This window comes from Rhipicephalus microplus, chromosome X (assembly GCF_043290135.1).
Source record: "Rhipicephalus microplus isolate Deutch F79 chromosome X, USDA_Rmic, whole genome shotgun sequence".
In the NCBI taxonomy this organism is placed as follows: Eukaryota; Metazoa; Arthropoda; class Arachnida; order Ixodida; family Ixodidae; genus Rhipicephalus; species Rhipicephalus microplus.
In genome coordinates, this window is record NC_134710.1 from 305438880 (window position 1) to 305583058 (window position 144179).

The following is a 144179-nucleotide window of genomic DNA, read 5'->3' on the forward strand; positions in this document are numbered from 1 at the left end:
CGTGCGTGACATGTGTACTCTGGTCGACAGGCACTTGACAAGAGGTTACAAAACGACACCTAAAGCAAGCGTAAGAGATGTTCAGATGTTTAATAAATGTGGTTATTATCTTTTCGGTAAATGTATAACGTAGAATGAAATAATAGAAGAAATTTGTGCAGCTATACTCTCTTTCCCAGACTTTGACCTAACTCTATGGCACCTCCTGTAGGCCGCTTTCGAAAACTCTCGCTGTTTTAGTGCAGCGTTGCCAATTTCGCTATCACCAAAATACACACGCAAGTGTGGGAAAACAGTTTAGGAAGAGTGTTTTCAAAACAAATATCCTTCATGGATAAGTGGTTACCACAATTCTCTGTTAATCGTTGGCCAAGTCGAAGCCAAACGTAAATGAATCGGGGTGTAGGCGCAGCTACACATCCCTCGTCATTGGTGATATCTTTTTCAATGACAAGCTCTAGGCACTTCAGTCAGTTCTGATGCTTCATTTGCAGCAGCTGGAGAGAAATAATATTCGATTGCACTGATCATCATTCATCGTGATCACAAAATTATGAATCCTGTCATGATTGCAAATATTGCCATGGTTCCAAATATTGCCGTCTGCAAGTTGTGAGTAGGTTTAAGGTAGTTTTGCTTTAGATGTGTACGAGCATTTTTGCTTTTACTGATGTTGATTCATAGCATCGCACTACATGTTCAATCATCTGGACAATGCTATGTAAATAAATGGCCAACTACTTGGTATCATTTCAGCCTGCCGATAAACATTGACAACAATAGCAAGTGTCATTTTACATGACTGTTTAGACGCGGAACGAAAGATTGCACAACATTCTTTAGAAATGTCACTCGCTGCGAATGACATTACACGTGCCGTGTGAGAGAGGTACAATTTTTTGGACTAACTTGTGGTCCCAGCCAGGTCTCTTAAATTAGTCAGCAACTGTAGACGTTTTTCCAACAGACATTGTTGGGAATCTTCGTATTTTCGGCAGATTGATTGCGCAATAATTTCCTTACAAGACGTTTTCTAATAATGGTTTTTAATGTGTGTGGTACTCATACATTGCACTAGCAACAATAACAAAGATCTGACCACTGGATCAAAAAAAATGTAATAAAAAGCACAGCTAATGGGACAAAATTGCCCATATATCGAGGGGTGTTTTTGAGTGGACAATAAACAGCAAGCTAACTTTAGAACGTAATAACAAAAATAAGTGCTCATCGGGATGTAATCATATAACAAATATGGGTTTTATTTGATATCTATAGGCAGAAAATAGTTGGGAAAAAGTTCGACAAAGTTTGTTTTGCGGTAATATCTTGGTCCACAAGACCAGTGTCTCACCTCAACCCCTTCTGGGGGACAGTTCGGGAGATAAGCTTTCTCTTTCATCTGTCTCACACGTAGAACTTTTCAACATGCAAGGCAGACAGTGTAGGCCCCAGATGGAACTATAGGCTCACAAAGAAAGCCAACTTCTTTTTAAAAACAATTATAGAGTAGAATGAACTCCCAAAAGACATAGTAAACCCAAAGGACGCCGGTGCTTTTTTTCATTGTTGTTATAATAGGTCTAGTGCATTTCACCTTTTGTACCTGCTTGCTATGTGCCATATCCTACCAAAAGTTTCTTTTGTTTATGCACTGCGATTGTTGCATGTTGTTATAAGTATGTTTTTTATTATGTTGCTGCCTACAATCACAGAAAAATCATTCACTGTATTGACTTTCTATATACACCCACTGCAGTGATGCCACAGAGGCGTTTATGAAACTATGTAAATGAATAAATAAATAAAAAACCCAACTCACCCGATTCTAATGTTTTTGCCAGCTCAGTCTACATCAGCAGTCCAGACAGCAAGCTTGTCGAACTTGGGACGCACCTGCACCACTGCGCCATTTACATCGTCGCTGATCTCTTCCTCAAAGCCCTCTCCTATCAGGCACAGCAACTGTCAAAATATATAGAGCCCAAGCATTGCAACATAATAATAGATAGAAAGTAACAACTTGACCAGCTTGACAGATGCCATAAAATTTACAGGGTTTCATGAACCATGCTACAAAACTAAAAAACTCATTGCGTCATGATATGGCTGCAGGCTTCAGGAATAGAAAGTAAGTACTAGAGGTGTTCAAATCCACATTTTTCTAATAAGAATTGAATACCTAACTAGTGGCCTCTATATTCAAACTAATAATCATGAAAAATTATGCACGGATTTGCTATATGAAACTTTCAAGTCCCAAACTGCATAAGACTACCCTAGAATAATTAGAGCTCGTTTTTTGTTGTACAATAAATAAAGGGAACTTAGACAATAAGGCCAAATGAAGTATAGGGAATGTTAGTTCCAATAATTATGTTGTAAAAGATAATAAAATAAAGTGGGCGAAAACATAATTTGCCATCGAGGATGGAACCTAAATTCTTCAAATAACACATCTCCCAACAAGCTCGTTGATTTGGGCAGAGAGCCACGACGATCATTTTTTGACAGCGCTGCGTACAATGCACAAGCCCCACTTCAAAATATAATCTCCCATCTTTCTCCTGTGCAAATCCTATCCAACTTTTATGCGGAAAGACGTGAACTTGGCTATGGGCAGCCTTATGTACCACCAACTTTGTGAATTGGTTTTCTTCACTATGTAATGGCACCTTGGCCCTGGAGGGATGTGGTTTTGGCCACACATTTGCTTCAGTTCTTCAGCATACTGCTAGGGTGACCTCATCGCTGCTTGGACACAAGGGACATATGGAAAATGCCTTGCAAAATACCGATGTCATAAGGTTGCATACCGTGTACGTAAGTGCAGACGTCGTGCTCATAGCCATTAAGGCATAGTCATGAAAGGCCCGCACCACACCGTCGCAGCTCCTCGCCACATCACCGCTCGCAGTGCTCTCCCTCTTTCTTCATCTCTGCCCTTTCTCCTCAAACCGGCGAACACGCGAAACTATTGTTTTGCCCTGTCATCTTTACCACCTTGGCATTTTCGGGGTTTTACTACACTCAGTGGTTGTCCGACACCTGTGCTGGCTCGCCGCGCACACTCATTCCTCAGTCGTTCCTGCCATAGAGCACACTAGAAGCTCTTCCTGCCTGATTCCCCGCCGTACTACTTTCATGAAAGCCAGCAGCGAGATGACGCAGATGGTCGTTTGTGTGCCACTTTTACGGAGCTTTGCTCATCAGTTCTATTTGTACAGGGAACAACTGCTAGTTTTTGACAATATTGTGTTCTCTTCTGTTATTAGAATGGTTGAATACTGGTATTCTACAGAATTGATTGAGTTATATATTGATTGATTGATGTATTGATTGATTGATGAACATGTGAAGTTTAACATCCTAAAACGACCATATGATTATGAGAGACGCAGTAGTGGAGGGCTCTAGAAATTTCGAACTCCTACGGTTTTCTAACGTGCACCCAAATCGGAGCACACGGGCCTACAGCCTTTTCATCTCAAAACACGAAAAAATAAACTCAGAACAAGAAATAAAAAAGAAACTATGTATTTCCGTAAGCCACTTTTCTTGCATGCCTTACTTCTTCGCATAGTTTCCTCACTCTTAAGATTAAGCCAGCTTTCCTAAAAAAATTACTTGCATGTTTTGCGCTCCCAAACCTTCCCAAGCCAGCCACCGATGCACGCATGAGGAGACTGAACATCTGACGGGCGCGCCTCACCAAGCAGGCGTGTGTTGTCGTACATAAAACGGGAGTGAGTGCGAAGTACCTTCTTCCGAGGACTTCCCCTGGACTACGATCCCTAGAATACCGCACCCCCCGAACAACCTAAACCTGTGGACGGGTCGTCGAAAGTGCTCGGGAGTTTGCCACCCGCTGTCTCTCCATCTCTTTCACCGTGACTGTGTACGCTTGCATCGCCACGGTACGAACAATTTCCGGTCTTTAAAGAAGGCGATAGGAATGTTTTAGGTAAATATCTCCCAATTTCAATTTTACTGATACTCTTCTCAAAAGGCATTGAGAAGACTATTTATGCTAAAATAATGCCATACCTAGGCAAAAATAATTTACTAGTTGATCATCAACATGGCTTCAGGAAGTACCGTTCCACTGAGACTGCTCTTTTAGCTCAAAAAGAGTCTGGTTAGCCGAGCAGAATTATGACATCGCTATTAAAACGCTCACGGATCGGTTCGGAAGGTGAGATCTCCTCATCAATGAGCACGTGGATCATCTTTTGGCATTGACTCCTGTGAAGAGCTCATCAGAAGTTGCTGAACTTCGCACACTTCACGACAATGGGCTGTTCCGAGTGAGTGCTTTAGAAGGCCTTGGCGTGTCCCCGGATCAATACATCGTGGTACAGAATCGGGTCATGATGCGCTGCTTACCAGACAATCTGGCTATCAAGTACCGACAAAGGATGAAAAAGGATGACCGCGCCAATAGTAGGACGGAGACTTCCGAACACAGGCTGCGACAAGCGAAGAACCTGTTGATATTTCTTCGCATCCAAGCAGAAGTGTGGGAGGAAGGTCGCCTGCAAACAGGTCGCCGCTCCTACGAAGGTTAAGACAGCATGGCGAAAGAAAGCCAAGACAGCGCGGAATTCATTCGGTCGGCTGCAGCTCTCACATGTTCCACTGCATCGATCAATCAAGTCTGCCCACTTTGCAACAGTCAACAGCACAGCGTTATGTCCTGTACTGCGAATCTGTCAGCGGACGAAAAGCGAGTAAGGCTACGGAATAACAACTGCTGTTTTCGCTGCGGTACTCGCTACCACATCGCAAGGGCATGCAAAGAGGCCATCATCCTCACGTGTGGTTCTTGCCGTCACCGCCACCTGACCATTCTGTGTGACCTGCCCAGACCTATTGTCCAGGACCCAGTGCCTGCTGTGGTATCCGTTGCATTGGGAAGACCACTTTTACTGAGGCTTCAAACCATTACAACCACCCAAAGCACGCACGTCGGATGCATGGCTGTACTACTACAGAGGGGGCGCATATGGGCAAGGTCCGGAAATCGACGCCTCCTTGTTCGAGTTCTCTTGGACAGTGGAAGCCAGCGCAGCTATATTCGCGCCTATGCGGCCAGAATCTTTCAGTGTTCCGTAATTAGATGGAAGAAACTTTCAATAATGACGTTTGTAAGCTCCAAGGTTCAGAAGCGACTCTGCACCGACCAGGTCTCCGTGCGACTGGGCAGTCGATTTAGCAATGCTGAAGAGGAGTTAGAACCCTTGACGATTCCAGAGATCTGCTCCATAACGACTCCACCGCTAGAGCACCATATCTTGACGACGCAACTCAAAAAAGAGTAGCATGTGGCTGACGCATGTCAATCGAATACGTGGCAAGACGGCGACATAACCATGCTGATAGGATCTTACGCCTATTAGAAGGCGACCCCCGGCAGGATTAATCGCATCCACAAGACGCTAACAGCGATTGCAACAACGTTCGAATGGATGGTACAAGGACCTTTATCACTGGACATCCAGCACCCATCTAGCGCACTGTTCCTATCGAGCCGCAATTCTTCTCGACCAGACGTAGACGTATTGTCGATGTGGTGTCTTGACGCCATCGGAATAGATGGAAGCTATTCACAACCGTTGGAGATCGACGTGCACCTCTCCGCATTTGAGCACTATATAACGAAACAAGGTAAACGTTATCAGGTGCCGCTCAAGGTAGAAAAGCCAGGCCAGGACTACCAGCCGGAAACAGTAATCGCCGACTGGCAGAACAACGACAACAATGTCAAATCAACTGATTCCGGAGCAGCCAACGTTACTAGAGAAATACGACCTGGCTATTTCCGCATATTTCAATGATGAGCATGCGAAGAAGGTGAAGGAACAGTAGCCAGTCGGAGATAATTACACTATATGCCTCATCACGCAGTAGCTTGTCGAGAGGCCATCAGAACGAAGCGTCGAGTGGTGTTTGATGTGTCATCACATGAAGCTGGTCGTCCCTGCCAGAACTCACCGTGGACATTGTCCAGCTACGGCTGACCTTTCAATGCCACCCTGTCGTTCTTGCAGCCGACACAGAGAATGCATACCTGCAGCTGTTGATTCGACTAAAAAATTGCGGCCTTCTGATGTTTTTGAGACTGAAACGACGGCCAACTAAGGAAGAGCCCATGCCACCAATTACAACTTGGAGGATGACCAGAGTACCAATTGGAGCTGCATCATGCCCATTTCTTTTGGCGGCTACAATTTGTCATCACCTGATATTTTGTCAGCAGAACCATCCAGAAACCGTAGCCTTATTGGAGCACGCGTTCTACGTCGATGATCTTGTCATCGGGCTACCCTGCATGAAGGTGGCAATGAACGTATATAAACAAGCGAAACAAATATTCTATGCCGCAAGCAAGGAAATTAGCTAGTGGGCCTCAAATTGCGAGGAGTTGAAAAAAAGATTCTTGCGTGACATCTGCACTATCGAAAATGAAGCTGGAGACAATCTAATGATGAAGGTTTTAGGTGTTCCCTGGGAACGTTCAGGCGATCACCTTATCCTGGGCACTGACACGCAGCTATGTTTGCCGCCAGAAAGCCGGCTACCAAACGTACAGGACTGCAAAATTTGGCTTGAGTATACGACCCCCTGGGTTACCTCACTCCATTCGCCTTAATGACTAAAATGGTATTCCAGAATCTATGGAAGAAAATCTTGCATGGAATGCCAGTATGCCTAAAGGTGAACAGGCCAAATGTAAATGTTGGTGTTGGAAGCATTGCGACTAGTCTGTCACGATTCCACGATATATATTCCTACAAGACAAAAATGAGGCCTTTTTTTAGCTGCACATCTTGGCAGAAGCCAGTCCTAGAGCATACAGTGCTTGCATTTACGTACGAGTGAACTCGCAGCCCGAAACGTGCCTCACGCGACTCTGGATCACCAACGCCCCACTTGCTTCTTTGAAAATGGTATCGCTTGCACGCCTGGAGCTTCTTGCATACACCATCGCGGTGCGGCTAATACGCTACGTGCGAAAGGTCCCTCTTTTTCTAACAAGCCACTGTTGCCTTTTTCACGGACTCGCTTGTGGCACTAAACTGGATAAAAAGTTCAGTGACCAAGTTGAAATCATTTGTAGCACAACATGTCACAGAAATCCAGCAACATACCAGACCTTCCCAAAGGTTTCACTGAATAGGAGCAAAGAAAATCCCGCCGATGTCATCACTAGAGGACTATTACTTTCGGATCTTACAAAATCGCCTAAGTGGCGGCATGGCCCAAGCTTGCTGTGTGACTAAACAAGGTCTTACGAAGGTTTAGAAGTCAGCGAATCAAACAACAATATACTGTTCACCAAACCGCAGCAACCGAAGAATGATCGAGGATTTTCCGCAGAAATTGCATCTGTTTGTTCATTCGCCGATATTGTTCGCCACGATGTCATGCTCCTGGAAACTTACAGCTCTTTTGCAAGACTGCTAAGAGTAACTGCATAGATCCAGCGTTTCAGCCACCATGCCAGATGCTTCCCATCAGCGTTTGGTCCTCTGACAGCAGAAGAATTCTTTCAAGCTGAGCATTATTGGTCTCATATAATGCCGAAAAACTCGTTCCCAATCGAGGTCCAAGCGCTGCAGAGAGGTCTGCCATTACCATCAACATCCCCGGTACTTCGTTTGTGCCCATTTATAGATAAGGACGGCCTACTTTGCGCCAGTGGGTGACTGCATGCGCTGCGCGCTGAACAGGACACTCGTCACCCCATCTCCCTATCAACTGAGCATAAGCTCACCAGCTTGCTTGTTTCGGCAGCACATATGCGTACGATCCATCTTGGTTCAGAAGCAATACTCACTGAGCTTAGAGAGTGTTCTTAGTTGTTGAAAAGGCGTCAAACTCTGAATAGGATCACTTTTTCATGTAGAATGTGCAAATGCTGGAAAACTACAGTGGAGATAGCACCCTTAGACCAACTTCCTCGCGAAAGAATTACGGAAACCAGCCCCTTCACGTCGTTTAGATTGATTCTTGCGGGCCGCTATACGGGGAGTAAGAGCGGTCCAAGAAGGACTTACATACTTTTGTTTGCGTGCGCCGTCACACGCGCCCTTCACCTTGACGAAACATTAGCCATGACCACCGCCACAACTTTCCTCACATTGAGTCGTTTCGTCGCACGCCATGGTGTACCCTCAATTGTCTACTCTGACAACGCCCGGACATTTTGGAGTTGGACTAGATGGTTTGCATCTGCGCTAACTGCTCTTCGCAAGTACGCCGCAGAGATCAGAATACAATAGAAGTTTATCGCAGAAGCGCTCTACGGAAAGATGGATGGTGGAACACCTCATTCGTACCACAAAAACTGCGCTCAAGAAGTGACTTCGACGCGGTAGTCTTAACGTGAAAGGCCTCACAATGGTGCTGTGTGAGGTTGATGCTGCGATTAACAGCAGACCCCTCAACTGTCTTCGAAGTGAACCCAACGAGCTACAGCCCTTAACTCCATCGCATTTCTTGCTCGGTAAACGCAGCACCTGAATGCCACAACAGACAACAGTGCCCGTCAGAGCCTCACGTATCCGTTGATCTGCAACGAAAGTCTCATCATCATCAGCGTCTAACGGTGGAACTTGGGAAGAGATGGAAACGAGCGTACCTGCTATTACTGTGGTTGGTACACAATCGCTCGACATGCCAAACAACAAAGCTCCAGGTTGGTGATGTAGTGCTCTTGCCAGAAGACACGGCACCAGCAACGTCATGGAAAATGGGCAGAGTGCTTGAGCGAGTGCCAAGGAGAGATAATATTGTACGCGCTTGCTCCATCCGTCTCGCCAATGGTTTTGTTGTGAATCACTTCGTGCCAAAGATTTGCTTGCTCGAAGCCTCCGTTTCACATTTGCCCGCCCCGGATAATGTTGGCAAAATGAACCGGAACGGAGCAACCAGAATGCGCGACACCGGGAGGGAAGAAGAGAAAGCCGAGGACACACAGCTTGCGAGGGATGACAAAAGAGATAGTTCGCCATGACCGCAGAATGAAGTCGCGTTTCCTTACATGGTTTGGGAGCCAGTCGTTTCGTAACAACGTCAAACACCTTAGTAAAATGCTCTCTTCTGCTGTAACAACTATAGCTCGCTTAAAATGTCTTCTTCCTGTTAACTATAATGTTTTGCTTTGCAATGCCCTAGTGTTTTCGATTATGCAATATTCCAACCTTGTTTGATGCATGACTACCAAGAAAAGTCTAACCAAATAGCACTTGCTCAAAAAAAGAGCTGTGCACTCCATTGCCAATGTTTTATACTCACTTAACTACGAAAGATCTGTGCATAATGTTTGAAATTCCACCTGAGTTTTTATACAATTATAGCTTAATTTTAACCCAATGGTCGACCTTAAAGTCCATTCATTCCATGAAACTTTTGCTGGCTGAGTTGAATTATAACTCTGCAACTCTAGTCAAAAATAAGACTATTTTGTCCGCCGTGCCACAGAGATTACTCACGTTGCACATGATGTCTATCTTTCTTTTCTTATCCTCGTCTTGAAATTGCGTTGAACACGTTACGAAAGAGCGTATACACGTGCGTATGTAGACCTGTTGATATATACTTGTGTATTGAGTATAAAAACGCAAATCCATGAAATCCGCATTTTCGTTCATAGACACATATTTTTGTGTGAATTTAAAATATGTATTGATGCATACACTTTTTGTTTTGTTATTGCAACTGTTTTTGTATCGCACAATACAATGTTTTTAGTGTGTTGCACTTATTCTTTCTCGGCAATGTGCTGCTGTCATTTATAAAACGAGGCAGGGCCTCTGTCAAGCTGCAGTAGCAGTAGCTCTTAGTGTTGTCCCCTCTCTTTCGAGTGTGAAAATAAAACTGATTAATTGATTGATTTGATTGATTGATTGATTGATTGATAGCTGTAAGTTAAGGCTAGAAAATTTAAATTTCCCGCAGAGCGTTGATAGTGACGTTGGGGGCTAAAGCAACCAGTATTTCACTTGAGTTCTGTCGTCTCGCCGATAGGTATCCACTGCATTCAGTGAACCAATCGGCGCAGAGCGTCGTTACTTTATATGGTCGATAGGATCTCATAAGCGTAGGGTGGGTGCCTCGAATATTTACAGTATATTCTCGGCATTATTGTTGGGGTCTGTGCACTTACACTTATGAAGCATACTGCAAATGGCTAAGGTGACCTGCATTTCGAACCGAAATCGGCACTCCTGAAAGCATTTTGAGGCTGGCTGGACATTTTGGCGCAGTGTGGCGTAGTGTGGCGCAGTTTCAGCAAATTTTACGCTTTTAGCTGGGCGCAACAAATGGAAATTGTATCAAATTAGTGCAGTTGGCGCAGCTGTTGCCCTATGTGCTTGGAAAGCTTGCTAGCGACAGCAAGCTCCGGCAAGCGAATATGGCAGACTATTTTCTTTCAGAACTTTCAGTTTTGAAGCAATAAAAGTACAGTTTTTTCGCAGTTTGCCTAATTTGAAGTTTCAATATTTTGAAGCTTTTTGTGGTTCCAGTGAACTTCGCAATATTGGTAGTTGACCGTACACCAGTTTTCTGCCATTTAAGAAGACCTCTTGAACTACGGGCGAAAAGTTAGGTTCTCCGATATCACTGTGTTGTGAGACACGGTTTTTCCCAGCATTGTCAATAGAAGCTTCAATAAAACGGGGTGTTCAAACGTACCTAATGGCACTGAGAATGACGAGCTTAGGGAGAATGGTGACACAGCGGCTGCGATGATTCCCTATCGGACATCTCAATCAAAGATTCTGACTAGGTCGCCTGTGACAAAATTTTGCTGGTTTACCTCTGGATTAGTACTTTATTTGTGCTCCATTTTTTAAGTTTTTTATTTATATACGGCCTGTGTTGGTACCACAGTCGCTGACAGATTTTTGGACTACAAAAATTTGAACTTGTTGGGTGTTTTGGATTTCACATATACACTTTCAACGTTCCCGTGCAGTAATGCACTTTAGCGACTTATTTTTTGAACGAAATAATGTTTCAAAGATTGAATTTCTAGACTAAACCATTTCTTCTGAGCTATGCCTCTCAATTTCGGAAAGCGCCTTGCTGGATCTTTTGTTGGCTTGGTTGAGTTTGGCTTACAGTAGCTAGTTGTGCGGCCTACAAAATTGGAAGCGCTTACTAGCTTCTGATTACAGAGGCCATGCCTGATCTTCTTTGTGCGCAGAATCTTTCGAATTTGGATGTCATGTCTTATCTTCCATGGCTAGGAAATGTGCAGAGTTTCTTTTACAGCCAACCTTATCACCAATACTACAACGGTAGCTTTTATTTTTTGGGAGTTTCTTTTCCGGCCGTCACTGCGCACGTTGTGTTAGTCGTGTCAGTAGTGCGCCAAGTGTTTTTGAGCCGCTATGCGCGTTATATGCTTGCTGCTGTTCGCGATAGCTTAGTAACATTCTGGGGAGGTGGAGGCACAGTGCTTGGCTACTGATCTGGGGAGCTATTCTAGCGGTGTCCAATTCAGCGAAGCGCGTTCAATTACGCAAAAACAAATAAAAAACAGTGAGTCCTGACGTCATGACCTGCTTGACCACATCGGCGCACTGAACCCGTCAGCCCGTTCTCAGCGTAAAAAAAAAACCAAGTGGATAAAATGTAAAGTAACAGGACCCTTAAACTTGATCAACTCTGAACGCCCTTGTGAACCTGTCGAGATCTTTGATGAGCGATGCAGGGACTATGTACAGACATTTCAGGGGCGTCAGGCAGGAGGCCTTGTTAAACGTAATTCAAGGGCTAACTCTATTAGAGTCCATGCAGGGACTCAGAGGTGCGTGTCCTAGAGATGATCTCTGGGGGCAGCATTGGTTGTTGTGAAACGCATTCCACCAATATCATTTGTGTCAAGTGTTGTGAAAACTGCGTAGCGTCAAAATGACGCTGCGCAAAAAAGATGGGTAAGATTCACCAGCTCCAGCCATTCAGGAAAGGGTGAATCGGACATGTCCGCAAATTGTAGGACACGCTGAGAATAGCTGTCCTGGAACACGCGGGTTTAATTACGTCCCAAGAGTGCTATTTTGATGGTCGCTGAAGGCTAGCGTAATTTACAGTGTCTGTTCAGGGAAACGAATCCATGACCGTCTTGGTAAATGACACCAAACAGGCGAGACGTTGCATGCATCTTTTTGCGACCGGCATCAAGTTGTGTTTGCTTTGTTCCATGAAGCCACTAACTTTGCCGCCCACAACGCTCAGCGGCAGCGATTGCTAACGCGCTATCTAACAAAATTACCATAGCCCAAATATAACCAAAATTGCTCGTCCCGAAGTACAGCATGAAGCATTGCATTTTTTGTGATTTTTTTAGGGCTTAACCGTTTTTTCGGACTGTTAGATTTCTTAGACTATTTCACTGTCTTGGCCGACTCCGGAAAATGGGTCAGCGACTGAATATACAATTGCACATTTTTTAATTGGTTTTGTGAAATCTGTGATATTTGGCAACCTTTTCAGCGCTTCAAAACTACGAAAAGTGTGCACAAATTATACCAGTAAATACCGTAATTCTAAAGCAGTGCCATAAAGCCAACATGCACAATTAAATTTACACTGAAAACACAGTAACTTTTTCAAATGTTTTATACTGAATTATACTATTTATCGAATTCCAGTTTTTACAGAGTTTAATATATGCTGGCTAGACTGTATTATATTCATACCCTGTGAGGTAAAATCGAGTATACTTGAAATATCAAACCTCTTTCTACATTTTGTGAAGAGATAACTTACTATTTCGAGCCAGTAGTTGACAGTGTCCATAGTCCTCTTGCTTTTGTTCAAGCAAGGGGCCTCCGTTTTTGTTCCGGCTGTCTTTCCACATGGGCTTGATACCATACTGTAATAGAAATATCAGTCTGTAAAACGTAACTAGCCAGCCGCTCATATAAGGTGAACGTCCACCTGTCTCAGCAACTATTCACATATGCTTTGGCAGTAAGGGGAGGGGGGGAGGGTGCAGCAGCGAAAATTGAACTTGGAGCAATTTTTGGAACAGCAAAATATTACTTTGGAGCACTGAAATTTGAATTTGAAGCAGGTTACAGAAAAAACAAATGTTTAATCATAAAAGAGACCATTTGTAGCATAACGAAAAAGAAGGCTTACATTTTAAACAATAAATACATGTGCAAAACATTAAACCACCTATATCATGCAACATGAACGTGGGCGCTGCTATTTCAATGAAAGTAGTATTCTGAAAGCAAACAATGAAGTCCGCATCAGCATTCCCCGTGTCTGTCGAGCCATTTCACTACTCTGCAAACTCGCGTGTGGCTCTGTCAAGCAAGGGACCTTGACCTTCGGGAGATTAGTAAATCCATGGAGCAGGGGTGGCGGCAAAAGAAAAAAAAACTGCCGAACAGGTGTGTCTGTTTTTCTTTTTTAGGGCAGCCAATACGTCATTCGCTTCACTGCCCCAAATGATTGCCAGTAACTTTTTAGACGTCAGTGAGCATGCGAGCACTCAATTATGTGGTGCATGAGCGCATCAGTAATTGAACAGAATGCGCTGTGTACCGTGACTGGCGCTATTAGCCCCTTCCAAGTCAAAATACACTTTTCTGCGAAGCAGAAGTGTACAACGGCGAAGCTCGCAAAGCAGCGTTCTGCATGATTTTGAGCAAGGCCAGCCAATTGTCGAACCGCTACACCGCCCAACCTTCCCCTCCACCCTTGAATTCCACCTCAACCTTTTTTGTTTTCTTTCTTTGTTTAGGGCACAACTTTTTGGCTCGTTTACAAGAAACGTTCAACCAGATAAACTAACAATGCGCACGCGCATAGCCCGGCGATGGCGCCAGATCGCCGAGACGACCCAACTTCAAGGCTGAAAAATTTCTTAATAGCCATTGCTAAGGGAACCAACATGGTGGCTGGCAATGACGGCATTCACAGCTTTTCGGCCTTGTTCGCGCGCGAAAACACGGCATACGTTCCTAGCACGCCATACAGGGCATACGTTCCAAACATGGTACACGTTCCTAGCACACGGGCCTACAGCGGTTTCGTTTCCACCGAAAATTCAGCCGCTGCAGATGGGATGCGATCCTGCGACCTGCTGCTCAGCAGCCGAACACCTTAGCAACTAGACCACCGCGGTGGGGCCTTGCATCGTGGCTTAGGCTTAGGGTCTGCGCGCTTGGTTTGATTGACGACGTAAAATACAGGGGCCAATGTGGCCTCCATTCCTCGCAAAGATTAGCGCACCGGAGATAATTTTAAGGCTGGTCGGACACTTTCGCTCAGTGCGGCGTAATTTGGGCAAATCTCATCGGTTTGGGGCAGCTGTCTTCAACAGTGGGGAATTGTATCAAACAAGCAGAATTGGCGCAGTGGTTGCACCCACGGGCATGCGATCGAACGAGTTACAACACAAATCCCTCCACTGAGCCTTCTGAGATCATGATGAATCACTCGAGGAATACTTCAGCATCGCAGGTAACCGAAATTTCCCAGGAGTTTTGGTTGGGTATTATGGTGCCTCAAAATAAACTGCATAGCGTTTAACACTGCTACCTTAAAAAAAATTTGAATTTGACATCAAAGAATCAGTTTCTCAGTGACATGTATTAACAGCGCGAGGTCACGGGAAGGCAGTAATTCACATTTTAAAACAGCAGAATTATTATATACTGATGGTACACGCAATTAATGAGTTAACAACCAGTTACCCCGACAGTAACTTCAAATTTAGGCTGTATGTGGGATGCACATTAGCAAACACAGTAGATTAATGTTGACTCATTCGGATAATGTCCATTGCAAGGGGGCTAGCTTGCTGATGCTCAGAGACTATCACTTTAAAATCATAGAAATTTCTTTATCAATGTTTGCTTGCTCCAGTGTGCGGCGAGGGTTAAAGGGACACTAAGAAAGAATAATCTGGTTCACATTGACGTATTCTAATTCCATATGTTTTGTTATCGTAAGTTCACTATAAGCGGAGAAATTCAAGGTTGAACTTTCATACCCGGTCGTGAACCCTCTCACGCAGCCCTTAGGAACCAAAATGCTCTCTAGTTGGGCCTTCTGGGCGGCAAGAGCTTTGCAGCCAGTTTCTAGCACATCGCACGCCCCAGTGGTTTGTGGACCTCGCACCTAACCACACAAGCTCTAGGATTGTGCACAAAGGTCCGAAACTAAGCACGTGCAGCGGAGGAGACCATTTGAGACCATAAACAAACGAACCCCTGAACGGCTGCGATGTCTTAAGCTGAAACAAAACAATGTCACTGTGAGAGCTTGAAACTGAGGCACTGTCTTCAAAGACAAAGCTTGTTTGCTCATCACTCGCTGCAGGTGCAGTTTCAAGAAGGCGCGCGTTTCTTAAGGTGCAGTTGCACACCAATGCACGCGTAACATGACCACCATATGAGAAACCAGCGACACCGGATGCACCCCTGTCCGATTTAACAAGAAAAGCAAAGCCAAAGCGGCTAGAAACTGGCTGAAAAGGCCACCTTCAGATGTTATTCACATGTATAACCTTCAGCAATGGGCAATTATCACTGCCTACACTCAGATTTTCAAGCCGACACTATAATTTATTATGTGACACGCAAGGGTTCATGTAACTACAAAAGTCAGAAACTGACGCATTCCCATGAGTGACAGGGATTTCCCTCTTGTGGGTCAGCCAAATACGCTTTCTCAACACGTGCACATAGGTTTGCACAAAGTTATTTAAATATCACTATGCTGCTCAAGCATCCTCAAGCATGGCCCCATATGCTATGTTGCTACCCCCTACCTACCCTCAAAAGACACACAATATGGCAAACAACTTTTTATTTGCCGCGATGTCCAGAATATACCACAAGACAAGGAAACTATAATGCAACACAAGCCACTGGTGCATTTACCTTGAAAAGTGAATAGTCACATCCAAGACGAAGTTTACTTGCAACCTCCAAGTGGTTAAAGAGGGCACAGAAGTCCTCCACAGTGTCAAAGGAGGCGACTTCAATTTCGTTATCTGCTCAGCTGCGTTTTTTGTCGTTCTTGTAGTACCACATGCTCCATCGATGTCGAAGCGGGTGCTTAATCGAATGAAGTAGGGGATGTGGATGAAGGGCCTTTTTAGCAGGTCGAGGCTTGCTGGAATAAGTCTGCTGAAAAAATCGGGTTAACCACAAGGTGTCCAGTATTTCAATTCCCGAAGAATGATTGTTTTTTTCCGTAAATTGGAAAGATAATTTACAAAAATACAACTGTCATTAGCTTTCTCTTCAGTGCCAGTTTAACCATATATTGCCACATGTCATGTTTTCAATACATAACAAAACATTCCGACCAAGCAAGCCACAAAACGGATTCTGCCTTCGATGCCGGTTGTCACGTACTCGTAAAATACGTACCTTTCAGCACAAGACATCTACGCCACCTTATGCAAGGCATTCTGGGCTAAAACCAAATGTTCTCAAGCTCACCACGGAGAGCAGAACCACATGACAAAGCTCTCACTTGAGTGACCAAAGGGGTTTGTTTTATAATTTTTTTTGGTGTGCACACATCTAAGAAGCTGCACACATGTCTCTTTCTGAAAAACATTTATTTCACAATGATCGCTTTTGTGGTATGTCATAAATTCGCGACATTTGACAATTGAGGCAGTAAGTGGTGAATGTCGGTATGATATGTTCATATTTTGCCTATATTAGCAGACCGACGTCCACTCAATTCATGCAAAAATAGCGCTACAGACGTGCTTGACACTTGAAGATAATAGTAACAATAGTTTTCTGTATATCGATGCTGATCCTCATGCACAAGCACACGTTTGAACTCAGCAAGCAGTGAGGATGAGAAGAAAGATGCGGTACGTGAGCTGAGTGCCTCTCTAGCACATGCAGTGGGATGAAAAAAAAAACTGTCAACAACAGCAAGGAATCCCACCCTGAAAAGCCACTCTTTCTTAATGACGCTATCGTAAGTCTCAGGGAATATTTCAAAACTTTTTTGTGAAACTGTCATTGGTTGAGCAGAGCTTTATTGTTGAGCAGAGCAATCTTTTTGCAAAGAGAAAAAATGATCTTAACACGGAACTGACTCTGCCTAATGATGGGCTAGATGAATATTTTGGCGCTGTCACATAATTGGCACATTTTCAACTCCCAAAAAGTATATTACTTAAGGCGGAGTAGTCTCGAGTTCCCACATAGTCGCCGAAACAATGCCAAGAGATCACTGTGAAAAAACAAACTAGTCAAATTTGCGTTTAAGCAAGTGACACTCGACGATCGAAATCCTGTTTTCAAAGTTCGGCTTTGAACACATCTGTATATTGAGCCACCTACTGGCTTAAGTGCGTGTTGTTTCAGATCTGCAACATACCTCGATGCATGCATATAAGTTGCATTTTGGACAATTATTTGCAGAATTAAGTAAACTGTGATATTTGTTGTTGAAAAGGGAAAAAATTGTTGTTTCATGATTCAAGCATCAAACGGTTAATGTAAAAAACACTAGATATTCATATTACTTTAAAGCTTGCAAGGTCCCAAGTCTACTCGGTGGGTTATGAAGGTAAGCAAAATGAAGGACTCCAGATAAATTTCCACTTCTTGAGCACAAACTTGTTCCAAAGCCTTTTTTCAAAAGGTACTGACACAAATATTCACGGCCGAAATAGCCTGCGGGATTGATTCCAGTGAGCATTCGTATATCGTCTGCAAAATATTAACAGCGAATAAAGCTTTGAAGGTATTTAAATTGATTTTGAAGTTTGCGTAAGCACTTAACTCCATGGTGCCATTGACACTTTAGAAGGGAATCCTTTGGGAACCTCTTAGTTCTCTCTAGTCACCACACTACAGTCAATAAAACAAGTTATGATGACGTCAATGACGCCATTTTTCTGTCGCCGGGTTTATTCCCGCTACAGTATTGTTCCAGCAGTCTCTACTTTTTAGCGGTTGGTCACGAGCTTAGGGCTGTGGTGCACGCTTTGAAGGTTCTGTGTATGGTTACACTGCAGTCCCGTTTCCTATTAGGAAATAATTCTTGATGCGGAGATTGCGGAAATGTGTCAGAGTTCTGTGCCCAAACATGGTCAAGAGCTACACACACAATGTGGCAATAGTTGCACCCATCGGCTTCTAGTTTTTGGAGCCCTCTCAAACCGAAACCTACCAATAATTAGGGGCCTATAATTATCTCTTGCATGCTGCTGCAAACGATGTGTCGTGTTACGACTACCAGGCCCCAAACAACTCATTGTAGCAGAAAAACGCTAGGCCAAAATTTTTGCGTCAAAATGACTTTAACCACACCACAGGCTTGATATTTCATTCGAGCTGCAAATATTTTTCATGGTATAACACAGCGCTTGGCTCTGATACATTCTGAGGTAAACTGGACACAAATGTTTAGAGCTTAACGAATTGGACAAAAAATCAGCAAGACATTCCCTAACTCGGAGACATGACCTCTTAATTGCACAGCAGCGCACACACCAAAAGAACGCGCCCCGACATCTGCAACGCGCGTTGTACGTTCATTCCGTTAATAGAGGTTTTTAGTTTGACGTTTTTGTGGTCCTCTCCACTCCGGGAGCACCCGCGAAGCCGCAGCGGAGCGGTGGCCGATTTTTCTCTTTTAGTTATTCGTTGCCGGCCGCGAAGCGGACCTTTCGCAGTTGCAGCGCCCTCTGGTCGTTTTCATCGTCGGTAAACAAAATAAAAAAAACATTTTTCACGTATACAAAGCAAAACAATAACGTATAAATGATCTTTTCATGAAGTATTTAGATATCTGATTTCAATGTATTAACCGCCTATTTTTTGGCAAAGAAGCAAGCTCTGACTTGATAGTAGCCGCTTAAAAGCCAGCAAGGTTCCGTTCCAGATCCATTGCAAGCATTCACTGTGTGTTGTTGGCGCATTTTCCGCGTGTGTGGTGGCGGCGTTTTTATTTTTCACCGTTGAAACTGTGTTTTCGCGGCTTGCACTGGGCAGGTGACGGCGAAGCTGCAGCACTCGCGGAAAGCGTGCCGTCTCCGGAGGAAGCCATCTTGAGATGAGCAAAGTTGCTGCACGCACGAGAGAGGGCGCGCGGGTTGTCGCCCTTCCGCTTGCAGAAACGGCAGCGACGCACCGCGCTCCGCTTAGGCTGCTCGTAAGCGGACCGTATTCCCCGCTCCGGTAACCCGCTTAAGGCTTTAGCGGAGGGCGCATGCGCACTCGCGTTCCCGCTCTGCTTAGCTGCTAAGCGGAGCGTAAAAACGTCCAACTAAAAACCTCTAATAAGTTTTGTCGCGAAATGCACCGCGGACGACACCATATTCTCACGAAGAAGCCACAACTCCAGGGGCTAATTTCTCCGCTCAATTTGGCTGCAGTCTGGACAGAACCATCAGAAAGTGTGGCAACTGGAAAAAGAGACGCCAAACACAACCTTTGGTGCAGGCTTGTGTGCATCAGCCTTTGAGGAGGAAATGCCGTTGACTTATAAGCGACTATAGCTACTGTGGCGCTGACTGGTTTCATAAGAGGATCATTAGTCATGAGTCATGACACACCGTCCCACAAGCTTTGTAGATATCGCAAGCAGTGGAGAGTTTGCATACGTGCAGCTTAGCCATCATGTGAAACCTGCACACCTTTACAAATTGACCTCACTGGCTAGCTGAGAACAAAGTTTGTTTCTTCACTTTGTTGCATTCGGCAAAAAAAGAAAACAGCCAATGGGATGGCATGCAGGCAAACCAGTCTCGCTTCGAATATTTCATGCACTCCATTGTGACGAAGTCAACCAATTTTGCTTCAATGAACCTGTAAACGACTTCCAGTAGCATGGACGTATGAGTAGCTGTCGTATGCGCAGAGCTATAAAACTGCTGATAAACTCACACAGGCAGTGCCTCTCGCACAAAGAAACTGCGCAGCGATCGCCACGCAGACTCCATAGCTGCACACAAAATGGCGAACTACGATGGCATAATTCAGGTTTATTAGCAGCCTTTCTGCCTCACCAAAGCTGATGAAACAATGCATTTCAGATCATACATAATAGCATTAGTTTAGCTACTGCTGCCGCTACACGTTGGACCACGTTGGTGACCTGGACTGCCTGGCTTGGACTGCCCTTATATGGCCTCCTGCTCCTCTTCATCGCTTGTCACAGATTTAGTCACTGATAGAAGGACCACGACATTAATTCATACTGTACTGCGATGTGACTGTGCGCACTTAAAAGTAGTGTGGCTGGCCAGCTGTCAAATAAGAGTCACGACATCACGGCTTTGAACTCGCATGGGCAGAGTGGCCTGGTACACGCTTGCAAAAACATAGAAAATAAGATCACCCACTGAAAATTTCAATAAGTGACGACTTCTACTCGGTTTAAATGTACACTGAGATTCAATTTCCAGCATTTTTGCGGACTTTTCCTATTTTGATTCAGTATTAGGGAAATAAACAGCACAGTGTGCAGCTTCCGAATGGTAAGGAAATATTAAACTGCATGTACGCACACTATTAGGCTGCGCTTCAGCAACACGTAGCTGGATTTGCAAATGCACGACGTCGGAATGTGTTCTGTCCCGCTGGTGTCTGCCTAGCTTTCCCAAGGCACGATCTTTGCTTTCTGAGCTTCCGCCGCAGCTTTATTTGTAAGTTACTCGAAGCAGTTGGCAGCGTAGCAACACTTTTGCTGCAAGTGGAAGCTATACTACTGTGATAGCCGTCGCACGCTAACACAAAGCGAAAGGTACAGAACATAACTCTTTCAAAGATGACTCGTGATGCTAGCAAGGTCACTGTTTTCGACTGTCATGATCACTTTAACCACAGCCTCTTGAGGCCATTTATTATTTGAGTCTTTGCCGAAACGTTCTCTATCGGCACTACTAAATGAAATGCCACATTACTTTCTCTGACAGCTCAAGGAAAGCGTCACCCCACCGCCCTGCCTAACTTCTCAAACAGAGAGCACAGTGCCAGCGACGCAGGTGGCACCACGCGGCTTTCCTCCGAAACTGACACAGGGTGAAAAGTCTACAACACATTTCGGTCTGCCGTAGTCATAAGCGCTAATTACATTCTCATTCATACATCTATACGTATTTTCAGCGCGACCAAGTGTGATCTGCAGCGTAACTAGAGGGCCTCACGATCTTTGCTGCCTGCCTTCCTCCATGGGTGCCTGAGACGCGCACCTCAGCACCGTCTCGTCCGCCATTTTGACCAACCGTCGAGACGCCTATAATGGCTGTAATGATGAAAGTGCGTTCTTGGTGCACTGAGTGCTTGGCCTCGCGGGCCGAGAGGTCATACGTTCGATTCCCGGTGGTAAATTTTGTTCTTAGTTTTTTTCTCGTTCGTCAATGTCAATCGTATCACCTCATATCCGATCAAGACAGAAATTTGTTACTGAAGCCCTCGTAGACCCCAATACGATAAACTTTTGTTTAAAAAAATGTGGGTGGTAACATCACCATGAAATTATCACATCACTATGACGCCTAGGGCATGTTTCTCAGTGAGTCCACATAATGGCCAACACTTCAGCGGAGCACTCTGAATCAGTTGAAAACATGGCGAGTCACGACATCATGGTGCATTTGGCCACATTGATGCAAAAACACTGCCAACATATTCCTAGGGTACAAAGAGAGAAAGTGGACGAAAGGTACTGTAACGTGACTTTTAACAGTAACAGAAGAAAAGCCTGAACTTGCATATGAACATGTTCAGATGTTTCAAAATTTTGCAGAGATTGTTTCGCTTTAATGTCCCTACAATGTCCGAAAGATCGATGCTTCAAGGAAGGACTTTAAGTTTTAATATAAGTTTGATTATTGGCGAAGCAACCCAATGCACATAATATCTTGGCATACTAGGCCTGTAGCATTGGCTGGTACAAAAAACTTACAGCATTAAATTGCAACAGCATCAACGCGGTTAAGAAAAACAGTTATTCAAAACAATCTCTTTACTATTAACCCCAAAAATTTGTTAAAAGAATGAAGTCCACACTAAGCCAGATTGCATCTGACAAAACCTGGACGGTATCACGGAAAACACTGAGGCAGTTTCTATGCGTTGCGGGTACTGCAGATCTTTACAAAAAGCTCTGCCCATACATAATATTCAGGCAGTATGGAAACCAGAAAGCTTTTCCCGATGCATGTTTAGTTGCCATAACAATCAGCCACACATGCTGTGTACAAATTCTTATGAAACATGCATTTTGCGAATATTGCCACCTTACCCAAAACGCTCTCTCGCTTAATGGTTGGTTCCTCAGCCCCGCTAAGAGACCGCGAAGCACAGATTCTTAATTCATGTACATGCTACAAAGCAACAAACTATGTTTGACGCGCAGCCATGATTGGCAACGCCCGTGGGCAGTGCCGGCTTCAGCTAGCTACATGCAAACTACGCATAATTTCAAGAAGGCGACAGTCGTGGGGCGAGACTTGGACACGCTAAGAAGCATCATGTGACGGCAAAGCGCGTCCACAAGGCGCTCTCAGTGACGCTTGTGATACGACACGCTCCCGGGTCATGCCGCCGCGCGCGGGCACTCGCTGGGCCGTATACTACGGTTTGTTGAACACCAAAAAAGAGGGCGCCTCAACGATCTACAGGAGTGTCAGAAGCGTATGTTACTTAACTAAAAGCTCATATCACCGAAATGGCGCAACGCAATCAACGGGGAAACACTACCTCACAGTGCTTTAGCCTATCCACGAAATCCGGTGCAGTGACGCAACGGATCTGGGAGCCCTGCCGACAGCCGCCAATGTCAAACAAAAGCTAAATGGTTGAAAATATGAACCTGTATCCTCCGGTAACGTCTGCGAGATTCACAAGCACGAAACGTGGTAACAATAGAATTGACATACCTTCGAAAGGTCGTCCTCCGCCGCCATGGTGGTTGGAAATTATCCGACAGGGTGCCCTATTCCTAGTGTGCCACGAGCGAATGAGCACGAGAGTGGCATGCACCGCATGTGGTGACGTTCGGTGGCCTACTATTGCCTACTAGTACTACTATCAGAGTTTCTCACATTGGTCTTGAGACCGCTATGTGGCACGTGGTGGCGACACCAAGGAGTATTTCGAAACAACTGCTGAGTCCATATGCGCGGCCGACGCAGTGGCTGGCATAGTGACGAAACGGACATAAGCGGCTGTTCACGATGAATGTGTGCCACAACATCTCCTTAGGAAAAACTGACAGTATTAGGGGCGAAGCTCCTTGCGGGTAGTGCGTCTGCGATGTATGTAGTAGTAGCAGTAGTAGTAGTTGTATTGGTAGGTAGCTACCTCTCGTTTAGCCCTTGAAATGTCCGCTGTATGATGGTAGTTCTATATGATGAATATATGTCAGATGATGGTAAATGAATTGTTCACTAGATGGACGAACGGACAGGTTCACTGACAGACTAACGGAAGCAAGAATAGAGACAAATAGATAGCAATAACAGAAAGAGTCTTGGCTAGTTTTTGCCGTCACCGCCTCCGTCATTCACGTATACCATTATATGTATTTACACTGCTACGTACGAGTGGCATAGTGATCCACACGATGAAGAGGAGGACGAAGTGGACAGACTGGCGCGAGCATCACAGCGATGTTCACTATGCCATAGAAGAATTGATCAGTCAGATTAAAATGATATTTTGTTAAATCATTCAACCTTTTAAACATTTAAGTACTAACATTTAGTAATTGAGTTTTTTTGTATAGCCTATCCCTAGTTTATACGAGAAGTATTGAAAGAAAACACTTCAAAAAATTCGCCTAAGACGTGGCCCATGCCCTCCCTGCAGTTGGTAAGAACCATGAGAAGAAGAAGAAGAAGAAGAAGAAGAAGAAGAAGAAGAAGAAGAAGAAGAAGAAGAAGAAGAAGAAGAAGAAGAAGAAGAAGAAGAAGAAGAAGAAGAAGAAGAAGAAGAAGAAGAAGAAGAAGAAGAAGAAGAAGAAGAAGAAGAAGAAGAAGAAGAAGACAGATGGACAATATCCTGAGATATTGCTGGAAACCTCAGCAGAGTCAGTCTACAAAGAAGTTACTTCAACCAAATTTTGACGTAGTGTATTCCCATTTAACATTTATTTGCACAGAGCTGGTCTGGCGATATTTCCCCTGTGCCAATTCTTCGAAAAAAAGAGAAACAAAAGAGCATTACTTTATATCAGATTGGAACTATTTATTAGTTGGGCAATGAATTCTAGTTGTTGCGTTTTCCACGGTAGGCTTCAATTTAACTGCAGATAATGTTCTCCGTTTCGGCGCCTCTTTCTTGAGACATTTCCACAGAAACATGTTTGATGCTCTTTGCAATTTATTCAAGAATCTAAGCGGATGTTAATGTAACGCCTACTTAAATACATTCTTCCCGACTACTTGTGATATGATTGATAATGTGAATGCAAGTCACACAAACATTTGATTTTGACCGGAAGAGATGCACTCAACTGTTTAGTCTAGTTCAAAATTCAGATTTCTAATATGGTAATAGCTCTCCTTTTTTCTCATAATTCATGTCTATTTTATTTTTAGTATATTATTTTTATTATATTTTATTATTTTTGTTTTTAAGAACAGGCTCTCAATAACGGTATCACATATAGGCTACTAAAAGATTTCATTGCCAGTCTCCCAGTGTGGGTATGTGCCCGGTTCTTCCTTTGGGGCTACCGTGCTGGGTTTTAGCCACAGGAGCGATTGCGAAGCCATTTGCGGTTTCCATCGGGAGACGAGAAGAATAGAATGCTGAATTCATCCTTAAAAAATCATCAAAATCAAGCATATTCAATAAAAACTTAACATTTCTAAATTATGAACATTTCCTTTTAAATAGCAAGGCAACGTTTGTTTGATGGTCGATTACCATGGTGGGCTGCGCAACAATAAAAGGGACAATCAAACAAGCCAACAGTAATTTACAGGCAACAAAAAAACTAACAAGTTAGTGCTCCTCGCTTAACCGGCTGCAAATATATCTGTGCGTACTCTACCGAGTCGTTTTCATTCTCGTAGCATATTTGGTGGAGTTGTGCGATCTCCATCCTCGCCAGAAGCGGACGTTCGCTCGCGGCTTTTAACTTGACCACTCAAGACTTGCCTACATTTTTTACTGTCGCGCTGCCTCCTACCGTGCCTGAGATACGGCCGCAGCAACTTCCGTGACGCTTCCCGCCCTCAAATATCCTTACGTGTTCTCGGTACTATCTATAGTTCACTGTATTCTCGGTCCGCGACAGTTCCGACGTCGACCAATGGCGTCGCCTCTACAAACGCACCAGCGTCGCTTACAAGTGGGATGCCGAACATATGCTCGTGAACACCATAGGCATATCAGCCAGAGGGGGGGGACAAGGGGGGCGTGAGCCCCTGCTGACAAAAGTTGGGGGGGGGGGGGCTGAGCCTTCCGCTTTCGACAAGGTTCACTGTCGGTTGCACTTTGAGGAAAAAAAACTTGTAAGGCAATTCTTTTGTCACACAGTAATCACTCAACTATGATAAGGTAAAATGACAATGTTACGAGGCTTTCTTAAGACATAGTTAAATTTTCCAACATTTCCTCTGTGATTAACTTTATTGTAGGCTCTTTGCGGTGCGGATTGCCAATGCGATGCTTTCGCGTTTTGTGCTGTATTATTGCAAAACAAGCAAGCGCTGAACATAGGCCCTATATTAGTACGTCACTTGTTCATGCTTCTTATTCTTCTCTGGCTTTTTGTTGCAGTTACGAATGGGAACGAGCAAACTTTTTAAACACCGGTCAAATCATTTGCTCCTTCCGGAAAACAGTTTTTTTAATATTTATCATCAGCGCTACTCTGTCGAAGCTGTTGTGAGCCGATGAGTATGACGAATCGTTTTTGATGATTACGTTTTTCTGTACTGAAACGCCAAAGATTGTTTCCGCTTTAGAGTCTGATAAACCTGATCAGCCTTGCTTAAGGTAACTTGGAGCATAGTGGTAGCTTGAAAATTGGCCACGAATAAAGCAGTGGACTCGAGCTATGTAGTAAACTCAGCTTTTAGGCTTGCCCCACAGTTTGACCCACCGGATCAGGAACAAGGTGAAAGACCGCGGTTTTTGGCACTATACAGGCTTATCCAAGAGTCGGGCTGATTGATTTTCAGTCAACTTGGATCGTTTTTTAACAGCGCGAAATACATCTCGGACAGCAAAGAAACGCATACGTGCAGCGCTGCTTATTTCCTTCTATTCCTCCTTTTCTCAGGAAATATGAGCTCACAGAGATGTATACGCACACAAACAACAAAACACTGTTATGCTGCAAGTGGAAATATTTTATTACACTCAAACTGCACCTCGCCAGCTGTTATAAGTAGCCGCTGCTTATGTGATTGGCAGCTAGCTTACATCAATTACACTTGGAAGGAGATTTCAAATTTATGCCTAAAGCTTGCAAATTTACATTGTATCTATCAATCCTATTTACAATATATTCATCACATACATGATCTTTCTTTCTCTTTTCTTCTTTTTCTGTTTTTACTACGGCTATTCTTTATATCGATTTTTTGCAATCTTAATGAACACTACTTTTTTGGCGGTCACATTATTCACTATTCACACATGGGACAACCTTTTCACAGTGCGCACGCATGTATTTATATGAACTTGGGCGTTTCTTATTTACATCGTAATCATCCCTGCTTCATCATAATCACCATCATCGCCACTAAGGGTCATTGACATCGTCTGTGTGCCAGCTCCACCGTTCGTTTTGCGAGGTCTTCTCTCAAATAAACGCTGGCGTAACCAAGGTTGCACACGTGGGCGAGATGGATTTTCGGTCCTCTCACCTCCCGCATCCCGCTCTACCCCCTGGGGCTTCGTTCAGACCGCCGCTTGTGCCCACTGTCAACACCACCTGCCGCACCCAGCAACTTCCCTATGCTGCTCATCAACCTCGACCAAGTCGACAGCTTGCTCACCGGCCCGGGAGGACAGCCACTGCGCGTGCTAGGTTCGTATTTGGCACGACTTCGGTGGTATGAAAAAGTAGTTAGTTGCCAGTGCCTCTACGTCATACAGTCTCTCACTGTACCTCTTCTTGGACTTCGTACGCTGCAATGCCTGCAAGTAGTGAAGTTTAAACTCAAGACCCTGGAGGCAACGCTGCACGCCAAGTTCTTCAAAGGACTGGGCACTCTGAAAGACAAGTACATCATCTGGCTGAAACCTGATACCGTGCCCTTCTAAGATATGGGCCAAGATATGGTCGCCGATATAATAGATAACACTTTGGTTTCGGACACACCCACCAAGAGCACGACACTAGACTGAGCCAGGGGCTGTCCTGCCTTGAAAAGCAGGCCTCGCACTGAACCTGGACAAATGTCGTTTTGGATTATCCGAGGTCTCCTTTCTCGGAGTTGTCTCAGCAGAGGCCTTCAAGCCAAATACAAACAACATAGAAACGGTCAAAGCGATGGAAGCTCCGACTCACGTCGCCGCCATTAGAAGACTGCTGCGAATGGTGAATTACTTCGCCAGATTTATACCACACATCTCGGACATCACAGCACCAATCAGAGTCTTATTGAGCAAGTCCGCAAGTTGCGTGTAGCAGCACGAGCAAAAAGGCTGCATTCAAGAAAATTAAAGAACTCTTGACATCAGACAGCTGCATGCATTAAGTACCATCCGTCGTTTGCCACTTTCAGTCTGCGATGGCGTTTCCGCTTTCAGAGTGCGTTTGCCACTTTTAGCATTCAGTCTGCGATGACGTTTTGTTTAAAGTCCACTGTATAGCCAACCCTTCGGCCGGCGGTCTTGACTGTGTTGAACGAAGGTCACCAGGGCATCAGCAGGACCAAAGCCCTTGTTCAGAAATCTGTTTGGTGGACGGGCATCTCTGCAGACATCGCCTCTCTCGCCGTGAATTGCGAACAGTATGCCTCCAACCGCGTGAACCTTGCTGAGCCCCTGGTCTCCACGGCCCTACCTGGACGTGCCTGATAATTTTTTGGAATGAACTTATTCCACCTCAATAATCAGACGTTCATCCTAGTGGTGTACTATTACTCTAGCTTTCCTGAGGTGGTTAACCTGAGACGCATGTCAGCCCAGGCAGTCATCAATGCTCTCAAAAACATCTTTGCCAGACACGAAATCCCGCTAGCGGTCTGGTCAGACAACGACCCACCATTCTCGACGCAGGAATTTGCATCATTTACACCATTGTATGGCTTCAAGCATGCGACCAGTAGTCTATAGTACGCTTAATCGAACGGAGAGGCAGAGGATATGGTTCGTACAGTTAGGACTGGTTCTGCAAGTAGAGTGACCCTCATCTGGCCCTGCTCAGCTATCAGGATACTACAGGAGTTGTTGGCTTTGGCCCATCACACCTTTTATTGCGACGCCAACTCTGAACCAAGGTCTTGAAACAAGTTTTGTCCGGGGAGCCAGCTTGTGCGTGTCGGTTCTGACGTGCCCGTGCCTCTTCGCGGCACATACCACGCGACATATGACGTAGGCTGTGGAGTACTCGTTCTGCGACATGCTGCCAGACAGTGGCATTTAGATGGTGTTGACAGTGGGCACAAACGGCGGCCTAAATGAGCCACAAGGGAGAGAGCGGGCTGCGGGAGGAGGGAGGACCAAAAATGCACCTCCACCACGTATGACATCTTGGTTACGACAGCGTTTATTCGAGAGAAGACCTCGCTAAACAAACGGGCGGTGCTTGCACACAGACGATGTAGATGACCAACAGTGGCGATGATGGTGTATATGATGAAGCAGGGATGATGATTATGTAAATAAAAAACACCCAGAGTACATATAAGTACAAGCGTGCGCACTGTGAATAGGTTAGACCATGTGGTGATTAAAGCGACCGCCAAGAAAGTAGTGTTCATTTAGATTGCAAAAATAGATATGAAGAATAGCAGTAGAAAAAAAAGAAGAAAAAGTAATGCAAGAGCATGTATATGATGAATATATTGTAAAAAGGATAGGTAGATACAATGTAAATTTGCAAGCTTTAGGCATAATTTTGAAATCTCCTTCCAAATGTAATTGAAGTAAGCTAGCTGCCAATCGTATAAGCAGCGGCTACTTATAGCAGCTGGTGAGATAGATTTTGAGTATAATAAAATATTTCCACTTGCAGCATAACAGCGTTTTGTTGTTTGTGTGCGTATACATCTCTGTGAGCTCATATTTCCTGAGAAAAAGAGGAATAGAAGGAAATAAACAGCGCTGCACGTATGTGTTTCTTTGCTGTCCGAGATGTATTTCGCGCTGTAAAAAACTATCCAAGTTGACTGAAAACTAATCAGCCCGACTCTTTACTAAGCCTGTATAGTGCCAGAAAACACGGTCTTTCGCCTTCTTCCTGATCCGGTGGGTCAAGCTGTGGGGCAAGCCTAAAAGCTGAGTTTCCTACTGAGCTCGAGTCCACTGCTTTATTCGTGGCCACTTTGAAAGCTGTCGCTATGTTCCAAGTTACCATAAGCAAGGCTGATCAGGCTTATCAGACTCTAAAGCGAAAACAATCTTTGGCATTTCAGTACAGAAAAACGTAAACATCAAATACGATTTGTCATACTGATGGGCTCGCAACAGCTTCGACACAGTAGTGGTGATGATAAATATTAAAAAAAACCATTTTCCGGAAGGGGCAAATGCTTGGACTTGTGTTTAAAAAGTTTGCTCGTTCCCATCTGTAAGAGCATCAACAAGTAAGAGCAGAATAAAAAGCATGAACAAGAGATGTACTAATAAAGGGCCTCTGTTCCGCGCTTGCCTCTTCTGCAATAATACAGTACAAGACGCGAAAGCGTCTTATTGGTATTCCGCACCGCAAAGAGCCTACAAGAAAAATAGTCAATGGAGAAATTTTGGCAAAATTTCTCTATGTGTTAACATAGGCTATCTACATTTTCATTCTATCTTAACATAATTGAGTGATTGGTGTGTGACAAAAAATTTGCCTTACTATTTGGTTTCCTCAAACTGCAAACGACAGTGAACATTGTCGAAAGCGGAAAGCTCAGCCCCCCACCCAACTTTTGTTAGCAAGGGCTCACGCCCCCCTTGCCCCTACCTCCGGCTGATATGCCTATGGTGTTCGCGAGCATAAGTGTGGTATCCAACTTCTAAATGACGCTGGCGCGTTCGTAGAGGCGAAGCGATTGGTCGACGACGGAACCGTCGCGGCCCGAGAATACAGTGAACTAGATAGTACCGAGAACACGTCAGGATCTTTGAGGGCGGGAAGCGTCACGGAAGTTGTTGCGGCCAGATTGGCAGGCAGTGCAGGAGGCAGGGCAACCGGAGAAAATGTAGGCGAGTCTTCAGTGGTCTTGTTAAAAGCCGCAAGCGAGCGTCCGCTTCGGACTTCGAAGGCGAGGACGGGGATCGCACAACTCCACCAAATATGTTACGAGAAGAAAACCGACTCGGTAGAGTAGGCACACATATATTAACTGCCGGTTAAGCGAGAAGCACCAGCTTGTTAGTTTGTTGGTTGCCTGTAAAATACTGTTTACTTGTTTGTTTGTCCCTTTTGTCCTGGCCTAACCTACCATGGGGGATCGACAATGAAACGAATGTTGCCTTGCTATTTAAAAATAAATGTTCGTAATTTCTAAATGTTTATTTTTTGTTGGATAAGCTTGAATTTGATAATTTTTAATGGTGAATTGGGCATTCTATTTTTTCCGTCTCCCAAAGGAAATCGCCAATGGCTTTTCAAACGCTCCTATGGCTAAAACCCAGCACGGTAGCCTCAAAGGAAGAACCGGGCACATACCCACTCTGGGGGACTGGCCATGAAATCTTGTGGTAGCCTATATGTGAGACACTGATTGAAAGCCTGTTCTTAAAAACAATAATAAAAAAATAAAAATTGAAATGAAAAATTTTACCTTACTAAATATAAAATGGAGATGAATCAATGAGAGAAAATTAAACCTATTACTACAATAGAAGTCTGAAATTTGAGTACACCAGACATTTGAGTTCATCTCACCCCGTTCAAAATCAAATAAATGTACGACTTGCATACGCATTATCAATCATATCACAAGTAGTCGTGAAGAATGTATTCAAACAGGTGCTATATTGGCATGTGCTTAGGTTCTTGAATAAAAGTGCATATAGCATCAAATACGTTTCTGTGGCAATGTGCCCAACATGAGGCGCCGAAACTGAGAACATTATTTGCAGTTAAATTTTAACCAACTCTGGAAAATGGAACAACTAGAAGTTTTTTCCTAATTATTAATAGTTGCTACCTGATATAAAGTAAAGCTCCTTTGTCTCCGTTTCTTCGCAGAATGGGCACAGGGGAGATATCGCGAGACCAGCTGTGTGTGAATAAAAAGCCAATGGGGAAACACGACGACTAAATTGGGTTAAATAACCTCTAACATTCCAGACTCACTCCACTGAGGTTTCCAGTAATATCTTAGGCGCTGATAGTCTGTCCATATATTAATATTTTCCATCACACTCGTATAAATAGCTTTTCTTCATTATCTGATTGACACTATGCGCAAGCCACACACAAATTTTCTTCTTCTTCTTCTTCTTCTTCTTCTTCTTCTTCTTCTTCTTCTTCTTCTTCTTCTTCTTCTTCTTCTTCTTCTTCTTCTTCTTCTTCTTCTTTTTCTTCTTCTTCTTCTTCTTCTTCTTCTTCTTCTTCTTCTTCTTATTCTTCTCATGGTTCTTACCAACTGCAGGGAGGGCATGGGCCAAGTCTTAGGTGAATTTTTTTAAGGGTTTTTTTTCAATACTTTTCGTATAAACTAGGGATAGGCTATACAAAAAAATTCAATTACTAAATGTTAGTACTGAAATGCTTAAAAGGTTGAATGATTTAACAAAATATTATTTTAATCTGACTGATCAATTCCCCTATGGCATAGTGAACATCGCTCTGATGCTCGCGCCAGTCTGTCCACTTCGTCCTCGTCTTCATCGTGTGGATCACTATGCCAGTCGTACGTAGCAGTATAAATACATATAATGGTATACGTGAATGACGGAGGCGACGACGGCAAAAACCAGCCAAGACTGTCTCTATAATTGCGATCTAATTGTCTCTATTCTTGCTTCCGTTTGTCCGTCAGTGCGCCTGTCCATTCGTCCATCTCGTGAACAATTCATGTACCGCCATCTGAGATATATTCATCGTATAGAACTACCACCATACAGCACACATTTCAAGGGCTAAACCACAGGTAGCTGCCTACTGATGCGGCTACTACCAATGCTACTGCTTCATACATCGCAGACGCACTACCCAAAGCTTAAGGAGCTTCGCCCTAATACTGTCAGTTTTTCTTAAGTAGATGTTGTGGCACACATTTATCGTGAAAAGCCGCTTATGTCCGTTTTGTCACTATGCCAGCCACTGCGTCGACCACGTATATGGACTTAGCAGTTGTTTCGAAATACTCCTTGGTGTCGCCACCGCGTGCCACATAGTCGTCTCAAGACCAATGTGAGAAACTCTGATAGTAGCATTAGTAGGCAATAGTAGGCCACCGAACGTCACTGCATGCGGCGCATGCCACTCTCGTGCTAATTCGCTCGAGGAAAACCCTATTAGAAATACCTTTACGTGTTATTGGTATGGACTTATCTCTGCCTGTCATTTTGTCTTTTTGAGCTTCCATTTTTGGTTTCTCTAATGCGACAGTATGCGCGGCCGTCTGGGACTATATTGATGAAACTAATAGGTTGACTAATTAACCAGTTTCATTATCCTAACAAGTCCACATAGTTATATACGTATAAAATCAAATTATTGCTCTAATCTAAGAATAAATTTGTTTATGTAAATATTTGTAGGCATAACATTAAGCACCACACTTTCCTAGGCTATCGGTAATCTTTCTGTTATGCCTCCATCATTCCAAATCTGAACAGTAAATTTTGAAACAACTCGATTCTTGGCCAATCCTGCACAGTGGGTATGCGCCACTAACAATAGGAGAACAACAACAACAACAACACTCGGAATAGGGGACCCCGTCGGATAATTTCCAACAACCATTGCGGCGGAGGACGACCTTTAGAAGGTATGTCAATCCTATATTTACCACGTTTCGTGCTTGTGAATCTCACAGACGTTACCGGAGGATACAGGTTCATATTTTCGACCATTTTGCTTTTGTTTGACATTCGCGGCTGTCGGCAGGGCTCCCAGATTCGTTTCGTCACTGCAGCGGATTTCATGTATAGGCTTAAGCACTGTGAGGTAGTGTTTCCTCATTGATTGCGTTGCCCCGTTTCGGTGATATGAGCTTTTAGGTAAGTAATATACGCTTCCGACACTCCTGTGGAACGTTGAGGCACCCTCTTTTTTTGTGTTCAACAAACCGTAGTATACGGCCAAGTGAGTGCCCGCGCGCGGCGGCATGACCCGAGAAAATGTCGCATCACGAGCGTGACCGAGAGCGCTTTGTGGACGCGCTTTGCCGTCACATGATGCTTCTTGACGTGTCCAAGTCTCGCCCCACGACAGTCGCCTCTTTTAAAATTATGCGTAATTTGCGTGTTTCTAGCTGAAGCCAGTGCTGCCCACGGGCGTTTCCAATCATGGCTGCTCGTCAAACATAGTTCTATGCTTTGTAGCATGTACATGAATTAAGAATCTGTGCTTTGCAGTCTGTTAGCGTGGCTGAGCGACCAACCATTAAGCGAGAGAGCTTTTTGGGTAAGGTGGCAATATTCGCAAAATGCATGTTTCATAAGAATTTGTACACAGCCGTCTGGCTGGTTGTTATGGCAACTAAACATGCATCGTGGAAAGCTTTCTGGCTTGCGTACTGCCTTAGTACTATGTATGGGCTGAGCCTTTTGTAAAGCTCTGCAGTACCCGCAATGCGGAGAAACTGCCTCAGTGTTTAGCGTGATACCGTGCAGGTTTTGTAGATGCAATGAGGGTTAGTGTGGACTTCCTTCTTTTAACAAATTATTCAGGTTATTAATAAAGAGATTGTTTTGAAAAACTGTTTTGCATAACCGCATTGATGCTGTTGCAATTGTAAACCGTAAGTTTGCTGTACCAGCCAAAGCTACAGGCCTAGTAAGCTAAGATGTCATGTGCATTGGACTGCTTCATCGATATTCAACCTTATATTAAAGCTTCCAAAACCTTCCTTGACGCATCGATTTTTGGACATTGTAGGTACATTAAAGCGAAACAATTTCTGCATAATTTTGAAACATCTGAACATGTTCATATGCAAGTTCAGGCTTTTCTTCTGTTACTGTTAAAAGTCACGTTACAGTACCTTTCGTTCACTTTATTTCTTTGTACCCTAGGATTATGTTGGCGGGTCTTGTTGCATCAATGTGGCCAAGAGCACCATGATGTCGCGACTCACCATGTTTTAAACTAATTCAATGTGCTCCGCTGAAGTGTTGGCCACTATGTGGACTCACTGAGAATCGTGTCCCAGTCGTCACAGTAATGTGTAAATTTCAGGGTGATGTCACCGCCCGCATTTTTTCTAAACGAAAGTGTTTCGTGTTGGGGTCTACCAGGGCTCAAGTAACAAACTTTTGTCTCGGATATGAGGTGATACGATTGACATTAACGAACGAGAAAAAAAAACAAGAAAAAAATCCACTGCCGGGAATCGAACGTACGACCTCTCGGCCCGTGACGCCAAGCACTCGGTGCACCACAAACGCACTTTCATCATTACAGCGATTATAGATGTCATGACAGTGGGTCAACATGACGGACGACACGGTGATGAGGTGCACGTCTCAGGCAGCCATGGAGGAACGCAGGCAGCAAAGCTTTACAGGGCCTCCAGTTTTGCTGCAGACCATACTTTTTCGTGCTGAGAAGACGCATAGATGTATGAGCGAAAACGAGTTTCCGCTTATGACTACGGCGAGACCAAACAACGTTGCAGACTTTTCACCGTGTGCCAGGATCGAAAGAAAGCCGCGTGGCGTCACCTGGGTTGCTGGCACTGTGCTTTTTGTTGGAGGAGTTAGGCAGGGCAGTGGGGTGACGCTTTCTTTGAGCTGTCAAAGAAAGTAATGTGGCATGACATTCAGTAGCGCCGATAGAGAACATTTTCGCAAGGACTCATATAATGAATGGTCTCCAGAGGCTGTGGGTAAAGTGTCCATGACTGTCAAAAACACTGACCTTGCTGCCATCGTGGGTCTCCTTTGACGCAGTTATGCTCTGTACCTTTCGCTTTGTGTTAGCGTGCGACGGCTATCACAGTAGTACAGCTTCCACATGCAGCAAAAGTGTTTCTACGCTGCCGACTGCTTCGAGTCACTTACAAATAAAGCTGCGGCGGAAGCTCAGAAAGCAAAGAGCGTGCCTTGGGGAAGCTAGGCAGAGACCAGCGGGACAAAACACATTCCGACTGCGGGCATTTGCACATCAAGCTACGTGTTGCTGAAGCGCAGCCTAATAGTGTGCGTACGTGCAGGTGTATATTTTCTTACTATTCGGAAGCTCCACACTGTGCTGTTTATCTCCCTAATACTGTATCAAAATACAAAAAGTCCGCAAAAATGCTGGAAATTGAATCTCAGTGTACATTTAAACCAAGTAGAAGTTGTGACTTATTGAAATTTTCAGTGGGTGGTCTTATTTTCTACGTTTTTGCAAACGTGTACCAGGCCACTCGGCCCATGCGAGTTCAAAGCCGTGATGTCGTGACGCTCTTATTTGACAGCTGGCCGGCCACACTACTTTGAAGGGCGCACAGTGACATCGCAGTACAGTATGAAATAATGTCGTGGTCCTTCTACCAGTCACCAATGGTAGAAGTGGCTAATATGTAGGATGTGAAATGCATTGTTTCATCAGCTTTGGTGAGGCAGAAAGGCTGTTATTAAACCTGAATTGTGCCATCGTACTTCGTCATTTTGTGTGTAGCTATGGAGTCTGCGTGGCGATCGCTGTGCAGTTTCTTCGTGCGAGAGGCACTGCCTGTGTGAGTTAATCAGCAGTTTTATAGCTCTGTGCATACGACAGCTACTCATACGTCCATGCTACTGCAAGCCGTTTACAGGTGCAATTATTCAAAATTGGTTGACTTTGTCACAATGGAGTGCATGAAATATTCGAAAGCGAGACTGGTTTGCCTGCATACTATCCATTGGCTGAATGTAACATTTTTGCCGAATGCAACAAAGTAAAACATCAAACTGTGTTCTCAGCTATCGAGTGAGGTCAATTTGTAAAGATGTCCAGGTTTCGCATGATGGCTGAGCTGCACGTATCCAAACTATACGTTGCTTGCGATCTCTACAAAGCTTGTGCTACGGAGTGTCATGACTCATGACCAATGATACTCTTATGAAACCAGTCAGTGCCACAGTAGCTATAGTCACTTCTAAGTCAGCGACATTTCCTCCTCAAAGTCTGATGCACACAAGCCTGCACCAAAGGTTCTGTTTGGCGTCTCTTTCCACACTTCCCACACTTTGTGGTGGTTCTGTCGAGATGCCCCGCCGCGGTGATCTAGTGGCTAAGGTACTCGGCGACTGACCTGCAGGTCGCGGGTTCGAATTCCGGCTGCGGCTGCTGCATTTCCGATGGAGGCGGAAATGTTGTAGGCCCGTGTGCTCAGATTTGGGTGCACGTTATTGAACCCCAGGTGGTCAAAAGTTCCGGAGCCCTCCACTGCGGCGTCTCTCATAATCATATGGTGGTTTTGGGACGTTAAACCCTACATAAATATCTGTAGAGACTGCAGCCAAATTAGGCGGAGAAATTAGCCCCTGTAGTTGTGGCTTCTCCATGAGAATTTGGTGTCGTCCGCGGTGCATTTCGCGATAAAACTTATTAACGGAATGAACGTACAACGCGCGTTGCAGATGTTGGGGCGCGTTCTTTTGGTGTGTGCGCTGCTGCGCAATTAAGAGGTCGTGCCTCAGAGTTAGGGAAGGTCTTGCTGATTTTTTGTCAAATTCGTTAACCTCCAAATATTTGTGTCAAGTTTACCTCAGAATGTGTCAGAGCCAAGCGCTGTGTTATACCATGAAAAATATTTGCAGCTCGAATGGAAGATCAAGCCTGCGGTGTGGTTAAAGGCATACTGACGCAAAAACTTTAGACTAGCGTTTTTCTGCTACAATGAGTTCTTTGGGGCTCTTAGTCATAACACGACACATCGTTTGCAGCATGTGACAGATAAATAACTACAAGCCCCTAATTATTGGTGGGTTTCGGTGTGAGAGACCTCCAAAATTTAGAAGCCAACGGTTGCAACTATTGCCACATAGTGTGTGCAGCTCTTGACCATGTTAGGGCACAGAAATCTGACACATTTCCGCACGCTCCGCATCAAGAATTATCTCTTAATAGGAAACGGGACTCCAGTGTAACCACACACAGAACCTTCAAAGCGTGCACCACAGCCACAAACTCGTGACCAATCGCTGAGAAGTAGAGACTGCGGGAACAACACTGTAGCGGGAACAAACCCAGCGACAGAAAAATGGTGCCATTGACGTCATCATAACTTGTTTTATTGTATGCGGTATGGTGACTAGAGAGACCTAAGAGGTTCCCAAAGGATTCCACTTTTAAAGTGTCAATGGCACCATGGAGTTAAGTGCTCACGCGAACTTCAAAATCAATTTAAACCCCTTCAAAGCTTTATTCGCTGTTAATATTTTGCAGAGGATATACTAATGCTCACTGGAATCGATTTCGCAGGCTATCTCGGCCGTGAACATTTGTGTCTGTACCTTTTGAAAAAAGGCTTTGGAACAAGTCTGTGCTCAAGTAGTGGCATTTATCTGGAGTCCTTCATTTTTCTAACCTTCATAATGCACAGAGTAGATTTGTAACCTTGCAAGCTTTAAAGTAGTATGGATATCTAGTGTTTTTTACATTAACCGTTTGATGCTTGAATCATGAAACCACAATTTTTTTCCCTTTTCAACAACAAATATCACAGTTTACTTAATTCTGCAAATTATTTGTCAAAAATGCAACTTAAATGCATGCATCTAGGTATGTTGCAGTTCAGAAATAACAGGCACTTAAGTTAGTAGGAGGCTCTATACACAGATGTGTTTAGAGCCAAACCTTAAAAAGAGGTTTTGATTGTTGATTGTCACTTGCTAAAATGCGAATTCGACTAGTTTGCTTTTTTTAACAGTGATCACATGACATCGTGTCGGTGACCATGGGGGAACTCTAGACTTCTCCGCCTAAAGTAACATACTTTTTTGGAGTGGAAAATGTGCCATTAATGTGACAGCGCCAAAATATTCATCTAGCCCATCATGAGGTAGAGTCAGTTCCTTGTTAAGTTCATTTTTTTTTTTGCTTTGCAAAAAGATTGCTCTGCTCAACAATAAAACTCTGCTCAACCATCGACAGTTTAACAAAAAAAGTTTTGAAATATTCCATGAGACTTAAGATAGCGTCATTAAGAAAGAGTGGCTTCTCAGTGTGGAATTTTTTGCTGCTCTTGACAGTTTGTTTTTCATCCCATTGCATGTGCTAGAGAGGAACCCAGTTCACGTACCCCATCTTCATTTTCATCCTCACTGCTTGCTGATGGCAAACGTGTGCATGTGCATGAAGATTAGTAACGATATACAGACAGCTATTGCTATTATCTTCAAGTGGCAAGCACGTCCGAAGGCCTATTTTTGCATGAATTGAGTGGACGTCGGTCCACTCAATTCATGTAAAAATAGGGCTTCGCTAAAACTAGGGTTCACTATTATAGGCAAAATACGAACACGTCATACCGGCATTCACCCCTGCCTCCCTGAATTGCCGAATGCCATGAATTTCCGCCATACCACAAAAGCGATCATTGTGAGATAAACGTTTTTCAGAGCGTGACATGTGTGCATCGTCCTGAATGTGTGCACACCAAAAAAAACATACACCTTTGGTCAATCAATTGAGAGAGAAACGAAGAAGTGAGAGCTGTGCCATGTGCTTCTGCCCTCCGTAGAGAGCTTGAGAACATTCGGTTTTAGCCCAGAATATCTTGCATGAGATAGCATAGATGTCTCGTGCTGAAAGGTACGTATTTTACGGGTACGTGGAAATGGGCATCGAAGGCAAAACACGTTTTGTGGCTTGGTTGGTCGGCGTTTTTCAGTATATAGAATACGTGACACGTGTCAATAAAGGGTTAAACTGGCACTGAAGACAAAAGTTATATCAGTGTTATTTTTGCAAATTACCTTTCCATTTTATTGAAACAACCATTCTTGCTTTGAGATGACACTTCGTGAGCCAGAAAAGACTAAAAACAAAATACTAGGGTTGACGCAGTCTGATTACTCACGCAATATAGCAGTGGAGTTTACATGCAGTATGTTAATATGATGAACCATGAAATCAAAAGTGGTTACAGCAGTTCTACGAGCGAATCACTCTAAGATCATTGTTTCACTGTAGTGTCCATTAAAATACCAATATCAATGGCTGGAATCCTGTGTAATTTGGGAATTTAAGTACTGTACACCCTGTGTTTAACCCGATTTTTCAGCAGACTTATTCCGGCAAGCCTGGACCTGATAAAAAGGCCCTTCATCCACATCCCCTACTTCATTCGATAAAGCACCCGCTTCGACATCGATGGAGCATGTGGTACTACAAGAACGACAAAAAACGCAGCTGAGCAGATAACCAAATTGAAGTCGCCTGCTTTGACACTGTGGAGGACTTCTGGGCCCTCTTCAACCACTTGGAGGTATCAAGTAAACTTCGTCTTGGATGTGACTATTCACTTTTCAATGTAATTGCACCAGTTGCTTGTGTTGCAATATAGTTTTCTAATCTTGTGGTATATTCTGTAACTCCTGGCAAATAAAAAGTTGTTTGCCATATTGTGTGCCTTTTGAAGGTAGGTAGGAGGTAGCCACATAGCATATGGGGCCATGCTGGAGGATTCTTGAGCAACATAGTGATATTTAACTAACCTTTGTGCAAACCTACGTGCATGTGTTGAGAAAGCGTACTTGGCTGACCCAAAAGAGGGAAATCCCTGTCACTCATGGGGATGCCTCAGTTTCTAGTTTTTGTAGTTACATGACCCCTTGCGTGTCATATAATAAATTATAGTGTCGGCTTGAAAATCTGAGTGTAGGCAGTGGTGATTGCCCATTGCTGAAGGTTTATATGTGAATAACATCTGAAGGGGGCCTTTTCAGCCAGTTTCTAGCCGCTTTGGCTTTGCTTCTCTTGTTAAATCTGACAGGGGTGCATCCAGTGTCGCTGGTTTCTCCTATGGTGGTAGTGTGACGCGTGCATTGGTGTGCAACTGCACCTTGAGAAACGCGCCCCTTCTTGCAACTGCACCTGAAGCGAGTGATGGGCAAACAAGCCTTGTCTTTGAAGACAGTGCCTCAGTTTCAAGCTCTCGCAGTGACATTGTTTTGTTTCAGCTTAAGACATCGCAGCCGTTCAGGGCTTCGTTTGTTTATGGTCACAAATGGTCTCCTCCGCTTCACGTGCTTAGTTTCGGACCTTTGTGCACAATCATAGAGCTAGTGTGGTTAGGTGCGAGGTCCACAAATCACTGGGGCGTGCGATGTGCTAGGGCTGGCTGCAAAGCTCTTGCCGCCCAGAAGGCCCAACTGGAGAGCATTTTGGCCCCGAAGGGCTGCGTGAGACGGTTCACGACCGGGTATGAAAGTTCAACCTTGAATTTCTCCGCTTATAGTGAAGTTACGATAGGAAAACTTATGAAATTAGAGTACGTCAATGTGAACCAGATTTTTGTTTCTTAGTGTCCTTTTAACCCTCGCCGCACACTGGAGCAAGGAAACATTGATAAGAAAATTTATATGATTTTAAAGTGGTCGTTTCTAAGCATCGGAAAGCTAGCCCCATTGCAATGGACATTATCCGAATGAGTCAACTATAATCTACTGTGTTTGCTCATGTGCTTTCCACATACAGCCTAAATTTGAAGTTACTGTCGGGGTAACTACTTGTTAACTCATTATTTGCGTGTACCATGAGTATATATTGGATCTGCTGTTTTAAGTTGTGAATTACTGCTTTCCCGTGACCTCGCACTGTTAATACATGTCACTGAGAAACTGCTTCTTCGATATCGAATTCAAATTTTTTTTAAGGTAGCAGTATTAAACGTTATGCAGTTTATTTCGAGGCACCATAATACCCAACCAAAACTCCTGGGAAATTTCGGTTACCTGCGATGCTGAAGTATTGCTCGAATGATGCATCATGATCTCAGAAGGCTCAGTGGAAGGATTTGTCTTGTAACTCGTTCTACCGCATGCCCAGGGGTGCAACCACTGCGCCAATTCCGCTTATTTGATACAATTCCCCACTGTTGAAGACAACTGCCCCAAACCGATGAGATTTGCCAAAATTACGCCGCACTGAGCGAAAATGTCCGACCAGCCTTAAATTATCTCCGGTGCGCTAATATCTTAGAGGAATGGAGGCTACATTGGCCCCCTGTATTTTACGTCGCCAATCAAAGCAAGCGCGAAGACTCTAAGCTAAAGCCACAGTGTAAAGCCCCGCCGTGGTGGTCTAGTTGCTAAGGTGTTCGGCTGCTGAGCAGCAGGTCGCAGGATCGAACGCCATCTGCAGTGGCTGAATTTTCGGTGGAAGTGAAACCACTGTAGGCCCGTGTGCTCAGCTTTGGGTGAACGTTGAAAAACCCCTTGTGGTTGAAATTATCGGAGCCTTCCACTACTTCATCTCCCATAATCATATGGTGGTTTGGAACGTTAAACCTGACATATTAGTAAATTAAGCCACGGTGTAATTTATGCGCTCGTTAAGTGAGAACACTTGTGAGATGCGATCGACAGGATAGAGATAAGATGAAGTGAGCCTGGTGCCCACAGTGGTTACTTATGAGTGGGACGATGGAACTTCATGCGAAATGAAAAAGGGGAGCTGTAGCCACGAACGCTTCGCGGGAAATATGAATTTGCTAGTCAGCAAACGTGGTTATGGCGTGCCAGGAACCTATGCCGTGGTTTCGCGCGCGACAAGGCCAACGTGCTGCCAATGCCGTCATTGCCAGCCACCACGTTGGTTCCCATACCAATGGCACATGAGAAATTTTCAAGCTTGAAGTTTGGTCGTCTCGGCGATCCGGCGCCATCGCCGGGCCAACGCACGTGCGCTTTGTTACTTTATCTGGTTGAACGTTCCTTGTAAGCGAGCCAAGATGTTGTGCCCTAAACAAAGAAAGAAAATAAAGAAGGTTGAGGTGGGATTCAAGGGAGGAGGGGGAGGTTGGGCGGTGTAGTGGTTCGACGATTGGCTGACCTTGTTCAAAATCATGCAGAACGCTGCTTTGCGACCTTCGCCGCTGTACACAGTTGCTTCGCAGAAAAGTGTATTATGACTTGGAAGGGACTATTGGTGCCAGTCACGGGACACAGCACATTTTGTTCAGTTATTGATGCGCCTATGCACCACATAATTGAGTGCTCGAATTATCACTGACGTCCAAAAAAGTTGCTGGCAACCATTTAGGGCAGAGCAGCGAATGACGTTTTATCTGCCCTAAAAAAGAAAAACAGACGCACCTGTTCGGCAGTTTTTTTCTTTTGTCGCCACCCCTGCTCCTTGGATTTACTAATCTCCCGAAGGTAAAGGACCCTAGCTTGACAAAGCCATGTATGAATTTGCAGAGTTGTTCAAAGGATTCGACAGACACGGGGAATGCTGATGCGGACTTCATTGTTTGCTTTCAGAATACTACTTTTTTTTTTTGAAATAGCAGCACACATGTTCATATTGCTTGATTTAGGTGATTGAATGTTTTGCAAATGTATTCCTTCCAAATGTAAGTCTTCTTTTTCGTTATGCTCCGAATTGTCTCTTTCATGATTAAACATTTATTTTTCCTGTAACCTGCTTCAAATTCAAATTTCAGTGCTCCAAAAGTAATATTTTGCTGCTCCAAAAATGCTCCAAGTTCAATTTTGGCTGCTGCACCCTCCCCCCCCCCCTTACTGCCAAAGCATATGTGAATGGTTGCTGAGACAGGTGGACGTGTACCTTATATGGTTGGCTGGCTAGTTCTTTTTTACAGACTAATATTTCTATTACACTATGGTATAAAGCCAATGTGGGAAGACAGCCGGAAAAAAAACGAAGGCCGTTGGCTTTTCAGCTTGCAAAAAAGCCAGAGGACTGTGGACACTGACAACAACTGGCTCGAAATAGTAAGTTATCTCTTCACAAAAAGTAGAGAGAGGTTTGATGTTGCTAGTGTACCCACTTCTACTTCATAGGGTATGAATATAATGCAGTCTAGCCTGCTTATATTGAACTCTGTAAGAACTGGCATTCGATAAATTGTATAATTCAGTATAAAACATCTAAAAAAGTTACTGTATTTTCAGTGTAAATTCCAATGTGCATGCTGATTTTATGGCACTGCTTTAAAATTACTAAATTTACTTTTATAATTTGTGTACGCTTTTTTTGTGATTTTGTAGCGCTGAAAGGGGGTTGCGCAAATTACGCACATTTCACAAAATCACTTGAAGTAATGTGCAAAGGCATATTCAGTCGCCGACCCATTTTCGAAGTTGCCGAAAACCGCAAAATAGTCTAAAAAATCTAACAGTCCGAAAAAAAGGTCAAGCCTGAAAAAAATCCCAAATAATGTATTGCTTTTTGCTGTTCATCGGGACGAGCAATTTTGGTTCTTTTTGGGCTATGGTAACATTGTTAGAAAGCGCGTTAGCAATCGCTGCATGTGATCAATGTGGGCGGAAGTTGGTGGCTCCTTGGAACCAAGCAAACAAAATTGATGACGGTCGCAAAAAGATGCATGCAACGTCTCGCTTGTTTGGCGTCATTTAACAAGACGGTCAGGAATTCTTTTACCTGCAGAGACACTTTACATTATTTTAGGCTTCAGCGACCATCAAAATAGCACTCTCGTGGACGTAATTAAACCCGCGTGTTCCAGGACAGCTATTTTCAGCGTGTCCTACAATTCGTGGACATGTCCGATTCGGCCTTTCCTGAATGACTAGAGGTGGTGCATCTTCCCCATCTTTTTTTTTGCGCAGCGTCATTCGACGATAGATTTGACGATATAGTTAAAATATTCTAGGCACCCACCCTACGTTTGTCAGATGCTATCGACCAGATAAAGTAACAACGCTGTTCGCCGATTGGTTCACTGACTGCAGCGGATACCTATCGGTTAGACGATGGAACTTAAGTAAAGAATTCGTTGCTTTAGCCACCAATGGTGCTATCAACGCTTTGCGGGAAATATAAGTTTTCTACCCTGAAAATACCGCTATCAATCAATCAATCAATCAATCAGTTTTATTTTCACACTCGAAAGAGAGGGGACAACACTAAGAGCTACTGCAGCTTTACAGTAGTCCTACCTCGTTTTATAAATGACAGCAGCACATTGCCGAGAAACAATAAGTGCAACATACTAATAACAATGTAATGCGCGATACAAAATACAGTTGCATTAACAAAACAAAAAGTGTGTAGGCATCAATACATATTTATAAATTCAAACAAGAAATATGTGCCTATGAACGAAAATGTGGATTTCATGGATTCGCATTTTTATACTCGATACACAAGTATATATCAACAGGTCCACATACGAATGTGTATACGCTCTTTCGTAACGTGTTCAATGCAATTTCAACACGAGCATAAGAAAACAAAGATAGAAATCCTGTGCAACGTTAATAATTTGTGGCGCGACGAACAAAATAGTCTTATTTCTTGATTAGAGTTGCACAGTTTGTTTTAATGATTGTTTATAATTCAACTCAGCCATCGAACGTTTCATGGATTGATTGGGTTTTAAGTATGACCATTAGGTTAAAATAGGCGGTAGTTGTATGAAAATACAGGTAGAATTTCAAATTTATGAAGAGGTCTTTCGTAGTTAAATGAGTGTGGAACATTGGCAATGAAGTGCACAGCTCTTTTTTGGAGCAAGTGCAATTTTGCTGGACTTTTCTTTGTATACATGCATAAAACTAGGTCGCAATATTGTGTATTCGAAAACACTAGAGCATTGCAAACCAAAACATTGATGTTAACTGGAAGAAGAAATTTTAAGCGAGCTATACTTCCTACAGCAGAAGAAAGCATTTTACTAAGGTGTTTGACGTTGTTACGAAACGACTAGCTCCGAAACCGTAAAAAAAAAAACGCGACTTTTTTCTGCGGTCATGGCGAACTATCTCTTTTGTCGCCATTCGCAAGCTCTGTGTCCTCGGCTATCTTTTCTTCCCTCCCAGTGTCGCGCGTTCTAGTTCCGTTCTCGCGCGTTCTAGCTCCGTTCCGGTTCATTTTTTCAACACCATCCGGGGCGGGCAAAGGTGAAACGGAGGCTTCGAGCAAGTAAATCTTTCCACGAAGTTATTCACAAAAGAACCATTGGCGAGAGGAATCGAGCAAGCGCGTACAATATTATCTTCCTTGGCAATAGCTCAAGCACTCTGCCAATTTTCTATGACGTCGCTGGTGCCGTGTATTTCTTCAAGAGCACTACATCACCAACTCGGACCTTTGTTGTTGGGCATGTCGAGCGATTGTGTACCGAGCGCTGCAATAGCAGGAACGCTCGATTCCATCTCTTCCAAAGTTCCACTGTTAGACGCTGGCGATGACAAGCCTTTCGTTTCAGATCAACGGATACGTGAGGCTCTGATGGGCACTGTTGTTGCAACGATGTGCTGTGTTTACACAGCCAGAAATGCGATGGAGTCAAGGGCTGTAGCTCGTTGGGTTCACTTCGAAGACAGTTGAGGGGTCTGCTGTTGATCACAGCTTTAACATCACACAGCACCATTGTGAGGCCTACCACGTTGAGACTACTGCGTCGGAGTGACTTGAGCGCAGTTTTTGTGGTACGAATGAAGTGCTCCCACCATTCACCTCACCCCAGAGCGCGTTCTGCGATAAACTTTCATTCTATTTTGATCTCCGCGGCGTCCTTGCGAAGAGCCATTCGCGCAGATGCAAACCATCTAGTCTAACACCGAAACGTCTGGGCGTTGTCAGAGTACACAATTGAGGGTACACCACGGCGTGCGACGAAACGACCAAAAGCGAGCAAAGTTGTGGCGGTGGTCATGTCTGATGTTAGCTCGAGGTGAAGGGCGCGTGTGACGGCGCACGAAAACAAAAGTATGTAAGTCCTTCTTGAACCGCTCTTACTCGGCGTACAGTGGCCCGCAGTAATCAAGCCCAACGACCGTGAAGGGGCTGGTTTCCGTAATTCTTTCGCGAGTAAGTTGAGCTATGGGTGCTATCTTGACTGTAGTTTTCCAGCGTTGGCACACTATATATTGAAAAATGATCCTCTTCATACTTTGACGCCTTCTCAATAACCAGAAACACTCTCGAAGCTCAGTGAGGATTGCTTCAAAACCATGGTGGATGGTACGCAAATGTGCTGCCAAAACAAGCAATCTGGTGAGCTTATAGTCACTTGGTAATAAGATGTGGTGACGAATGTCCTGTTCAGGGTGCAGCGCTTGCAGTCACCCACCGGTGCGAGCAGGCCGTCCTTATCCATACTTGGGCACAAACGAAGTACAGGGGATGTTGAAGGTAATTGCAGACCTTTCTGGAGCGCTTGGACCTCGATTGGGAACGAGTCTTCTTGCATTACCTGCAACCAATAATGCTCAGCTTGAAATAATTCTTCTGCTGTCAAAGGACCAGACGCTGATGGGAAGCATCTTGCATGGTGGCTGAAGCGCTCGATCCATGCAGTTACTATTAACAGTCTTGCAAAAGAGCTGTTGGTTTCCAGGGGGCATGACATCGTGGCGAACATTATTGGCGAATGAACAAACGGATGCAATTTTGCGGAAAATCCTCGATCATTCGTTAGCTGCTGCGATTCGGCGAACGGTATTTTGTCGCTGAATTCGCTTACGTCTATACCTTCGTAAGACCATGTTCTGCCAAACAGTCAGGTTAGGCCATGCCACCACTTCGATGATTTGGTAAGATCCAAAAGTTATAGTCCTCGAGTGATGACATCGGCGGGATTTTCTTTGCTGCTACAGTGAAACCATTGGGAAGGACTGGTATGCTGCTGGATTTCGGTGACATGGTGTGCTACGAATGATTTCAACTTGGTCACTGAACTTTTTATCCAGTTTGATGCCACAAGCGAGTCCGTCAAAAAGGCAACAGCAGCCTGTTGGAAAAAGAGGGACCTTTTGCACGTAGCGTATTAGCCGTACAACGATGGTGCATGCGAGGAGCTCCAGGCGTGGAAGCGATACCATTTTCAAAGAAGCAAGTCGGCCCTTGATGATCCAGAGTCGCGTGAAGCACGTTTCGGGCTGCGAGTTCACTCGTACGTAAATGCAAGCACCGTGTGCTCTAGAACTGGCTTCTGCAAATATGCGCAGCTGAAATAAAAAGCGCTTAGTTTTGTCTCGTAAGAATATATATCGTGGAATAGTGACAGATGAGTCGGACAGTTCAGAACACCAACTATTACATTCGGCCTGTTCACCTTTAGGCATACAAGCATCCCATGCAAGATTTTTCTTCCATAGATTCTGTAATACCATTTTAGTCTTTGAGGTGAATGGAGTGAGGTAACCAAGTAGGTCGTATACTCTGGCCAAGGTTTCCAGTCCTGTAAGTTTGGTAGGCGGCTTTCCAGCGGCCAACATAGCTGCGCGTCAGTGCCCAGGATAAGGTGATCGCCTGAACGCTCCCAGAGAACACCTAAAACCTTCATCAATAGATTTACTCCAGCTTCGTTTCCGATGGCGCAGCTGTCACGCAAGAAGCTTTCTTTAAACTCGTCACAATGTAAGGCTCACTAGCGAATTTCCATGTTTGCGTCGTTCAATATTTGTTTCGTTTCTTTATATACCGTCATTGCCACCTGCGTGCAGAGTAGCCCGATGATAAGATCATCTACGTAGAACGCGTGCTCCAATAAGGCTACGGTTTCTGGATGGTTTTGCTGACAAAATAGCAGGTGATGACGAATTGTTGCCGCCAAAAGAAACGGGCGTGATGCAGCTCCAAACGGTACTCTGGTCAGTCTCCAAGTTGTCATCGGTGGCATGTGCTCTTCCTTAGTTGCCGTCGTTCCAGTCACAAAAACCCTAGAAGGTGATTACTGTTTCCGGCTGGTAGTCCTGGATGTTCCACCTTGAGCGGCACCTCATAATGTCTACCGTGCTTCGTTATGTAGGGCTCAAACGGAGAGGTACACGTCGATCTCCAATGGTTGTGAATAGCTTCCATCGATTCCGATGGCATCAAGACACCACATCGACGATACGTCTATGTCTGGTCGAGAAGAATATCGGCTCGATATGAACAGTGCGCTAGACGGGTACTGGATGTCCAGTGATAAAGGTCTTTGTACCATCCATCCAAACGTTGTTTCAATCGCTGTTAGAGTCTCGTGGATGTGGTCTATCCTGCCGTTGGCCGCCTTCTAATAGGCGTCAGATTCTATACGCATGGTCATGTCGCCTTCTTGCCACGTATGTCATTGACATGCGTCAGCCACATGGTACTCTTTTTCGAGGAGCATCTGCAAGATATGGTGCTCTAGTGGTGGAGTCGTTACGGAGCAGATCTCTGGAATCGGCAAGGCTTCTAACTCCAGTTCAGCATCGCTAAATCGACAACTTATCGAAACGTTCGTCTGCATCAACTATATTGAACGCTACTTTAGGTTGGTCATTTGAACGCCAGCTTTGGAACGCCAGTTTAGGTAGGTCATCGTCAGTGTTAGTTTATTTGGCTATAAAAGATGCAAGCGTCTGTACATATTCGATTGGATGATGAAATTCCTGATGCAAGATCGTTCACATACATAAGGAAGAGTATTGGGCTGAGCACTGACCACTGATGGGCAAGCTATTTAACAGACACTGCAGTGGTATGAAGACCGGCGCTGTCAGTGAGCTGAGAAGAATGTGCTAGGAAGCGTCGGATCCAGGGCTGTACCCAAGAATAACTTTCGAGAAGTGCTTTTGTGTAGAACGGCTAACTTTGGGAACTGGTGGTTGATGTCAGGCACGTAATTACTTGAGTATCACTCAAAAACTTAAAACAATAATAATTTCAGGGGGCGTCAGAACCCCCTTCACTCCGGTCTAGTTACGGCCCTGATCGCATCCACGACAAAGTTAAAAGATCCAAGTTCCAACAGCAGAGTTTTTTTATTAGTTGTTGACAGGATCGAAGGCGTTTTAGTGATGTCGATGTATATGACGTCAGTTTGAGCCACTCTTTCCCTGTGCATAGACTCTAGCGGCGAGATTGCTAACCACACGTTTGAATCTTCAACACAAATAAGAGTTAGCTCCACCAGTACAGCACTGTAACCTTGTTCAAGACTGAAAAAATCACTGGCTATAGTTTCAATGGACATTGCGAAGTTTTTGTTAGTAGGATGAGGGTTCAGTTCACTCTCCTCTTACATCAGAAGCTAAAGACGATCAACATGAAAATTGGTACATGAAAAGTACAATGCCTGGCTTTGCGATCCAAATAGGCAACCATACAGGCTGAGTAGGGGGCATGGCACCACCAGATCACAACCGTCATTAAAAAGAATGCTGATGTCGTACGGAAACTGACTAAAATAAAGCATTTATTTTGTGTTGAAATCTGTCTAGTTCTTTTTCCTGAAAAAAAATTGTTGTATGGCGGGCTTGTTATAATCAGCGTAGACTGTATTTTGAATTGTTTTCTTCAATGTAGTCACCAATTTTCCCGTGCATTGGCGTTAAAACAGCATCATGTTTGAAACTATTTCCGTATATACGATAATTGTATCTGCACTCTAGTTGGTTAGATGTTTCAAGAGCATTGCAGAAGGTCAGAAATAGTTGTCCATCAAGAATGGGAGTCGTGCCAATGACAAAACTGATTGACCTTTAGGTGCTCTCCACCATCAAATCGGCAATATCTTCCCAGGTCCAAATTTGTGCACGCCTGGAAAAGAACCGATAAAAACATGCATTCCTCCCTCCAGCGTGATTTCATTGCTTGTCACTATCAATTTTAGATATTGTGATGTAACAGGAAAGGCAACCTTTATTAGGCCCGGAAGACACGATGAAGCGACCACGCCCAAGGCACAGAACTCAGACAAGCCAAATCCCCACAGCAGAAGAAGATGACGACCACTCATGATGATGAATATGTGTAAAGATAGATGATGTGCTTAATGAATGCCTACACTAACTTCCCCCCCCCCCCCACGTGAAAGCGGTCATCCTGACCGCAGTTCTTGGCCGCATTTTAAAGCGAAGATGAACGCCGTATGAAAGGCTTCATGCGGGATACGTGGACTATTTCTGCTGCCCTGTAGCGGCGGTCCGTCGGAAGAAGAACGGGTGCCACGCGATAATTCACAGGAGACGTTTGCTCCAAGACAGTGTAGGGGCCAATAAAACGTAATTGAAACTTCTCGCACAGTCCGGGAGTGCGAATGGGTGTAAGAAGGAGGACTTCGTCGCCAGGGCTGAAAGACACGGCACGATGGGAGGCATCATATTCAAGCTTGCGATCCTGTTGCTTGGCTTCAGTGTTGACGCGAGCCAGCTGGCGGCAATGAAGTAGACGAGACACGTATTCTTCACTTGAAGATGAACATGGTTTGACAGGCGCAGAGAAGAACGAAACATCGAGGAAAGAAGAGGGGAAGCGACCGTGGACGAGGTAGAACGGCGAGTAACCGGTTGTGCGCTGTACAGAGGTGTTATACGCAAAAGTGACAAATGGCAAAATGGTGTCCCAGTTTCTGTGGTCGGGTTCGATATACATCGCAATCATGTCTGACAGTGTACGATGGAAGCGCTCAGTCAGGCCGTTCGTCTGAGGATGGTAACTGGAGCTTGTTTTGTGTGTAGTGCCGGCTGCCTTGAGCACTTCTTCGACGAGTGCTGAAAGAAATACTCTTCCACGGTCGCTCAGGATTACACGAGGAGCTCCGTGTCGAAGGATTATTGCTCTAAGGATGAAGTCGGCCACTTCCGAAGCTGATGCAGAAGGCACGGGAGCTGTTTCGGCGTAGCGGGTTAGGTGGTCGACAGCTGTAACTATCCAACGATTGCCCGTGACAGTCATAGGAAGCGGACCATACAGGTCAATGCCAACTACCTCGAATGGTTGCAGGGGACACGGGAGCGGTTGTAATTGTCCACTTCGAGTTGATGTAGGTAGCTTGCGACGCTGACAAAGGGCGCATGAGGCAACGTACTTCGCGACACAGGTGGACAAGCCCGGCCAGTAGTAGTGACATCTTATGCGGTCATACGTTTTCTGGAAGCCCATGTGTCCAGCAGACATGTCGTCGTGATATGTCTTGAGGACTTGAGCCCGAAGAGAGCGAGGTAGAACGGGCACCCAGCGTTGACCATCAGGGTGGTAGATATGACGGTACAGGACGTGGTTGTTGAGCTTGAATTGCGTCAGCTGTCGGCGAAGACGGGCGTTAGGGGGCCGGCAAGTCCCGTCAAGACGGTCCATGATGCGGCGACAGTAAGGGTCAGCACGTTGGTGAGATAAGAACAAACCACACTCGCTTGGAGAAGTTGGGTCCAAAGTAGTTAATGACGAAACATGTAGGGAAGAGACGGCCGAAAGCTTCTCGTGTGCAGCAGTGGCGGGTTTGTTAAGCGGCTCCGAAGAGAGCGGGCAACGCGAAAGGGCGTCGGCGTCTTGATGCTTGTTTCCCGACTTGTATGTGATAGTGAAGTCGTATTCTTGTAAGCGAAGGATCCAGTGACCAAGGCGGCCGGACAAGTTCTTGATTGTCGAGAGCCAGCACAAGGCGTGATGGTCCGTAACCACAGTAAAGTGGCGGCCGTGGAGATAAGGTCGAAACTTTTGTATCGACCATACGACCGCTAGGCACTCCTGTTCGGTGATGGTATAATTCTTTTCAGCAGGGGTCAGTGCACGGCTCGCGTATGCGACGACTTTCTCACGTGAAGATTCGTCTCGCTGTAGAAGAATTCCACCAATGCCTCGACCACTAGCGTCTGTATGCAGGAGCGTAGGCGCGGTTTCGTCGAAATGGCAGAGGACTGGTTCGGATGTGAGTGCACACTTCAGTTGGGCAAACGCCGCTTCACATTCAGGAGACCACACAAAGGCGACGCCTGATCCGAGCAACTTGTGCAATGGTGAAGCTATTGAGGCGAAGTCTCGAATGAATCGGCGAAAATAAGAAGCGAGGTCGAGGAAACTGCGCAAATCTTTGGCTTTTTCAGGACGTGGGAAGTGTTGGACAGCGGAAATCTTGTCAGGATCGGGACGAATACCGTCCTTGCTTACGATGTGGCCTAACACTTTAATTGTCTTGCTCGCAAAACGGCACTTCTTGGTGTTCAGCTGAAGGCCTGCGTTTGCAAGGCACGTAAGAACTTCGTCCAGTCGTGGCAAGTGCTGAGGGAAGGTTGACGAGAAAATAACGATATCGTCTAAATAGCACAAGCAAGTCTTCCACTTCAAGCCTCGTAAAACTGTGTCGATCATCCGCTCGAATGTTGCTGGAGCATTGCAAAGGCCGAATGGCATGACGTTGAATTCATACAGCCCATCTGGTGTTGAAAATGCTGTCTTTTCTTTGTCATCCTCGTGCATGGGTATTTGCCAGTAACCTGAACGCAGGTCTAGGCTTGAAAAGTACTCAGCACCTTGCAGTGAATCCAAAGCATCGTCTATGCGCGGCATGGGGTAAACATCCTTGTGGGTAATCTTATTAAGTGCTCTGTAGTCCACGCAAAACCGCACGGAGCCATCTTTTTTCCTTACTAAAACAACAGGGGATGACCAAGGACTCGCAGAGGGACGTATAATGTTCCGTTGCAGCATATCGGCTACATTTTGTTCAATAATTTCACGCTCGGATGAAGAGACGCGATATGGTCGACGGCGTACGATGGAAGTGCCATCGGTCTGGATACGATGCCTAATAATGGACGTCTGTCCCATAGATGACGAATGGACATCAAACAATCTCCTATGCTTTTGTAGTAAGGCAAGCAACTCATCTGTCTGTGAAGAGGTCAGTTCTGGACTAATAGTCGCAGCAAGAACAGAAACGCTTGATGAACGTCCAATAGAAGGAAGGTCAGAACACGCTGGCATAAGGGAGACAACAGAGACAGGTTGAGATCCAGAAACGCAAGCCATTGTGGTGCCTTTAGGAATGAGAATTTTCTCAGAAGTCTGGTTTGTAGCGCAGAGAAGTCCGGAGCCATTGTGGAATCGCGCTAGACCTGAAGCAAAGGCTATACCTCTTGCGAGACAGCGTGCAGATGGTTGCACAAACACGTCACCAGAGTCGATCACATTAGAAGTGATGGCAACTATCCGCTGATGACCAGGTGGTAGCTCGGTCTCTTCAGCAGCGAGCAAGCGAACGGGCTTGTCATCCGCATACAGGGCATAGTCGGTTTCCATCATATGAACAACATTTTCTTTACAGCAAATGGAAGCGTTCGCCGTAGACAGAAAATCCCAGCCTAATATAATCTGGTGGGCACACGAATTCAGCACAGCAAATTGTACAAAATGAAGAATACCAGCGATGAAAACACGAGCGGTGCACATAGCGGCAGGTCTAATGGCGTCCCCTTGAGCAGCGTACAGTGTAGGTCCATCATAAGGGGTGGTGACTTTTCGTAGACGTGAGCACAAAGAACGATCAATCACAGACAAAGAGGCACCAGTGTCTATTAAAGCGTCCACGTACACACCTTCTATTAAAACAGCTATCGTATTATATAGACGCACTGGAGGAATTTCTGTCTTTTCGTTCGATGCAGCTTTTCCTCCAAAAGCTGCAGAGGTTAGTTTTCCGGGCGTTGGTTGGTGAATTGCGAGACAGGTCGCAATGGAGACGTGGAACGGCGGAGGGGTGAGGGTGAGCGGCGTCTAGTAGAGCGGTAGGAACTGGTTGGCTCAGATGTCGCAGTTGGAGACGGTGAGCGGCGTAGCGGCGGATCATAAGGACGACGTTGGAAAGCGTACCAGCTTGTCCCATCATCCCGTCCGTAGGTGTCGAGTCCACGACGCTCGTCCTGCTGACGCTTCCGACAGACGCGTGCAATGTGGCCCCGATAGCCGCAGTAATAACAGATCGGACGATGCGGCCGACACGGTGGGTGAAAGGGCTGGCTAGTCACACTCGGAGTTAACGAAGCCAGCGGGACAGGCGTCGAGTGTGCGGGCATTTGTTGTACCACGGGTGGTGAGCCAGCGAGGACTTGTGCGTACGTCGGTTGGAGTCGAGGTACTGGAGTGTCTACAAACGCTGGCCTGGTCATGGACGCCAGCTCCTCTTTGATAACATCCCGCAAAACATTTTTGGAGGGGGGAGGTGGACTCGGTGTCATTGAGAGGCCGAAAGATTGTAGCTCTTCCCGTATAAGCGCCCGGATCATGGCACGCAATGAGGCATCAGTCGTGGTAGTGTTTTCAGAGCTGTCCGGCGGTAACCGTTGGGATTCAAGTTCTTCCAGGCGTTGGCACGTGGCAACAACGTCAGCGACCGTAGTCGGGTTCTGAATGACCAAGGCATTGAATGCGACCGTGCCTATCCCTTTCAGTAGATGACGAACTCTCTCTGATTCAGACATGGACGTGCTGAAACGGTGACAGAGAGCAAGCACATCCTCTATGTACAATGTGTAGGACTCACCGCATTGTTGCTTGCGAGAATCCAGCGTCTTCTTCGCGAGAGCTGAACGAACCGCCGGGGTGCCGAAAATTTGGCGAAGCTGTTGCTTAAAACGCGTCCAGTCCGTAATGTCCGTTTCATGATTGAAAAACCATGTTTTCGCTACGCCCGTGAGGTAGAAAGAAACACGGCGAAGCTTGGTAGGATCATCCCAGTTGTTAGTGGAACTTGCTCGATTGAACTGGTCCAACCAATCTTCCACATCTTCACCTCGAAGTCCGGCGAACGTGGGCGGCTCACGCTGGTGCGCGGTGATAATCCACGATGGATAGGCCGTGGTAGCCGGGGCCGTGGAGGTAGACGCAGAAGCGCCGGTTGGCTCGTCCTGAGGCATGTTACCGGACACCTGGTACAAACGACGACCTGAGCGCAGCTCCAGGAGGCAGATCGGGCTGGGAGAGGACGGAAGATCGTAGAGCACACTCCACCACTTGTGATGTAACAGGAAAGGCAACCTTTATTAGGCCCGGAAGACACGATGAAGCGACCACGCCCAAGGCACAGAACTCAGACAAGCCAAATCCCCACAGCAGAAGAAGATGACGACCACTCATGATGATGAATATGTGTAAAGATAGATGATGTGCTTAATGAATGCTTACAATATCTTTAACTGAAAAGGACAAAAAGTTTGGAGATCAGCAACGCTACGGAAATAGCAGTGAAATTTACATTTCATCTAAAGAACAAATCACTCCTACCAGCTCTTCGATAACATCTTTTAAACTGCCTCTTCCAAAGGCTTCTCTCGACATCACAAAATTTTTATATTACCAACTGTTACTAATTTTCGCCGCTAACAATCTAGGAGTTGTGCCCTGAATATCCCTGAGTGTGTCCATTTTATCTCGACGATTTATGTTTTTTATTTATTTAGAAATACTGTAAACCCTCCATTGAGGTTCACAACAGGAAAGATGCCACAGACTGTACAAATTAGGCTCATAGCTATACATCTCACAATAAAAAAAGAAGTATACATAAATCAAACTCGTGAAAGCTCTGCATTCCAAACGAAAAACACACACGCTGATTAGCAATGCAACAGATAACAATCGCAATAATCTTTAATAAATCACATAAACGCAAATGAAGTAAATGCACAAATTCATTAACATCACCCACAAGTTTCACGAATTGCTTCCTGTCATTTAGTTACGCTTTAATTAATATATACAAAAGTTGTCCCAGTCCAGCACAGCGAAGCTTACACAGTAATCTGTAGTGAGGTACCTTATCGAAGGCCTTAGAGAAAACTATGCAGATGACATCAATTTGTTCATTCCTACCTAAGCTGACGCAAAGTGATGGATAGTTTGAATATGCAGTGTTGGAATCGAGACTTCACTCCTAGAACCATCCTAAGAAAGATAGAATTAATTTTTACTTTCCAGGAATGTGATCATATGTTTGACAATGATATGTTCTAATAATTTGCAGCAGATATATGTGAACGACACGGAACCACAATTATTGACAGACAACCGATCACCACTCTGTGCGCCAGTCAATGGCACTGATCTAGTGCAAAGAGACTTTAAAGAGAACCTCTAAGTAGTAAGATATACACTCCGCATAACGTTGGAAAAAAGGAGTGGGTATTTCATCAGGCTTGCATGCTTTTTTAGAGTCAAGAGACAATGAATTCTTCAATACTGGAAAAGGGTGGGTATTTCAAGAGGCTCCCATGCTTTTTTAGAAGCAAGAGACAATAAAATCTTCAATACTCCTTCTCGACTGATAACAATATCATCCATCTGCTCAGATAAGTGGCATAATACATCCTTTGTTCCAGGGGCATCTTGTAAAAACTGACTGAAATAAAATGTTAAGACTATCTGCAATATGAACATTCTGCATCGCGATTTCATTTTCCGATTTCATCTGGTCAATTTTATTGCACTATTGAACATATAAAGTCAGAACCTGAGACCTAAATGTTTAATAAAATAATACAACTTTTTACCAAGAAAAGCACGCTTAGATTCTAACAAGTATTTCTTCAATTATTTTCGTACTCGAGTTATTTCCTAGGAGCCATAGTTTCTTCTTCTCCACGGCCTTTTTAACTTTCGCTTCTTAGGAATAATATCTCGTGTTGTTCATGGATTGCAATTTTTAGACTTCTTTGTTGTACTGATAATGAATTTGTCGATGCAATATTTATTACCGTAGTAATGTTGCCGCAATTACACTGTTTTGTGTTCGGATGCGTGCTAAAAATGACCAAACAAATACCTCTACTTGTCAAAAATGAAAATGTCATCTGCGTTCGTGTAATGCTTCACTTGCACAATCTTTTAGGTTCAAGTTCATGAAACAGTCAGTGGAATAGTAAGAGAGACCAATCTATGATCAGAAACTCCCTCATCAACACATATATTATAATTGCACACTTTGTTTGAAAGGAACACTAGATCCAACACTGACCGAGACGAAGATGTTATCAATTCATATTCGCGCACTATTTGTGTTAGACTATGAGCAAACATATTTTCCAACATTTTTTTACCACAATCAATCTCAACGTGACCAGGCAAAAACGCGTCCCAGTTAATGTGGGGCAGATTAAACACTCCAGTAAGAATCAGCCTTGTGTTCCCATTAACATGGGCACAAAAAAAATATTCAATTTATCAAGATACTCTGATGCCGTTGCAGGTGGTCTGTACGCGACATCAACAAGATGTACTTTGTTAAAAAGGCGCATTCTACACCACACCGTTTCTGGTGCATTGCTTTGAACTTGTGAGGCCACAACATACTTTTTTTTTACTATGATATCAACCCCGCCCCCTAATCAGTCCCCATCACCAGTAAAGATCTAGTAGCCTTCTGGCACAATGCAGTTATCAGGGACACAGCTGTTTAGCCACGTTTCAGTTATGGCCACCACAAGACGACTTCGCGATAGCAAATTGCATTCAAGTTCAGTTACTTTGTTAACGATACTTCGGGAATTAAATTGAAGAAGCCGAAGCTATAACTGTGGCGAATAAAAGAGTGTTTCTAGCGCGTTAGATGACATGCTCTCGTTTCTTGTACTGCTTCTTCCTTCATCAGCAGCTTCAAGAGCATTTCTCTGTTTCTGTTTATCTGCACGATTTCGATACAGGTATCGCTCTTCTCGTTTGGCATCCCAGCCGTATATATCAGCGTTTATTTTAATATTATCCTGCACCAACATTACCTGGGCCTTATTAGTCCTATCTGACGCTGCACTTTTTCATAGGTTGCACCTTATTTCACCCGTTTCTCGGGGGTAGTCTTGGCGTGCATCTATGCATCTTATGTGGTTACCCCTCTGAGAAGCGCGAAGCGGTGGTGGCGCGCACGGCACGCATGAAGATCAGGCATGAAGTCGTGGCCAGGCATGAAGGCCAGATCCGTGGGCGCATCCGCTTATGTGCCCTTCTTCTTCTCTTCAACCTCCCCCCCCCTTCCCAAAAAATAAAATAGAGAGAGAAAATTAAAATTACTTTTGCGTTTGCATTCATACTCTTCAGTTGCTGCAGAAGTATCTGTTAAAGTGACAATAGATAATGCCTTAAACAAATGTGGTGCTGCGTTTGAGAGTTTGTGTTTGTGGAGAGCACTTTTCCTAGTGATATTGCGTTGTTCCACTGCCCCCGCATAAAGTGGTACCCATCATTCAACTTTTTTTTTTCAATGTGGGTAATCGTGTGTTCGTTTTCGAGAAGAAGTGAGACTAGGCGCTGGGGGAAAATCTGAGACCACGGTGACGACAATGGATCTTCGGAGGTTGATTTTTCACACGCTTTGCCGTCTTAGGCCTCACCACGGGTTCGCTACACTGTTTTCGGTGGTTTCAAATTCTGACATAACCTTACCACCATTCTCGGCAGTAACAATGGGTAGGCGTAATCCACTTTCATGACTATGCCTTATTAGCCATGAGCACATGTCATCGGTACTTTGCAAGGCATTTTCCATGTATTGCTTCTGTCAGAACGGCGTACGGGTCCCCCTAGGAGTGTGCTGAAGAACCGAAGCAAATGTGTGGCCGAAAACGCATTTCTGCAGAGCCCATCCACCATTACATAGTGAAGAAAACCAATTCACAAAGTCGGTGGTACATAAGGCTGCCCATGGACAAGTTCACGTCACTTGGCATAAAAGGAGAATAATATTCGCACAGGAGAGAAGTTGGGGAATTGTGTTTTGAAGTGAGGCATCTGCGTTGTACGCAGCGCTGTCAAAAGGTGATCATTGTGACTGTCCGCACAAATCGACAAGCTTGATGGGGAATGTGTTATTTGAAGGATTTAGGTTCGATCCCCGGTGGCAAGTTATGTTTTCGCCCACTTTACTTTCTTATCATTTACAGAATAATTATTAGAAATAACATCCTCTATACTTCATTTGGCGTTATTGTGTAAGTTTCCTTTATTTATTGTACAACAAAAAATGAGCCCTTAAAAAATTTACGGTATTCGGATGCAGTTTGGAACTTGAAAGTTTCATATAGCAAATCATTGCAAACTTTTTCACGATTATGTGGATCTAGAAGCCACAAGGTACGGATTTGATTCCTATTAGAAAAAAAAATGTGGATTTGCACACCTCTAACACTTACTTTTTATTCCTGAAGCCTGCAGCCATATCATGACGCAATACGTTTTGTTAGTTTTGTAGCATTGTTTCATAAAACCCTGTAGTTTTTTTACATCTTTCAAGCTGGCCAAGTTGGTTTTTTTAGTTGCCATAATGCTGAAATGCTTCTGCTTTATATATTTTACCAGTTGCTGTGCCTGATAGGAGAGGGCTTCGAGGAGATCAGCGACGATGTAAATGGCGCAGTGGTGCAGGTGCGTGCCAAGTTCGACAAGCTTGCCGTCTGGGCTGTCGATGTGCACCGAGCTGGCAACAACATTAGGATCGGGTGAGTTGGTTTTTATTTATTTATTTACATAGTTCCTTAAACGCCACAGTGGCATTACTGCAGTGAGTGTTTATACAAAGTCAGTACAGTTAATGGCATTTTTGTGATTGTAAGCAGCAACATAATAAAAAACATAATTATCACAGCATGCAAAAACCGCAGTTCATAAACAAAAGAAAATTTGGTGCGATATGGCACATAGCAAAAAGGTAAAAAAAGTGAAATACACTAGTCATATTATGACAATGAAAAAAGGCACCGTTGTCCCTAAGGTGTACTATATCTTCTGGATGTTCATTCTGCTCTCTAATATATTTTTTAAAAAGTTGGCTTTCTTCACGAGCTTACATTTCAATCTAGGGCCTACACTGTCTGCCTTGCATGTTGAAAAGTTGCTACGTGTGAGACAGTTGACAGTGAAAGCTTATCTCCCGAACTGTGCCCCCAGAAAGGGGTGAGGGGAGAAACTGGTCTTGTGGACCAAAATATTACGACAAAACAAACTTTTTCGAACTTTTTCTCAACTTTTTCTCTGCCTATAAATATCAAAGAGAATCTATAGATGTTGTATTATTACATTCTGATGATTCCTTATTTTTGCTACTACGTTTTAAAGTTTGCTTAATGTTTATTGTCCACTCAAAAAACAACCCTTGAAATATGGGCAATTTTGTCCCATTTTCTGTGCTTTTTATTGCATCATCTTTTGATCCAGCGGTCAGATCTTGATTATTGTTTATGATGCAAGGTTGTGAGCATCGCACACAATGATACCAGTATTGTAAAACGTCTAGTAGAGAAATTATTGTGGGATCCAATTGCCAAAAACACTGGGGTTCCCAACCATGTCTGTTGTGAAAACGTCTACAGTTGCTGTCTGATTTATCAGAGCTGGCTGGGACCACAGATTTGTCCAAGAAATTGTACCCCTGTCACACGGCACGTGTGATGTCATTCGCAGCGAATGACATTCCAAACGAATGTTGTGGAATCTTGCGTTTCGCGTCTAAACAGTCATGTAAAAAACATTTGCCATTGATGTCAATCTTTATCGGAAGCTAAAGTGATACCGAGAAGTTGGCCATTTATTTACATAGCATTGTCTAGATGATTGAACATGTAGTGCGATGCTATGAAACATAGTCAATAAAAGTGAAAATGTTCGTACACTTTCAAAGCAAAACTACTTTAAAGCCACTCACAACGTGCAGACGGATATATTTGGAACCATGGCCATATTTGGAACCATGGCACTATTCATAATTTTACGATCGCGATGATTGATGATCAGTGCAATCGAATAATAATTCTCTCCAGCTGCTGCGAATGAAGGATCAGAACCGACTGAAGCGCCTCAAGCTTGCCATTGAAAAAACTATCACCGATGACGAGAGATGCGTAGCTACGCCTACATCCCGATTCATTTACGTTTGGCTTTGACTTGGCCGGCGATTAACAGAGAATTGTAGTAACCAATTATCCATGAAGGATATTTGGTTTGAAAACACTCTTTCTAAACTGTTTTCCCACACTTGCGTGTGTATTTTGGTGATAGCGAAATCGGCAACACTGCACTAAAACAGCGAGAGTTTTCGAAAGCGGCCTACAGGAGGCGCCATAGCGTTAGGTCAAAGTCTGGGAAAGAGAGTATTGCTGCACAAATTTCTTCAATTATTTTATTCTACGTTAAAAATTTACCGAAAAGATAATAACCACCTTTAATAAACATCTGAACATCCCTTACACTCGCTTTAGGTGTCGTTTTGTAACCTCTTGTCAAGCGCCTGTTGACCAGAGTACACATATCACGCACGCTTCGACGAGTTCAGTGAACACATTCAGCGGACAAATGTCATTAGGTGTGAAAGTCATTCCCTGCGCCCATGAAGCAGCCACAAAGATGACATCAACAACTAATGTCATTCGCAGCGAATGACTATAAAGGTGCCATGTGACAGGAGTATGACAGTCTGAAAAAAGGTCAGGACATGATTGATAACAAAGCTAAATTGGATTATAACAGCCGAAAAAGTCCCCGATAATGCCTTTAGTGATGCTATGCTTGAGGACGAGCAGATTTGGATGTACTTGGGCTACGATAACATCGTCGGTTTATTGGGCGGCACCATTGGTGGCTCCATGGCACCAAGCAAACAAACTATGATGCTGGTCGCAAAAACGCGATGCAACGTCAAGTATGTCTGGTTGGATTTAATGATGTGCTCTGGTTTTTCTAAACCTGCACTGACATTGCATGTACACAAGCTTCCAGCATTTCGCCTCCACTGAAACGCTGCGGCCGCAGCCCAGACCAAGCCTGCATGTTGTTTCAGGTCAGTATCTAAGCACTATAACCACCGATTGCTTCTGAGCAACCACAATGGCAGAGAACATGTGACATGCAGGACTGCTCAAATACACTTGAAACACCACCAACATGACTAGGTGCGAAATGAAATAACCCCCCCCCCTATTGACCTATATGACAAGATTAAGAAGAAAACCACCTTATGATTATGAGAGACACTATGTTTCAATCTCTGAACAGACGCAAAGTATTATTTAACTGTCAGCAAGAAGTGACGCAGTGGCTGCCCCTCAGTTTTACGCTTCAGAAGAAAGAAAATGGACGCCGTGGCTACTTCCCACCCACTATCCATATCAATTATGCCTAACCAATTCCAACTTATCCAATAGTCAATTATTCTGCAATTCTTCTACATCCCAGTTTTACGGTAATTGCACAGAGAATGAAAGGCTGAGATTGCGTTTTTTTTTCTTGCAGATTGTATTTACATAAGCAGAGGTAAAACAGCTGCGCCATTTGCAACATCGTCGCCAGAACTTGTCTACCTTTGCCATCCTGTGTCGAACCACCTCTGTTACGCTAAACTCTAATATCACCACCTGACTGGAATGGAGCACCCGAACTTCGTCACTAGGTGCGCCGTGCCTGAAACTGCGGCTCAAACATATCATTTCCCGTTTCATTGTAACATTTATTGTTGCGGTATATTCAAGGCTGTGATCACTCGAGCAAATGCTACGAACTTTGATCGTAAGGCCCCGATAACTCAAGCGTGTGCTATCGCTGCAATCAACAGGGAAATTAGACTATGAACCCCTCACGTGCAGTGCTCCTAATGCCAAGAGACTGTGCTATAAGAGGATATCTTCAGCAATTCGCATGATTACGGGATAGGAAATTGAAGACAGTTAGCTTCCAGCCATACAACATGAAAATTTCTTGATAGCACATTATTGTTTTGCTCTTGCGCTGAAACTGTTTTATATACAGTCGAAGACAGGTATATCGAACTCGAAGGCGATCGCGAATTATTTTGATATATAAGCAATTTGATATAAAAAATACTACAGTCGAACAGAGATATATCGAACACGAAGGCGATCGCGAATTATTTTGATATATAAGCAATTTGTAATATAAAATACAGCCCTTGAGAGTTTACCGGTATTGGATAAACACCTAAAATAGGTGCCTTCAAGGATGACAACAAATTCTACATACGCGCCACAACAAAATGATTTATTTGCGTGAAAGAAATTGCTTATCTTGACCTGCTTCCTTGTTTTTGAAATGTCGAAGGCACTAGTCTCTATTATATTAAGGCTGTCCAAGTTCAACTGCTAGCTTCCCTTCTTGTGGCCGTTACAACGGCGAGTGACGCCGAATGCTGTTGCCACTTCAGTGGCGGAGTACACGCCTGTAGCCAGAACCTCGTCCGGACGATCCTCTTCGTAACATGAGCTGTCGGCCAAGCCATCGTAGGTCTCTGCAACCACGGCTACTATGTCCTCCTGAGTGAGACTCGCAACGACCTGGACACTGCAGTCTACTTCCACCAAATCGTCCACAGACACTTTATGTGGAACTGCTGCTGAGAAGCTGGACGACAACTCGTGAAACGCAGCTTTTATGGACTCAACGTCATTGTCTTCACCGTTTTCTTCAAGTTCCGCCGTCTCCAAGCCTGCCTTGCGGAAGCAGCTGACCGCTGTGTCCATTTTCGCGTCTCGCTAGGCGTTGCATTTTTCCGTGGGCGAAAACTTCGCGGAGATTTTCGGCCATTTCGTCGTCATCCAGTACTGGATGCCCTGGCTGCTGACAGCTTCGCTTTCCCCAGAAATGGTTTTGACAATGATGTTGTAGCGCTGCCTAACTCGGAGAGAAGACCCGGTGTTGTCGGCGAGGTGTTTCACCCAGTGCAGCGGTAAATCATTAGGCCTTGGCGATGAGCATCGGGGCCATCCACCGAAATGTTCTGCGCCACTCTTCTATAAACACTAGCCATAGAGAGCCTTTTCTACATTCCTGTGGGCAGGAGCGCGCACATGACAGGCTCCCGACGTTTGCTGCTCCACAGCCTTTGATTTGAAGTCTGCTTTGTTCTTCAACAAAGTACTCAGAGTGCTCTGTGGTATGCCAAAGTCGTCCGCGACAGTCGAACATTTCTCGCCCACCTCAACACGCTGAATAGCCTTCAACTTCATCGCAAAGTCACGCGTCTTGCACTTCCTGATGCTGGCCATAGCTACACGAGAAGTCGACAATTCAAGGAGCACGCAGCGGCCTTGAACACCGTACCCACAAATGAGAAACGCTGCACATGCGGTGGTACATAGGCAAAGCGACAAAGGCATCAATAAAGCTCTCGCGAGACGATGGCCACCTGCAAGAGCAACAGCAAAGGACGCAAACTGTGGTTGGCTAATCAAACTCGCAAAACAGCAACAAAAAATAAAAGGAAAGGCAAAAGAAAGAGGACGTTGGTTCTTTCATTGCTGCTCTTCAAGCCGACGGGGACGCAGTGAAAGCCTGAAAGAGAGAGAAACAAAAAAATAAGAAAAAAATTCGTTCCACAGGTTAAATACTGTGATGTCTGCCCCCTCTTACACCTATATTTTTTCAAGCGGTTCGGCTTATTTTTTTTTTGCGCAGGCGTCATGCCACGTGGAGGTCGCCGGGCGCTGCGAGAGCCGAAGTAGCCAATGCGCACCTTCCGAATTGCGCGGAGAGCTGCACTGCCATGATGGTCGCGGGGTGCGGTCAGTTCCGAAGTGGGCCTTTCATCTCGCGCGGTGTTCTACATATCTGAAGACGGGTAGAAATACCTTTGATATAAACGTGCGAATTTTTATACTTCTGCAAAGGAATTTCAAGGGGATAATGTAAGAGTTCGATGTACCAGAATCTTGTATATATGTGGGTTTGATATACTCATGGTCCACTGTATATTGATACGTGTATGGAACTGTCACCCCGACACAGCTGAATTGGCACCCAAATAAAGAAGACGACAACGTGGTTGTTGTGGGTTGGCTTCTCGAGTTTTTCCCGTTGGCCTGCATGACTGTGCGCTCTCTAAGCCGTTAGCAAGACCAGCTCTCGGTGAATAAATCTTCCCAGTTTTATCTTTTGGTGGAAGGTGCGGGGTCTTCCTACAACCCGGCTCTGGAACTCCGCTGTGGACGCCAGCTTTGTCTAGCCGCGATGCCTGAAACCGGCACTCAGGTCTCGCCTTCAGCGCCGGCTCCATCACCTGTGATTCTTCCAATCTTCTCGACCCTGGCACGTTTTCCGGGACGGACAGCATGGACGTCGAAGAATGGCTCGCATTATTCGAGCGCGTCAGCAAGCACTACAGGTGGGACGAAACGCTTATGCTGGCAAATATTCTATTCTACCTACGGGGTATGGCACGCGCCTGGTATGAGACGCATGAAGAACTAACAAGCTGGGACACATGCAAGCAAAAGCTTCACGATTTGTTGAGTCGGTCAGTTGCTCGTCAGATGGCAGTCAGGCAGGAACTCGCGTCGCGTGTTCAATCATCGACCGAGTCGTACGTCACGTACATTCAAGACGTACTGGCACTGTGTCGGAAGACTGACAAAAACATGTTCGAGGCGGACAAGATCAGCAACGTGTTCAAAGGCATTGCTGATGATGCTTTCAACATACTAATGTGCAACAACTGCACCACTGTCGACTCCATCATATCTGAGTGCCGACGATTTGAACAAGATAGAAGCAGGCGAATAACCCACCACATCACGAGACTACCAAACACTGCTGCGACTTCATCTTGCGAGGATTCTGCGGCGCCCCGTTCACCTGCGCCTCCTGCCAATATCGCAAGGATTGTTCGCCAGGAGCTTGAAGCCATGGAACCCGCTTCCTATCAGCCCGCTGCGCAAGACAACTGGGCAACAGTCTCGTTATTCAAGCCGTCGTACGTCAGGAGTTTGCTAACCTGGGCGTCCAGGTTCCCCAGCCCGCCAGACTTATGCCGCAGCCCATGAGCACTCCCGTCCACAACGCTGACCACCACTCTGCTCCACTTGTCGCTGCGGCAGCTGCGACTCCTCGGTTTCCACCACGCTACCGAAATCCATCTGAGTGGCGCACGCACGATGATCGACCCATCTGCTTTTCTTGCTCTCGAGTTGGGCACATCTCCCGCCATTGCCACAACAGGTGGTATTTCCGGCCAAGCTTTTCTAATGTCGACCGCCGTCAGGACCATGGACACTATTCACAACACGGTTTTCCGGATGACCATATTCGGGACCCTTCAGCTCGCCGTTCATCTCCACGCTCCGAACCGTCCTACGCTGACGTCGTCACCCAGAAACTGGTCTAGCCGCTCGCCGTCACCTCAGGGTCGGCCGTCACGCCCCCCTCAACGCCACCGCTCTCCGTCACCAGCTTATTCTGGCCAATTCCCGGGAAACTGACGAGTGCAGCTCCTGGAGGTGGCGCTGCGTTGACGACTTGGAACGAAAACCCTCAACCAGCTACAAATTCAAGACGCAATTTCCTTCGGGTGTTCGTTGATGGCCACGCCGTTACTGCTCTAATTGACACTGGTGCCCAAGTATCTGTTATGAGTTCTACACTTCGATCTCACCTGAAAAAGGTCCTCATACCGGCTATGTTCTCTACTGTTCGAGTTGCCGATGGAAGTCGAACATCGGTGCTTGGTATGTGCACTGCCCGCGTTACTGTTGCTGGCCACCACACTTCCGTTCTCTTCGCAGTCCTCCATACTTGCCCACACGACGTCATCCTTAGAATTGGCTTCTCAACCGCCCACTCTGCCCTCATCGATTGTTCTACCTTTATCTTACGGCTTGAATTGCCTTTGTGCACCGATTTCACTCCTCCATGTGGCACTCGGCTACGATCCGTGGAGTCTCTACGGCTACCACCCCAGGCTGCTATGCACATTCCTCTGTCGCCCTTCCCCTCCGTTCCTGATGGAGACTATCTGGTGGCTCCCCTCATCGATTTGACCCTTACGCACCACATCGCACTACCACATACTATAGTGGTTGTTGCTAACACCACGGTGCTATTTCCAGTTCTGACCTTCTCTACGTCGACCCAAGTTCTTCCCCAAGGCATCACTTTAGCCGATCTTTCCACCCTTGATGAATGTTCAATTTGTTCTTTTACCCCTGACACTAAGACCATGGCGAAACCTGTCATCACGTCGCAATATAAGGCATTTCTCGACAAAATGATATCCAGCGACCTCTTACCATCCCAAGTTGCAGCGCTCCGGGGTGTTTTATTTTCTTACCTGGATATCTTTGACGTCAACGACCGTCCGCTGGGCCACACAAGTGCCGTAACCCACCGCATCGACACCGGCGACGCCAGTCCACTCCACAAACGCCCTTATCGCGTGTCACATGCCGAGCGCCAAGTTATACAGATGGAGGTCGACAAAATGCTGAGCAAAGATGTCATTGAGCCTTCATCGAGTCCTTGGGCATCCCCTGTGGTCTTAGTTAAAAACAAGGACAACACCTGGCGCTTTTGCGTCGACTATCGCCACCTGAATCGGATCACAAAGAAGGACGTTTATCCTTTACCCCGAATCGATGATGCGCTCGACTGCCTCAACGACGCCAACTATTTCTCGTCCCTCGACCTTCGGTGCGGATACTGGCAAATTTTGGTCGACAACCGCGACCGCGAGAAGACAGCATTCATCACACCCGACGGCCTTTACCAATTCAAGGTCATGCCCTTTGAGCTGTGCAATGCCCCGGCTACTTTTGAGCGCACGATGGACTCTCTTCTTCGCGGTTTCAAATGGTCGACCTGCCTTTGCTATCTGGATGATGTAATCGTTTTCTCGCCCTCCTTCGAAGGCCACCTGTATCGTCCCTCGGCAATTTTTGACGTTTTTCGTTGCGCTAGTCTCCAACTGAATTCGTCGAAATGCTCATTTGGACGCCGCCAGATTCAACTACTCGGCCACCCTGTTGACGCCACTGGTGTTCAGTCCGACCCTGACAAAGTCCGTGCAGTCCGGGAATTCCCGGTTTCGCGTTTCGAACAAGAATTTCGCAGTTTTATTGGGCTCTGCTCATACTTCCGCCGCTTTGTCTTCCACTTCGCGGATATTGCTAGGCCCCTCACGGATCTCCTCAAAAAGAATGTGGCCTTTTCTTGGGGAAGGGATCAAGAGCATTCCTTCGCGTCGCCAATTACCGCCCTCACATCACCACCTGTGTTGGCTCATTTTGATCCAGCGGCTTGAACAGAGCTTCGCACCGATGCAAGCGGTCATGGAATTGGTGCTGTACTCGCTCAGCTACAGAATCGCACCTACCGTGTGATAGCCTACGCTAGCCGCCTTTTGTCGCAAGCGGAACAACATTATTCCATTACTGAGCGGGAATGCTTAGGCCTCGTTTGGGCTATTGCGAAATTTCGTCCGTACTTATACGGACGTCCGTTCGCAGTCATCACGGATCACCATGCGCTTTGCTGGCTGTCGACGCTTAAAGACCCTACAGAAAGACTCACCCGATGGGCACTTCGATTACAGGAGTACACGTTCTCGGTTGTTTACAAATCTGGAAAGCTGCACAGCGATGCTGACTGCTTATCCCGGCACCCCGTTGATCCACCTAGCTCCACTAATTTGGAATCCGATGCCTGCGTTTTAGCCATCACTAACTTTCTGAACGTGGCCGACGAACAGCGCCGAGATCCATCGCTGCTCACCATCATTGACTACCTTCAATCGTGTTATGCTGACCCTTCTCTTAGCAGATACCTACTTCAAGACAACTTTCTGTACCGCCGCAACTCACACCCCGACGGCGCGGAATTTTTACTCGTCGTACCGCATCACCTGCGAAAGGATGTTTTTCGACAATTCCACGACGCTCCAACTTTTGGACATCTAGGAGTCTCCAGAACTTACGACCGCATTCGACGACGAGTATTTTGGAAGGGCTTCTACCGCTCTGTTCGCCGTTACGTCGTATCATGCGACCTTTGCCAGCGCCGAAAGAAGCCTACGACTCCCCCTGCCAGTCTTCTGCAACCTACTGAAGCTCCAGCCGAGCCATTTTATCGAGTGGGGTTGGACTTACTAGGTCCCTTTCCTACTTATACAACTAGAAATAAATGGATTGCAGTGGCGACAGACTATGCCACTCGGTATGCAATCACTCGAGCGCTACCAACCAGCAGCGCAAGCGACGTTGCCGACTTCCTGCTGTACGACATTATTCTCCAGCATGGCGCTCCATCTCACCTGCTCACAGACCGTGGTCGCTACTTTATCGCGTGTGGTTGATGATTTACTCCGATCTTGTGCTACCCGTCACAACTTCACCTTATCTTACCAACCTCAGACTAACGGCCTTACGGAGCGCCTCAACCACACATTGACAGACATGCTTGCCATGTACGTATCTACCGACCACACTGATTTGGACATAGCTCTTCCGTTTGTGACGTTCGCCTATAAATCGTCGCGTCATAAAACAGCGGGCTGTTCCCCCTTTTATCTACTCTTCGGACGTCATCCCTTACTGCCCTTCGACACATTGCTTTCATCAGACCACCCATCCTCCACTTCGTACGCTCAGGATGCGATCACCCGGGCCCTCACGGCATACGCGGTAGCGCGCGCTCGGTTATCGTCATCACAGACAGCACAGAAGTCCTTTTATGACCGTCGACATAGAGATGCCATTTTTTCTTTGGGATCTCTTGTTCTCCTGTGGCTCCCATCTCGACGTGTTAGCCTCTGCGAGAAAGTACTATCGCTATACGCTGGGCCCTACCGAGTCATTCGTCAGGTCACACCTGAGACCTACGAAATTGCCGCTACCACAAACTCATCAGCTGCTGCACCCAGAACGGAAGTAGTCCACGGTTCTCGTCTCAAGCCCTACAACACCGACTCGCTCATTTAACAGGCACCGAGACGGTGCCCTACGGGCCGGGGTGATGATACTTGTATGGAACTGTCACCCCGACACAGCAGAATTGGCACCCTAATGAAGAAGACGACAACGTGGTTGTTGTGTGTTGGACTCTCGAGCTTCTCCCGTTGGCCTGCATGACTGTGCGCTCTCTAAGCCGTTAGCAAGACCAGCTCTCGGTGAATAAATCTTCCCCGTAACAATATATATAACTTCACGACAGTGTTCAAAAAATATCAGGAAAGATGGCGGTATTGGTGCTTAAAAGAAGTCACAGTGGTGGCATCAGGTTCCCAAAAGAGCTTAGTACATAAAAACAGGTGCACAAGATTGCTCATCAAGTGCACGCACATATTCTTAATCATTTCGGCAGTATGCTCTGTTGTACGGCACTCATCGATACGACTGTTGTTTGTACATACATCTAAACAAAGTCACTTACACCACATGGGGTCAGCAACGAATGTGATGGCAAAAAATTGTAATTTTATATGGAGTGAGGCTGACAGTGAACGCTTTTAGGTCTGATGTGGGTCTGATGTGGCATAAGTCTGCAAAGACTGGTGTAAAAGAATACGGCCGCAACAGGAAGATCTAACATTTTTTTCATAGTCTCTCCGCGATTAGAGCAAATCACGTTGCAGATAATTAGAGCGGCCCGCTGATAGCTGCTGAGCTAACGCACGTGCCACTGATCACGACCACGCCCTAGAAGCAATGTTTACAGTTGCTACTTTAGCAAAGTCCCTCCCCCCTTAAACGTCTTTCCATGTTTGTTCAAGACCAGCGTGGCTTTTCCTCTCTGCTTCGAAAGCAGGCCTCTTGAGTGGGTTGATGTCATTGTATGCGCCCTCTGAGCAATTGAAATGGGCCGCCTTGATTTATCGTAGTTATTTCTTTATTTACTGTTAATTTTGCACTGAGCATTGTCGTTTTGGTTGGTTTTAGGTTTACACGGACAGATGCCTTGTAAGGCTTTTATGCCTTTTAGCCGGTTCCCTTGGAAAAGTGTACTTCCTTGCCTTCTGCGGAAATAAATTTCAGGTCTATTCAATATCTGTTTCAGCCGCGTTCGTCGCCCCCGCTTGTGCGCTTGTACCTCCAGGTAAGGTATGTTCTCAGATTTACCTTTTTTCTGGCACAAGACCATAATGAACAAAACCCGTCGATTGTGTCCACATAACTGCTTTGGCAATAATCACGCTATTGCACAACTCAGCTTGATGTTCGAAAATGTGGCATTGTACAAAAGTTGCTTCATAAGTGCTGTGGTATGGGGCTACGTATGATCTGAACCTTCCTACTGCTCCAAACTTCATCAAGAAGGCATTTACCCCTAATGTAGCTCCAAGGCTGCTCTAAAATGTCGTTCTGCATGCTCCAAGCCTGGTACTAAAGGCACTTTTACTATCTTCCTGAACTGCTTTCAAAACCATGTGCCCTGTTTCATCCCTGAATAAAGGGTATTTGTGCTAAAGCAACTCGTGTGTTGGCTGTCATAAAATATTTATGAAGAATCTGAAGTTCTCGAAAAGGCATTGGCATGCAAAATATTGTATTTTGATTTCAATAAAAATATTGGCTGGTTAAAACTAAAAAATCTGGCTCCCTGAAAATGGCGCCACGTTATTGTAAATGATCATAAAACCTCATGTTGATCAACATACAGCTTTCTAGACTCGTGTCCAGCATGCCCACTGCTGGTGTGATCAGGGGATGTGCATGGCGTCACAAGACAGGCAGGAAATCCAAAAGGAAATTTGAGAGAGATTGTGTTAGCGTGTATATGCAAAAACAGTTGTTAACAGCAGCTAGTATGATGAAGCCACACTGAAGAGATATGCGTCTAAACAGCTCGCGCCTGGTCATCCAGCCACGTTCTTTAGACTTTGAACTAGTACACGACAAACCACAAGGACGTCTGATAACAAGTACAAGTTGTTTGTTGTAACCATAGTAAAAATTTTGTCCAAAAAAAACAAGAACAGGGAAGGTATGGTGTAAAGGCCTCCATGAGGCAAGACTTACAGTATATTCGCAAGAGGTGCATTGTGATTGCAAACAATAGGTGAGTGGAGGATGAAATTTGAATGGAAACAACTATTTTCTTTTTTTGCTCAAGTTTTTGAACTGGAATGACAATTATTTTTTGGCATTCTTACCGGCACTCACTGCTACAAAATCTTAAAAGGAGAAAAAAGGAAACATTACAGAATCCTTAAACACTGTGGCTTTATACCACAAGTTTTGAGGCTGCACAGGAGCAGTGCAGCCTCATAACTCGACCAGATCTGGTCGAATTAAGCATTATAATGTTTAGTTATAATTTCATTGAGCCCCATGCAAACATGAAAAGTCTCCTCACAATAGACTTGTGCTGGTGGTGATGCACCACCTTTTAACAGAATGCTCACTCCACCCAGTTGGAGTTGGCGTTCTGTTGAAACTGATGCTTACGGGGTTCTTGTATAGACAACTTTATACCCATTCACTTTCAAAAACAAATTGAGTACACAGCTTTCGAGATAAGCGCTTGAGATGATATACATATCTGGCGCTGATTGTTGATGTGCAGATAAACGTCACTTGAACTGACATTGTGATAATATGTCCAGTAAATATTGCACATTAGACTTAAGGTCTCGAGTCTACAACAACGGTGTAGCAGTTATGGTGCAGACTGCCGACCCGAGGATCGTGCGTTCAGTCCTGGCCGCTGCAGTCGCAATTCGGTGAAGGCGAAGTGCAAGAGGCTACTGAGCAGTGCGATGTCAGTGTACATAAAAAACCAGATGGTCCGAATTTTGGAAGCTCTCAACTTTGACATGCCTTATAATAATAATGTCAGATCGGTACATAAAAAAGTACTAAAAAAGCTTCGAAAATGTTGCGCCGTATGTGGTGTGCTGATTGTTTTACTTTTCCTTCTTGCAGGCCCATTCCGATACACATTCAAAGCAGGGTTCTACGCCAAGGGCTAGATACCATGTTTGATACAAAAGAAAAAAAAACGAACTAAGGTCAGGACCACAACGTTTTTCTGGGAACCTGTGGATGTGCCAGGCTAAAACAACATGAAGCCCAACCTTCACCATCTACAGCAACAAGTAGCATGACTGTTCAAGGAGTTATGTCATTTTTTTTCATTTTCTTCTGAGAGTAAACAGAGCGTATGGTCGTCTTACGTGTTGTCGTGATATCAATTATAAATTAATTTATTACCTTGTCATTTGTGGTACATAAATAAAAAAATTGCAACTCCTGCTTGCTGCATTAGATGAAGAGGGGAGAAGGGTAGGTCTTGAAAATTACTCTGCGGAAAACAAAAGTATTGTACAAAAAACTCGGAAGAGAACAGCGCTTCGAGATATGTAATAGTGCACATGAATAGGTAAAGGAATATATCTACTTGGTACAGGTAGTAACCGCGAAGCTGAACCACGAGACTGAAGTAACTAGAAGATGAAGAATGGGGTGGAGCACATTCGGCAAGCACTCAAATCATGACTGGTATATGGCCACTATACCTGAAGAGATACGTGTATTACAGCTCCATCTTGCCAGTACTTACTTACGGATCCGAAACCTGGAGGCTTACAAAGAGGGTTCAGCTTAAATTGAGGACGAAACAGTGAGCGATGGAAAGAAAAATCATAGGTGTAACCGAAGTCGATCAGGTAAAACGGGAATGGATCAGAAAACAAACCAGGGTTAAGGATATCATACTTGGAATCAAGAAGAACAAATGAACATGGGCTTGGCAAGAAACGCATAGGCAGGATAACCACTGGTCTTTAAGGGTAACTCACTGGATTCCCAGAGAAGGCAAGCGTGTTAGGGGTACACAAACTTGAGTGGGGAAGAACCGAGTTCACTGGCAGAACATGGAAGAGGCATTTGTACCCTAAAAAGACGAGGTTAGGCTGATGATGATGATTATAAAATATAAAGGTTGTACACACTTTTCACTTCCCGATGGGCAGAAGTGGAACCTGTCTGCTTAAAAAATGCAGGCCCTGTAGGCAGCAAAAGTGCATGCGTTGGGGTTTGTGTTGTGGCAGTTTGCAGCGAATTTATTTTTACTTGCGTGTTGCAATTCTGCAGCAGTATGTGCACTTTCTGCTATTTTGCATTTGTATGCTTCTTTGTAGTTATACAAGGGAGTCTTCTTTTTTTCTTCTGGGTAGTTAATAAAGGATTGCCCAGCTGCGGTGGTCCAGTGGCTAAGATACTCGGCTGCTTACCCGCAGGTCACGTGATCGAATCCCGGCTTCGGCGGCTGCATTTCCGACGGAGGCGGAAATGTTGTAGGCCCGTGTGCTCAGATTTGGGTGCACGTAAAGAACCCCAGTTGGTCGAAATTTTCGGAGCCCTCCACTACGGCGTCTCTCATATTCATATGGTGGTTTTGTAACGTTAAACCCCACATATCAATCAATCAATTAATAAAGAATCTCTTATTCTACTCATAAAGTCCTTCCTCTGAAACTTGATTTTATCCATGTGTTTGTGTGTGTTTGTCTAAAGATGCATCAATTTACAAGCATTCTGCATTGGGTGTTGTGTAAAAGGAAAAGGTATATTTTCATTCAGTTGAAAAAGAGAACATCAGAAGCGGCTGTAGGCTACAAAGATGTGAAGATGAGTGTGCTACAATGCATTCGATAAATGTTTCAAAACTAGCGTTTCTCTTCAATATAATGAAGCGATGGCTTCATTTTCAGCTCGATTAGTTGTCAACAAACGCCATTGCGCTGACACTTCTTCAGGCACCAGTGTGGCTCTGTTATAATGTGACCTAACGTTTTTGCCAGCAGAACAAGTCATTTAACAATCCTGCAGGTTAAAGAACCCCAGGAGGTAGAAATTTCCGGAGCCCTCCACTACGGCGTCTCTCATATTCACATGGTGGTTTTGGGACGTTGAACCTCAGATATCAGTTAATCATTTAAAAATGCTAACTCTCCAAACCCCGCCGCGAGTGTACGAGTGCTCACTCACTTTGCGTCTTTATAATTTGCACCACAAATTTAAAGTGTCGGAAACATAAGATCATGGGGCTGGCTGCCGGCTATATATCATGTTTTGGAATGCGAGTTGTTCAAAATGTTTCCAGTTATGCGAGTAGTTTAAGATGAATTACATGATGAGCCTTATATATGCCCACTGCAGGACAAAAACCCTTCCTAATGACGTCTGATTTACACAATTAAGCTCGCGTAAGAAAGTTCTATTTGAATCTGTAAACTTTTTTGTCGAGTTAATCGCAAAACAAACATCATTGTTGGTGCCATACCGTGGCTGGCTAGTACTGGGGCCAGTCATATGACGAACGCACACAATAAAACCAAGTTAACGTGATGTCAAAAAATGATAAGAATATGTAGACAACAGAACGAAAAAATAGCAGAATTGATTCAAGGGGCAATGCGAGCGACAACCTGTGCAGAATTTAATGCTTTGATCCTAGGTGGCGAGGTGGATAGATGTCTTTGCCTAAACTGAGCAATTTTGCTTATATGGGGACCCAATTCTAGGCATGTCTGCTGCACTGGCGTGTAAAGGGTAGCTCATGGACGTAAATTTTACTAACATTACACCACGAACTCCACTTTCATCGCAAATAAATTTTCGCGGGAGTGTAATATTGCAAGCATAAGTAGCAGTCAACAGCGTATTCGACAGTGAGATTCCGAACTACGCCAAAGAATTCCTATTCAGAGACTTGAAAATTCCCTATTTTGGGCATTTTCCTTTGCAAACATTGACGAAATTTCCAGCAAGATTCCCTGCACAACAGCCCTAATTTTCCGCCCCCATCCATGCGCACGCATACTATAATTACATGTGTCTCACGTACGCGACTTTTGATGTCCAGCACCTCCACTGCCACACATCAAAGCATGACTTTATCAATTCGTATACTGTATACACTGAACGTTGTGGGCTTCAAATCTAACACTAGTAGTGAACTAGAAATTGCTCTGCGTAAATACCAGAAACAAATCTCAAAGGCCATGCTAGCGTGGTGCATGCGTCAGAACCGATTGCAGCAGATGAAGGCTCACTGTTAGCTTTAGGCTTGTTGTACTAGCATACCAATAAGCGCTTTAGTGAGAAATGTTAGGGGCGCTAATTTTTGCGTTTATGCATTTATGCGCTCTGGTCAGGGGGTGGTACTTGTGGTGGCAGGGTGTCTACGAACCCGGAGAACCTGAAGAGTCAGGGAATTAGTACCCTTCTGGAAAAGTCAGGGAGAAGTCTGAGAATTTCTGAAAAATCTGGCCTGGTCATGGAAACTGATGGCAGCCTGTGCAATCGTCATAAATATAGACATTACCATTGATGAAAGTTTAAAAAGCCACTCCTTCGGTTGCAACTACAGTAAACAGCAAGAAGGTGCGTGAAAAAAAATGATAAAAAGCAGTACGCCACTGTTGCTTCTTACCCCCAAATGCAGAGATGTTACTTGACTCTTACTTGACTCTTTCTTGAATCAACACAGTCTTGCCGATCGCCATAAATCGTTCTCGAACTTGCGGACGACTTGAAGGTGACTTGGCTCGGTCACAGTCAGGACAAGATTCAAGTCAGCTGCTGGGCTAACTCGAAAGCGAATTCTTGAGTTAATCCAACATGGCCACCTCTCGAATGGACGTCGTGTGGAGGGTGGTCGCTTTTGAATTTGCTTACAACGCATTAGCGTAGCATGTTCTGAGGCAGACTGCCTGCCGAAAATTGCTTTACCCGCTTTCCCTGACCGAGGAAATCCGATGGAGTTGTACGACGAGCAACAATTCCACGCTCGGTACAGATTCACGAAGAACGCCGTGCGGCAGCTGCTGGCTATCTTGCCACTCAGTGAACGTGGGGACAACCGAAGACAGCCTGTGCCTCCAGTGTTACAGCTACTGATGGCTCTCAGGTTTTACGCGCAGGCACATTCCAGTCACCGGGAATCTCGTCCGCCTTGCGTAGTCGACAGTGTGCCGTGCAGTCAGAAAAGTTACGCTACTCATCGCAAAGCCCCTGTACGCGACGCTAGTGCGCTTTCCGCAGCCGGCCGCGCTTTCTGTAGTTATGCGGGACTTTTATGAAGTGGCTGAGTTCCCAGGCGTTACAGGTCGTGTCGACTATGCACACACGTGCGTATTGAAAGTCCCGGTGGTGACGACGCCGTAGTGTTCCGTAACCGCAAATGCTATTTCTATTTTTCTAAAACAGGATGATATTATCAGTCTCTTTCGGTACGAAATTGAATCAGCGCTGTGTCTGTGTGCCTCGTCTATCCTTTTGTCCTGTCTAGGGCACTGTTTCTCGCTCAGAGAGGCGTTGCTTGCAGCGCAAAGCTATGAAAAGTTCCACACACACACACAAAAGAGATGCCGTTATCACGGGTTTCCTAATCATGTGCCTTCCCCCTTCACCATAATGCAGCGACACATTGCTGCACCCTGCGAGACAAAATTCTGCTGAGGGCAATGTCCTGACACCCGCTTTTTCTGTTGTTTACCAAGCTCAACATAAGAATACGAATAACTTTTGTTCCCAGAATTTTTTTTTATTTTTCATATATAACTGGGACCTCGCCCGCTACAAGCATATCCAAAGGCGTACAGAAAGGCGAATACCGCGAAAATCACTTTACCTCGTCAGCCAGGTCAGCACAAATACACGCCGTGGGGTTTGATTGAAAAAAAAATCGACGAAAAAACCAGCGTGATGCTTGTTTCCCCTCCAAACAAGCAAGTGTAGAGAAACGTGCCGTATTTGGGTGGCCACTAAAACCAGCGGGGAACGGACGCTTTACAGAAGCAACACTGCGCATCGCTGTGGCGGCAGGCACCACGTCCCGCTCGTTAGCCGTAAAATGGCAAAAATACGCTTGTGGCATTTCATTTTTTATAGTTATTTTAAACGCATAGTCTTTATTTGCTGTAACACGTGCCTTGTGCGAACAACTTCATTATTAACCTCGTTAGCAGGCGAGCAGCCTGTTTCTGCTTTGAAGCTCGTTCTTGACTCGACCAAGCAAGACAGCCCGAGCATCTATGAAACGCGAAAGCTGACTTGGACGTTTCGAAGTCCGCTGCTTGCTTAACGCCGACTTACTCTAATCAAGTCAAAGGCGTGAGCCAAGTAACATCTCTGCATTCGGGGATTAGTGTATAGATGCAAAAGGATACACTTATATAAGGAATATGAAGTTTACTGATGTTTTGGCACCCACTACGGGAGCCTTGTTCACAATAATAGCCATAAGAAAGGCACAGGCTATATAAGTACGCCTTAGTACGTCATGTAAGAGCCATGACCACATTGTCCGAAGTGTCCCATCACTCCAGTTCAGCGTAAGCGCCGTTGTCTGTATGTGCTGGTATTTCAGGTGCAGGCAGATGCATGTATTTCTATGGCCATAACAGGTGCCAGTTAATTTGGTTGGGTGAATTCCACGTGTCTAGTGAGGGCAAGTGAGGTCATGTCTTGTTGTTTGATGTCCTGTTCGTGTTTGAGTATTTTCTTGAAATCAGTGGTCTCCCCGATGCACTCATTGTTGCAATTGCGTCAGCCTAAAGCATAAAAAAGATCATGGAAACTTTCGCTCGGATCTTTGTCCTTCATGTTGTCTAGAGCGTTCCTTAGCTTCTATGCAGGTAAATTCACTATTTTGATGTGTGTTGCTTGCCCCGCCGCAGTGGTCTAGTTGCTAAGGTACTCAGCTGCTGACCCGCAGGTCGCGGGATCGAATCCCGGCTGCGGTGGCTGCATTTTCGTTGGAGGCGGAAATGGTGTAGGCCCGTGTGCTCAGATTTCGGTGCACGCTAAAGAACCCTAGGTGATCGAAATTTCTGGAGCCCTCAACTACGGCATCTCTCATAATCATATGGTGATTTTGAGACGTTAAACCCCACATATCAATCATCAAACACACCCACAGGTCGTGGGCTAGGATCCCAGCTGTGGTGGTTGCATTTTCGGTGGAGGCGAAAATATTGTAGGCCAGTGTGCTCAGATTTGGGTGCACGTTAAAAGATCCCCAGGTTGTCGAAATTTCCATAGCCCTCCTCTGCGGCATCTCTCATATGCATATGGTGGTTTTGGGACTTTGAACTCCACATCTCAATCTATAAACCAATGTGTATTGCTCCCATACATCGCACAGCATATCTGACCTTGCGACCAGAACAATAGACATGTCGGTAAATTTACGCATGTTTGTCTTGACCATAATTTCGGCTCGGCTTGAAGGTCTTCCGATTCAGATAGAACTGCCATTAGCACAGGCTTGCCAGGATATGTGATGATTTTTATTATCATTACTATCATTTTATTTATTAGTCGCTATGACACAGCAAATGTCCTGAACAACGCAGTTTTTGCACCTAGCTCGCATTTCATGTGTGGAGTTGGGTAACTTCATCCAAATTTTCTGTTTCAGTTTTTCTGGACGGTATTATTGAATCTGTCATTAATGTTTAGCGTTATGTCCATAGAAGAGTACACAAGCGAAGGTAACCCGCCCACATCTGTGATAAATCGGTGGAATCGAGGGAGCTGTTGCGACCAGACCAATTCCTTCTTGCCAGCACATGTTCGAATGTCATCCTTTCAAACGATACCCCCTATCTTCATTGCAGGCATCTGAAGACTTTGTCAAACTATATGCGTCTGAGCCCAGAGAAATAAAGCAATAAAGCATCAACATGCAAGGGCTCAGCATAGAAAAAAGAAGAAAAAAAGGAGGGAAAGTATGTGGTGCGGCTCTGTTTTTTTGACGTTAGTTATTGTAAACGCATGGAGCACAGAAGACACGAGTAGTGTATAGTTAATAATTTTTTGCTGAAAAATACATATTGTCGCGACATCGACAGAGGTCGTACTTGAAGACACTGAGAAAGCAGCAGCGGGTCGGTTCTTTTATTAACCGCGCGCGGGAGAGAGTTCCTCGTCTTTCTCGTTGTTGCGTTCTGCATAAAAGCGTGCACATGCGCGTATGCGCTGTCGCCTTCGTCTTTTTCGCGGGACGCACCTGACATTTGCCTCCCTCCAAAAATGGCATCGTCCCGATGCGCAGCAAAGGCACTCTACTTATAAAAACGCACATATGAACCCACACCCACAGAACAAACGAGAGTTAGCTGGACAAGTAGGGTTTCATCCGGATGACATGCACGATTTTGGGTGAGCAGTTTCGGCGACTGGAACTGCAATCGCCGTCGGGAATAACTTCGTAGTTGATGTCGTTCAATCGTCGGGTGACTCCATATGGGCCGAAGCATCGTCGTAATAGCTTTTCTGAGAGTCCACGTCGACGTATTAGGATCCAGACCTATACCTTGTCGCCTGGTTTGTAGGTTACCAATTTATGTCATAGGTCGTACCGTTTCGCATCTTTGTGTTGCTGGTAACAAATACGCACGCGGGCTAGCTGTCGGGCTTCTTCGGCGTGCTGACCAAATTCTTCGGTGTCAACGTGAGTGTCGTCACACTCGTGCAGCACCATAGCGTCCAACGTTGTAGTGACTTCGCGCCCGTGTATTCAACTAAACGGCGTCATTCCGGTAGTTTCCTGACGGGTAGTATTATAGGCGAAGGTTACATAAGGCAAGATTTTGTCCAAGTTCTTGTGTTCTGTGTCGACATACATGCAGATCATGTCTGCGAGGGTCTTATTAAGCCGCTCTGTTAGTCCGTTCGTTTGTGGGTGGTACGCCGTTTTTCTCCGGTGAGCTGTACCACTGAGCGTGAGAACCGACTCCAAAAGTTCTGCCACGAACGCAGTTCCTCTATCCGTGAAGAGAACTGTTGGAGCACCATGCCAAAGGACGACGTTTTCTATGAAGAAATGAGCCGCTTCTGCTGCTGTGGCCCTCGGCATGGCTTTAGTTTCTGCGTAGCGAGACAAGTAATCGGTGACAACAATGATCTATCTGTTTCCTGTGGTAGAAGTTGGGAATGGGCCCAGGAAATCCATTCCGATTTGGGCAAATGGCTTTGCTGGTACTTGAACAGAATGTAATAAGCCTGCCGGCTTGCCGGGTGGTGCTTTGCGTCTTGGACAGTCGGCACATGTTTGAACGTGATGTTTCACAGCAGCAGGTAGGTTCGGCCAGTAGTAACTGTTTCGCAGACGGGACAATGTTCGAGTGTAACCAAGATGACCGGAGGTGACTTCATCATGGCAGGCTTCCAGAATTTCTTTTCGCTGTGATGCAGGGATGACGAGCAAGTATGGGCTGCCGGTGGGAGAGAAGTTTTTCTTGTATAGGACGTCGTTCCTTAAACAAAAAGATGGCACTCCACTCGTAAAAGCTCGCGGCACGTCTTCCCGTCGTCCTTCTAAGAAATCGATAAGCGAAAGCAGGTCCGGGTCAATGCGCTGCTCTTGTGAGATAGTGGCCGCGTTCATGACTCCCAAGAATGCGGCGTCCATAGACTCGTCATTAATAGTGGCAGGCTCGACGGGTGACCGCGAGAGACAGTCTCCGCCAGTGTGCTTCTTCCCTGATTTATGAATAATGGTCATATCAAACTCCTGAAGCGGAAGGCTCCAGCGTGCTAAACGGCCGAATGGGTCTTTCAAGTTAGTGAGCCAGCAAAGCGAGTGGTGATCACTGACGACCTTGAATGAGCGGCCGTACAGATACGGTCAAACTTTGAGGACCACCCAAACCACGGCGAGGCACACTTTCTCGGTAGTCGAGTAGTTCTCTTCCGTGCGAGAGAGAGCTCTTCTGGCATAGGCTATCACTTTCTCGGAGTTATCTTGCCATTGTATCAGTACGGCACCCAGGCCTACATTGCTTGCGTCGGTGTGAAGTGCTCTTGGCGCTTCCTGGTCAAAGTACGCAAGAACCGGAGGTGTTTAGAGGCATTGGCGTAATTCGTTGAACGCTGTTTGTTCCTTTTCGCTCCAAAGAAAGGGGACATCCTCTCGTGTGAGCCGCGTCAGAGGTGCCGCAATAGACGAAAAGTTGGCGATGAATTGTCGGTAATAAAGGCAGAGGCCTAAGAAGCGTCTCACTGCACTTTTATCATGCGGTGCGAGAAACTTTGCGACAGCGTTCATTTTGCCCGGGTCAGGTCGAACACCTTCGTGGCTGACCACGTGGCCTAAGAAGCGAAGTTCGCTGAAACCGAAATGGCACTTCTCTGGCTTTAAAGTCAGGCCAGCCGAACCTATAGCTTGTAGGACTGCGAATAATCGACTTATGTGTTCCTCGAATGTATCTGAGAAGACGACAACGTCATCTAGATAGACCAAGCATGTCTGCCGTTTCAGTCCTGATAGCACAGTTTCCTTTAAACACTGAAAAGTGGCTGGCGCAGAGCATAACCCGAATGGAAGCACTTTAAATTCATAAAGACCATCGGGCGTCACGAAAGCAGTTTTCTCACGGTCTCTCACGTCGACCTCTATTTGCCAATAGCCACTTCGCAGGTCCATCGATGAGAAATAGCGTGCATGCCGCAGCCGATCAAGAGAGTCATCTATGCGTGGCAGTGGGTAGACGTCTTTCTTCGTAACTTGGTTTAACTTGCGGTAATCTATACAGAAACGCAAGCTGCCGTCTTTCTTTTTAACCAATACCACGGGGGATGCCCAGGGACTCTTGGAAGGCTGTATTACGTCATCTTGGAGCATCTTCTGAACTTGCTTTTGGATCTCCTCACGTTCTTTCGGAGCCACACGGTATGGGTTTTGACGGATTGGTCTCGTATTTTCTTCAACGATGATTTGGTGCCGGGTCAGTGGTGTCTGCTTGACTTTCGACGTGCACGAAAAACATTTTTGAACTGGTGTATCAGCTCTAGTAGGCGCTGTTTATCCGACGCTGACAGGGTTGAGCAAATGTTGACAGACAACGGTGTCGAGGCTGGGATGGTCGCCTCGTCCGGTTGCAAAGCGAAGCAATCTTTGGCTTGGTCCACGTCGTCGTAGTAGGCAATCGCGGTGCCCTTCTGGATGTGACGACGCTCGTTGCTGAAGTTGGTGATGAGCACTTCCGCCCACCCATAAATTATTGTCAGAACGCTTTTCGCTATTGAAACACTTTGCGTAAGCAATAGCGTGTCTATTCGCTCCGCTATCACCTCATTACGGCACGGCCATTCACATAACACCGACACAAAGCAGCAGGATCTTGGCAAGAGCATCACATCATCGGCTACACGTAAACGTTGCAGTTCTTCTTCAGTGGTGGCATCCACGTAAGCATGGGCGGAAAAGGTGACGATACATTCTGGAATGTTGATGACAGCACCGTACTCTCGCAGAAAATCCATACCCAAAATCAACTCTTTACAACAGTCCGGTAAAATGACAAAAGTGGTGACGAAGTTCGAATCATCGATTACGAGCCGAGTGGTGCATTTACCGGTTGGCGCGATTAGCTGCCCACCAGCACTCCTTATGCTCGGCCCACTCCACGGCGTCTTAACCTTCTTAAGGCGAGCTCTTGTCGCATAATAGAAAAGTCAGCACCAGTGTCAACCAGTGCTGTTACGTGGTGTCCGTCTATAATAATGCTGAGGTCGGCACGTACAAATTCATTGGCATTAGTACTCGTAATTGTCGTCGTTTTTGTCATCACCGTCGTCACGTCCTCTTTGTGTAGAGGCAAGGGGGTCTTTTCGGCGTCTCGGCGATTGGCAACCTTGCCCCCGGAGGTCGCGGCAGTTATAGTTTTCCTGGCACGGGCTTGGGAAGCGCTTTCTGACGGCGTCAGCGTATCTTTGGCGTTTCGGGGAATTCTGACCTCGTGCAGGTGAGGGAGACCGCCAGTGACGACTTGGTGAAGACGCTTGGTTGGTCGGCAGGTGATCAGCACCATGGTCCCGAGGGTCTTCAGAATAAAAGGAAGCGGGTCGAGAAAAGTTTCCAAACCGGGCTTCTCGATGACGGCAGTAGCGCGAGATGTGACCTGGTTCGCCGCAGAGGAAACAAAGAGGTCGACGGTCGGCAGTGCGCCACAAGTCGGTCCGACGTACTGGTGGTCACCGCACCGGTTCCCGGTGCCACCACGGCAAGCTAACGGGCCGTGGCTGAAACGGTGCCTCTTCTGGGTAAGGCGGATGACGGCGGACGGCATCGGCATAGGTCAGTGAACGTGGTTCGCGTGGTGGCGCCGGTGGTGGAAAGGCTTGCCGTAGTTCCTGGCGCACGATTTCTGCAACAGAAGCAACTGGGGGATCGGTAGATGGAAGGTCGAGATACCGAAGCTCTTCCCGCAGGATTTGTCGAATCATTTGCCCTAAACAGCTTTCGGAAACGGCAGTGTTTTGAGCGGCGGCACCAACAGGCGTTTGGTAGGGCAGGCGGTCAAAGTGGCGGCATGGTTGCCGGAGCGCCCGCTCAATGACAGTCGCCTCTTTGATGAATTCATCCACTGTTGTCGGCGGATTTCGTACAAGGCCGGCGAAAAGCGGTTACTTAACTCCCCGCATCAGGTGACAAACTTTCCTTGCCTCGGGCATTTCAGGGTCAGCGCGGCGAAATAGATGGGCCATATCATCAGCGAACATGGCCACGCTTTCGTTCGGCTTTTGCATGCGGGCTTCAATCATCTGTTGAGTGAGATCCCGTCGGTCCGCACTCAGGAACGTCTCGAGAAGCTTTTGGCAGAAATTGTCGAAGGTTTGGAAAGTAGGCTCCCTGTTCTCGTAACATGTGCGAGCGCTATTTTCCATTGCGAAATAGACACGGCCAAGTTTTTCTTGCACGCTCCAACGATTCACCACAGTGGTCCGCTCGAACTGGTAGAGCCAGTCCTCGACATCTTCATACAGTTCTCCACGGAAGACTTCGAGAACACGAGGAGTCTCAAAAGTTACCTGGTAAGGGTGAGTCATCTGGGCCGGAGGAGCAGACGTTGAAGGGGCCGTTGTGTTGGTAACAGGAGATGCCGTCAAGAGTTCTGGACTTAGGCCTAGTAAACGCCGGCTGAATCGGTGTACTGGAGTCGCAACAAGATGTTGAGGCTGCGGACTAGGTGTAAGGTCCCGAACAACGCTTTCTTGCATCAGGTTGCAGGCCCCAGCACCTCCACCACTGTCGCGACGTCAAGACAGAGATCGTACTTGAAGACGCTGAGAAAACAGCAGCGGGTCGGTCTTTTTATTAACCACGCGCAAGAGAGAGTTCCCCGTCTTTATCGTTGTTGCGTTCTGCATAAAAGTGTGCAGATGCGCGTATGCGCTGTCGCCTTCGTCTTTTTCGCGGGACGCACGTGACAATATCGAGGTGTACAAATTAGGTGCGAATGCACATCAATAGTAAATACAGCAATCCAGGTGCACGTAACAGTGGACGTAACAGTAATGGAATCTGCTTTAAGTCATCATAGAAAACCTGGAAAAGTCAGGAATTTTCGAAAAAGCAATATGGTAGACACCCTGGGGTAGCATAGCAGTTGCTGTAATCAAATAATTGAAGACGTTTATTCCGTTACTTGTGAGGCAGAAACATTACGATTCATTGATTAACCATGCACCTTTATTCTATTTCAACATCCCTTTCAATCCACATCAACCTAGATATCATAAAATGCGATGCCGGCGTAGACGGCGCTTTCAATGTGTAAAAACTTGCGATGGGAGAAACGAACAGAAACTACGACTCAAGCTGGAATCGAAACTAATGATTCTACACGGCATTCTACCACAAAGCCACGCCAGTGCTTCGAACTGTTTTGCGACAAAACCCTATACGCCAGAACAATACTTTCGTGAGAACGTAATATCGTATATTTCCTTAACTACCAGTGATGTTCCGTGCGAAGAGATTACCCTTTTTCGGGGAGTCATCACCGGGGTTCTTGAGCCAAAGGAAAAAGGGGAGTCTTCGTGAATTTCAGAAATGGGTAAATTCTCCTATGACGACCAATAATTAGTGGTCACAGTGAGCCGTCGTCTGCTGTAATCGGTTCTGACGCATGCACCACGCTAGCATGGACTTTGAGACTTGTTTCTGGTATTTACGCAGAGCGATTTTTAGTTCACTAGTTGTGTTAGACTTGAAGCCCACAACGTTCAGTGTATGCAGTATATGAATTGATAAAGTCATGCTTTTGATGTGCGGCAGTGGAGCTGCTAGTCATGATTTCAAAAGTCACGTACGTGAGGAACATGTAATTATATTGTGCGTGTGCGTGGATGTGGGCGAGAATTAGTACTCTTGTGCAGGGAATTTTGCTTGGAATATAGTCAATGTTTGCCAGGAAAAATCTCCATGATAGGAAATTTTCATGTCTCCGAATGGGAATTCTTTGGCGTAGCTAGGAATATCACTCTCGAATACGCTGATGACTGACACTTATCTTTTCAATATTACATCCCCACGAAACTTTCTTCGCGATGAAAGTGAAGTCTGTGCTGTAAGTCAGTAACAATTATGTCCATGAGCTACCCTTTACACGCCAGTGTAATAGACATGCCTAGAATTGGCCCCCCAAATAAACAAAATTGCTAAATTTAGACAAAGACATCTTTCCACTTCGCGATGCTAAGCTCAAAGCATGAAATGCTGCATAGGTTGTCACTTGCATTGCCCCTTGAATCAATTCTACCTTTTTTTGCTCTATTTTCTAGATAATCTTATCATTTCTCGACATCACCTTTATCTGGTTTTATTGTGTGCGCACGTCATACGACTGGCCCCGTTACTAGACAGCTAGGGTATGGCACCAACAAAGATGTTTGTTCTGCGAGTATCTTGACAAAAAAGATTTCAGATTGAAATGGAACTGGCTTACGCAAGCTTGTGTAAACCAGACGTCATCGAGAAGGGTCTTTGTCTTGCAACTGGAATCTATAAGGCAGATCATGTATTACATCTTAAACTACTCGCATAACAGGAAAAAGTTCGAACAACTCACATTCCAAAACATGATAGATAGCCGGCAGCCAGCCCCATGATCTTACGTTTCCGACACTTTCAATTTGTGGTGCAAAACATAAAGACGCAAACTGAGTGAGCACTAACACACTTGCGGCGGGTTTCGGAGAGTTAGCATTGTTAAATTATTAACTGATATGTGGGGTTCAACGTCACAAAACCACCATGTGAATATGAGAGACGCCATAGTGGAGGGCTCCGGAAATTTCTACCTCCTGGGTTTCTTTAACCTGCAGAATTGTTATATGGCTTGTTCTGCTGGCAAAAACGTTAAGTGACATTATAACAGAGCCACACTGGTGCCCGAAGAAGTGTGAGGGTAATGGCGTTTGTTGACTTCTGACCGAGCTGAAAATGAAGCCATCGCTTCATCATTTTGAAGAGAAATGCTAGTTTTGAAACATTTATCGAATGCATTGTAGCACACTCATCTTCGCATCTTTGTAGCCTACAGTCGCTTCTGATCTTCTCTTTTTCAACTGAATGACAATATACCTTTCCCTTTTACACAATACTCAATGCACAGTGCTTGTAGATTGATGCATCTTTAGACAAACACACACAAACACATGTATAAAATCAAATTTCAGAGGAAACAGAGCATGTGTAGAATATGATATCATTTATGAAATACGCAGAAAAAAAGAACATGTCCTTATATAACTACAAAAGAAACATACAAATGCAAAATAGCCAAAACTGCACATACTTCTGCAGAATTGCAACACGGAAATAAAAATAAATTTGCTGCAAACTGCCACAGCACAAACCTGAAGGCATGCAGTTCTTGCTGCCTACTGGGCCTGCATTTTATAAGCCGACAGGTTCCACTTCTGCATACGGGCCCGTGAAAAGTGTGTACAACCTTTATACTTCATCATCGTCATCTTACGCATGACTACGTCCCTTTCGGGGACAAAGGCCTCTTTCATGTTTTGCCAATCAACTCGGTCCTTCCCCACTCAAATTTTTGTACCCCTAACACGCTTGCCTTCTCTGGGAATCTAATCAGTCACCCTTATTGACCAGCGGTTGTCCTGCCTATGCATTATTTGCCCAGCCAACATCCATTTGCTCTTCCTGATTCCAAGTATGACATCCTCAACCCTAGTTTTCCCTGATCCACTCCGGTTATACCTGATCCACTTCGGTTACAGTTATCATTTTTCTTTCCATCACTCACAGCTTCGTCCTGAATTTAAGCTGAACCCTATTTGTAAGCCTCCATGTTTCTGATCAGTAATAAGTGCGTGCAAGATGGAACTGTAATACATGTACATGTTCCTCTTGAGGTATAATGGCAATCTCCCAGTCATGATTTGAGAGCTTGCCGAATGTGTTCCACCCCATTCTTAATCTTCTAGTTTCTTCAGTCTCGTGGTTCAGCTTCGCAGTTACTATCTGTACCAAGTAGATATATTCCTTTACCACTTCATGTGCCCTATTACCCATTTCGAAGCGCTGTTCTCTTCCGAGTTTTTTGTACACAACTTTTGTTTTCCGCAGAGTAGTTTTCAAGACTTCAACTTCTGCCCTCTTTATCTAATGCAGTAATCATGAGTTGCAATCCATATATTTATTTCAACACAAATGACAAGTTAGTCAAGTGAATTTATAAATGATATTATGACAACACATTAGACGCACACAAGTTATGTTAACTCTCACAAAAATGGAAAAAACATAACTCCTTGAACAGTCATGCTACTTGTTGCTGTAGATGGTGAAGGTTCGGCTTCATGTTGTTGTTTTTGCCCGGCACATTCACATGTTCCCAGGAAGACATCTTGGTCCTCACCTCATTTCTTTTTTTCTTTTTCTTTAAACATGGTATCTAGCCCTTGGCGTAAAACCCCGCTTTGACTGCGTGTCAGAATGTGCCTGCAACAAGGGAAAGTAAAAGAATCAGCACACCACATACGGCGCCACATTTTCGAAGCTTTTTAGTACGTTTTTGTGTTCCGATCTGACAATATTATTATAAGGCGTGTCAAAGGTAGGGCTTCGGAAATTCGGGCCATCTGGTTCTTTTATGTACACTGACATCGCACTGCCCAGAACCCTCAATAACTTCACCTTCACCGAAATGCGACCGCAGCGGCCAATATTGAACCCGCGATCCTCGGGTCAGCAGTCAAGCACCATAACCGCTACACCGTTGTATTAGACTGCAGACCATTATGTTTAGCCTATGTTCAATATTGTCACGCAGCAAAGGACGACGCAGTTGTCTATGAGGAAAACAAGTTTATTGGAGCGAAGCTGTGCTCCCTTAACAACTGAAAAAAATACACAGGCGGCGAAGCAGCGGCCAGCAAAACGACGGGCACGCTAGTGAGCGTCGGCGATCGAATGACGTGGCATCGGCTGTGCGGGAATTTATATCCCTCGACACGAGGGTTTCTCGAATAGTCGAATTGTATCGGGAACGCCGTGATAACGTTTGTTAGAAACGCTGTTCGTTCGAACAGCGTTTCTAACAAACAACGCTTGAAGCGCTGTTCGATAGCGTTTGTTCGAAACGCTGTGAAAACAGCGATAGCAAAGGCCGGCGCAGCCAGGCCAAAAAAACAAAACACAAATAAACAAACCCAATGCATGATTCGCGGCATTACCCCCCCCCCCTCTAAGAGTGCATCGACCCGATGCTAACATAAGGGACAGTCCACACAAATTAAAAGTTCTATCGTCCGTAGAAAGGTTTTAAGTGAACCACATGGACGACTTCGGGCCGCGTGCGTCGTCGTGATATACGGGAGTCCCCATCGGGGATCACTTCATACGTTAGTTCGCCAACACGTCGCAGAATCTGGTAGGGTCCAAAATAGCGTCGTAGAAGTTTCTCACTGAGTCCACGTCATCGAATGGGAGTCCAAACCCACACACGATCTCCAGGATGGTACTCAGCGTCTCGGCGTCGGAGATTGTAGCGTCCGGCATCCACCAGTTGCTGGTCCGTTATACGAGCTCCAGCGAGCTGGCGGGCCTCCGCCGCACGTTGGAGGTATCCTTGGACGTCGGCGTTGAGGTCGTCGTCTTCTACGTGCGGAAGCATGGCGTCGAGCATCGTAGTCGGCCGTCTTCCGTAGACGAGCTCAAACGGTGTCATCTGCGTGGTTTCTTGAATAGCCGTGTTGTACGCAAACGTGACGTACGGGAGGGCTTCGTCCCACGTCTTATGCTCAACGTCGACGTACATAGACAGCATATCCGCGATTGTGGTATTGAGCCGTTCCGTTAGTTCATTCGTTTGGGGGTGGTACGCCGTCGTTCTTTGGTAATCTGTGTTGCTGTAGCGTAAGATTCCTTGCATGAGCTCCGCAGTGAAGGTCGTTCCGTGGTCCGTGATTAGGACCTCAGGGGCTCCATGCCGCAGCACAATTTGGTTAATAAAGAACTTTGCAACTTCTTGTGCAGTTCCCCTAGGAAGAGTGGTGGTCTCTGCGTAGCGCGTCATGTAGACTGTCGCTACGACAATCCCTTTGTTCGCGGATCGGGATGTAGGGAACGGGCCCAGAAGGTCCATTCCGATTTGTTGGAAGGGCCTCGTTGGGACGGCGATCAGCTGCAGAAATCCAGCTGGTCTCGTCGGTGGTGTTTTTCGTCCGTCGCTGGCAGTCACGGCAGCTCCGGACGTAGTGGGTGACGTCGGATGTAAGGCGGGGCCAGAAGTGTTTCGCCTTGATTTTTGTAATCGTGCGAGCTGTTCCGAGATGTCCGGAAGACGGGTCGTCGTGGCACGCTTCCCAAATTTCGTCGTGAAGGTCTGCGGGGATGACAAGTAGATAATTCGTTCTCGTTCCGGGGTTGAAATTCTTCTTCACTAGGATGGATTTTTTGAGGCTGAATGCTGGTAAGTTGCGCTTGAACGCCCTAGGCACGGCGACGTTGCGTCCTTCGAGGTAGTAGATCATGGCGCGGAGGTCAGGGTCGGCACGCTGCTGGGCGGCTAGGTCGCTCTCTGTCACGACTCCGAAGAACGCGCTGTCTTCATCGGAGTCCTGTGGTGGTGGGTCGACGGGGGCGCGGGACAGGCAGTCGGCGTCGGAGTGTTTCCTGCTGGATTTGTAGAATATTGTAACGTCAAACTCTTGCAGGCGCAAGCTCCACCACCCAAGACGGCCAGAGGGGTCCTTCAAATTGGCGAGCCAACACAGCGCATAATGGTCTGTCACAACTTTAAACGGTCTACCATAGACGTATGGGCAAAATTTTGAAATGGCCCATATGATAGCCAGGCACTCTTTCTCGGAGGCAGAGTAGTTTCTCTCCTCCTTCGACAGACCACGGCTTGCATAGGCGATTACCTTTTCGTAACCGCTCTGCTTTTGGACGAGGACGGCACCCAAACCGATATCACTGGCGTCCGTGTGCATTTCCGTTTCGGCGTTTTCGTCGAAATGAGCGAGCACGGGCGGGTTTTGCAGGCGTTGTTGCAGCTCGCAGAATGCCTTTTCTTGGTCGTTTTCCCAGCTGAAAGGGGTGCTTTCTTTCGTCAGGCGCATGAGTGGCTCTGCAATGCGTGCGAAGTTTGCGACGAAGTGCCGGTAGTATGCGCACAGTCCGAGAAACTTTCGCACACCCTTCTTATCTTTCGGCCTTGGGAAGTTCACAATGGCTGATGTTTTTGCCGGGTTAGGTAGGACTCCCGCGGCGTTCACGACGTGACCCAAGACCTTGAGTTCCTCGTACGCGAAACGGCACTTCTCAGGCTTCAGCGTTAACCCCGACGTACGAATGGCCTCGAGTGCAGATTCCGACCTTGTGAGGTGTTCGTCGAAAGTCCGGGTGAATACGACAACGTCGTCCGGGTATACGAGGCAAGTGTGCCACTTGAGGCCTGCTAGCACAGTGTCCATGAATCTCTGAAACGTTGCGGGTGCCGTGCACAGCCCAAATGGCATCACCTTGAACTCGTATAGACCGTCTGGGGTTATAAATGCAGTCTTTTCTCGGTCTCTCGTCCACTTCAATTTGCCAGTAGCCGGTCTTCAGATCCATGGATGAGAAGTACTTGGCCTGGCAGAGGTGGTCGAGGGCATCGTCGATTCGTGGCAGGGGGTACACGTCCTTTTTGGTGATTTTGTTTAGTCTCCGGTAGTCAACGCAGAATCTTAAAGTGCCATCTTTTTTCTTCACGAGTACAACCAGCGCAACCCACGGACTTTTTCATGGCTGTATTAAGTTGTCGCTGAGCATGTCATCTACTTGAGTCCGGATGGCTTCGCGCTCGTGTGAAGAAACGCGGTACGGTGACTGTCTGGTAGGTCGAGCTCCATCTTCGGTTATTATCCGGTGCTTTGCCAAAGGTGTCTGACGTAACTTCGAGTTCGAGGAAAAACACGCGCTGTAGCGACGGAGCAGCTCCAGTAATCTGTCCCGATTTTCTTGCGACAGCGCCGGGTTCACGTCGAAAGGATGTGGTAGCCTGGAAGCATCTGCGCGTGCGCGTTCAAAGGTGGCGACCGCGATCACTTGACTCACTTCTTGCGTTTCTTCGAGGAACGCAATTGCAGCGCCCTTGTTTAGATGCTGGTACTCCTTGGTGAAATTGGTGACCAAAACGTGGGATCTGCGTTGCTTAAACCACGCAATGCCTCTTGCGACAGACACACCGCGGTCTAGAAGCAACCTTTGGTCAGTCTCCACGATAGCGTCGACGTCAGGAGCAGCACCTTCACAATAGACGGCGATCATCAAGCTTGCGTGGGGTGGCAGGGTGACGTGATCGTCGGCCATCCTTACAGCAGCACGGTGTCCGAGGTTCGGCTGCGGCATCGTGGAGTGATCGGAAGAAAACGTTATCGACCTGGTCTGCAGATCAATTATTGCGCCATTGTCTGTCAAAATGTCCATTCCGAGAGTTACGTCGCGGGAGCAGTTAGGCAAAAATGACGAACTCCGAAGGGTACGTAGTGCCGTCTATGGTGACGCGTGATGTGCACATTCCACTTGGGGTCACGAGGTGGCCTCCTGCTGTGCGCATGTGCGGACCGTCCCATCTGGTCGTAACTTTCTTTAGCTTGGACGCGAATGACCCGCTCATGACCGAGTAGTCAGCTCCCGTGTCGATGAGGGCGACTACGTCAATGCCGTCGATGGACAACTGGACGTGGGATGCCGCTTTCCTCAAATTTCGGGTGCGTCGGGGCGTCGTATCGCGGCTTGCACGTGTTGATGGTCGGGCACTATGCGTCGTCATCGTCGTCTTCTCAGTGGCAGGCTTCGTCAGTTCGGGTGCGCGTCGCGCAGCGCAGCTGTCGTCGTTTTCGGGGGTCTCGTTAAGGTGTCGTCGGGTCGTCAGGATGAGGGCATGTCGTGAGTCACGGTCTTGCGTTGTTGGAGGGTTTTCATTTTCTCGCCGTTGTGCAACTTCACCTCCAGAAGTTGCTGCTTTTGGTTTCCCCCTCGTGGGCTGGGGGACCTTCCACGGGCGAAGTCAGCATGGCTGCGACGGTTGGGGGATTGGTACGGGTAGGGCGACGGCGAACGGTCGAAACGGGATGGTCCACGGCTGGTGTTCGACAGGTATTCTTCGATCTCAAATGGGCGCTGGCCGGTTCGCGGGCGGGGCGCGTCGACGGAGAACCCACCAAACCCAGCCTCTTGTACGGGCAGCGGCGGTAGACGTGGTCGGCCTCTCCGCAGTGGTAGCACAGCGGACGATTATCTGGCGTTCGCCACACCTCGGTCTTCCTGGGCTCCTGGTTTCGGGTTACAGGGGGTCGGGCGGGCGACATTGGGCGGCGGTACGGCGGGGCCTCTTGATAACGGGTTGGGACGGGTCGGGGTCGACGAGCAGCAGCGGAGTAGGTCATCGCTTGTGGTTCGCAAGATGCTTCCGACGGTGTGGAATTCCTCAGTGCATGCTGAACCTCCTCGCGGACGACGTCAGTGAGGGAGGTGACTTGGGGCTGCGGCGTTGCTGGGAACAATTTCCTCAGTTCCTCGCGAACGACGGCGCGGATGGTCTCCCGCAAGTCTTCCGTCGCCAATCCAGGGGCGTTTACCGGGTTCACCGAAAGGGTGTTGAGTGGTCTATCGTATTGCCGCGAACGCATATTCAAGGTCCTCTCGATCATCGAAGCCTCGGTGACGAACTCAGCGACGGTCTTAGGGGGGTTGCGGATGAGTCCAGCGAAGAGCTCTTGTTTAACTCCCCGCATCAGAAAGCGCACCTTCTTCTCTTCTGCCATTTCGGGGTCAGCTCTCCGGAACAGCATCTTCATCTCCTCAGCGAACAGTACAACACCTTCGCTAGGGTGTTGCATTCGCGTCTCCAACAAAAGGGCGGCTCGTTCTTTCCGCACAACCGTAGCGAATGTTTTGAGGAATTCGCTCTTAAAGACAGTCCAGTCGGTTAGGGAGCCTTCATGGTTCTCAAACCACGTTCGAGCTGCATCCTCCAAATAAAAGAAGACATGACGAAACGTTTCTTCGTCATCCCACCTGTTAAAGATGCGGATGCGCTCCAGCTTCTCCAGCCACTCTTCCGGGTCTTCACCAGGAGATCCTCGGAATGATGGGGGCTCACGAGGTTGTTGCAGAACGACGGGAGGTTTGGTAGCACTGGTCATGGTGCCTGCGTTGATCATCGTGGTTTTTACGTCTTCTTTTCTTTTTTTATCCGGGAGCAGTCCAAACTCTGGCTGAAGGCCTTGCTGTCAGCGGCTGACACGAGTTGGGCGTGCTTGTCGGCTTGGCAATGGCTTAGGGTTCATGTACCCCGCACCTCCACCAGATGTCACGTAGCAAAGGACGACGCAGTTGTCTATGAGGAAAACAAGTTTATTGGAGCGAACCTGTGCTCCCCTAACAACTGAAAAAAATACACAGGCGGCGAAGCAGCGGACAGCAAAACGACGGGCACGCTAGTGAGCGTCGGCGATCGAATTACGCGGCTTCGGCTGTGCGGGAATTTATATCCCTCGGCGCGAGGGTTTCTCGAATAGTCGAATTGTATCGGGAACGCCGTGATAGCGTTTGTTAGAAACGCTGTTCGTTCGAACAGCACTTCTAACAAACAACGCTTGAAGCGTTGTTTCTATCGAACAACGCCTGAAGCGTTGTTCGATAGCGCTTGTTCGAAACGCTGTGGTAGCGTTTGTTCGAAACGCTGTGAAAACGGCGATAGCACAGGCCGGCGCAGCCAGGCCGAAAAATCAAAACACAAATAAACAAACCCAATGCATGGTTCGCGGCAATATTTACACGACTGATAATCGCAATGTGATTCTAACTGACGTTTATGCGCACATCAAAAATCTGCGCACATATGTGAATCATCCCAAGTGCTTACCTTGAAAGTTGTGTCCTCAATTCATTTGAAAGTGCATGGGTATAAACTTGTCGATACAAGAACCCCGTAAGCATCAGTTTCAGCAGAACGCCCTCTCCAATTGGGTGGAGTGGGAATTCTGCTAAAAGGTGGTGCACTAATACCAGCAGAAGTCTACGGAGGAGACTTTGCATGTTTGCATGGTGCTCAATGAAATTATAACCAAACATTATAATGCTTACTTCGACCAGAGTACAAACATTGGTAGCATGAATAAAAAAGTACAGCTAGTTTGTAAGGATTCACCTCTGAGGATGTAGGCACGTTCAACAAAGACACTTTTCAGCAACCGCTCTTTTTGTGCCGTTGTTTGCATGACTATTTTTTGTTTACTAGATGAATAAAGGCAACACATCACAGGCATTTATTCAACCCTGCTCCTGTACAGCCTCGAAACTTGTGAGGTATAAAGCCACAGTGTTTAAGAGGCCCTTTAACGTTTTTTGTCCTCCTTTTAAGCCTTTTGTAGGACTGAGTGCCGATAAGAATGCGAAAAAACTAAACATCATTCAAGTTCAAAAACTTGAGTGAAAAGAGAAAATCGACGTTACCTTTCAAGTTCCATATCTCCACTCACCGATTGTTTGCAATCACAATACACCTCTTGCGAATACACGGCAAGTCTTGCCTCGTGGAGGCCTTCACACCATACCTTTCCTGTGCTTTTTTTACGAAGAGTTTTACTATGGTTACAACAAACCACATCCACCAGTTAGTAGACGCTATTGTGGTTTGTCGTGTACTAGTTCAAGGTCTGAACAACGTGGCTGGATGCCCAGGCGTAAGCTGTTGTATACGCATATCTCTTCAGTATGTCTTCATCATACTAGCGGCTGTTAACAACTGTTTTTATATATACACGCTCACACAATCTCTTTCACATTTCGTTTGGGCTTTCCTGCCTTTCTTGTAACGCCATGCATATCCCCTGATCAATCCAGTTCTGGACAGGCTGGACACGAGTCTAGAAAGCTGTATGTTGATCAAGATCACTTTTTATCAGCATTTATAGTAACGTGCCGCCATTTTCTGGGAGATAAGTTGTGCAATTGTATCCAGCCATTATTTTTTACTGAAATCAATACACGATATTTTGCATGCCATGACGTTTTTCAGAAATTAAGATTCTTCATAAATATTTTATGACAGCCAACACACTAGTTGTTTTGCACAAGTATACTTTATTCAGGGATGGAACAGGGTACATGGTTTTGAGAGCAGTTCAGGGATAGAGTAAAAGGGCCTTTGGTCGCAGGTTGGAGCATAGAGATTGACATTTTAGGTCAGCCTTGTAGCCATTATAAATGCCTTTTCGAGGAAGTTTGGAGCAGTCGGAACGTTCAGCTCATACGTAGCCCCAAACCACAGTACTTGTGAAGCAACTTTTGTACAATGCCACATTTTCAAACACCAAGCTGAATTGTGCAATAGCCTGATTATTGGCGTAGCAGTTATGTGGACACAATTTACGGGTTTTGCCCGTTACCATCATGTGCCAGAAAAAGTTAAAACTGAGAACATACCTTATCGGGAGGTAAAAGCGCGCAAACGGGGGTGACGAACGCCACTGGAGCAGATATTGAATAGAATTGAAATTTATTTCCGCAGAAGTTAAGGAAGTACACATTGCCAAGGGAACCGGCTGAAAGGCATAAAAGCCTGACAAGGCATCTGCCCCCTGTAAACCTAAAACCCACCAAAATGACAATTCTCAGTGCAAAATTACAAGTGAATAAAGAAATAACTACGAGTAAACGAGGTGGCCCATTTTAATTGCTACGAGGGCGCATACAAAAACATCACCCCACTCAAGAGGCCTACTGTCGAAGCAGAGAGGAAAGGCCAGGCCGGTTTTGAACAAACATGGAAAGACGTGTGAGGGGAAAGGGACATTGCTAAAGGAGCAACTGTAAAGATTGCTTCTAGGGCGGGGTCGTGATCAGTGGCACGTGCGTTATTTCGCCAGCTATCAGCGGGCCGCTCTCATTATCTGCCACGTGATGTGCTCTAATCGCGGAGAGAGTAAGAAAAAAATGTTAGTATTTCCTGTTGCGGTTATATTCTTTTACACCAGCGTTTCGTAGAGTTACGCCCACCACATCAGATCTAAAAGAGTTCACCGTCAGCCACACTCCATATAAAATTACAATCTGTTGCTATCGCATTCGTTGCTGACCCCTTGGGGTGCAACTGACTTTGTTTGGATATATGTAGAAACAACAGTCGACTCTATGAGTGAACGGAACATATTGGCGAAATGAACGAGATTATGCACGTGCACTTCATGAGCAATCCTGTGCACCTGTCTTTATGTACTAGGCTGTTTCGGGAACCTTATGCCACCATCTTTCTTATTACTTTTGTTGAACACTGCCATGAAGATATATATATAGTTGAACATGGATACATCGAACCCAAATATATTATAAAATTTTCAGGTACATCGAAGTCTTAAATATTTCCTTGAACTTCCTTCGTTAAAGTATTGAAAATTCGCACGTTTATATCGAAGATATTTTTACCCGCCTTCATATATATCGAACGCAGCGCGAGTTGAAAGGCGCGCTTCGGAACTCGCCAAGCCCCGCGATCTTCATGGCAGTGCAGCTCCCAACGCAATTTGGAAGGTGCGCTTTGGCACTCGAAGCACCCGGTCTGCGAAAAAAACGAAGCACCACGTCTACGAAAAAAACCCGAAACGCTTGAAAAAAAGATAGGGGCGAGAGGACACAGACTGCACAGTCTTTACCCTGCGGAACGGATTTCTTCCCCTTATTTTTTCGTTTTTGTCCCTTTCAGGCTTTCACCGCGTGCACGCCAGCTTGGAGAGCAGGAATGAAAGAACCGACGTTCTGCTTCTTTTGCCTTTTTTTATTTTTTTCTTGCTGTTTTGCGAGTTTGATCAGCCAACCACAGTTCGCGACTTTTGCTGTTGCCCTTGCAGGTGGCCATCATCTCGCGAGCGCTTTGTTGATTCCTTTGTCGCTTTGCCTATGTACCACCGCATGTGCAGCGTTTCTCATTTGTGGGTATGGTGTTCAAAGCCGCTGCGGACTCCTCGAATTGTCGACTTCTCGATTAGCTATGGCCAGCATCAGGAAGTGCAAGACGCGTGACTTTGCGATAAAGTTGAAGGCTATTCAGCGTGTTGAGGCGGGCGAGAAATGTTCGACTGTCGCGGACGACCTTGGGATACCACAGAGCACGCAGAGTACTTTGTTGAAGAACAAAGCAGACTTCAAGTCAAAGGCTGTGGAGCAGCAAACGTCGGGAGCCTGTCATGTGCGCGCTCCTGCCCACAGGAATGTAGAAAAGGCTCTCTATGCCTAGTGTTTATAGAAGAGTGGCACAGAACATTTCGGTGGATGTCTCCGATGCTCATCGCCAAGGCAAAATGATCTGCCGCTGCACTGGGTAAAACAATTTCGCCGACAACACCGGGTCTTCTCTCCGAGTTAAGCAGCGCTACAACATCGTTGTCAAAACCATTTCTGGCGAAAGCGAAGCTGTCAGCAGCCATGACATCCAGTTGTGGATGACGAAGAAGTGGCCGAAAATCTCCGTGAAGTTTTCGCCCGCGGAGAAATTCAACGCCTGGTGAGGCGTGAAGATGGACACAGCGGTCAGGTGCTTCCGCAAGGCAGGCTTGGAGACGCCGGAACTTGCAGAAACCGGTGAAGACGATGACGTTGAGTGCATAAAGGACGCGTTTCGCCAAATGTCGTCCCGCTTCTTGGCAGGAGTTCCACACTAGGTGTCTGCGGACAATTTTGTGGAAGCGGAATGCAGTGTCCAGGTCGTTGTGAGCCTCGCTCACGAGGACATAGTAGCCGTGGTCACAGAGATCCAGGATGGCTTGGCCGACAGCTCATGTGACGAAGAGCATCGTCCGGACGAGGTTCTGGCTACAGGCGTGTACTCCGCCACTGAAGTGGCGACAGCATTCGGCGCCAGTCGCCGTAGTATCGGCCACATGAAAGGAACCGAGCAGTTGCACACGGACAGCCTTAATATGATTGAGACTAGTGTCTTCAACATTTCAAAAACAAGAAAGTTGGCCAAGATAATCAATTTCTTTCACACAAATAAATCATTCTGTTGCGGCGCGTATGCGGAATTCGTTGTCATTCTTGATGGCACCTATTGTCGGCGTTTATCCACTACAAATAAGCTCTCGTGGCCTGTTTTTATTTGGAATTTTTTATATATCGAATTAATTTGCGATCCCCTTCGAGTTCGATATATCTGTAATCGACTGTATGCAAAACAGTTTCAGCGCAAGAGCAGAACAATCATTGTGCTATCAACAAATTTTATGTTATATGGCTGGAAGGTAACTCTCTTCAATTCCATATCACGTAATCATACAAATTGCTGAAGATATCCTCTTATAGCACAGTCTCTTGGCATTGAGAGCGCTGCACGTAGAAGGGTTTATGAGCTAATCACCCTGTTGCATGCAGTGATTGCACAGGCACCAGCTCTCGGGACCTTGCGATCAAAGTTCGTAGCATTTGCTTGAGTGATCACAGCCTTGAATATACCGCAACTATAAATGTTACAATAAAACTGAAGAAGCAATATTTCAGGCACAATGTATGCATGGGGCACCAAGCAACTGAATTCAGGTGCTCCAATCCAGTAGGGTGCTGACATGAGAGTTTGGAGCAACAGAGGTGGGTCAGCACAGAATGCAAGCGGTAGACAAGTTTGAGCGACAATGTTGCAAACGGTGCAGCTCTTAAACCTCTGCTTATGTAAATGATATCTGTGTGAAAAAAACGCAATTTCAACCCTTTCTTTCTCTGTGAAGTTACCATAAAACTGGAAAGTAGAAGAATTGCAGAATAATTGAAATTTGGGTAAGTTGTAATTGGTTAGGCATATTTGATATGTGTAGTGGGTGGGAAGAAGCCACGGATGCATTTTCTTCCCTCTGAAGCGTAAAACTGGGTGGCAGCCACTGTGTCACTTCTTACTGACAGGTTAAATACTATTTTGCGTCTGTTTATAAATTGAAACAGGTATGCACAACTTGACACCTGATAATAAGCGGTCTACTCGTGTATTTCAGAATGCTTGCTGACTTTTCTGACCATATTCTGCTTTGCAGTGCTTTCACTCGAAATTCATCGCATCCTTGTCATGTGTAGCACTCACCTCGTGCAACAAACGTTATGCCAAGCACAATCGCTTAAAATTTCCCCCATAATGTTCGATTATGAATATTTCAAAATATGCACAATTTTTTCGACTTCTATAGGGTATGCCATGAATGCCGTAATGATGGATTATAAAAGTTGGCACAGACTACAACTTTCTCTTACAAAACAAATGCCCTAAAGTCACTAATTTAAAAGTTATTCAACAAGTTTGTTAATTTGTTTTGCCAATGTCGTTTAGATTCCAACAAAGTATTTACACCTCGACAAAGTATGTGTGCAAAAATGACTGAGGCATTACTGCTCATTTTTTTAATTTGCATTGTCTAATAAAAGAATATCCTTTAAGACTAGGCCATTTTGATTCACATGAATCAAATTTGTTTTAGCGTCACGACATGATTGACTATATACAAGGTCTTTAAGAAAGGTATCTGACTTTTAGTGGAAGAAGAAAAACTGGCATAAATGGAGCGTTGAAAAGCTGATCCCACTCAAAGTAGTCCCCTTTGGAAACAACACACTTCTCCCAGTAGTTCTGCCATTGTTGGAGGCATTCTAAGAAGGCCTCTTTCAGGATGGAGTTTCGCTCAGCTGTTGTTACAGCCGTAATGTCTTCCCTTATCTGAAATCCCTCCGCTTTCAATGTCCTCTTGAGTTTGTGCAAAAACCAAGTCACAGGGGGCGATATAAGGATAAAGAGACGCAATGAACTACATGAGTCTGCCTTTTAGCCAAAAAAGTCTGAACCGATTTTAAGGGTTGTGCAGGACATTTGTCGTCATGGATTGCCCAGTCCAGTTGACCACAACTCTGGTCTCTTGCGCTGCACAGCACTGCAGGGATGAAGGACATCCCTGCAGTACGCTTTTGTGATCGACCATGTGGTGCGTACTCATGGTGTGTCACACCACGGGACTCAAAGAAAGCACTCAGCATCACTTTGACGATGCTGCGCACTTGGCGGGCCTTCTTTGGTCTTATTGATGTGGGATGCTTTCATTGTAATAACAGGGAATTGGTTTCCGGGTCGTACGTGCACACCAAATACTCGTCTCTAGTGATTATGGTGTTCATGAAGCTTAGGTCCCTGCTTGTGATATCCAGCATGTCCTGTGACACTTCAACACGAAGTTGCTTTTGCTCAACCGAGAGCAGTTTCGGGATGAATTTCGTAGCAACTCTCTTCATGGCTATATCTTCGGTCATAATGGAAAATGCAGAGAAAATGCTGATGCCCACCTCTTCTGCAATTTCCTGGGTAGTCACATGACAGTCCTGCATCGCCGCAGAATTCACTTCGGAATTGACCTGGTCATTTCGGCGTGTTGATGGCCGACCGGATCGAGACTCGCTCTTCACCTATGCGTGGCAGTTTTTAAACTGGCTGTACCACTCTTTAATCTGTGTGTGGCTCATAACCTGGTCACCGAAAGCAGTCTTGATCTAACCAATGGGTTTTGATTGGCTGTCACCTAGTTTATGGCAAGACTTGATGCTCTAATGGTGCTCCAGTCGCTTCGTAATTTTTCTTACAATAAAAAAACAATGAGAGCAGTGCACACTACCTCTCTGAAACAATTTGTCCTAGCAATAGAAGCTATTGGCAGGCGGGAAAAAATGAACGCATGAGCAAAAAGTTCAGCTGAAGCAAGTGCGCTTGTTTTGAATCCATCAGGTGCTCGCAAAAAAAAATAGGTTGGATACTTTTCTAACACCCTCGTATAAAACTTTGCAATCACAAGCCTTTTAGTGAGTCCTGCCAATTTTATTGAGGGATCGTACTGAAATTAGCAAAGGAGGCAGTCAGAACCCACTTCTTTTTCAGCAGAAAGCGTTTACCGTGGGATTTTTACATAACTAGTGGCAAGCTGATGACGTCCATCTTTGCACTGTCAGAAAGGGGGGTATTTTTGGTTATTCTCTCAAGTAATTCAGCGTGTCCTTCATTATGAATTATCACAATTATCTATGCTGAACAAACAACTAACGCATTGAATACACAAAATATACAAGTAGTTAAACGTCAAAAACTGTTTAGCACAAAAATAGCTGCTATGCTTAGGTTTTTTACAGGCTCCAAAGGAATCGCTTTAGGCTTGAAAAAGTAGCATGGCCACGCACTAGTGGTAAGTGACGTCAGCGACCTTCAACATCCCACCTACAAATGATCAACGCTGCATGCCGACTCAAGGCGTAACCATTGCAGAAACAATCAGCAAGTTCCCTTATAAATGCTGCCAGGAAATGCCAAAAAGTATTGTGATCAGAACATACCTGGTATGGAACGATGTATCGTGGGTGCAAATATAGCCTCTCCTTCAATGTCTTCCTGAAGATGATCAAAGAGCAGACAGAAAATTAAACCATGAGTACAATATGCCCTAACACAAATCCAGAGTGCAGCTGAACTCAATGGGTTCAGACACAGGGTTATCACCTTTACAACATTGATAGCACTGAACAACTTGAACACTCCCCTGTAAAGTTGTTTGTGCCTGGTGGCACACGTGGTTCACGCATATGCCGCATTTAGGGTTCACAACTATCGAGTGGCAGGTAGCGTTGTGCTCGCGAGCGTTTATTACCACCATCATTATTATGGTTAGTGCGGTGGTGCCGGCAGTGATGCCTGGCGCCAAGCCTAGGTGGCGGCATATGAGAGGTGAGCGTTCATTTTTCGTGCGTGGCAGCTGGCGCGAACGCTTGTCTTTTGTGGCGTGTCCGTGCTTGACGGCACCACGGGCCGTCTGTCATGGGTCCTCGTAGTGAGTCGAGCGTTGGCGACGCTACCTTCACAGTATTTTGTGTTGGTTAAGCTAACTATTGTATGGTAATATTGCGTAAGGTTGTTTTAGCGTGTCCAATGTCACGTAATTGTTTACCTCATGAACCTCGTCAATGCTTAACTGTACTTCTTACTGCACTGCTGCAAGTAGCTGACACGAGCGACACATGCGGAAGCCTTGCTCAGTCTATGATTGATTTGTAGGGTTTAACGTCCCAAAACCACCATATGTTTATGAGAGACGCCGTAGTGGAGGGCTCCGGAAATTTTGACCACCTGGGGTTCTTTAACGGGCACCCAAATCTGAGCACACGGGCCTACAACATTTCCGCCTCCATCGGAAATGCAGCCGCCGCAGCCGGGATTCGAACCCGCGACCTGCGGGTCAGCAGCCGAGTACCTTAGCCACAAGACCACCGCGGCGGGGCCCTTGCTCAGTCTATGGCTATGCGCCTATGACAAAATCAGTGATCTCGCGTTACGTTGCCAATGTGGGCATAGTTACGACAACAAGCTACTACTACTCATAGCACCACCGAAAAGGATGGAGAGTATGAGCAAAAAACCAATGCCTGCTGTAATGAATGTTTTGTCTCGTGTATTTTCATTATTACACCATTATACAAAAAATTCATGCAGCAGCATGTCCACAACCCACAAGAGTGCAGTGATCATATAATCCTCTTAGTAAATCCTCTATCGTAAAATTTTGTATAGGAGGTTGTTCACTCGGCGTTTAAGTGCAGAAATTTAGTTTCATGTGGCTTCCATACACTAATATACACAGTCTTATGTTAGCTATGTTGAGGAAGACAATTCTTCCGTTCTCAAAAATAAAAAACCCTAGCCTATTTACAGTAAGAAGTAAAAGGTCAACACAATGAGCAAACACATGTTGGCGCAAGTAGCATGTCTTTTTGTTCCAAAATTCAAATGAACCACCACAAAGGGCAGAGCCGTTTATTAGCATTTAAAGAAACTAGAATACCATGCCATGTGATTGCATCTTTTGTGCTCGTAGCTTTACTACGCACGCTGTGTGCTCCCCCTTCATGCACCATCCCACTAATCAGAATGTTGAAATTGATGGCTGTCTGGTCCAAGTTCCCATTTCCAAGTGAAGATAATGCGGGAACCATTATAGGCCAATCACAAACCCGTGAAAGTCCCCAGCATTTTTTTTTTTTGCTTAGCATAAAGGCAGTCCCTGACAGAGTGGTGCTTGCCTCTTCAGTAAACGAATGAGGCAAGCCGATCGTTTTTGATGACGAGCAGTGGTTTCGGGTGTTCGGTATAGATAAACAAGCAGCATGATTTATACATAAATGACGATTGTTACCAAAGCTGCTTTAACAATGATAAGGGTGCCGTCTAGGTTATGAATCATCAGTGTTCGAGAAAAACCAAGCTGAGCTTAGTAGAACATACACGTGCATCCACAGACTCTACAATTACATAGATAACACTGCACTTTTACTCTTAAACATTTGGCATGCTTTTGCGGGCGATTATTCAGACATCTGCCGAAGAGGCACATAGTTAAAAAGGATCACAGACACGATGCTCCGTAAACATGGCGGGAGGAGAAGGTGGGGGCTAACACTTCTTGTAAAGTAGTTTGCGCCTCGTGGCGGACGTGTTTCGCGCAAAGGCCGCATTTAGGGTTCCCAGCTATTGAAGGGTCGGTGGCGTTGTGCTCGCGAGCGTTTATTACCACCACTATCATTATGGTTAGTGCAGTGGCACCGGTAGTGATGCCTGGCGCAAGCCTTGGTGGCAGCCTATGAGAGGTGAGTGGTTTGCACATTTGGAGGGTGGGCGCATACATTTCTTTCACAGATTTTCCAGCAGGCCTCCTTTGCTGGGCAGTACAAATTGTACATATTGTTGATTCGTTGTTGTAGTGCTTTCTAAATTGTATGTATAGTGTATTGCATTAATAAAACTGCACTTTTACTCTGCACTTGGCACGCTGTTGCAGGCAATTATTCAGACATCTGAAGAAGAGGCACACATTGTTCAAAAGGATCAGAGACTCGATGCCCCGTAAACATTGCGAAGAGGGGGTGGGGGCAAACATCTCCTGTAAAGTAGTTTGCGCATAGTGACGCACGAGTTTTGCGCATAGGCCGCATTCAGGGTTCACAACTATCGAAGGGTAGGTAGTGGTGTGCTCGCGAGCGTTTATTACCACCATCATCAACATTGTTAGTTCAGTGGTGCCGGCAGTGATGCCTGGCGCAAGCCTGGGTGGCGCCGTATGAGAGGTGTGCGGTCCTTTCTGGTGCGTGGCGGTCGGTGCGAACGGTTGTCTCTGGCAGAGGGTCCGCGGTGGACGGGACCGCGGGTTGTCTGACGTGGCCCTAGTGGTGAGTCGAACGTTGGCGGCTCCACCTTCGCACTACTTTGGGTTTGTTATGTTATTGATTTTATGGTGATATTGTGAAAGGTTGCTTTAGCGTGTTGATCACAATTGGTGTGTATTAGGTCACCTGAATTATAGCTGATCTGAAAACATTTAAATACATCCGTTGTTTCGGTTCAGTCCGACTGTGTCTGCTGTGTCCGTTCACTGCAAGAGCGTGGCGCTCTCCACTTCAAGACCCACAACATCATCAAATTCGCCACGGTGCGTCGTGTCAATTCGTGGTTTCTAGTTTGCAACAGACATACTGTCGTCGTAAGTTGAGCTCCAGCTTAGTAGCGTTCACAATGCACTGCACATGTTCACCAATTGACATTAGGTTACTTATTTACCCTCTAAATCAAGGGCACTGCCATCGACTTCGTTTGCTGCCATGAACATTGTACCGTTGTCTGTTGCAGTCTTCCTGTCTGTTTTAGACTCGGCAGATCATGATCTCGTGAGAGAGCTGCCGGTAAAGCACACATCGACCGTAGTGGGCGCAATGTAAGCGCCAAGGTCTTACGTAGGCATCCACTACTTGTGCAAATGCAAGCATCTCTCTCAAATTCAATGTATGCGCATTCTTTCTCCCTTTTGTTCGTTCACTGGGTCATTGCGGGCGCTAAAAAAACTTTTCTATAAGGTATCACAACCATACCATCCCTATAATTATAGCTCAGTTCATATACAGTAGATGACGGATTCTCTACACTCCAAAATTTTGGAATTGTTGGATAATTTGGACTTCATAAATGCAGTGTTAGCGTTCTCGGAGCACTAATGCATTTTCATGAAAGATTTTTTGGACCAACCTATGCCCGAAAGTATGATTTTTCGTACTAAACTACTCAATTTGAGCCATGTCTCTCAGTTTTGGAAGCGGCCGTGTTTAAGTTTACCTTGGTGTCGTCGAGTTAGGTTTTTAGTGACTACCTTAGTTTTGTGGCTTCCTGGATTAGAAGACACACAAGCTTCCAGTATCGCAGGCCGTGTCCAAACTTTCTTGTCTGGGCAAAACTGTCAAGGGGACGCTACTTTTCTGAAAGCGGAGTCCCTCGGCACCTTTGTTATTTATGCTGTACAGTATACCTTCGATTAAATGTCCCCTGGTTTCGCAATGACCCACATTTTACGACGAATTGATTTGGTTCCGAAAAATTATCTACAAAAATTATGTAATTAAAACCCTCTTATACGACGCAGTTTCACGCCGACCCCGCTCCTTACGAAGAGTTTCAGATTCCATCTGGGCAAAAAACCACATTTACTAGAATCAAACGTCAACCAAATATTGGCGAGTGCTAAATATGAACTTTCATTCCCCTAGGTGGACGATTAGAAAAGTTGAGAGTGAGCCAGGACGTTTTCTTAAAGTTGAAAATTCTTTTGGAAGTTCGTGTGCTTCTTCATAGGCCTCAATGATTCACGTATGTATCCGGGGTCGTTACCTAGGCAAACTCTATCCACACGGAGTATATCAGCCAACTGAAAAACCTATATTTCTTATTTTTTGTGCGTGGAAACGTTCCCTAGTCGACATACAGCTGGTCTCCAGTCTTTGTCGCATTCGAAGTCATAGCCTTGCACGCGCACAAGGGTGCGACGCAGCTGTTTTCACCATGCTAGATTACTTTCACTTGACGTTGACGTTCATACAAACAGCGGGGCATTAATAGTTGCATTTCAGAAGCCAACAAATTCAAACGCGCACAGCTTAGTCACAAACGAAGGCACTCTACGCAAACTCGTGGTCCGTCGCCAATATGTGATAACAATGACACTGTGCCCGATTCTTTCGAGGGGAGGCTGTTGCCAATGTGTTTTGGGTTTCACACGGCGGCAATTTTCAGACCTGGTTTATTGGTAAAAAAAATGCGGGTTACATTAGATTTTTTTATTAAGTTGAAAATAAAGATTCGCTCGTACGTCCTCCAACTAGTATGTAATGCTACCATTAGGTACCCCTGGCAAGAATAATTTATTGTACTTTCGTGCAGAAGCACAAGGTCTTTCTGTGAGCTTAATCAGGCAGTCTGTACCAGTTTTGGGGGCAAGGCTTAGTGTCGCTGTCTATCATCTTAGTTTTTCGATTGTGTAATGCCCACCTGAATTATACAGAACTTTATTGCGTGGTTCCCTGAAAGTCGTATTATCCGGGTTCCACCACATTTACAAGCTTTAGAAGCCAAATTAGACGGGATTGGTCTCAGCTTTAGCCTCTCATTTGTCAAGCAAGGAAAACATGTTGAACAGTCCTTTTCAGCATTGATGTATACAAATATATAGTAATATTGACCGGCAAAAAACATCTGCAGGGATTGATAGACATCAGTGGTAATGAAAGAGAAAGGTTAGATTTTAAGTTCATTTAGAAAAGATTAGCACGGCAGATGGCCACGGCAGATAGCCATGAAAAGATGCCCACGGCAGTATTGCGCCTAGTTCGCAGGGTCGCTCAGTAAGGAAGAAGGGCGGTTGCTTGGGCGTCAGAGTAATTGCACCGACGCGCAAGCGTAGCTCCAACCTCTAGCCGGCCGAGCACGCTCCGTCTGGAACCCGCGTCCTCGTCAAGTGTGCATTGAGTTTCCTGCCAGGAAAAACATCCCCATTATCCCGTTTGCTACCGCGTCCACAAAATTAAAAGCTTTTCAACTTTCTGCCGTGAGCTTTTAGCTTTGCTGCCACTACGCGGACTTGCAGAAGCCTGACTCATTTTGGCGTTGCACGTGCGAATTTCCGTTTAGACGCGGCTTCCCGCAGCAGGTCACACTGGCACAGCATGGCGGTATTGGCGCAGCACCTTCTCCCCTGATTGTACCACGTACGCTGCTTTTGGATCAGTGCTTGAGTGCGATCTTTTCAATAATAAATCTTTATTTTGTCTTGTACACACTTCTAACGACAACATGCGAATGGTAGGCTAGGCCTAATCCCTGCTTGTGCTTTTCGTAGGTGGTCGTGGGCAATCATACTGCGGTTTTGTATGGAATCGACGTAACTCTTTTTGGTGGCTCTACTTAAGCCTAATGGATTTTAGGTGGCACATGTAACACTCGAACGGTGGTTAGCGATTAGGTTGCAACGTCATGGATATGGGGTACGAGCCCTTGAAATCGAACAATCAGTGCCATTCATTGCACCAGTAATCTATGTGGCTTGCAACGTGATCGGCGAATTTCCGTGATAGCACTTTCTTTTCGTAGTTTTTTTAGTTCATTTTGTTGGCAACACGGGTTGACTGACGTTAAATTTTTGAAATCTGAATGCATTGTCTGCCTCGATTCTACGGCATGGGAGACTGCATGCTCAAAAGGTTTTGCCCTAGTGGATCCTATGAAGAAGGTTGTTTCGGCTGCAGAGCGGTTATTCATGACTTCGGCAACGTGTTCGTTATCAACGCTCTGTTGGTGGAAATGAAATTTTCGGATACTTTACTCTGCCTAATAGAACTTAGAGCCGAATTTTCCGAAAGAACAGTTTACCTTGCATGGGAGTACATAAGGCAACATAGACAACAGCAGGACACCAAGCCAAAAGGAAATACCAGATAAGAAGAAGGTGAATGAAACAGAAAGGGGCGTGTGAAAATTCGGAGATCTCAGGAAATCATCGCTAGAGATCTACCAAACATTCAAGCACAGGAAATTGCAAGAGAAAAGATCTATGGTAATTCTTGGGGTAGTTCTCTGCTGTTAGAAACCAGGACGAGAGTATTGCGGATCAAGACGTACTAAGCCAAATACGAAAGCATGCACTCGTTATGTAGTGCGTGTGGGGAGGAGCTTGAAACAGCTGAACATTTTATTATGTTCTTTAAAGGGCTTCACTTTATATTCCAAGACAATGGTGCAGAATGTTTGAAAACTTTGGGGTTTAGGGACAGTGATGGCAAAATAGACTAAGTGGGTAGAAATAACCAGGAAGATTTGGCTGCTACAATCCAGGCACGAATGAAATTTAACTCTTCAATAGACAGTGATAGTACTTAACTTTACTATGTACTATCATGGCTAGGTGGCATGAGCCGCTGCCTGATCTCAAGGGTGCAACCTTATACATCCAGTCAGCCTTATCGTGATCATCAATAGGTCCATAGGTCAATAAGGGGAGGGTTGTGTCATTTCGCACGTGTTAATGTTGGCGGTGTGTCAAGTGTATTTGAGCATTCCTGCATGTTACATCTTCTCTGCCGTTGTGGTTTATCAGTAGTAATCGGTGGTTATGGCGATTGGATACTGTATGAAATTCAATTCTTCAAGACACGGTGATAGTACTTAACTTTACTATGTACTATCTTGGCTAGGTGGCATGAGCCGCTGCCTGATCTCACGGGTGCAACCTTATACATCCAGTCAGCCTTATCGTGATTATCAATAGGTCAATAGATTAATAGGGGGGGGGGTGTCACCTGAAACAACATGCAGGTTTGGTCATGGCCATAGAAGCAGCGTTTCTGTAGAGGCGAAATGCTGGAGGCTTGCATACTTGCAAAGTCAGTGCACGTTTAGAAAAACCCAGAGCACATCATTAAATCCCTGCAGACATACTTGACGTTGCATGCACGTTTTTACGACCAGCGTCATAATTTGTTTGCTTGGTGCCATGAAGCCACTAATGGTGCCGCTCAGTGCACGGAATATATTCTCGTCGCCCACGTACAACCAAACCTGCTCGTCCCCTAGCACAGTATGCATGACGAAGGGCATTATTGGGGATTTTTTCGGATGCTATAATCCTAATTAGCTTCGTTATCACTCATATCCTTCCCTTTTTTTTAGACTGTCATACCCCTCTCGCACGGCACCTGTATAGTCATTCGCTGTGAATGACGTTAGGTGTTGATGTCATTTTGTCGCTGCTACACGGGCACAGTGAATGACTTCCACATCTAATGACATTTACCCCTTGAATGTGATCACTGAACTCATGGAAGCGTGACATTTCTACACCCGTCAACAGGCGCTTAACAAGAGGTTACAAATTCGACACCTCAAAGCAAGTGTAAGGGATGTTCTGATGTCTATTAAAGGTTGTTATTACCTTTTCGGTAACTTTTGAACGTAGAAGGTGATAATAGAAGCAATTTGTGCAGCTATAATCTTTTTTCCCAGACTTTCAATTAACGCTATGGCGCCCCATGTAGGCCGTATTTAAAAACGCTCGCTGTGTTGGTGCAGCGTTGCCGTTGTCGCTATCAGTAAAATACACACGCAAGTGTGACACACCAGTTTAGGAAGAGTGATTTCAAACCAAATATCCTTTCTTGGATAATTGGTGACCACACTTCTCTGTTAATTGCTGGCCAAGACGAAGCCAAACGTAAATGAATCGGGCTGTAGGCGCAGCTACAGATCCCTCGTCATCGGTGATGTTTTGTTCAATTGGAAGCTTCAGGCGCTTCAATCGGTTCTGATGCTTCCTTCGCAGCAGTCGGATAGAAATAATATTCGATTGCACTTATCATCATTAATCGTGATCATAAATTTATGAATGCTGTCATGGTTCCAAATATTGCCATGGTTTCAAATATTGCCGTCTGCAAGTTGTGAGTGGCTTTAAGGTAGTTTTGCTTTGAATGTGTACGAGCATTTTTATTTTTAATGATGCTGTTGCATAGCATCGCAACACATGTTGAACCAGCTGGACAATGCTATGTAAATAAATGCTCCAATTTCTCGGTAATATTTTAGCCTGCCGATAAACATTGACATCAATAGCAAATGTTATTTTATATGGCCGTTTAGACGTGGAACGCAAGATTGCAACAACATTCGTTAGGAATGTCATTCGCTGCGAATGACATAACATGTTCCGTGTGACAGGGGTACAATTTTTTTAGTAATTTGTGGTCTCAGCAAGGTCTGATAAATCAGTCAGCAACTGTAGACGTTTTCGCCATGGTCATGGTTGGGAGCCCCAGTATTTTTGGCAGTTTGATGACGTAATATTTTTATTACATGTTTTATAAAATTGGTTTAGTGTGTGTGGTACTCATAACCTTGCATTACAACAATAATCAAGATCTAACCGTTGGATCAAAAAATAATGTAATAAAAAACACAGAAAATGGGAAAAAATTACCCATATTTCGAGGGGTGTTTGTGAGTGTACAATAGACATAAAGCTAATTTTAGAGCACAATAACAAAAATAGGTGTCCATGGAAATGTATTATATTAGCAGCCATAGGTTGTCTTTGATATCTATAGGCAGAAAGAAGTTGAGAAAAAATTCGAGAAAGTTTGTTTTGTGATAATATTTTGGTCCACAAGACCAGTGTCTCCCCTCGACCCCTTCTGGGGGTCAAAGTTCGGGAGATAAGATTTCACTATCAATTGTCTCATACGTAGCAACGTTTCAACATGAAAGGCAGTCAGTGTAGGCCCCAGAAGAAAATATAGGTTCATAAAGTAAGCCAACTTCTTTTTAAAAACAATTAGAGTGGAATGAACTTCCAGAAGCTATAGTAAACCTGAGAAACAAATGTTCGTTTTTTGTTGTTTTAATATGACTAGTGTATTTCACCTTTTGTACCTGTTTGCTACCTGCCATAAAATACCAAAAAAATTTTTGTTTGTGCACTAACATTCTTACATGTTGATATATATATATATATATATATATATATATATATATATATATATATATATATATATATATATATATATATATATTTAATATGTTGTTGCTTGCTATCACAGAAATGTCCTTAACTGTACTGACTTTGTATATACACCCCCCTGCAGTATTGCACTGTGGCGTTTCAGGAACTATGTAAATAAATAAAGAAAAAACCAACTCACCCAATTCTGATGTTGTTGCCAGCTCGGTGCACATCGGCAGTCCAGACAGCAACTTTGTCGAATTTTGGACGCACCTGCACCACTACACCACTCACATCATCGCTTATCTCCTCGTCGAAGCCCTCTCCTATCAGGCACAACAACTGGTAAATTATATAAAGCACAAGCATTTCAGCATTATGGTAACTAAAAATACCAACTTGACCAGCTTGACAGATGTCAAAAAACTACAGGGTTTCATGAAACAATGCTACAAAAATAACAAAACGTATTGCGTCATGACATAGCTGCGGGATTTAGGAATAAAAAGTATGTAGTAGAGGAGTGCAAATCCACATTTTTTTCTAATAGAAATCAAAACCCTACCTTGTGGCCTCTAGATCCACACAAATAATCGTGAAAAAATTTGCAATGATTTGCTATATGAAACTTTCAAGTCCCAAACTGCATCAGAATACCCTAGATTTTCTAAGGGCTCGTTTTTTTTTCTTGTACAATAAAAAAGGGAACTTCCACAATAACGCCAAATGAAGTATAGAGGATGTTATTTCTAATAATTATGCTGTAAATGATAAGAAAGTAAAGTGGGCGAAAACATAACTTGCCACCGAGATCGAACCTAAATCCTTCAAATAACACAGTCCCCAACAAGCTCGTTGATTTGTGCAGACAGCCAAGATGATCACCTTTTGACAGCGCTGCGTACAACGCAGATGCTCCACTTCAAAACACAGTACCCCCACCTTTCTCCTGTGCAAATCCTTTCCTCCTTTTATGCCAAGTGACGTGAACTTGGCCATGGCCAGCCTTATGTAGCACCAACATTGTGAATTGGTTCTCTTCACTATGTAATGGCGTCTTGGCCCTAAACGGATGCGGTTTTGGCCACACATTTGCTTCGGTTCTTCAGCATACTCCTAGGGTGACCCCAGTGCCGCTCTGACACAAGCGACACATGGAAAATGCCTTGCAAAGTACCGATGACAAGCTTCCATACCGATGACGCAGGTGCAGACGTCGTGCTCATAGCCAATAAGGCATAGTCATGAAAGTGAATTAAGCCTACTCATTGTGACTGCAGAGATTTGTGGTAAGGTTAAGTAAGAAATCGAGGCAATCCAAAACAGTGTAGCCAACCCGCGGTGAGGCCTAAGATAGCAAAGCGTGAGAAAAATCAACTTCCGAAAATCCGTTGTCGTCACCGTGGTCTCCAAATTTCCCCCAGCGCCTAATCTCACTTTTCCTCGAGAACGAACACACGATTACCCACATTAAAAAAATTGAATGTCGGGTGCCACTTTATGCACGGGCAGTGGAACAACGCGATATCACTGGGAAAAGTGCTCTCCACAAACAACACAAACTCTCGAACGTGGCACCACATTTTTAGTGGCATTATCTATTGTCACTTTAACGAGGTGCAGTTCAGAGACTTCTGCAGCAACTGAAGAGTAGCACTGCAAATGCGAAAGTAGTTTTCGTTTTCTCTCTCTTTTATTTGTTTTTTGCTTGAAGACAAGAAGAAGGGCACATACGCAGATGCATAGTTGCACGCCAAGACTACCCCTGAGAAACAGTTAAAATAAGGTACAATTTATGGAAAAGTACAGCTTCAGATAGGGCTAATGATGCACAGGTTATGTTGGTGCATTATAAGGTTTAAATAAACTGTGATATATATGGCTAGGATGTCAAACGAGAAGAACAATACCTGTATCAAAATCGTGCAGATAAACAGAAACAGATAAATGCTCTTAAAGCTACCGATGAAGGAAGGAGCAGTACAAGAAACGAGAGCATGTCATCTAACGCACTAGAAACGCTTTTTTATTTGCCACAGACATAGCTTCGGCTTGTTCTATTTAATTTCCGTAGCATCGCTAACAAAATGACTGAACTTGAATACATTTTTCTATCGCAAAGTCACCATTGGGTGGCTATATTTGAAACGTGGCTACACAGTTGTGTCCCTGATAACTGCATTGTGCCAGAAGGATACTAGATCTTTACAGGTGATGGGTACTGATTAGGGGGTGGGTTGCTATCATAGTAAAAAAAAGGTCTGTTGTGGCCTCACAAGTTAAAAACAATGTACCAGAAACGGTGTAGTGTAGAATACGCCTTTTTAACAAAGTACACATTGTTGGTGTCGTGTACAGACCACCCGCAACGGCATCAAAGTATCTTGATAAACTGAATAACTTTTTTTTGCTCATGTAAATGGGAAATCAGGCTAATTCTTACTAGAGACATTATTCTGCCGCACATTAACTGGGACGCGGTTTTGCCTGGTCACGTTGAGATTGATAGCGGTGAAAAGATGTTGGAAATTATGTTTGCTCATGGTCTTACACAAATAGTGCGCGAATATAATTTGATAACATCTTCGTCTCGGTCAGTGTTGGATCTAGTGTTCCTTTCAAACAAAGTGTGCAATTATACTATATGTGATGATGAGGCAGTTTCTGTTCATAGATTGGTCCCTCTTACTATTTAACTGAGTGTTTTATGAACTAGAACCTAAAAGACCGTGCAAGCGAAGCACTGCTCGAACGCAGATGACACTTCCATTTTTGACATGTTGGGGTTTTCGTTTGGTCATTTTGAGCACGCATCCGAGCGCGAAACAGTTGAATTGTGGCAACGTTTTAACGTTAATAAATATTGCATCGACAAATTAATTCCTAGTAGGACAAAGAAGTCTAAAAAGCGCAACCGTAGATAACACGAGATATTATTCATAAGAAGCGAAAGTTGAAAAGGTTGCGGAGATGAAGGCACATGGCTCCGAGGAAATAGCACGTGTACGAAAATAATTGAAAGAAGACTTAATTGACAGCACCTAAGCGTGCTTTTTTTTGGTCAAAAGTTGCGTTATTTTATTAACATTTACCTCTTAGGTTCTGGCTTCATATGTCCAATAGGTGCGATAAAATACCAGGTGAAACGGGAAAACGAAATCGCGATGCAGAATGTTGATATTGCAGATAGTCTTAACATTTTATTTCAGTCAGTTTTTACAAGACGCCGATGTGACACTGAAACAAAGGATTTAATATGCCGCTTATCCAAGCCGATGCATGATATTGCTATCAGTCGAGAAGGAGTATTGAAGAGTCTATTGTCTCTTGATTCTAAAAAAGCATGCAGCCTTGATAAAATACCCAACCCATTTTCGTGGCGTTATGCGGAGTGGATATCTTATTACTTAGAAGTTCTTTTTTTAAAGTCTCTTTGTACTAGATAAGTGCCATCTGACTGGCGCACAGCTGTTGTGGTCCCTGTGTTTAAGAGTGGGGATTGGTTGTCTGCCAAAAATCATGATCCCGTGTCGGTCACATCTATGTGCTGCATAATAATAAAACATATCATTGTCAAACATATTATCACCTTCCTGGAAAGTGAAAATTAGTTATATCTTTCTTAGCATGGCTTTAGGAGTAAAGTCTCGATTCCAATACTACTTATTGAAATTATCCATGACCTTGCGGAAACTTTAGATATGAATGAAGAAATTGATGTCATCTGCATAGATTTCGCTAAGGCCTTCAATAAAGTACCTCACGACAGATTACTGTATAAGCTTCGATGTGCTGGACTGCATCAACTTTTTGCATATTTGGATGAAAGCGTACCTAAATGTCAGGAAGCAATTCGTGAAAATTGTGGGGGATGATAATGAATTTGTGCATTTACTTGATTTACATTTACTTGATTTACATTTATGTGATTTGTTGTAAAGAATATAGCGATTGTTATCTGTTGTATTGCGAATCAGGGTGAGTGTTTTTCGTTCGCAATGCAGAGATTTTACGGATTTGTATTTATCTATACTTAGTTTATTATTGTGAGATGTATAGTTATGAGCCCATTTTGTTTGTACAGTGTGTCGCACCTTTCCTGTAATGAACCTCAATAAAGAGTTTACAGTATTTGTAAATAAATAAATAACTAAATAGTCGAGCTAAAACGGCTGTGTTCAGGGCACAACTCCTAGATTGTTAGCGGCGAAAATTTGTCTTTCTATAGAGTAACGGTGGGGAATATAAAATTTTTGTGATGTCGAGAGAATCCTTTGGAAGATTGTGTTTGGTGATTTGTTCTTTAGATGAACTGTACATTTCACTGCTATTTCCGTAGCGTTGCTGATCTCCAAACTTTTCCCCCTCTTTAGTTAAAGAAATCTAAAAATTGAAAGTGGCAAGCAATAAAAGCACACTTGAGGCAGGAATGCGTGTTTTTATCGGTTCTTTTTCAGGCGTGCACAATCTGGACCTGGGAAAATATTGCCGATTTGACGGTGGAGAGCACTTTAAGGTCAATCAGCTTTGCTAATGGCACGGCTGCTTTTCTTGGTGGACAACTATCTCTGACCTCGTGCATAGCTCTTGAAACTTCTAACACAACTAGAGTGCAGGTAGAATTATCCTTTATATGGAAATATTTTCAAACATGATGCTGTTTTAAAGCCAATGGACGGGAATATTTGTCTCTACACTGAAGAAAACAAGCAGCCACCAGTTGCCTAAGTTAGACGTTCTACACAAAAACATTCCCCGGAACTTATTCTTGGGTACAGCCCTGGATCCGATGCTTCCTAGAACATTCATCCCAGCTAACTGACATTGCCGGTCTTCCAACCACTGCAGCGCCTGTTAAATACCGTGCCCCTCCGTGGTCAGTGCTCAGCCCAATACTCTTTTTTATATATGTGAACGATATACAATCAGGAAATTCATCGTCCAATCGAGTATTTGCCGACGCATCTTTTATAGCCAAATCAACCACCCCTGATGATCACAAAATTCTACAAAACGACCTACCTAAACTGGCATTCAATATGGTTGATGCAGACTAACGTTTTCATATGCTAAGTCACGCGCGTATCTCGCAAGCAGTCGAGCTCTGAATAAATCTACAATTTAAACTCAATGAACTTGGCATATGTCGACGATTACTGATACCTTGTCGTGCCTATTTCTAACAACCTCGCATGCTGGGATCATGTGACACACTTGGTCGCCGACACACCAAAAAAGCTTGGCTACGTCCAAGGAACCTTAAGCCTATCACCTCTTACAATCTGTAAAATTGGATACATAACATTCATTCGTACAAAGCTCGAATATACGTCCTACATTTGGAGTCCTCACAAAACCTATCTGAATATTATTTTGATATCCATTCAAAATAGGGCTGCCCAGCTCGTCACGACGAACTACGATAACTCATCAAGCATCACTTTCATTGGGGAATCTTTAGAATTGCAGAATCTAGCTTACAGACGCATGTTTTCTTGACTCTTTTTTTTCATAAGTTATATTATTAGTTTCACTATTTGCGTGGCTCTTACTTTCGCCTGTCCGCTACTCTCGTCAGCTATGCAATTCACAAAGCTTCCAGCGTCCTTTCGGTAGAACGGTTGCATTCAACAAGTCATTTCTCCATGCCACCATCAAAGAATTGAGTTACTTACCGGAAGCCTTGATCTAGAGCGTGACTCGTGCGTATTGAAGCAGCTACTAAGTTCTTTTTTAACTTGAAAACGCAATAAAATTCTACAACTGTAACTGTATTTCATGCTCTTGTATACATACGTAAATTTTGGGTACACGTATTTTTAATTTTGTATAAGTACAATTTTTTACATCTGTTCGGAGATCCTGCAAAATTATTTTTCATTTATTTGTACTACTTTATTATTTTGTTTTTTGTACAGTTAAACCTTCCAGGCAGCAATTTTAGTCTTTCTAAATGAGATATTTGCTGTAAGCAGGAGACCTTGTAAGCATTTTCCTATCCCCTGTAATTCAGTATAGTCATAATGGTGTCTCTCATACCTATTTGTCTCTTATATCAGTGTCTCCTACAGAGGGGTTTGACTGTATTATGTAAAACTTCCTCCACACTTACTTATGCCCCTAAAGGACCGTTAAGGTTCAAATAAATGATGAAGGTGATTTTGGGGTTATTTGGCATGACCTACAACGTGAAGTGTACATTTTACAGACCTTAGCAAGAACAAACTGTTGCCTAATTAAGGTGACTAATTAGTGCTTAGTCTTGAAAAGAAATAGAGGTTGTATGTGCATACAATTACCTATAATATACAACAGGTAGAATGTTTTTGAAGTGCGTTTTTCTTAATTTGCGGCAGAGTCATCTGGGACGCCCAGTAAATATAAACCACAAAGAAATAGTACAAAACAAATTTGGTCAATATTCACCCAGTACGTTCTGGAAAAAAAGTGGGATGAGTATGTCCCGCTAAAAGAATCGAGCGCGCTCTTCCCTACAGTGCCTCGTTCCCAGGCTAGCAAGTGTCAGCAAGTGTGTCCCAGAGGGCTAGAAACTGCTGTAACAAGCAAAATGTTTGCCCTGTGTTTCGCCATCGAGCCCAAATCGAAATTCATTGCTCCTGCAAATTCCACCAGCGTCGAAACTAGCGAGTGAGCCAGGTCAACGTCATCTAGCCCGGCGGCGGCGGCACGTCTTACGCAACACTTGGCAACCTCCCTCCACCCCCGGGTCCGTTTGCAGCTCGATGATGCAGTCGACGTCATCTAGCTCGGCGGCGCTGGCGTGTCTTACGCAACGCTTGGCAATACCACACGCCCATAGATGCAATCTAGTGGCGGTTTCTGATTGGGGGCGGCTGACGCCAGGGTCACCAGGGCCTATAAAAGAACTAAGCGGCGCGGCGCCAAGGAGCAGAGCAGTGCCCGAGAACAGACGATGCCATCAGAGCATCCGATGACATCCAGGCTCTTCGTCGCACATCAGTGCGAGCTCTTTAAGCTGTCAGCCCCAGTGCCGAATATTTAACGCCTCTATTTATGCTGAACATACATGTTGCCTCAACCCACCATCACCTTGTCAGCTCCGTCTATTAGTTCTGCACAGAAACAGCGGAGAAATCCCGGCCAAGACGTTGGCGGCCCGAGTCGTAACACCCGGCTTCGCCGCAAGGCCTGTCGGCTGTCGTGAGTCCGGCTTTGGCAACTTGCCGGCCGGCATGCTCTGACATTCTACGCCGGCGCAAACTACGCAAGCACACATTGCTGCACACATTGCTGCTCACATTGCTGCACACATTGCTGCACGCCAACCATTTTTTAGTAGCACGGCTCTTAAGGCCCGCACCACACCGTTGCAGCTCCCCGCCACATCACCGCTCGCAGCGTTCTCCCTCTTTCTTCATCTCTGCCCTTTCCCCTCAAACAGGCGAAGACGTGGAACCATTGTTTTTCCCCGTCACCCTTATCACCCTGGAATTTCCAGGGTTCCACTAAAACCAGTGGTTGGTCCGTCACCTGTGCTGGCTCGCCCCGCACACTCATTCCTCAGTCGTTCCCGCCATAGAGCACACTAGACGCTCTTCCTACCTGCTCCCCACCCTACTGCTTTCATGAAAGCCACAAGCGATATGAGGCACATACATGGTCGTTTGTGTCCCACTTTTATGGAGCTTTGCTCATCACTTCTATTTGTACAGGAAACAACTGCTAGTTTTTGACGATATTGTGTTCCCTTCTGTTATTAGAATGGTTGAGTACTGGTATTCTACACAATTGATTGATTTATATATTGATTGAATGATGTATTGATTGATCGATGAACATCTGAAGTTCAACATCCTAAAACGACCATAAGATTATGAGAGACGCAGTAGTGGAGGGCTCCAGAAATTTCGAACCTCTGGGGTTTTTTAACGTGCACCCGAATCTGAGCACACGGGCCTACAGCAATTTCATCTCAAAACACGAAAAAATGAATACAGAACAAGAAATAAAAAGAAACTGTGTATTTCCGTAAGCCACCTTGCTTGCATACCTTATTTCCTCGCATAATGTGTGCCCTCCTAAGATTTATCTAGCCTTACTAAAAAAAATTTACTAGTATGTTTTGCGCTCCCCAACCTGCCCAAGCCAGCTCGCTGATGCACGCATGAGGAGACTGCGACATCTGCCGGGCGCGCCTCACCGAGCAGGCAAGTGTTGTCGTACATAAGCGGGCAGTGAGTGCGAAATTTTTATCTTCCGAGGACTTCCCCTGGGCTACAATCCCTAGAATACCGTACCCCCCGAACACCTAAACCTGTTGACGGGTCGACAAAAGAGCTCGGGCGTTTGCAGCCCTCTATTTTTTCTCTATCTCTTTCACCATGATTGTGTACGCTTGCATCGCAACGGTACGGACAATTGCCAGTCTTTAAAAAAAGGCGATAAAAATCATTTAGGTAATTATCACCCAATTTTATTTTACTAATACTATACTCAAAAGGCATTGAGAAGATTATTCATGCTAAAATATTACCATACCTAGACAAAAATAATTTATTAGCTGGTCATCAACATGGTTTCGAGAAGCACCGTTCCACCGAGACTGCTCTGTTAGCTCAAAAAGAAACAATATTACAAGCTTTCGATGGTAAAAATTATTATGGGAATCTACAACGGCTTCTCCAGAAAGTTTGATCTTCTGAATTATAAAATAATACTGACTAAGCTACAGGATTGTGGTATCTGTGGTATAACCTTGGGGCTCTTCAAATCTTACTTATCGTATCGAGCTTATTATGTAGAGCTAGGAAAAAGAAAAGTCGAATTTTTCAGGCCGTATTCTACGAGGCAAGCATGGAAATTCGCAAGTGGGCCTCAAATTGCGAGGAGTTGAAAGAAATATTCTTGCGTGACAGCTGTGCCATCGAAAATGAAGCTGGCGACAATCTAATGATGAAGGTTTTAGGGGTTCTCTGGGAACGTTCAGGTGATCACCTTATCTCGGGCACTGACACGCAGCTATGTTTGCCACCGAAAGCCGGCTACCAAACCTACAGCACTGAAAACCTTGGTCAGAGTATACGACCCACTGGGTTACCTCACTCCATTCACCCTGAAGACTAAAATGGTATTCCAGAATGTATGGAAGAAAAATCTTGCATGGGATGTTTGTAAGCCTAAAGGTGATCAGGCCGAATGTAATAGTTGCATGGTGTTCTGAGCTGTCTGACTCATCTGTCACTATTCCACGATATATATTCTTACGAGACAAAAATAAGCGCTTTTTATTTGAGCTGCACATCTTTGCAGAAGGCAGTCCTAGAGCATACGGTGCTTGCATTTACGTACGAGTGAACTCGCAGCCCGAAACGTGATTCACGCGACACTAGATCATCAAGGGCCAACTTGCTTCTTTGAAAATGGTATCGCTTCCAAGCCTGCACTATTAAGGTACGGCTTATACGCTACGTGCAAAAGATCCTTTTTCTCCAAAAGGCCACTGTTGCGTTTTGGATGAACTCGCTTGTGGCACTAAACTGGATAAAAAGTTCAGTGACCAAATTGGAACCATTAGTAGTGTACCGCGTCACCGAAATCTCTCAGCATACCAGACCTTCCCACTCGTTTCACTGTAGCAGCGAAGAAACTCCCGCCGATGTCATCACTCAAGAACTATCACTTTCGGATCTTACCAAATCGTCCAAGTGATGGCATGGCCCAAGCTGGCTATGTCTTAGGAAGGTTAACAAGGTCTTACGAAGGTATAGACGTGAGCGAATCTAAGGACAAAATACTGTTCACCAAACCGCAGCAACTGAAGAATGATCGAGGTATTTGCGCAGAAATTACATCCGTTTGTTGATTTCCCAATAGTTTTCGCCACGATGTAATGTCCCTGGAAACCTACAGCTCTTTTGCAAGACTACTAAGAGTAACTGCATGGATCCAGCGTTTCAGCCGCCGTGAAAGATGCTCCCCATCAGCGTCTGGTCCTCTGACAGCAGAATAATTTCAAGCTGAGCATTATCGGTTGCATATAATGCAGGAACACTCGTTCGTTCACGATCGAGGTCCAAGCGCTGCAGAAAGTTCTGTCATCACCTTCAACATCCCCTGTACTTCGTTTTTGCCCGTTTATGGATGAGGACGGCCTACTTCGCGTCGGTGGGTGACTGCAAGCGCTGCACGCTGAACAGGACATTCGACACCCTATCTTAGTATCATGTGACCATAACCTCACCAGCTTGCTTGTTTCGGCAGCGCATATGCGTACAATCCACCGTGGTTCTGAAGCAATCCTAACTGAGCTTCGAGAGTGTTTTTGGTCATTGAAAAGGCGTCAAACTGTGAAGAGGATCATTTTTTCATGTAGAATGTGCAAACGCTGGAAATCTACAGTGGAGATAGCACCCATAGCCCTACTTCCTCGTGAAAAATTACGGAAACGAGCCCCTTCACGGTCGTTGGACTTGATTACTGCGGGCTGATGTACGCGAAGACAGCAAGCGGTCCAAGAAGTACTTACTTTTGTTTTCGTGCGCCGTCACACGCACCATTCACCTTAAGCTAACATCAGGCATGACCACCACCACAACTTTGCTCGCCTTTAGTCGTTTCGTCGCACGCCGCGGTTCGCCCTGAATTGTGTACTCTGACAAAGCCCAGGCGTTTCGGTGTTGGGCTAGATGGTTTGCATCTGCGCTAACTGCTCTTCGCGAGAACAGCGCGGAGATCAGGATACAATGGAAGTTTTTCGAAGAACGCGCTCTATGGTAAGGTGGATGGTGGGAGCACCTCATTCGTCCGACAAAAACTGCGCTCAAGAAGTCACTCCAACGCAGTAGTCTTAACGTGGAAGGCCTCACAACGGTGCTGTGTGAGGTTGAAGCTGCGATTACCAGCAGACCCCTCACCTTTCTTAGAAGTGAACCCAACGAGCTACAGCCCTTAACTCCATCGCATTTCTTGCTCGGTAAACGCAACACCTGAATGCCACAACAGACAACAGTGCCCATCAGAGCCACACGTATCCGTTGATCTGCAACGAAAGGCTCGTCATCGCCAGCGTCCAACAGTAGAACTTTAAAAGAGATGGAAACGAGTGTACCTGCTATTGCTGCGGTCGGCACACAATCGCTCGACATGCCCAACAACAAAGCTCCGAGTTGGTTATGTAGTGCTCTTCCAAGAAGGCACGGCACCAGCGACGTCACGGAAAATGGGCACATTGCTTGAGCTATTGCAGAGAGAGAAAACATTGTACGCACTTGCTCTATCCGTCTCGCGAATGGTTCTGTTGTGAATCACTTCGTACCAAAGATTTGCTTGCTCGATGCCTCCATCTCACCTTGGCCCACCGCGAATGATGTTGAAAAAAAAAATGAACAGGAACGGAGCAACTAGAACGTGCGACACCGTGAGGGAAGAAGAGAAAGCTAAAAACACAGAGCTCGCGAAGGACGACAAAAGAGATAGTTCGCCATGCCTGCACAATAAAGTCGCGTTTTCTCTCACGGTTTGGGAGCCAGTCGTTTCGTAACAACGTCAAACACCTTAGTAAAAAGCTTTCTTCTCCTGTCGGAACCATAGCACGCCTAAAATGTCTTCTTCCAGTTAACAATAATGTTTTCCGTTACAATGCTCTAGTGTTTTAAATTATACAATACTACAACGTTGTTTGATGCACAACTACAAAGAAAAGTCTAACAAAATTGCCCTTGCTTCAAAAAAGAGCTGCCCACTCCATCGCCAAGTTTCCACACTCATTTAATAACGAATGGTTAGTTCATAAAATTTGAAATTATACCTGTATTTTTATACAATTATCGCTTAATTTTAACATCATGGTCATACTTAAAGTCCAATTATTCCATTAAACTTTAGCTGGCTGAGTTGAATGTAAATTGCAGTATTTTTCATACTAGGCACAATAAAAAAATGGCATGTTCCTACACCTTGGAAACAAATAACATAAACAATCATTAAAACACACTGTGCAACTCTAATCAAGAAATAAGACTATTTTTCAGTCGCGCCACAGAAATTAATAACGTTGCACATGATATCTATTTTTCTTTTGTTATCCTCGTGTTGAAATTGCGTTGAACTCGTTACAAAAGAGCATATACACGTGCGTATGTAGAGCTGTTTATATATACTTGTGTATCGAGTATAAAAATGTAAATCTATGAAATCCGCAATTTCGTTCATAGGCACATATTTTTGTGAATTTATAAATATTTATTGAAGCATATAAACTTTTTGTTTTGTTATTGCAACAATATTTTCTATTGCATATTACTTTGTTTTTAGTGTGGTGTATCTATTCTTTCTCGGCAATGTGCTGCTGTCATTTATAAAAGGGGGCAGGACCTCTGTCAAGCTGCAGTAGCTTTTAGTACTGTCCCCTCTCTTTCGAGTGTGAAAATAAAACTGATTGATTGATTGATTGATTGATTGCTTGATTATTTGATTGATTGCTTGATTAATTGATTGATTGCTTGATTGATTGCTTGATTGATTGATTGATTGATTGATTGATTGATTGATTGATTGATTGATTGATTGATTGATTGATTGATTGATTGATTGATGCATTTTCAGGCTAGGAAATTTACATTTTCCGAAAGCGTTGATGGCGACATTGGGGGCTAAAGCAACGAATTTTTTACTTGAGTTCTGTCGTCTCGCCGATAGGTATCCGCTGCAGTCAGTGAACCAATCGGCGCACAGCGTCGTTACTTTATCTGGTCGATAGCATCTCACAAACGTAGGGCGGGTGCCTAGAATGTTTAAGGTATATCATCTGCACTGTAGTTGATGTCTGCGCATTTTGACTGATGGAGCAACCTGCAGGTGGCCTATGTGACCTGAATTTATCACCGAAATCAGCACTCCTGAAAAAATTTTAAGACTGGCTGGGCATTTGGGCACAGTGTGGCGCAATTTCAGCAAATTTTACGGTTTTAGCTAGGCGCAACAAATGAAAATTGTATCAAATTGGTGCAATTGGCGCAGCTGTTGCCCCATGTGCATGGAAAGCTTGCTAGCGACAGCAAGGTTCGGCAAGAGAAGATGGCAGACTATTTTATTTGAGAATGGTCAGTTTTGAAGCAATAAAAGTACAGTTTTTGTGCAGTTTGCCTAATTTGAAGTTATTTATTTCGAAGTTTTTTGGTTCCAGTGAACTTCGCAATAATGGAAGTTGACCGTACACCAGTTTTCTGCAATTAAAGAAGACGTCTAATTACGAGCGAAAGTTAGGTTCTCAGATATCACTAAGTTGTGAGACATGGTTCCTCCCAGCATTGTCGAGAGAAGCTTCAAGAAAACGGGGCCTTCAAACGTGCTTGATGGCACTGAGAATGACGAGCTTTGGGAGAACAGTGACACAGCGGCCGCGATGATTCCCTATCGGACATCTCACTCAGAGGTTCTGACTAGGTCGCGTGTGACAAAATTTCGCTGGTTTACCTCTGGGTTTTTAGTGTGAAACAAACATGTACACTTCATTTGTGCTCCATTTTTTCTGTTTTTTATTTATATACGGCCTGTGTTGTACTACAGCCGCTGACAGATTTTTCGGACTCCAAAAATTCGAACTTGTTGGGTATTTTGGATTTCACATATGCACTTTCAAGGTTCCATGCACTAATGCACTTTCGGGACTTATTTCTTGAACGAATTAATGTTCCAAAGATTGACTTTCTAGAGTAAACCATTTCTTCTGAGCTACGCCTCTCAATTTCGGCAACCGCCTTGCTGGATCTTTTGTTGGCTTGGTTGAGTTTGGCTTACAGTAGCTAGTTGTCCGGCCTACAAAATTGGAAGCGCTTACTAGCTTCCGATTCCAGAGGCCATGCCTGATCTTATTTGCGCACACTATCTTTCGAATTTGGATGTCATGTCTTATCTTCCATAGCTAGGAAAATGGCAGAGTTTCTTTTACAGCCAACCTTATCACCAATAGTACAACGGTAGCTTTTATTTTTTGCGAGTTTCTTTTCCGACCGTCACTGCGCACGTTGTGTTAGTCGTGTCAGTAGTGCGCCAAGTGTTTTTGAGCCGCTATGCGCGTTATATGCTTGCTGCTGTTCGCGATAGCTTAGTAACATTCTGGGGAGGTGGAGGCACAGTGCTTGGCTACTGATCTGGGGAGCTATTCTAGCGGTGTCCAATTCAGCGAAGCGCGTTCAATTACGCAAAAACAAATAAAAAACAGTGAGTCCTGACGTCATGACCTGCTTGACCACATAGGCGCACTGAACCCGCCAGTCCGTTCTCAGCGTAAAAAGAAACCAAGTGGATAAAAAGTAAAGTAACAGGACTCTTAAAATTGATGAACTCTGAACGTGCTTGTGAACGTGTCGAAATCTTTGATGAACGATGCAGGGACTATGTACAGACCTTTCAGAGGCGTCAGGCGGGCGGCCTTGTTAAACGTATTTCAAGGGCTAACTCTATTTGAGTCCATGCAGGGACTCAGAGATGCGCGTCCTAGAGATGATCTCTGGGGGCAGCATTGGTTGTTGTGAAACGCATTCCACCAATCTCATTTGTGTCAAGTGTTGTGAAAACTGCGTAGCGTCAAAATGACGTTGCGCAAAAAAAGATGGGAAAGATGCAGCCACCTCCAGGCATACAGGGGAGGCCGAATATGACATGTCCACGAATTGTAGGACACGCTGAGAATAGCTGTCCTGGAACACGCGGGTTTAATTACGGCCACGAGAGTGCTATTTTGATGGTCGCTGAAGGCTAGCGTAATGTACAGTGTCTGTGCTGGTAAACGAATCCAATACCGTCTTGGTAAATGACACCAAACAGGCGAGACGTTGCATGCATCTTTTTGCGACCGGCATCAAGTTGTGTTTGCTTTGTTCCATGAAGCCGCTAACTTTGCCGCCCACAACGGTCTGCGGCAGCGATTGCTAACGCGCTATCTAACAAAATTGCCATAGCCCAAATATAACCTAAATTGCTAGTCCCGAAGTACAGCATGAAGCATTGCATTATTTGTGATTTTTCAAGGCTTCACCATTTTTTCGGACTGTTGGATTTCTTAGACTATTTCATGGTCTTGGCCGACTCGGGAAAATGGGTCGGCGACTGAATGTACAATTGCACATTTCTTCAAATGATTTTGTGAAATATGCGAAATTTGGAAACCTTTTAAGCGCTTCAAGATCACAGAAAGTGTGCCCAAATTATACAAGTAAACACCGTAATTCTAAAGCACTGCCATAAAGCCAACATGTACATTGAAATTTACACTGAAAACACAGTAACATCTTCAGATGTTTTGTACAGAACTATACAGTTTATCGATTACCTGTCTTTACAGAGTTCGATATATGCAGGCTAGAGTGCATTATATTCATACCCTATGAAATAGAAGTGGGTATACTTGCAATGTCAAACCTCTTTCTACTATTTGTGAAGAGATAACTTACGATTTCGAGCCAGTAGTTGTCCAAGTCCGTATTCCTCTGGCTTTTGTTCAAGCTGAAAAGCCAACGGCCTCCATTTTCATTTCGGCCGTCTTCCCACATGGGCTTGATGCCATACTGTAATAGAAATATCAGTCTGTAAAAAGGAACTAGTCAGCCAACGATATAAGGTACAAGTCCACCTGTCTCAGCAACCATTCACTTATGATTTAGCAGTATGCATGGGTGCAACAGGCTAAATAGAACTTGGAGCAATTTTCGGAGCAGCAAAATGTTACTTTTGAAGCACTAAAATTTGAAGTGGGTTACAGCAAAAATAACAAATGTTTAATCATGAAAGGGCCAATTTGGAGCAGCACGAAAAAGAAGGCTTACATTTTAAACAATAAATGCATGTGCAAAACAATAAACCACCTATATCATGCACCATGAACGTGGGCGCTGCTATTTCAATGAAAGTAGCAATCTGAAAGCAAACAATGACGTCCGCATCAGCATTCCCCGTGTCTGTCGAGCCATTTCACTGACTCTGCAAACTCGTGTGTGGCTCTGTCAAGCAAGGGACCTTGACCTTCGGGAGATTCGTAAAGCCAAGGAGTAGGGGTGGCAACAAAAGAAAAAAAATCTGCCGAACAGGTGTGTCTGTTTTTCTTTTTCAGGGCAGCCAAAACTTCATTCGCTTCACTGCCCCAAATGATTACCAGTAACTTTTTTAGACGTCAGTGACCATGCGACCACTCAGTTATGCGGCGCATGAGTAATTGAACAAAATTTGCTGTGTCCCGTGACTGGCGCCAATAGCATCATCCAAATATAATACACTTTTCTGCGAAGCAACGATGTACAGCGGCGAAGGTCGCAAAGCAGCGTTCTACGTGATGTTGAACAAGGCCAGCCAATTGTCGAACCACTACAACGCCCAACCTCCCCCTCCCCCATTGAATCCCACCTCAACCTTTTTTGTTTTCTTTCTTTGTTTAGGGCACAACTTCTTGGCTCGCTTACAAGGAACGTTCAACCAGATAAATTAACAATGCGCGCGCGCGTTGGCCCGGCGATGGCGCCGGATCACCGAGACCACCCAATTTCAAGGCTGAAAAATTTCTTAATAGCCATTGGTATGGTAACCAACATGGTGGGTGGCAATGACGGCATTCACAGCACTTCGGCCTTGTTCGCGCGCGAAAACACGGCATACGTTCCTAGCACGCCGTACACGGCTTACGTTCCTAGCATATGGGCTCACAGCGTTTTCACTTCCACCTAAAATTCAGCCACTGCCCCCGGGCTTCGATCTTGCGACCTGCTGCTCCGCAGCCGAACACCTTAGCAACTAGACAACCACGGCGGGGCCTTACACCGTGGCTTAGGCTTAGGGGCTCCACGCTTGGTTTGATTGACGACGTAAAATACAGGAGCCAATGTGGCCTGCATTATTCGCAGAGATTAGCGCACCTGAGATAATTTCGAGGCTGGTCGGACATTTTCGCTCAGCGCGGTGTGATTTCAGCAAATCGCATCGGTTTGGTGTAGTTCTCTGTAACAGTAGGAAATTGTATGAACTTGGCACAATAGGCACAGCTGTTGTACCCTTGGGTAAGCCATAGAACGAGTTCCAACACGAACCCCTCCACTGAGCCTTCTGAGATCATGATGCCCCACTCGAGCAATAGTTCAGCATCGCAGGTAACTGAAAATTTCCAGGAGTTTTGTTGGGTAATGAGGTGCTTCGAAATACATCACAATTATTTTAATAATGCTAATTTAAAGAAACTTTTTCAGTCGATATCTACGAAGCAGTTTCTCGGTGACATGTAATGACAGTGTGAGGTCATGGGAAGACAGCTATTCACAACGTTCAAGCAGCAGATTCATTATATGCTCATGGTACACGCAAATAATGAGTAAATCAACATCCAGTCCCCCCAACAATGACTTACAATTTAGGCTGTATGTGGGACGCATATTAGCAAACACAGGAATTAATGTTGACTCATTCGGATAATCTCCATTGCGATGAGGCTAGCCTGCTGATGTTCGGAGACGATGACTATAAAATCTAATAGTTTTACAATAAATGTTTGCTTGCTCCAGGGTGTGAGATGTGTTGAAGGAACACAAAGAAACAATGATTTTGTTCAGATTGACATATTCTAATTTCATATGTTTTGCTATCGTAAGTTCATTGTTAGTGGAGAAACTCAAGGTTGAAGTTTCGTACCCGGTCGTGAACCCTCTCACGCAGCCCTTGGGGGGCCGAAATGTGCTCCAGGCGGCCTTCTGGGCGGGAAGAGCTTTGCAGCCAGCCCTAGCACATCGCACCCCCAAGTGATGTGTGGACCTCACACCTAACCACACTAGCTCTTAGATTGTGCACAAAGGTCAGAACCTAAGCACGTGCAGTGGAGGAGACCATTTGAGACCTTAAACAAACAAACCCCTGAACGACTGCGATGTCTCAAGCTGACACAAAACATTGTCACTGTGAGAGCTTGAAACTGAGGCACTGTCTTCAAACTCAAAGCTTGTTTGCTCGTCACTCGCTTCAGGTGACGTTGCAAGAAGGAACGCGTTTCTCACGGTGCAGTTGCACACTCATGCACGCGTGACACCACCACCATAGGAGAAACTCGCGACACCGGATGCACCCCTGTCAGATTTAACAAGAGAAGCAAAACTAAAGCTGCTAGAAACTGGCTGAAAAGGCGACCTTCAGACGTTATTCACCTGTAAAACCGTCAGCAATGGGCAATTATTACTGCCTGCACTCACACTTCCAACCTGACACTATAATTTAATATATGACACGCACAGGTGTATGTAACTGAAAAAACTATAAACTGACGCATCCCCATGAGTTACAGGGATTTCCTTCATATGGGTCAGCCAAGTACGCTTTCTAATCATGCATGTAGGTTTGCACAAAGGTCAGTTAAATATCACTAGGTTGCTCAAGCATGCAAGTTAAACTAATTTTGAGTGTTCAATGGCTTGACTAACCACTATAGCAGGTGCTGGGTTCACAAGAAACGAATCCAACACACAAAAATCAATTATTTGAATAACTGATGAAACGTGATAAATATAATTAGGCGTGGTAATGAACAATAAACATTGTTTTTATTGTAATCTAAATGGCCATGTCTCCATAGGCTATGTGGCTACCTCCCACCTGCCTTCAAAAGACCCCCAATATCGAAAAGAAATTTCAATTTGCCGGGATGTACACAATATAACACAAGCCAAAAAAACTATACTGCAACAGAAAGAAATGGTGCGTTTACCTTAAAAAGTGAATAATCACATCCAAGACGAAGCTTACTTGCCACCTCCAAGTAATTAAAGAGGGCCCAGAAGTCCTCCACAGTGTCAAAGGAGGTGATTTCAATATGGTTATCCTCCCAGCTGCATTTCTTGTCGTTCTTGAAATACCACATGCTCCATCGGTGTTGAAGCGGGTGCTTTATCACATCAAGTGGAAGACGTGAAAAAAGGGCCTTTTTTGCAGGGCCAGGCTTGCCAGCATTATTCTGCAGAAAATTGGGTTAAATACAGGGTGTGCTTACATTCCCGAACTACACAGGATTCAAGGCACTTATATTAGTATTTCAATGGACACTACAGTGAAACAGTGAGCTTAGAACGATGCGCTCCAAGAACTGCTGTAACTACTTTTGCTATAATGATTCATTATTTGGATAAAAAAAAAAAGGTCTTATGTAACAACATTAACATACCGCATGTAAACCCCACTGCTATATTGCCTCAATAATGAGACTGCGCTAATCCCAGTATTTTGTTTTAGTTTTTTTCTGGCTCATGAAGCGTCTTCTCAAAGCAAGAATGATTGTGTTTTTTTTGCAAAATGGAAAGGTAATTTACAAAAATACAACTGTGATTTGTTTTCTCTTCAGTGCCAGTTTAACCCTGTAATGCCACATGTCATGTATTCGACACATACCAAAAAATTCCCACCAAGCACGCCACAAAACGGATTCTGCCTTCGATGCCGGTTGTCACGTACTCGTAAAATACGTACCTTTCAGCACGAGACATCTACGCCATCTCATGCAAGGTATTCTGGGCTAAAACCAAATGTTCTCAAGCTCATGACGGAGAGCAGAAGCACATGGCACAGCTCTCATTTCGTTTCTTTCTCACTTGAATGACCAAAGGTGTATCTTTTATGAAATGTTTTTGGTGTGCACACATCCAAGAAATTGCACACATGTCGCGTTCTGAAAACGTTTATTTCACAATGATCGCTTTTGTGGTATGCCGCAAATTCGTGACATTCGGCATTTGAGGCAGTAACTCGTGAATCCCGGTATGACATGTTTGTATTTTGCCTATAATAGCGGACCCACGTCCACCAACTCAAGGAAAAATAGGGCTTTGCACGTGGTTGCCACTTCAAGATAATAGTAACAATTGCTGTCGGTATATCGATGCTGATCCTCATGCACAAGCACACGTTTGGCTTCAGCAAGCAGTGAGGATGAAAGTAAAGATGCGGTACATGAACTGAGTTCCTTTATAGCACATCCAACGGGATGAAAAAAAACTGTCCAGAACAGCAAGAAATTTCACCCTGAAAAGCCACTCTTCCTTGATGACACTATCGTAAGTCCCAGAGAATATTTCAAAAATTTTTTGTGAAACCGTCTTTGGTTGAGTAGAGCTTACTTTTTGAGTACAACCTTTTTGCAAAGCAAAAAAAAAATATCCCAACAAGAAACTGGCTCTGCTTCATGATCAGCTAGATGAATATTTTGGCGCTGTCGCATTTATGGCACATTTTCAACTCGCAAAACGTCTGTTACTTTAGGCGGCGAAGTCTACAGTTCCCACATGGTCGCCGAAAATATGTCACGTAATCACTGTGAAAAAACAAAATAGTCAAATTCGCATTGAAACAAGTGACAATCAATGATCAAACACCTCTCTTCAAGGTGTGGCTTTGAACACGTCTGCATATTGAGCCACCTACTGGCTTATGTGCCTTTTGTTTCAGATCTGCAACATACCTAGATATATGCATTGAAGTGGAATTTTCGACAAATATATTGCAGAATTAAAAAAAATTGATATTTATTGCTGAAAAGTGAAACAAGAATTAATGTGGTTTCATGATTCAAGCATCAAACAGTTAATGTAAAAAACATTAAATATCTATAATAATTTACAGCTTGAGAGGTTCTTAAACTACTCGGTGGGTTATTAGGGTTGCCAAAACGCAGGACTCCACATAAATTCCGGCTACTTGGGCACAGACTGGTTCCAAAGCCTTCTTTAAAAAGGTACTGACACAAATATTCAAGGCCGAGAGAGCCTGCGGGATCCATTCCAGTGAACATTCGTATATCATTTGCAAAATATCAACAGCGAATATAGCATTGAAGGTATTTTAATTGATTTTGAAGTTGGCGTGAGCACTTGACACCATGGTGCCCTTGACACACTTTGGGAACCTCTTAGTTCTCTCATGCCACCACATCGCAGTCAATACAAACAAGTTAAGATGACGTCATTGCCGCCATTTTTCTGTCGCCAGGTTTGTTTCCGCAGTCTCTACTTCTCAGCGGTTAGTCACGAGTTTGTGGCTGTGGTGCACGCTTTGAAGGTTCTGTGTATGGTTACACTGCAGTCCCGTTTCCTATTCAGAAATAATTCTTGATGCGGAGCGTGCGGAAATGTGTCAGAGTTCTGTGCCCTAACATGGTCGAGAGCTGTACACACTATGTGGCAATACATGCACCCGTCGGCTTCTAATTTTTCGAGCTCTCTCAAACCGAAAGCTACCAATTATTAGGGGCCTGTAAATATTTATATGTCGCATGCTGCTCCAAACGATGTGTCGTGTTATGACTAACAGGCCCCAAACAACTCATTGGATCAGAAAAACGCTTGGCCAATGTTTTTGCCTCAGTATGCATTTAACCACACCGCAGGCTTGCTGTTCTATTCTAGCTGCAATTCATTTTTATCATAACCCAGCGCTAGGCTCTAACACAGTCTACGGCAAACTGGACACAAAGGTTCAGAGGTTAACAAATACAAGAAAAAACCTCCACGACATTCTCTAAATCTGAGTGATGACATCTTAATTGCACAGCAGCACACACAGCAAGAGAATGCGCCCCGACTTCAGCCACGCGTGTTGTACGTTCATTCAGTTAATAAGTTTTATCGCGAAATGCACCGCGGACGACACCAAATTCTCACGAAGAAGCCACAACTCCAGGGGCTAATTTCTCCGCTCAATTTGGCTGCAGTCTGGACAGAATCATCAGAAAGTGTGGCAACTGGAAAAACAGATGCCAAACACAACCTTTGGTGCAGGCTTGTGTGCATCAGCCTTTGAGGAGGAAATCCGTTGACTTATAAGCGACTATAGCTACTGCGGTGCTGACTAGTTTCATAAGAGGATCATCGGTCATGAATCATGACACACCATCGCACAAGTTTTCTAGAGATCGCAAGCAGCGTAGAGATTGCATACGCGCTGCTCAGTCATCATGCAAAACCTGGACACCTTTACAATTATACCTCATTGGCTAGCTAAGAACACACTTTGTTGCTTCACTTTGTTGCATTTCGCAAAAAAAAAGGACAGCCAATGTATAGTATGCAGGCGAACCAGTCTCGCTTTCGAATATTTCATGCTCTTCATTGTGATTATGTTAACCGATTTTAATTAATTAAACCTGTAAATGGCTTGCAGTAGCATGAACGTATCAGCAGCTGTCGGATACACAGAGCTATCAAACTGCTGATAAATTCGCACATGCAGTGCCTCTCGCACAAATAAACTGCGCAGCAATCGCCACGCAAACTCCATAGCTATACACAAAATGATGAACAACGATAGCATAATTCAGGTGTAATAGCCGCCTTTCTGCCTTCCCAAAGCTGGTGAAACAATGCACTTAACATCCTCCATAGTCGCATTATTTATCTGTTTCGTTCACTACACGTTGGTGGCCTGGACGGCCTGACTAGCCCTTATATGGCCCCCTGCTTCTTTTCATCGCTTTGCACAGAATTGGTCACTGGTAGAGGCACCACGACATAAATGCACACTGAGTTACAATGCCACTGTGCGCCCTTCAAAGTAGTGTGGCCGGCCAGCTGTCAAATAAGAGAGTCACGACATCACGGCTTTGAACTCGCATGGGCAGAGTGGCTTGGTACACGCTTGAAAAAACGTAGAAAATAAGACCACCCACTGAATATTTCAATGAGTGACGACTTTTACTCGGTGTAAATGTACACTGAGAATCAATTTCCAGCATTTTTGCAAACTTTTCGTATTTTGGTTCAGTATTAGGGAGATGAACAGCACAGTGTGCAGCTCCTCGAATAGTAATGAAATATACACCTGCGCGTACGCACCCTATTACGCTGCGCTTCAGCAACACGTAGCTCGATCAGCGATTGCGCACAGTCGGTATGAGTCCCGTCCCGCTGGTGTCTGCCTAGCTTCCCCAAGGCACGCTTTTTGCTTTCTGAGCTTCCGTCGGAGCTTTATTTGTAAGCGACTCGAATCAGTCGGCAGCGTACAAACACTTTTGCTGCATGTGAAAGCTGTACTACTGTGATAGCCGTCGCACGCTAACACAAAGCGAAAGGTACAGAACATAAATGCGTCAAAGATGACTCGTGGTGCTAGAAAGGTCAGTGTTTTTGACTGTCATGGACCCTTTAACCACAGCCTCTGGAGGCCATTTATTATTTAGGTCCTTGCCGAAACGTTCTCTATCCGCGCTACTATTAGTCATGCCACGTTACTCTCTCTGACAGCTCGAACAAAGCGTCAACCCACCGTTCTGCCTAACTCCTCCAACAGAGAGCACAGTGCCATCGACCCAGGCGACGCCACGCGGCTTTCCTTCGATCCTGGCACACGGTGAAAAGTCTGCAATGCAGTTTGGTCTCGCCGTATACATAGGCGCTAAGTCATTTTCATTCATACAACTATTCGTATTTTCAGCGCGACAAAGTGTGGTCTGCAGCGTAACTAGAGGGCCTGACGATCTTTGCTGCCTGCCTTCCTCCATGGGTGCCCGAGACGCGCACCTCAGCACCGTCTCGTCCTCCATTTTGACCAACCGTCGCGACGCCTATAACGGCTGTAATGATGAAAGTGCGTTTGTGGTGCACTGAGTGTTTGGCGTCGCGGGCCGAGAGGTCATACATTCGATTCCCAGCGGTGAATTCGTTTCTTAGTTTTTTTCTTATTCGTCAATGTAAAACAAATCACGTCATATTCGAAACAAAAAAATTGTTACTGAAGTCCTGGTATACTCAACACGAAACACTTTTCGTTTAAAAAACATGGGGGTGGTGACATCCCCCTGAAAATCTCACATCACTGGGACGACAGGGGCACGATTCTCAGTGAGTCCACAATCACTTCAGCGGAGCACGTTGAATTAGTTGAAAACATGGTGAGTCGCGACATCATGGTGCTCTTGGCCACATTGACGCAACAAACCCGCCAGAGTAAAAAGAAAGAAAGTGGACGAATTGCACTGTACGGTGACTTTTAACCGCATCAGGATAAAAGCCTGAACTTGCATATCAACATGTTCAGATGTTTCCGAACTATGCAGAGAATGTTTCACTTTAGTGTCCCTACAATGTCCAAAAATCGATGCGTCAAGGAAGGTTTTGGAAGCTTTAATATAAGGTTGAATATCGATGAAGCAGTCCAATGCACATGACATCTTAGCTTACTAGGCCTGTAGCTTTGGCTGGTACAAAAAACTCACGGCTTACAATTGCAACAGCATCAATGCGGTTAAACAAAGCAGTTATTCAAAACAATCTCTTTACTATTACTAAATAATTTGTTGAAAGATTGAAGTCCACACTAAGCCTGAATGCATCTGACAAAACCTGGACGGTATCCCGCTTAACACTGAGGCAGTTTCTCTGCGTTGCGGTTACTGCAGAGCTTTACAAAAGGCTCAGCCCATACATATTATTCATGCAGTATGCAAGCCAGAAAGCTTTTCACGATGCATGTTTAGTTGCCATAACAATCAGCCAGACATGCTGTGTACAAATTCCTATGAAACATGCATTTTACGAAAATCGTCACCTTATTCAAAAAGCTCTCTCACTGAATCATTGGTCCTTCAGCCACGCTAACAGACTGAAAAGCACAGATTCTTAATTCCTATACATGCTACATAGCATAGAACTACGTTTGACGCGCAGCCATGATTGGGAACGCCCGTGGGCAGCGCCGGCTTCCGCTAGAAACACGCAAACTACGCATAATTTCAAAGAGGAAACTGTCGTGTGTCAAGACTTGGACACGCCAAGGAGCATCATGTGACGGCAAAGCACGTCCACAAGGCGCTCTCGGTGACGCTAGTGATACGACACGTTCCCGGGTCATGCCGCCGCGCGCGGGCACTCACTGGGCCGTATACTACGGTTTGCTGAACACCAAAAAAGAGGGTGCCTCAACGATCTACAGGAGTGTCGGAAGCGTATGTTACTTACCTAAAAGCTCATATCACCGAAATGGTGCAACGCAATCAACGAGAAAACACAGTGCTTAAGCCTATACACGAAATCCGGTGCAGCGGCGCAACGGATCTGGGAGCCCTAGCATTAACCTTCAACGTCAAACAACAGCTAAATGGTCGAAAATATGAACCTGTATTCTTCGGTAACGTCTGCGAGAGTCACCAGCACGAAACGTGGTAAAAATAAAATTGACATACTTTTGAAAGCTTGTCGTCCGCTGCCATGGTCGTAGGAAATTGTCCGATGGCTCCGCCTGATCCGAATGTGCCACGACCAAATGAGCACGAGAGTGGCATGCGCAGCATGCGCAGCTTGCGGTGACGTTCGGTGGCCTACTATTGCCTACTAGTGCTACTATGAGAGTTTCTCACAATGGTCTTGAGACCACTATGTGACACGTGGTGGCGACACCAAGGAGTATTTTGAAACAACTGCGGAGTCCGGTATACGCGGTCGACGCAGTGTCTGGCATAGTAACGAAACGGACATTAGCGGCGGTCCGCGATAAATGTGTGCCGCGAACTTATACTTAGAAAAAAAAATAGAAATAGGTAGCCACCACTTGTTTAGTCCTTGAAATGTCCGCTGTATGGCGGTACTTCTATATGATGTATATATGATGAAAATATGTGAGATGGTGGTACATGAATTGTTCACTGGATGGACGGACAGACAGGCGCACCGGCGGATAGATGGACGCATGGACAGACAACTGGAAACAAGAACGAAAGGGTAGACAGAGGTGCGGACGGACTGACGGACGCTTCGCCCCACTCATCATCATTCACTCCGTGGATATGCTGTGATCTTTATTGCGATAGCAATTATAGAAACAGTCTCCGCTGGTTTTTGCCGTCGCCGCCTCTTTCATACACGTATCTCTACATATGTATGTATACTTCTACGTACGAGTGGCATAGCGATCCACAGGATGAAGAGGAGGACGACAGTTGACAGATTCGCACGAGCATCACAGAGATGTTTACTACGCCATAGAGGAATTAATCAGTTAGACTTAAAGAACATTGAGTTAAATCATTCATCCTTTTAAACATATAACCACTAATATTTTGTAATTAATTTGCTGTATAACCTATTCCTAGCTTATACGAGAAGTATTGAGAGGAAACACTTCAAAAAATGCATTTAACACTCGGGCGATCCCCTGCAGAAGAAGAAGAAGAAGAAGAAGAAGAAGAAGAAGAAGAAGAAGAAGAAGAAGAAGAAGAAGAAGAAGAAGAAGAAGAAGAAGAAGAAGAAGAAGAAGAAGAAGAAGAAGAAGAAGAAGAAGAAGAAGAAGAAGAAGAAGAAGAAGAAGAAGAAGAAGAAAATTTGTGCGTTGCTGGCTTATAGTGTTAATCAGATATAGAAAATTAGCTATTTATACAGATCTGATGGAAAATATTACTATATGGACGGACTATCAGCGCCTGAGATATTTCTGGAAACCTCAGTGGAGTCAATCTAGAAAGTTAGAAGTTATTTTAACCAAATTTCGATGTCACATCCCCTCATTCAACTTTTATTTACACAGAGCTTGTCTAGCAATATCTCCCCTGTGCCCATTCTACGAAGAAGCAGAAACATTAAAGCATTACTTTATAATATGTAGGAACTATTATTTAATTACGAAAGGACTTCTAGTTGTTCCGTTTGCCACAAAAGACTTAAATATAACTACAGATAATGTTCTCAGTTTCGGCGCCTCTTGCGTGGGACATTGCCACAGAAACATTTTTGATGCTCTATGCAATTTTATTCAAGAATCTAAGCGCATGTCAACATAACGCCTGCTTAAATACATTCTTGACGACTACTTTTGATATGACTGATAATGTGAATGCAAGTCGAACATTCGTTTCATTTTGACCGGGGTGAGATGAACTCAACTGTCTGGTCTACTCAAAATTTAAGTCTCCTAAATAGTAATAGCTCTGCTTTTCTCTCATTGATTAATATCTATTTTATTTTAATAATCATTTTTTCTTTGATTATTATTTTTTATTATTTTATTATTCTTGTTCTTTTAACAACACGCTCTCAATCAGTTGATCACATACAGGCCACAACAAGATTTCATGGCCTGTCCCCCAGTATGGCTATGTACCAGTACTTTGAAACAAGAAAGAAACAAGCTGGCTCTGCTCGCTTAACCAGCTGTAAATATATCTGTACCTACTAAACCGAGTCGGTCTCTTTCTCGTAACATATTTGGTGGAGTTGTGCCATCTCCGTCCTCGTCACAGAACTCCGAAGCGGACGCTCACTCCCGGCTTTCAACATGACCACTCAAGACTCACCTACATCCTCCCCGGTCGCCCGGTCTCCTACCCTGCCCGCCCATCCAGCGGCCGCAACAGCTTTCGTGACGCTTCCCGCCCTCAAATATCCTGACGTGTTCTGGGTACTATCTAGTCCGCTGTATTCTCAGGCAGTGACGGTTTCGACGTCGACCAATGGCTACGCCTCTACGAAGGTGCCAGTGCCACTTACAAGTGGGATGCCACACTTATGCTCGCAAACGCCATAGGCGTATCAGCAGGGGTGCGGGGCAGGGGGGCGCGAGCTCCTACTGAGAAAAGTTCGGGGGGGGGGGGGAGGCTGAGCCTTCTCCCTTTCGACAAAGGTCACTGTCGGCTGCACGCTGAGGAAACCAACAAGTAAGGCGAATTTTGTCACAGCAGTAATCACTCAATTATGCTATTATAGAATGAAAATGTTACGAGGCTATGTTAAAACATAGGAAAATTTTGCCAACATTTCCTCTATGAATATTTTTCTTGTAGGATCTTTGCGGTGCGGATCGCCTGTGCGACACTTTCGCGTCTTGTGATGCATTATTACAAAACAGGCAAGCGCTGAACAGAGGCCCTATAATAGTACATCACTTGTTCATGATTTTCATTCTGCTGGGACTTGTTGATGCAGTTACCAATAGGTACGAAGAAACTTTTTAAAGACCAGTCAAAGATTTTCCTTTTTCCTGAAAAAAAAAATTTTGAAATTATATATCATCACCGCTACTCTTTCGAAGCTGTGGCGAGCCGATGAGTGTGACGAATCGTTTTTCATGTTTACGTTTTTCTGTACTCAAACGTCAAAGATTGTTTCTGCTTTAGAGTCTGATAAACCTGATCAACATTGCTTATGGTGCATTCAGACGACGGACCGAATCCGGATTTGTCATGGACGCGGACGGCTAATCCGCGGATAATCCGCCTGCAGGTGCATCCACATGACAGATGATAACCTAGGAGAAATTGTGGTTATAAAACGGAAAAGAAAAGTGAGCCCCGTAACTGTCTGCATCTGGTGCGATACCTCAACAGTAGCTCGCAAGGAATGGAGGTCCTATGGTCTAGGATAATACAGCCGCATTTCCCTCGACAGCAGATTCGGCGCTCATCTGCGCCTGCTGGCAGCAGACTGGTTTGAGAGTATTGAACATGGATGCTCGCCAGAAGTGACGCTTGGCTGCGATGTCTGTCGCGTTGTGACAAATGAATGAGGAGTGTTGTTCTTTCAGGATGAAAGGGAGTTGCTGGCAGAATGTTCTTTCAACTACATTGTTGCCCACTTGTAGAACTTCTAAATGCATCTCCCATCTTTTTTAGAAGCGGCACGTCGCTGGCTGTAGAGGCTAGAATGTTTCACCACAATGACGGCTGTGGTGAAATATGACGGCTGTGGTGACATGTCGCATGTCAAATGACGGCGCTGACATTTCCCGAACTACCAAAAGTGATTTCTGCGTATTTATTCACCTGAGAACTAAGCCCCCAGAAACTAAGTAAACCATGCTCAAGCGTAGATGATGCCGACCAGTCAAGCAGCTCTCCGCGAGCCATGGAGGACATGTCGTGAGCAGACGAAAAGTGTACTGGTTTCCAGAAACCCCTAGCTAATCCGCTGAAGTGTCAGCTTTCTCCCGCCAGAATCCCGATGTGAAAAACAGGTTGGGGTCATCCGTCCACGAGCCGCGTGGACGAGTCGCGGACCAGGGGAATCACTGATGTGAGGTCACATGACGCGCCGTCTGTCCCACCACATTCGGATTCGGTCCGTCGTTTGAATACACCGTTATGGTAACTTAGAGCCATAGCGGCAGCTTGCTAAGTGGCCACGAATAAAGCAGTGGACACGAGCTCAGTAGGCAGCTCAGCGTTTAGGCTTGCCCCACAGCTTTACCCACCGGATCAGGAAGAAGGTGAAAGACCGTGGTTTTCGGCACTATACAGGGTTAGTCAAGAGTCAGGCTGGTTGATTTTCACTCAACTAGAATCGTCTTTTACAATACGAAATACATCTCGGATAACAACGAAGCACACACGTGCGGCGCTGCTTATTTCTCTCTATTCCTCTTTTTCTCAGCAAATATGAGCTCACAGAGATGTATACGAGCACAAACTACTAAACACTGTTATGCTGCAAGTAAAAATATTTTATTATACTCCAAATCTATCTCACCAGCTGCTATAAGTAGCCGCTGCTTATACGATTGGCAGCTAGCCTATTTCAAATACATTTGGAAGGAGATTTCAAATTTATGCCTAAAGCTTGCAAATTTACGTTGTATCTATCTATCGTTTTTACAATGTATTCATCGCATACATGCTCTTTATTTCCTTTTTACTTCTTTCTTTTAATACTGCTTTTCTTCATATCTATTTTTGCAATATAAATGAACAATACTTTTTGGCGCTTACATTATTCACCATTAACACATGGTCTAACCTATTCACAGTGCGCACGCATGTATTTATATGTTTTGGGGTGTTTATTATTTACATAGTCATCATTCCTGCTTTATCATAATCACCATCATCACCACTGTGGATCATCGTCATTGTCTGTGTGCAAGCTCTGCCCAGTCGTTTTGCGAGGTCTTCACTCGAATAAACGCTGTCGTAACCAAGATGTCATACGTGGTGGAGGTAGATTTTTGGTTCTTTTTCCTCCCGCAGCCCGCTCTACCCCCTGCGGCTTCAATCAGGCCTCCAATTGGGCCCACTGCCAATACCACCTAAATTCCACTGTCCGGCAGCATGTCGCAGGAGGAGTCTGCCACCGCTGATGTCATCTGTCGCGTGGTTTGTGCGCGAATGGGCCCGGGCACCCAAGAACCGACACGCACAAGCTGGCTCCCTGGACAAAACTTGTTTCAAGGCCTTAGTTCTGAGTTGGCATCCCTTCAACAGCTGGGCTGGGCTGGGCTGAAACCAACAAATCCTGTAGTATCCAGATAGATGAGCAGGGCCAGATGAGGGTCACTCGACTTGTGGAACATGTCTTTGACTGTACGGACCATCCCCTCTGCCTCTCCGTTCGATTAAGCATAGTATGTACTACTGGTCGCATTTTGAAGCCGTACAATGCCGCAAATGATGCAAATTCTTGCGTCGAGATTGGTGGGCTGTTGTCTGACCTGACCTCGTGCGGGATTCTATGTCTGGCAAAGATGCTTTTGAGAGCGTCGAAGACTGCCTGATCTGTCGTGCTTCTCAGGATAACCACCTAAGAGAACCTCGAGTAATAGTCCACCACTAGAATGATCATCTGACCATTGAGGTGGAATAAGTCTCTTTCAAGAAATTTCCAGGGACGTCCAGGTAGGGCCGTGGAGACCAGGGGTTCAGCAAGGTTCACGCGGGTGGAGGCATACTGTTCGCAAAGCGACGAGAGAGGCAATGTCTGCATAGATGCCCAGCCACCAAACCGATTCCCGAGCTAGTGCTTTGGTCCTGCTGATGCTATGGTGACCATGCAACAGTCTCAAGACCACAGGCCGAAGGGATGTCTATACAGGGGCCTTTGAGCAAAACGCCATCGCAGACTGAAAGTTCACGTCTACCGCAGAGGCGTACTTCGAAAGAAGCAGTGGCATTTTTTAATTATGTGGCCAACCCTACTGGCAGAAAGAAATGACAGCCTTGCACTCCAGTCCAGTCATCGGACTCTTGTGTCTGCTGTATGTCTTCATGGCTCAGTGGCCAGACATACGATGTGCAGGCGACGACTTGTGCTGCGAAGAGGCCCACGGTGTCCAGGGAAGCATATATCTTCACGATTCGAGGCAAGGTATCTGTAGTCGCTAGCAGTTTTCCCGGCATGTGTAGCCTGCGAAATTGGTATTGCATTATCCTGAGTGACAGTCTCTGAATGCGAGGTGGCAACCTGCCCAGCTTCATCTTGCCCAGGAGTGAAACGAGCGGCAGGTGGTCAGTCTCGATGTCGAAGTTAATGCCGCGGACAAACTCTTCAAACCTTTGCATAAGCCATGACGTTGCCAGAGACTCTTTCTCGGTCTAGCTGTAACGCTGTTAGTCACAGTCAGTGACCTCGAAGCTAATTCGACTGCGCAGCGCTCTCCCGAGGATTGCATCTGTAGCAAGACTGCACCGAGTCTGAACGAGCTGGCGTCTGCAGACACTGTAGTGGGGTACGACGAATGGTACTTAATCCATGCAGCTGTCTGATGTCAAGAGGTCTTTAATTTTCTCGAATGCAGTCTTTTTGCTCGTGCTACCACACCCAACTTGCGGACTTGCTCAACAAGGCTCTGATGGGTACAGTGACGTCCGAGATGTGTGGTGAAATTCTAGCGAGGTTTTTCGCCATTCCCAGCAGTCCTATAATGCCGGCGGCGTCAGTCGGAGCTTCCATGGATTTGACCGCTTTGACCGCCTCGGCAGTTCCAAGGAAGGAGACTTCGGATACCCGAAAACGACATTTGCCCTGGTTAAGTGGGAGGCCTGCTTTTACAGGGCAGGACAGCCCCTGTCTCAGTCTAGCGTCGTGCTCTTGGCGGGTGCGTCCGAAAACCAGAATGTCATCTATCATATTTGCAACTACATCTTGGCCCTCCAGGATCTTTGACATCTGTTTTTAGAAGTATTCGGGCGCGGAGGTGATGCCAAAGGGGAGCTGGCCAATGCAGTAGCGGTCAGATGGGGTAAGGAACGCCATGAGCTCTTGGGAATAAGCCGAGAGCTTATCCTGGTGGAAGCTCGCAGCCGCATGGAGCTTTGAAATAACTGTTGTGTCACAAGGAAGCCAAGGGATTGCTCCACAGTTGGTAAAAGATGACGTTCACGGAGGACAACTTTGTTCAGTTTCGTCAAGTCAACGC

General features: G+C 45.1%; 1 protein-coding gene and 2 pseudogenes across 1 annotated transcript; 1 reads left to right on the forward strand and 2 right to left on the reverse strand.

Moving 5' to 3' along the window:
* Window positions 1-1829: 1829 nt before the first annotated feature.
* On the reverse strand, window positions 1830-22930 carry LOC119162129 (eukaryotic translation initiation factor 4E-like; annotated as a pseudogene).
* Window positions 22931-36235: 13305 nt separating this feature from the next.
* On the forward strand, window positions 36236-64485 carry LOC142761767 (eukaryotic translation initiation factor 4E-1A-like; annotated as a pseudogene).
* Window positions 64486-88369: 23884 nt separating this feature from the next.
* LOC119162130 (eukaryotic translation initiation factor 4E-like) lies at window positions 88370-127613 on the reverse strand. The gene is made up of 4 exons (XM_037414601.2): window positions 127511-127613; window positions 112276-112418; window positions 102556-102610; window positions 88370-88659 (listed from the first exon to the last, which is right to left on the reverse strand). Exons 1-4 carry the CDS (start codon window positions 127607-127609, stop codon window positions 88600-88602), a joined length of 357 nt encoding a protein of 118 aa, XP_037270498.2. The 5' UTR covers window positions 127610-127613; the 3' UTR covers window positions 88370-88599.
* Window positions 127614-144179: the final 16566 nt, after the last annotated feature.

Coding starts and splice junctions, on each gene's coding strand:
- LOC119162130 (XM_037414601.2), bottom strand. CDS start 127,609: ATGTGGGAAGACGGCCGAAATGAAAATGGAGGCCGTTGGCTTTTCAGC. Junction 112,419..127,510: donor ACAACTACTGGCTCGAAATC/GTAAGTTATCTC, acceptor ATAATTTACCAG/TTGTTGTGCCTGATAGGAGA. Junction 88,660..102,555: donor GATACATCGTTCCATACCAG/GTATGTTCTGAT, acceptor CCCTTGTTGCAG/GCACATTCTGACACGCAGTC.